We start from the raw sequence: 133,176 nt of genomic DNA, 5'->3' as shown, positions 1-133,176 counted from the left end.
TTTTTTTTTGTCAGCTCTGGAGCTTGAAATCTGGGCTTGGGCACTGTCCCTCAGCTCTTCAGCTAAAGGTAGCACTCTACCATTTGAGCCACAGCACCACTTCTGGTTTTCTGGTGGTTAATTGGAGATATGAGTCTCACAGACTTTGCTGCCCAGGCTGGCTTTGAACCCAAGATCCTCAGATCTCAGCCTCCTGAATAGAATTACAGGTGCAAGCCACCTGTAATCTTATCTCCAATTAACCACCAGAAAACTGTAAGTGGTACTCTGGTTCAAAGTGATAGAGTGCTGCCTTGCGTGCCCAGGCCCTGAGTTCAAGCCCCATAACTGACCAAAAAAAAAAAAAAGCCAAAAAGTTGGGGAGTAGCAGAGCACTTGCCTAATAAACATGAGAAGGCCCAATGGTACAAACCTTAGTATTAAAAAAAAAGAAAATGCCAGGCGCTGGTGGCTCATGCCTGTAATCCTAGCTACTCAGGAGGCTGAGATCTGAGGATCGCGGTTCAAAGCCAGCCTGGGCAGGAGAGACTGTGAGACTCCTATCTCCAATAAACCACCAGAAAACCGGAAGTGGCGCTGTAGCTAGCCTTGAGCTGAAGAGCTGAGGGACAGCGCCCAGGTCCAGAGTTCAAGCCCCACGACCGACCAAAAAAAAAAAATTAAAAAAAAATTAAAAATTAAAAAAAAAGAAAAGCCAGGACTGGGAAGGTGGCTCAGTGATAGAGTGCTTGCCTTGCATGCATGAGGCCCTGGGTTCGATTCCTCAGCACCACATAAGCAAAAAGAAAAAAGCTGGAAATGGCGCTGTGCCTCAAGTGGTAGAGTGCTAGCCTTGAGCTGAAGAGCTGAGGGACAGCGCTCAGGCCCAGAGTTCAGGCCTCAGGACCGGACCCAAAAAAAAGAAAGAAAGAAAGAAAGAAAAGCTAGAGGCTAGTGGCTCAAGCTTATAATTCGAGCTAGCTATTCAGGAAGTTGAGATATGAGGATTGTGATTCAAAGCCAGCTCAGGCAAGGAAAATTCTCATCTCCAACAAACAACCAAAAACAAAAAAGTTCATGGGGCTGGGAAGGTGGCTCAGTGGTGGTAGAGTGCTTGCCTTGCATGCATGAGGCCCTGGGTTCGATTCCGCAGCACCACATAAGCAGAAAAAACCAGAAGTGGCACTGTGGCTCAAGTGGTAGAGTGCTAGCCTTGAGCTGAAGAACTGAGGGACAGCTCCCAGGCCCCATGACCGGCCAAAAAAGAAAAAAGAAATGCAACTATCAAGAAAATGTTGGGCCCTGCTCACTTTTCCAGTCAATTCTAGCATAAGCCCAGAGATAGAGTTCGCTGTTAACTTCTTTCAAGTCTAAATGGATGCTTGTTACAAGTACACATTGCTACAATAATTTTCAAGAGAAATGCAGCCAGGACAGATAAGTCATAGCTCACAAACCTGTAAACAGCATTTGAATTGTGCACTGTGCCTAACAGAGCATTCTGCTTATGATATCCTGTGTAGGTTTTTACCCAGCATGCCCAAGGCCTTTGGTCGCTCACCCAGTACTGCACAGACCCCATGAAATTGGCTTACTTTACAGGTGAAAAGTATTTCTAACTTTGCTAAATATGTGGAACCCTACCTCATGAAGCCCAATGCAAATGGAGAGACAAAGGGTGAACAAATGTAGCAGCGATACTCACTAGACGCTGTGTTGAAAATGAACTATACAAATTGTGAGTGGAAATGGGAGAGCAAGGAAAGGGGTGATATTGTCTAAAAAGAAATGTACTTTTGGGCTGGAAATGTGGCTTAGTGGTAGAGTGCTTGCCTAGCACACACAAAAAAACCCTGGATTCAATTCCTCAGTACCACATAACAGAAAAAGCAGAGGTGATACTGTAGCTCAAGTGGTACTGCTAGTCTTGAGCAAAAGCAGCTCAGGGACAGTACCCAGACCAAGTGCAATTCCAGGAATGGCAGAAAAAAAAAAAAACAAAAAAACAACTTGCCAATGGCTGATGACATCTGTAATCCTAGCTACTCAAGAGGCTGAGATCTGAGGATTATGGTTCAAAGCCAGCCCTGTCAGTAGTCTGTGAGACTGTACTATCCAATTAACTACCACTAGGTGGACCTGAGTGCAACTCACAAAAAGAAAGTACATTTTTTTTCCCCCTTGCTGGTCCTGGGGCTTGAACTCAGCCTAGGTCTTATCCCTGAGATCTTGCCTAAGGCTAGTGTTGAACCACTTTTTTTTTTTTTGGTGGGTTGTGGGGCTGGAACACTGGGCTTGGGCGCTGTCCCTGCGCTCTTCAGCTCAAGGCAAGCGCTCTACCGCTTGAGCCATAGCACCACTTCCGGTTTTCTAGTGGTTTGTTGGAGATGAGACTCACGGACTTTCCTGCCCCGGCTGGCTTTGAACTGTGGTCCGCAGATCTCAGCCTCCTGAGTGGTTAGGATTACAGGCGTGAGCCACCAGCGCCCGGCTTGTTGTACCACTTTTGAGGCCACAGTGCCACCTCCAGTTCTGTGGTGGTGAAGTAACAGTCCGTAGACCCCCCAGACCACCAGGGAGCTGTCGCTGATGTAAATGTACAAGAATCATTTATTACAGCTCAAGCTGGACTCACAGTCCTTACCTGACACAGCAGGTCAGAAATTGTGAGCCCCGATCTCTTGTTCAGCAGGGATCTTATTGTATGTGAAGCAGGGGGAAGGATCATTACATTGGTTATGTGATTGGTAGGTGGTTTGAGGGTGAATCTTGTCTTAAGCTCATTGGTTGGGGTATGATCACTTCCAGTAAGGGCAGGGACTTTCTAGCTTAGCGGCTACAGGGTAGACTAAATCATACATAGCAAGCATATCATAGGATCATAGGTTGGGGTAAGTTGGGGTAGGGTGGTAATCACAGGAAGGTGCTATTACTGAATTATTTCCTGCCTAAATTGCTTCCTGACAGGCTTTGGAGGTAACTGGTCAGGGTGATCTGTGATTTCTGTACAGATCAGGATCTTAGTTATTTTTTGGCGGGGGGGAGGGGTCCAGTCGTGGGGCCTGAACTCTGGGCCTGGGCGCTGTCCCTCAGCTCTTCAGCTCAAGGCTAGCACTCTACCACTTGAGCCACAGCACCACTTCTGGCTTTTTTTCTTTTTGCTTATGTGGTGCTAAGGAATCGAACCCAGGGCCTGATGCATGCAAGGTAAGCACTCTACCACTGGGCCACCTTCCCAGCTCTAATCTTAGTTATTTTTACTGTTACATTTTCTTGGAACATGAACTGACACTCATTTTCCAGTAACAGATAACAGATATTTGCCTTAAGAGTTTCTGAACTCACTGCCAACTTATTTTAGCCTCTCATCTCCCTCTTTCTCTGGTAACTAAGGGGCCAATCATGGTTCCTCTGTATGGTCCTCTGAATTTACAGTTTGATATTGGGATCTTAGGACCAATAGTTGGACAGTGTTGATTCTCTTTTACGAAGGACACCAGTCTGTTGAGTATACGAGGTCCAATGGTTGCCATCACGAGTCACACAAGTACGGGGCCTAATAGGGTGGAGACCAGTGTTGTGAAGCAAGGGGAAGAGTTAAACCATGATTCAAATCACCCTTGAGATGCTTCTCATTCCCGCTTTCTTTTAGCTAGCCCTTCCCTGACCTTAGCCATTGATTCTTTGACTACTCTGGAGTGATTAACATAAAAGTACTCTGGAGTGATTAACATAAAAGTAACATTCTTCACCCAAAGCAAAACAGAGTCCTTCTTGCTGTAGGAACAAAAGACCTAGTCCCCTTCTGTTCTGTAAAACTACTTCCAGAGGGAGGATAGAGAGTCCTGGAGGTGGGTAATGGAGTTTTCAATTCTTTCTAGGTCTGTCTATGGCACTCCATAAATTTTCATAATGCTTGTTCTGTTACACCAGGGATGACATTCCTGTTCCTGCTCCTGACAAACCCAGACCCAGAAAAATGGTCAGAGTTATAGCTGTGTCTATTTCCCTCTTTTGTCTCCTATCACTAGATTCCAGACATTGGGAGACTTCCCCATCGGTGTGATAAACCAGTCTGGTTACCAATTGGAAGAGAATACAGAAGTCCTGGGTCTGACTTAACACTTTTCCATGGATACAGGGAGTTAGGCCAGTGATGCAGGCCCACCATCCGTCTATAGGGGGTAAAATATATTTGTCAGTGTTGACCTGCATAGTTTGGTTACATAGCTTCCCACATTGGAGTGGTACTTTTCCCATGTATAATCCTTTGCCTGTCACAAATTGTAGGGTAAGCCTGCCGGTTCCTTTCTGCTGCCAACAGCATTGCTCTGGGGATGTTGCTTCATAGTATTCCTGTTACAGCTATGCCCTCATAGAAAGGTGGATTAACGTCATAGCAGAGCCAACATGATTCAGTGACTTCTGGCCTGGAGTTGTTAAGGACTAAGTACGAGCTACTCAAGAGGTTCCACAAGGGGTCTACACTTGGTGGTAAAATAGGGGATGCTCTAAGGGGGACTGTCCTGGTTTGATTGGCGGTAAGGGGGGCTTGAGTTGGTCTACCCTTTGGCCTGATTCCAGGATGGGTCAACACCAAGTTAGGTCCTACCACAGTGGGTGGGAGTTGTTGGACTGACAGATGGTAAACAAAGCCCCCAGATCCCCCCCCCCATACTTTGTCATAGACTCACTCCCCAATTAAGGCCTCCTAGCCACCTCGTATCCTTCCGTCTCTGTTCAGTGAACCGTAAGACTACTGGGTTACACTTTCCTTTACCTCTGGCATATTTATCCCCCGCTGGTGGTGGGAAGGGAGAGTTTCTGCTGGTGGGAGGGGCCCAGCATTGCTTTCGAGTCAGTGATCAAGTCTGGCGCACTCTCTAGTGCCCACTATAATTGTACAGTGGACACGCATGACCAGGAGACAAAAGAGTAGCTGTCTGCCCCCCCCCCACGTCTGCCCTCCCCCCCACCCCGCATTGTTCACATCTCTCTCTGCCAGACTTGTGTCCGGGACAGACATAGAAATAATGCTTGTAAAAATATGCATCGTGCCAAATTTGCATGAGCATGGCCAGATCAAAGGTGAGGTCGGGGAACCAGGTGTTCAGAGGGGCTATCCTAGATACGGAGGTGAGAACCTAGAGACGGAGGTGAAGTGGATCCAGGTGGCAACTCCATCGACCTTGAGCACAGTGGGCATTGTCAGCACTACAACGTAAAGTCCCTTCCAACGGAGGCTTCAGGTTTCCCTGTCTGTCGATGACACTTCACGTAGACCCAGTCTCCCAGTTGGAAGGGGTGAAGCTCTAGCGGAGGTCCAGTCTCATAGAGGGCCTTTAGTTTTGGCCAGATCTCCTGGTGGACCTGCTGCAGGGCTTTGAGGGAGGATAAAAGTTCATCATCATCATACTCAGTCAACAAGTGCAATTGCAGGTTAGGGATAATAGGAGGGGGAATTCCAAACATAATTTCCAAGGGGGTCAACCCTATTTTATAGGGGGAGTTTCGTACCCTATAAAGGGCGTAAGGAAGGAGACACCCAGTCCCCGCCAGTCTCGATAGTCAATTTAGTTAGGGTCTCTTTTAGTGTTCTATTCATCCTTTCTACCTGTCCTGAGCTTTGGGGTCTATATGTGCAATATAATTTCCAATTAGCCCCAAATATAGACACTAAACCTCGTATTACCTTAGACACAAATGTGGGTCCATTATCTAAGCCTATCATTGTGGGGAGATCATACCTGGGTAAGATGTCTTCCAACAGCTTCTTTGTTACAACTTGTACTGTTTCGTGTTTGGTGGGGAAGGCTTCCACCCATCCTGAAAAAAGTATCTATGAAGACTAGTAGGTATTTATTTATACCCATATTTGCCAGGTTTTACCTCAGTGAAGTCTAGTTCTGTTGGAGCCTGCCGGCATCGAAAGGGAATCCTGAATTAGGGGGCGAGGATGGAAAAATAAAGACATAAGACAAAGGATGGGGTCGGGAGGTTTGTAGTTCAAGACTGTAGCACCATTTATTTTCAACTTTTTCTAATATATATTATTAGAAGAGGTAACATAAGGTTATAATAGTGCAGAAAAACAAGGAAAATTTTAGTAAAAACAGAGTGTAGTAAAACAAGACAAGGTCAACTGGTAGAAAGTAAAACAAACTCTGTAGACATAGCAAAGCAATCCCGGGCACCTGGTGTTTTTTAAGAAAACCAGCTCCTTGTACGTGCCTTCAAGTGAGCACAGGGGTCAAGATGACCTTAGAGCTTTACTGTCGGCTCCCAACATACTTCCCAATATGCTCCAGGTTTGTCTCCTCTTATTCTTGTCCCAGGATTGGCCGCACTCCAGACCGTGTTGTTCAGCTGGCAGGCCTTGCATTCAGTGACAATTTGTTGAATCTTTTCATTGGCACGCCTGATTCGAATTTCAGCATGTCTCAGTAAATTTTGCATTTTCCTGATGCCCATGTGTGTGGATCGGTGCATCCTATGCAAGACTCGGTCTCCCATCTTTTCGGGGAGGATTGCTCTATTCTTTGAATCTTGCCACCATCCTCCTAGGCACTGAGTCATGGGCAGTCCCTTAATCCATTCTAGTTCCTCCTGAGTGTAGCCAGGGTTTTCAGGGAGGCTTTATGGTTCAAGGTCAGGTAGTGTAGTTACTAATACCTGGTCTGTTTGGAGGGCTACCTCACAGGCTGTCTTGTCTGCGAAGTTGTTTCCTCGAGACACTGAGTCCTTTGGCTTTTGGTGCCCTGGACAATGCACTATGGCCAGTTCCTTTGGCAACCATAAGGCTGTTATTAGGGCAAGGATTTCCTTGTTGTTTTCAATAGTCTTTCCTTTAGCTGTCAATAGTCCCCCTTTCTCTGTAGATGGCCCCATGCACGTGAGCCATGGCAAAAGCATAGCAGCTCTCAGTATAAACAGTTTCTTGCCTTTCCCCACAGTCAATGCCTTAGTTAGGGCCACCAGCTCAGCCCGTTGTGCTGAGGTTCCGGCTGGGAGTGGCTCGGCTCAAACGACTTCAGTCTCCCCTGTATACCTCTGTCCCTTTTTGATGAAGCTGCTTCTATCGGTGTAACACATAAGTTCTGCAGTCAGCAGAGGTTAGGCTTTCAGATCAGCTCGAATTCCATGCACTTGAGACAAGATCTCACTACAGTCGTGAAGAAGAGTGTCTAAGTCAGGATCCGGTAGCAAGGTGGTGGGGTTCAGAGCAGCTGATGTCTGAAATGTAACTCTGGGAGTGTTTAGTAACAGGCTCTGATAGTGGGTGAGCCGTGCATTACTAAGCCAGTGGTCAGGTGGCTGTTTGAGTATACCCTCAATGGTGTGAGAGGTAGTGATGTATAGCTCTTGTCCCAAGGTTAGTTTATCAGCATCCTTGACCAACAGGACAGTGGCAGCTATTACCCGCAGGCAATGTGGCTACCCAGCAGCAACAGGGTCCAGTTTCTTGGAAAGATAGGCTACTGGTCTCTGCTAGGGGCCTACGTACTGAGTGAGCACTTCCTTGGCTATACCCTTGTGGTCGATCACGTATAAGTGGAAAAGTTTGGTCACATCAGACAACCCCAGGGCTGGAGCTAACAAAAGGGCCTGCTTAATTTGTTTGAAGGACTTTTCCATGTCATCAGTCCAGAGCCACTGTTGTTCTTTCGTGGCTGCATAGAGAGGCCTTGCTAGCTCAGCGAACCCAGGAATCCATAGCCTGCAACAGCCCACCGACCCCAGAAACTCTCGTACTTAACTAAGGGTCTGGAGCCTGGGGATTTTGAGTATGGTGTCCTTTCTAGCTTGAGTTAGTCACCTCTGTCCTTCTCTCAACAGGTACCCCAGGTAGTTTACCTCCGATTTGCAGATCTGAGTTTTGCTCGGTACCTGTGGTCTCCCAGTACCTGGAGCAAGGCCTTAGTCCCTTTCAAACATTCCTCCTGGCTCTCTTCTGCTACTAGTAGATCACTGACATACTGTAAAAGTGTTAGACTGGGGTGACTGGAGCGGAACTCACCTAAGTCTTCATGGAGGGCTTCATAAAAGATGGTAGGCGAGTTCTTAAATCCTTGTGGCAACCGTGTCCATGTGAACTGGACGTTAATTCCACCCACTCAAAGGCAACAGATTCCGGCTTTTTGGGGCCAAGGGCAAGCTGAAGAAAGCATCTTTTAAATTCAGGACTGTATACCATTGGCGCTCAGGAGGTAAAGAGCTGAGGAGGGTGTACGGGTTTGGGACCATTGGATATATGTCCATAGTCCGCTTATTTACCTCTCTCAGGTCCTGAACTGGCCTGTAGTCATTTGATTGTGGCTTGCGGACCGGTAACAATGGGGTGTTTCAGGCTGATTGGCAAGGCTGTAACACACCCAATTCCCGTAGACACCAGATATGGGGGGTAATTTCCATTCTGGCCTCTAAAGGCAAGGGGTATTGTCTAACCCTAGCTGGATGGGCTCCTGGTTTTTTTTGTTTTTTTGGGGGGGTCTGGTCGTGGGGCCTGAACTCTGGGCCTGGGCGCTGTCCCTCAGCTCTTCAGCTCAAGGCTAGCGCTCAACCACTTGAGCCCCAGTGCCACTTCCGGCTTTTTTCTTTTTGCTTATGTGGTGCTGAGGAATCGAACCCAGGGCCTCATGCATGCAAGGCAAGCACTCTACCACATGCATGCAAGGCAAGCACTCTACCACTGAGCCACCTTCCCAGCCCCTGGGCTCCACTTTTTAACTCTACATACACGGCTGGTCTGTGCCTGGCTAGTCCCATTCCTCCAGTTTCCGCTCAGGCCTCAGGGAAAGCCTGTAGCCAATAGTCTATGTCGCCATCTGGTGGTGGCGGGTGCTGGTGCAGACGATACTCATCTTCCAGACTAAGGGTGAGGACCTGGAGGGGGCAGCCCGGTTGATCCAGAACTGAAGTCCAGTCCAGCTGGAAGTGAATTTGAGCTCCAATTTTGGAGCGCAAGTCTGGCCCCAATAGGGGGTCGGGGCCCTCTGGGCTGACCATGGACGAGTGGGATCCGCGGCCCATGCCTAGGTTCACTGTGCTTCGGGTAGTCCATGAGTATTGGTTCGTCCCGGTAGCGCCCTGTACCCAGGAAGTTTTTTCCGGATAGCTGGCCCCAGGGCTCGAGTAGAACGGATTGTTGAGCCTCGGTATCCACTAAGAAATCTATTGGGATCCCCTCCCCTCTGAGAGTTACCCTGAGCTCGGGGAGGGGGACCGAACCCTGTCCCCCATAGTCGCTGAGTTCCGCCCCAGTGACTAACACTCGGCGGGGACTGTGATCAGACCCATGAGTCTTGCGCCTTGATTTCCTAGGGCAGTTCCAGTGTCCTATTTCTCCGCAGTAAACACACTGGTCTCTTCCGTTCTCCATAGTGCTCTCCGCGATGGCCAGCATCTTCATCCCTTCATCCCTTGCCAGATCTCACAATGGGCGTCGCCGGCCGCCTGTAGTTCGGGCTGTGGCTGGCGTTTGTTGCGCTCTCTCTGCTGCCCTGGCCCTTCTTTCTGGTGAACTTTTCTCCTTCCATCTGGGTCCTTTGTGTAGCTTTCTCTATGTTCTTAGGCGTCTCAGGATCCATGGAGGTGTACGGCCGAGCAGCCTCCATGAATCTTTCTAAAAAGGCTGCGGGACTTTCCTCACTGCCCTGTAGTACATCTCCTATTTCGGCCAAATTCGTGTGGGCTTGTGAGCTGCTGCCCTGAGACTTCGCCATTAGTCTGGCGATAGACCCGGAGCCTCACCTTACCTTCGGGTGTGTTGTGGTCCCGGTCAGGGCTGGGATGCGTGATCAATAAGAACAGGGTGGGTGGTAGGCTGCCCGTCAACCCCCGGAGCGAATCTCCGAGCCTCGGTCTATAGTGAAGAGAGCCTGGAGCAGCTGCTGGCAATCGCCCCAGGTGGGCTGGTGAGGGAACAGAACAGTCTAGGAGATGAATCACATCTTTCAGGTTGTCAGAAAACTGGGCATATTGGGCCCTCCCATTGTATAAATCACTCGTGGCAAAAGGCCAATAATAAAGGACTCGGTTCCCCGTTGCGTCAGGGGGTCCCACGGGGCGCAGGGCGGGCACCGTGGAAGTGGGATCTGCGGGCCCCTGGGCACTGGCGGGAACCGCCCCGGGCATCCTCCCACTTGTCCCAGCCACGGCTCCCTCAGCGGCTGCTCCCTCAGCCACCTGCTGTCCAGGTGCCCCCCCCTCTCCCGCGGGCGGGGGGCCGCTGAGCGGCAGCTTGGCTTGGAGGTGTCGGAACTGATTTGGGGGCGGGGAGGACAACTCAGGGAAGACGAACTCTTCCTCGGTGCCGCCCTGCAAGATGGGATAGAGAGGCGCCGGAAGTTTGGTTTCCGTTTGCGTTTGGCGGGCTGGCTCTGGACCGGGAGACTCTTTGCCGGCCCCTGGCGTGGTAGAGGCTGCAGTAAAAAGGCTTTTATCCAAGGGGGAGGGTTTTCTACAAGGTCCTGCCAAACCAGAACGGATGGGATCTGGCCAGGGCGGCCGTCGCATTCTGGGGAGAAAACCACATTGGCAACTCTCTGGACGGTGTGAAGATCCAAGGTTCCTTCCGCGACGCACGTTGCTCTCTTTTTCACTTCCTTGATGTTTCCCGCGATCATGGAGAGGGGCGTTGGTGGGAGTGGTACAAGGCTGCCCCATTCTGTTCCTTACACTAAGATACAATATCACCGAAAAACACAGAAACAAGACAGACACACAAAAAGAGGAAACGAGAAATCCCTCCTGTCCACCGGAGGCAGATCTGAAACGGGACGCGGGCTCCGGCCAGCCGCGGGCGGGACTCCGAGCGGGGAGCCCGCGCTCCTGCCCCTCCACAGCCAGGGGCTCGCGCCTCTCCACAATCAGGAGCTTTATGCTCCTCCAGAAGGGCCTGGAAGACCCCAGGACCCACAGTCGGCTGGCAACCTAGGTGCGTCAGCCTATTCAGAGTGACAGATTTCCGGCTCCAGAAACGGAACAGTAACACAACACACAGACAAACACGACACACCGATCAGTGTCCAACACTCGGGTGAGGGGGATCCCGGACGAGCTCCCAGCTGAAACACCAGGCCAGGCCGTACACTCTCCCCAAAGACCACCAGGGAGCCAGGAGCCGTCGCTGATGTACATGCGAGAGTCGAGTCGCTTATTACAGCTCGAGCTGGACTCACAAGCCTTCCCTAACACAGCAGGTCGGAGATGGAAGAGCTCTCGTTCAGCAGGGTTTTCACTGTGTACGAAGCAAGGGGAAGATCACTTACAACATTGGTTGTGATTGGTCGGCGGTTCGCGGGTGAATCTTGTCTTAAGCTCATCGGTTGGGCGGTTGGGGTATGGACATCTCCAGTAAAGGCAGGGACTTTCTAGCTTAGCGGCTATAGGATAGGTTAAATCATACATAGCAAGCTTATCAATAGGTTGGGGTAAGGGGGGATGCTGAGGGTTCTATTCCCGAATTATTTCCTGTCCTAAAATGCTTCCTGACAGGGCTGGGAGGTAACCCATCATGGCGGTCTGATATTATTTTTACTGTTACATTTTTTCTTCTTGTCAGTCGTGATATGCTTGGACTCGCGACCCCCGAAATCCACCAGAGACCAAGAGCAATGTAAGCGACAAAGGAGTCTTCAGCACACTTGGTCACTGGTGAAGCTAAGGGGCCCCAGCATAGAATCAGCAGTTTTTATAGTATTGAAGGAGCAACTTTAAGGTATTTTTACATGAGAAATTGCATGATTGGTTGACATTTAAAGCAAGCTAAGCTGGGCAAACAGGATTGGTTAACACTGTTATTGATGAGAAATGTCTGACTACTGGGTCACAGTGTCCTGCATGGCTACCCAGTGTCTGATAAATGTGGAGGAAATCCCTGTTTTTTTCAAGGATTGTTTATGTCCCTATTTGCCTGAGAATTGTTTCTCTTTGTCATTCCTGGGTCTGGCTCATGGTCAATTCCATGATTCATACCTCACAAGATGGTTACTGGCTTAAAGATGGAATCACTCAGGCATCAGGCTCTTCAGTGGGGCTTGAACTCAGGGCTTGGGCCTTATCCCTCAGCGATTCAGCTCAAAGTGAGTGCTCTACCACTTGAGCCACAGCACCACTTCCGATTTTCTAGTGCTTTATTGTAGATGTCTCACAGACTTTCCTGCCTGGGCTGGCTTTGAACCATGATCCTCCTGAGTAGCTCGGATTATAGGCGTGAGCCACCGGTGCCTGGTTTTAATAATTTTGACTTTTTTCCCCCCTGCTTATGTGGTGCTAAGGAATCAAACCCAGGGCCTCATGCATGCAAGGCAAGCATTCTACCACTGAGCCACCTTCCCTATTACTGTTAGGTAACATTTTCTTGGAACATGAACAGACATTCATTTCCCAACAACAGAGAATAGATGTTTTCCTTAAGTTTCTGAAATCACTGCCAACTTATTTTGGCCTCTCAGTGGTTAATGGAGATGACACTGGCTTTGAACCACAATCCTTAGATCTATGATTACAGGTGACAGTGCGCTGGAGCCTGCCCCCCCCCCAAATGTACTCTGGGATCAGCCTTCATCATCTGCCTCCTACCCTATGAATTACTTAATGCCAGGAACTGGTGGCTCAAGCCTATAATCCTGTCAACTCGGGAAGCTGAGATTTAAGGACCATGGTTCAAAGGTAGATCAGGCTAGAAAGCTCAGGCTAAGAGATAGGGTGCATGAAGCCCTGGGTTTGATTCTTCAGTACCACACAAACAGAAAAAGCCAGAAGTGGTGCTGTGGCTCAAGTAGTAGAGTGCTAGCCTTGAGCAAAAGCTCAAGGACAGTGCTCAGACCCTGATTTCAAGTCCTGGTCCTGACACACATGGAGAAGATCCCCAGGGTGGCTCCATACTAACAAGACCATCACAAGAGATTCCTGGTATATAACCTGAAAAGGCCAGATGCTGAACAATTCTGCACAGGGTAGAACTACTATATCTAGAAAGGTTTGGAGTAGCCCTTTTATGCAATAGTTCAGTTTCTCACAAGGGCAGCCCTATCATTAAAGTTGTGTCAGGAAAAGGACAGAAGTATTCTAAGGCTCACAAAAGCAGGTTTTCCAAAGCTTCTCACTTCCCACAGTGTCCTCTTTTCCTTTCCCATTGGATCATACAAAGAATAGACAGACAAGAAAATTTTTCCCCCTATTTTTAATGATGGAAACAAAAAACATCTAAAACCGAAGCTTCTGGAAGAACCACTTGTTCTTGCCGGTCTTATATCTAGAAGGCAAAAAAAAAAAGATACCAATTAAAAACGGAACAGTAGGGGCTGGGAAGGTGGCTCAGTGGTAGAGCGCTTGCCTTGCATGCCTGAGGCCCTGGGTTTGATTCCTCAGCACCATATAAGCAAAAAGAAAAAAACCAGAAGTGGCGCTGTGGTTCAAGTGGTAAGCGCTAGCCTTGAGCTGAAGAGCTGAAGGACAGTGCCCAGGCCCAGAGTTCAGGCCCCACGACCTGACCCCCCCCAAAAGAACAGTAACACAAATTGAAATCTTTTCATGAGAGAATGGTAAAAATGAACCCCAACTTATACAACAAAGCCTACTTACCTCTCCTCAAACTTGACCTTGGCCTCCCGTCGGGCCTTGCGTTTAAGAGCTGGGTCTCTGAAGACATCCTTGTTAACCACAGTTTTGTCCAAGGGGATATCCACAGAGTACCTGGGAAGAGGTAGGATTAGACAGGACTTTACACAGCCAAGTCTTCCTGCCACACTTGGGCAGACAGTCTTAATTCTATAGGAGCTCACACCAAAAGCAGAGCTGATTCTTTGGAAATCCTAATGACTTAAAATACTGGCCCTAAGCTGGGGACTGGTGGCTCATGCCTGTAATCCTAGCTACTCAGGAGACTGAGATCTGAGGATGGCAGGTCAAAGCCAGCCCAGGCAAGAAAAGATGTGAAACTTGCTCTTCAGCTCAAGGCTAGCGCTTTACCACTTGAGCCACAGCGCCACTTCCGGCTTTTTTCTTTTTGCTTATGTGGTGCTGAGGAATCGAACCCAGGGCCTCATGCATGCAAGGCAAGGGCTCTACCACTGAGCCACCTTCCCAGCCCCAGGATGTGAAACTCCAAAAAACCACCATCAAAAAAACCGCAAGTGGTGCTGTGGCTCTATGGTAGGGTACTATCCTTGAGCTGAAGTGTTCAGGGACAGCATTCAGGCCCAGAGTTCAAACCCCATGACCGACCAAAACAACAACAACAAAAAACCCTGTACAGTTAAAGTACTGAATACTGTGAAAAGACCAGAGAGTTCAAGTGCGCCACAGTTTAAGTTGGAAGGGATATGTACCTCTCACTTTTTGTGTGTGCATGCTGTCCTGGGGCTTGCTTGGTCTTTGGGCCTGGGAGTTATCCCTGAGCTGCTTCTACTCAAGGATAGTGCTCTACTACTTGTGGCTTTTTTGGCACTTAACTGAATTTAAGAGTTGTAGGGACTTTCTGGCTCAGGAAGTCTTGTATTTGCTAATCAGCTGCTTAGCCTGAGCCCTTTTACCCCACTGATTGTTTGGGTATGCACGTGGGCTACAACTTTTGTATTTTTCCATTGTAGCTGGGATGATAAGCATACATCACACCTAGCTACTTCCATTGAGACTAAGTTCTCAAACTTGTCTGCCCAGGCTAGCCTCAAACTGCAATCCTCCAGATCACAGACTCCTATACAGTCTTCTATAAAGAGGACAAGCACAAGTCACCGTGGTCCAGCTAAGTATGGGGTTTGAACAAAGGGGCTGACACTTCTTAGGCAAGTGCTCTACCATTTGAACCACACCCTGAGCTCTTCTGCTTTATGTTTTTCCAGGTTCCTTAGTCTTTGTTCAGTGTTTGCCCTAGCTCTTGGTTGGCTTGCCTCAATTCAAGATCCTCTCCATTATTTGCCTCTAGAGTAGGTGGGATTACAGATATATAAATCACAACACCTGACTCATTCATCATTTTTGAAAGTTAAACGGCAGACCAGTCTTCATGCCTTTTTACTATGAAAGAGAAATGTAACAAGTTTTACCCAAAACTCAATTTCTGTTTCTGATAGTAGAACAATTAGAAGGTTTTCTCCTAATGAGGAAGAAACAAAAAGAATCAGCCAGGTGCTGGAGGCTCATGTCTGTAATCCTAGCTACTCAGGAGGCTGAGATCTGAAGACCATGGTTCACAGCCAGCTCAGTCTATAAAACTCATCTCCAATTAACCACGAGAAAAGCAAAAGTAGCACTGTGGCTCAAAGGGTAGAGTGCTAGCCTTAAGCAAAAGAGCTCAGGGAGAATGCCCAGGTCCTGCCTTCAAGCTCCACTTAGTGGGGGGAAAATTATTGAAATGCTCACCTTGTGGGCATAAGGTGATTGTAGTTATAAACCTTCACAAAGGACTTGATCTTTGACCTCTTGGCAATCTTCTTCTTGCCCATGTTAGCTGTCACTTTTCGGGGATAGCGATCAATTCCTGCCACCAAAGCATGGCTGTAGGGACGATCTGAAGTGCCATCATCAATGTTCTAAGAGAACAAGAATTAGTTGTTTTTAACTGGACTTATCTGGACTCTGTGCAAGCCATGTACATAAATGACAATTCCACTCCCAGGTCTCCAAGATATTGTAAAGAGGAAAAGCAACATGAGGATATGCTAGATCCCCAAAAGTTAACAGGCCAGGGTTTATTTCCACCAGAAGGAACCCAGGCCTTCTAGATGTTACAGATTTATACTAAGTATAGGTGCAATTCTGTGTACCTGCTGAGCTTTTGGTATACATCAACCACGAGTTGCCTTCCAAAACCGTAGACAGGAAGTAAATAGCAAAGGGCTAAAATATGCTCACTGATCATTCTGAATAAAAGCAATTTCTGCTGGTTTAACAGACTGTCAGCGGCAGCACCAGTTTTAAGTAAACCACTAAACTCCTCTAAATAAATAGGAAGTAAATCTATAGTTACTGCAGGAAGCACGAACGAACTGTAAGGCGTTCAACAAATGCTGGCCACTATTACAGTTCCATGTCTGCCAGTCCTGCCCGCCCGGCCGCTGCAGTGGAGGCCTACAAGGCTGGTATACCTTCACGATGACGGCTTTACGTCCGGAGTAGCGTCCGGCCAGGACCAGCACCACTTTCCCGGGTTTCATGAACTTGCCCATTTCTGCAAAATACAAGGGAAAAAGGCGGCTCAGGAATCCCTACCGCCAAAGGCTCCGGCCCGCCAAGTGTAGGTTTAGAGCCGGAACTGCAGCCTGCTCTCTGCCGTCCTGGCCCAAGCCGCTCGCAGGCTACGCTCACAGAACGGGATGCCAAGAAGCCACCAGTGACCTGGAGACTAAACACACCGGGCACCTTAAACCCAGGCCGCGGATGGCGACGGATTGGAAATCCCTCGACTCCCCTTCACTCACCGACAGCACCCAGCAGCCCTACAGCAAAAAGGAAGACAGGGTACTTCCGCTAACCTTTCACCTTGCGGAGGAGTGACCTCACTTCCTGTCCCGCCCCTCGGGCTCACAGCCCTGCTTACGTTGTAGTTCGGGGCTGTGTGGCGTGGCGGAGGGTAAAAGCTCGCGATAGGAAGGTAAATGAGCCTGGCAGTTCATTTATTTGAATCAAACTTTATTAGCAGCTTTGGTAGTGGAGAGTGTTTGCCAAGCTTGAAGGGATAGCGCATGCGTACTTGCGCTTTCGGCTCGTGGGCCTTTTTATTGTTGTTCCCTCCTCTGACGCTGTGAAGGGGAAACCAGTCTAAAATATTACTTATTTTTGTCCTGGAAGACGCAGGGAACCGAAGTAAGACCTTTAGCGGTGCCTACTGTGTGTATGTGTACTGCGTACGTGTGTGTGCACACGCATTGTTAGACAAAAATGGGGTTGAGACGAAGATCAAGAAAGGGTACTTAGGGGCTGGGAAGGTGGCTCAGTGGTAGGGTGCTTGCCTTGCATGCATAAGGCCCTGGGTTCGATTCCTCTGCACCACATAAATAGAAAAACCCTGGAGTGGCGTTGTGGCTCAAGTGGTAGAGTGCTAGCCTTGAGCTGAAGAGCTGAGGGGCAGTACCCAGGCCTAGAGCTCGAACCCCATGACTGACCAAAACAAAAACAAAAACATCATATCCATTAAAAAAAAAAAAAAAAAAAAGGGGGGGAGCCGGGCGCTGGTGGCTCACGCCTGTAATCCTAGCTACTCAGGAGGCTGAGATCTGAGGATCGCGGTTCAAAGCCAGCCCGGGCAGGAGAGACCGTGAGACTCCTATCTCCAATAAACCACCAGAAAACCGGAAGTGGCGCTGTAGCTCAAGTGGTAGAACGCTCGCCTTGAGCTGAAGAGCTGAGGGACAGGGCCCAGGCCCAGAGTTCAAGCCCCACGGCCGACAAAAAAAAAAAAAAAAAAAAAAGGGGGGGGTACTTCCAACAACATTCAGTCTGGTGTCGAAGTCACTGGAATAAGTATGTAGGCAGAGGAGAGTGATAGCAGCTGCTTTAACTGGAGTAAGTATGTAGGCAGAGGAGAGTAAGAGCAGCTGCTTTAACTCGTGTGGAACCAGGTTCGTTTAGTCTATTTACATATACAGGACTGATTTGACCCTCACACCACCACCTGAAGAAACTTGTTTATAGAGTTTAATACCTCCAAAGCAAGTAGTAGAACTGGGTCTTGGATTCAAGCAGTCCAACTCCTGAGCATCTTCATATTGAGTACTTATTTTGTTAGGCAAGATGCTAGGCACTTTAGGTAATTCAACAGCCTGTTAAATTTGAACAACACCGCACTTTGGGTACTTTCCTTCCATTTAAACACGAGTAAATTGAGCTGGGAAGGTGATTCAGTGGTAGAGCGCTTGCCTTGCATGCATGAGGCCCTGGGTTCTATTCCTCAGCACCACATAAGCAGAAAAAAAAAAAAGCCGGAAGTGGTGCTATGGCTCAAGTGGTAGATTGCTAACCTAGAGCTGAAGAGCTAAGGGACAGAGCCCAGGCCCAGAGTTCAGGCCCCACAACTGGACCCCCCAAAAAATTTAAACAGGAGTAAACTGTAATTCAGAGAGAATCACTTACCTGAGTGAGGGTGATCCTAAACAATTAGTGTCACCTCAGATATCTTCCAAGTTCAAGAGAAACGATTTCATTGTTTTTAACTTATCTGGTAGTACTGGGCTTTGCTTATCTTGACACTGGAGAACAGTAAGATTCATTTTGGACAGGGCTTCATTAGTTCCTTTAGGTTTCCCAGGTATGGTATCCCCTGAATCCCATACCCCAATGGTTTATCACTCTATACAATATATTTATTCTATATCCAAATATAATAAACGTCCCTTTTTGGTCAGGGCCTGGTGCTTGCTCAGCTCGCTTGTTGAGCTGTTGCTTTATTACTTGAAACATGCCTCTAGCTTGGCTTTTTTTTTTTTTTTGTCAGTTGTGGGGCTTGAACTGAACATCTAAAGTAACTCCATTTTAAGATTCACCCCACCAGCCTGTAGCTGTGCTGTCCTCAGATTAACCCCTAAAGAGAAAAACAGTTCTTGGAAAACTGCAAGTTGCTACCAACCCTTGCCCACCCTTAAGAAACAGAGTAACCACCCAAGTGTTCCATCAAAAAAAGGGAAGTGCAGTCAGGGTGAACTCAAACCTCAGCACTATGCAATTTTTAACCAATCACGTAACTGCTTGTGTGGAAACTCCCTGAACTTGTGAACTTGTTTGTTCAATACTATAAAAGCTATGCTGATTTTGTGCTCAGGGCCTCTTAGTGTCACCAGTTACTGAGTGTGCAGAGGACCAAGCTTGAGCTTGCAATAAACGACTCTGCTGTTTGCATTGATCATGGTCTCTGGTGGTCTATGAGGGGGCATCTGAAACTGGGTACTTCAGATCTCTGGACCTGGGCACTGTCCTTCAGCTCTTCAGCTCAAGTCTAGCACTCTACCACTTGAGCCACAGTCCCACTAATGGCTTTTTCTGTTTATGTGGTGCTGAGGAATCAAACCCAGGGACTCATGCATGCGAAGCAAGCACTTTACCACTAAGCCACCTTCCCAGCTCCTAGCTTGGCTTTTTAATGGTTATTTTGTAGATAAGAGTCTTGCTGATTATTTTTCTCAGACTGGCTTGAACCTTGATCCTCTAGGTTTTAGCAACTTCCTGAATAGCTAGGATTCCAAGTATGAGCCATTGGTACCAGATTCCCTTTGGATTTTTTTTTTGGGGGGGGGGTCTGTTCGTGGGGCCTGAACTCTGGGCCTGAGCGCTGTCCCTCAGCTCTTCAGCTCAAGGCTAGCACTCTACCACTTGAGCCACAGTGTCACTTCCGGCTTTTTTCTTTTTGCTTATGTGGTGCTGAGGAATCGAACCCAGGGTCTCAGGCATGCAAGGCAAGTGCTCTACCACTGAGCCACTTCCCAGCCCCCCCTTTGGATTTTTAAAACTATGTTTTTAAATGGCCTTGAACTGAAAACCCTCATCTTGACTTCCAGAGTGTTAGAATTACAGCCCTGCATGGCTGAAGTTAAAAGATTTGCCTGGGCACCAGTGGCTCATGCCTGTAATCCTAGCTACTCAGGAGGCTGAGATCTGAGGATTGTGGTTCAAACCAAGCATGGACAGGAAAGTGAGACTTTTTTTTGTTGTTGTTGGTCATGGGGCCTGGGCACTGTCCTTCAGCTCTTCAGTTCAAGGTGAGCGTTCTACCACTTGAGCTACAGTACCACTTCTGGTTTTTTGGTGGTTTATTGGAGATAGGAGTCTCATGGTCTTTCTTTCCCCGGGCTGGCTTTGAACTGTGATCCTCAGATCTCAGCCTCCTGAGTAGCTAGGATTACAGGCATAAGCCACTGGTACCAGGCATCAGTGAGACTACTCTTATCTCCAATAAACCATCAGAAAACCGGAAGTGGTCCTGTGGCTCAAGTGGTAGAGCACTCACAGGGACAGTGCCCAAGCCCAGAGTTCAAGCCCCAAAAAAGATTTTTGGAGTTGGGCATCAATGGCTCATGCCTGTAATCCTAGCTACTCAGGAGGCTGAGATCTGATCATCATGGTTCTTGGCCAGCCCAGGGAGAAAGTCCATGAGGCTCTTACCTCCAATAAACTAGTCAGAAAAAAAAAAATGCTGGAAGTGCCTCTGGGGCTCAAGTTGTAGAGAACTAGCCTTGAGCACAGGCTCAGGGACAATGCCCTGGCCCAGAGTTCAAGCCCCAGGATTGTGAAAAAAAAAAATTGGGGGGAGAGAGGAGAAGCTTGAGGTGACACTTGGTAATGCCTAAGTCAAAGTTCACTGATTTCACTGCAGCATCATTGGGTCCCAAAATGCACTCAGCACATGACCTCACTATTGGGCTCATAGACTTGGTCACGACCCACTAACTGTGGGGTCCTTATACCGGCCTGGCACTCAGGCTGCTTGTCTTTTCCAACTTGGCCTGGTGGCTGCAACTTCCCCTACATCTATTATCATTACTTTCATGATATATATGTGTAGCCTTAAGAACACAGAAGGCAGCTTGGGTATTGGTGGCTCACGCCTATAATCCTAGCTACTCAGGAGGCTGAGATCTGAGGATCACCTTTCAAAGCCAGCCTAGGCAGGAAAAGTCCAGGAGACTCTTATCTCCAATAAGCCACTCAGAAAACCATAAGTGGTACTGTGGGTCAAGTGGTAGAGCCCTTCCCTTGAGCTGAAGAGCTGAGGGACAGTGCCCAGGCCCAGGTTCAAGCCCCATGACCACAAAAAACAAGTCTAGGTTGAGAATGACCATGACTTTTACCCTGTGCATGCTTTTATTGAAGTATAAGCAGCTGGGAGAGTTAAATGCCTCTGAGACCAGTCTATGAGGCAGTCACTCACTCTCCTACAGGTGAAGGAGGTTTACTAAAAGTCCATTTGACCTCTAGGCCTGGATTTACTAGCATGGATAGGTAAGTTAAATATCTGTTGTTTTAAGAACTATTCTTTCATTTTAAGCTGGAATTAATCCTTATGGATCTTCAGATCTCAACCTCCTGAGGACCTAGGAGATAGACACTCACAACATGGCCAAGGCTGGCCTTAAACTCATTCTGCTAAGCTTTTTTTTTTTTTGGGGGGGGGTGGGGTCCGGTCGTGGGGCCTGAAGTCTGGGCCTGGGCACTGTCCCTCAGCTCTTCAGCTCAAGGCTAGTGCTCTACCACTTGAGACACAGCTCCACTTCCGGCTTTTTTTTTCTGCTTATGTGGTGCTGAGGAATCAAACCCAGGGCCTTGAGCATGCAAGGCAAGCGCTCTACCACTGAGCCACCTTCCCAGCCCTCTGCTAAGCTTTCTATGTGTGCACTAGCACCTGGCTTCTATGTGTTTTTGTTTTGTTTTTTGATCGTGGGGCTTGAACTCTGGGTCTGGGTGCTATCCCTCAGCTCTTCAGCTCTAGGCGAGGGCTCTACCACTTCAGCCACAGTACCACTTACAACCGTAAGTGGTGAGTTTTTTTGGGGTGGTTTTTTGGAGATAAGAGTCTCCTGGACTTTTCCGGCCTGGTCTGGCTTTGAAAGGCGATCCTCAGATCTCAGCCTCCTGAGTAGCTAAGATTACAAACGTGAGCCACCAATGCCCGGCTTTTTTTTTCTGCCAGGCCTAGGGCTTGAACTCAGAGCCTGGGCACTATTCCTCAGCTGCTTTTGCTCAAGGCTAGTACTCTGCCATTTGAGCCACAGTTCCACTTTCAGCTTTTTCTGTTATATGGTATTGAGGAATCAAACTCAGGGCGTCATACATGCAAGGCAAGCACTACCACTAAGCCACATTTCCAGCCCATCCTAGTCTATTTATTTATTTTTATTTTTTGTCGTGGGGCCTGAACTCTGGGCCTTGGTGCTGTCCCTCAGCTCTTCAGCTCAAGGCTAGCACTCCAATACAGCCACTGCTTATGTGGCGCTGAGGAATCGAACCCAGGGCCTCATGCATATGAGGCAAGCACTCTACCACTGAGCCAGCTTCCCAGCCATCCTAGTCTATTTAAAGTGTATTCCTTTCCTAAAAATTTTCCTAGTTTCCTATAAATAAATGCCTTAGTAGGCTTTATTTCAGAAAAATCCTTTTGTTGTTGCTGTTGCCAGTCCTGGGGCTTGACCTCAGGGCCTGGATGCTGCCTCTTATTTTGCTCAAGGCTAGCACTCTATCACTGGAGCTACAACTCCACTTCCACCTTTTGGTAAAGATAAGCTTCAGTCTTTGCTGCTTGGGTAAACATTGAGCCCTTATCCCTCAGATCTCAGTTTCTGGAATAGCTAGGATTATAGGCAAGAGTCACCCGCCTCAGAAAAACCTTTGTGTACAAGACTTCCAACTCCTAGGAATTGAAGAATTTTCATAAGACATGTACTTGATTTGCCTTTGTCTAAACTATAGTCATCTCAACCTTTTAGAATAGGGTTCCTAGTTTGAGGAGATTAAAGTAAATATGGTAGTTCTCACTGTAGAGCTTCCATTTATATTGGCAATTTAAATAAAGGCCACAAAAGTGTAAGTTATGAGCCAGGTGCTAGTGGCTTACACCAATAATCCTAGCTACTCAGGAGGCTGAGATCTGAGGGCCACAGTTTGAAGCTAACCTTGGCAGGAAAGTCCATGAGACTCTTCAATTAACTACCCAAAAGATGCAAGTGGAGCTGTGGCTCAAGTGGTAGCCTTGAGGGAAAAAAAAAAAGGTAGGGAAATCACCCAGGCCCTGACTTCAAACACCAGAACCAGCACACACACACATACACATACAAAAATGTGTAACTTACAAGTATAGGTTCCCAAAGTGAGACTTATACCAACTATTCTCGGGATGTCTATGCAACTGTCTCTGAAATCACATCTTTAATATATGGCCATAACACCCTGACCATGCCCAGTGCAGTCAGAATACTCATCTTTAGGTTTCAGGAAGCACTTAGTATAGCAATGCCTGTCTGCTTGACTCCCTGCAGCCTAGTTTAGTGTGTGTGTGTGTTTGGGGGGGGGGGGGGGGAAGATTCATTTCAATAAATATTAGATCAGAGAAGCCTTTTTTTTTTTTTTTGGTCAGTTATGGGGCTTGAACTCTGGGCCTGGGCACTGTCCCTCAGCTCTTTAGCTAGTACTTTACCACTTGAGCCACAGTGCCACTTCCAGTTTTTCTTGTGGTTTATTGGAGATAAGAGTTTCATGGACTTTCCTGCCTGGACTGGTTTGAACTGCAGTCCTCAGATCTCAGCCTCCAGAGTAGTGAGAATTACAGGTGCACCAGCACCCAGCTAAAATTTTTATTATTTTTTTTTTGGGTCTGGTTGTGGACCTGAACTCTGGGCCTGGGCACTGTCCCTCAGCTCTTCAGCTCAAGGCTAGCACTCTACCACTTGAGCCACAGCATCACTTCCGGCTTTTTTCTTTTTTCTTTATGTGGTGCTAAGGAATCGAACCCAGGGCCTCAGGCATGCAAGGAAAGCGCTGTACCACTGAGCCACCTTCCCAGCCCCTTTATTTATTTTTGTCAGTTGTGAGGCTTGAAGTCAGGGCCTAGGCACTGTCCCTGAGCCTCTTTGTGCTCGAGGCTAGCGCTCTACCTCTGAGCCTCAGCCTGTTTCCTTGACAGCTACAATTTCTGGAAATAACTTTTTTTTTCTCCCCAAAGTGAAGAGACCAAGAAAAGACCTAGAATCTACAGCATGATACAATGCTTTCCATTTCATCCCCATATTGTTGGGTAAGATTACAGGTCTGGGAAAGAGGGATGAAGATATCTAGAGCACTTTTATGATCAGGCAGAAAAAAACTACACACCTAAAACCCTATCACACCAAATCTGAGTTGATCCAAGACAGGAAAGAAGCAGACAGGTTGTAGGTTTTTTTGCTTTTTTTTTTTTTGTTGCCAGTCTTGGCCACTGTCCCTGAGCTTTGCTTGACTTAAGTTCCAGGACTAAAGCCACAGCTCTGCTTCCTGATTTTGGATCAGATAGGTTCATAAGACCAGACTGATATAAACCACAGCTGAGGAGCTCTATGGTCTTTACAAAGAAGTTACACAAAATACTAAGATTTTATTAAGAATCACAAGAATATCAATTTTCACAACATTTTACATTTTTCCCCCCCTTGTACTGGGGATTGAACTCAGGGCTTCAAGCATGCTAGCCAAGTATTCTGTGAGTTATAGTCCCAACCTCTTGATTCACAGGGAAATTGGACTAATTAAATCTCAATAATGTGGCTTAAATATGCAACGCACTGCTGAAAAAAAATTAAGTTAACATAAACAATATAACAGTGGAGAAACGAAGTGCAAGTTACAGCTTAACACATGAAAATAATGCTAAATTCAGTGTTGGGAGTGAACAAACTTTTGTCAGTCTTGAGCAGTACCCACCATGACCTAGAATGACAATTGTCAATTTAAAAGGCTAGCTGGGCACCAGTGCCTCACCCCTATAATCCTAACTACTCAAGAGACTGAGATTTGAGGATCATGGTTCAAAGCCAACCTCGGCACAAAAAATCCCTGAGACTCTTATCTCCAATTAACCACCAGAAAACTAGAAGTGGCATGGTGGCTCAAGTGGTAGTGCTGGCCTTGAGCTGAAGAGCTCAGGGACAGCACCCAGGCCCAGAGTTCAAGCCCTATGACAGACTAAATAAATAAATAAATAAAATGAAAAAGGTTAAAATACTGCAGACAATAAAGACAGCTCTGTAGACAGTTTTACACAGTGAAACATTTGAGACCAGGTCTGAATTAGTGATCTACTCTTGTTCCTATTCCTGCTGCAGGACCCAACTCCAAGATCACACTTTCTCCACCACCCAGCCTCCAGGACAACTGGCCCCATAAACCTGGGGAACATTGCTGATGGTTATAAGAATGTCCTAGAATGGGAAGGATTCTCTTGGGAAGTAAATCTTGAATATTTTTTTTTTTGTACCAGTCCTGGGCTTGAGCTCAGCCTGAGCACTGTCCTTGAGCTTTCTGCTCAGAGCTAGCGCTCTACCATTTGATTCAGCTTTTTTTTTGGTAGCTTATTAGAAATAAAAGTCTCATGGACTTTATTTCCAGGGCTGGCTTTGAACTTGATCCTCAGATCTCAGTCTCCTGAGTAGCTAGGATTACAGGTGTGAGTCATGGGCGGCTGAATATGAGTAGCAGTTTTGTTGAGGCAGAGTACAAAATTTACTTGCTAGAAGAAACAGTACTACATTTCATCCCTGACAGAAAGTCCATTGTCTGCACTGTGAGGGTTACCTTATCAGGAATATTCAGTTCTTACCTCTCCAGGAGGCTTATATCCAATTCAACTTGTGGCTCATCCCCTTAGAAATACTGTTCTTAGAAAGAAAGTGAAATCAGTATTCCTAACAGATATTTATTTTTTTTATCTTCAGTGCTGGGGTTTGAACACAGGGTCTTGTGCTATAAAGTGCTCTACCACTTGATCAATATCCCCCAGCCCATGATATTTTTTTTTCTTTTTTTTTTAGTTATGGGGCTTGAACTCTGGGCCTGGGTGCTGTCCCTGAGTTCTTCAGCTCACAGTGAGTGCTTTACCACTTGAGCCACAGCGCCACTTCCAGTTTTCTGGTGATTAACTGAAGGTAAGAGTCTCCTGCCTAGGTTGGCTTTGAACTGTGATCCTCAGATCTCAGCCTTCTGAGTAGCCAGGATTAAAGGCACTGGCTACTAGCGCCAGGCGATATTTCTTTCTTTTCTTTTCTTATGGTAGTAGGATTAAACATAGGATATCATGCTTGCTTTGTAAGAACTCTACCACACCCCAATCCTATAAAAGGAATTTAAAGTCCTGCTCCATGAACCTTTTTTTTTTTTTTGGGTCTGGTCATGGGGCCTGAACTCTGGGCCTGGGCGCTGTCCCTCAGCTCTTCAGCTAGCGCTCTACCACTTGAGTCACAGCGCCACTTTTGGCTTTTTTCTTTTTGCTTATGTGGTGCTGAGGAATCGAACCCAGGGCCTCATGCATGCAAGGCAAGAACTCTACCACTGAGCGACCTTCTCAGCCCCTGCTCCATGACTCTTAAAACTGCTCTAAGCCAGGTGCCAGTGGCTCATGCCTGCAATCCTAGCTACTTAGGAGGCTAAGATCTTAGGAGCATGGTTCAAAGCCTGCTTGGGCAGGAAAAGTCTGTGAGACTTACTTTCAATTAATCGGTAAAAAGCCAGAAGTCGTAGAGTGCCAGCATTAGGTAAAAAAGCTAATGGACAGCACCCAGGCCCTGAGTTCAAGTTCCAGCATGCGCGCGCGCGCGCGCGCATACACACACACACACACACACACACACACACACACACACACACACACACACACACACACACACACACACACACACACACACACACACACACACACACACACACACACACACACACACACACACACACACACACACAAAATAAAACCTGCTTCAAAGCAACTCGATCTAGCCATAAAAAGAGCAACCCAAATCTTTAAAAAAATTGATGGGAGGGCTGGGAAGGTGGCTCAGTGGTAGAGCACTTGCCTTTGCATGCATGAAGCCCTGGGTTCGATTCCTTAGTACCACATAAGCAGAAAAAAGCTGGAAATGGTGCTTGTGGCTCAAGTTGGTAGAGTGCTAGCCTTGAACTGAAGAGATGAGGCACAGCCCCTAGGCCCAGAGTTCAGGCCCACAACCAGCAAAAAAAAATAAATAAAAAAAATTGATGTAGCATAAGCTAGAGCATTAGCTATGTGCTATGCCACTTCCTTTAATAGAGATCCATGCACATATGCATGCTGGGGCTAAAAGCTAGAACAGAACTTTAGGAAGTGGCACTGTGGCTAAAGTGGTAGAGTGCTAGCTTTGAGCTGAAGAGCTGAGAGGAACAGCACTCAGCCCCAGAGTTCAAGCCCCACGACCGACCAAAAAGGAAAAAAAGAGAAAAAACGGGCTGGGAAGGTGGCACAGTGGTACAGCGCTTGCCTTGCATGCATGAGGCCCTGGGTTCGATTCCTCAGCACCACATAAAGCAAAAAAGAAAAAAAGCCGGAAGTGGCGCTGTGGCTCAAGTGGTAGAGTGCTAGCCTTGAGCTGAAGAGCTGAGGGACAGCACCCAGACCCAGAGTTCAGGCCCATGACCAGACCCCCCCCCCAAAAAAAAAAAAAAAAAAGGAAAAAACAGAACTTTATTTGTTGAATCCAGGGCTTAATTAACCGTGGACTGAGCTATACTTCTAATACAAGGGATTTTAACTTTATTTATTTATTTGTATTTTTGAGACAGAATTTCACTGTATAGCTCAGGCTGGCCTTGAACTCACTATGTAACTCAAGTCAGTCTTGAACTAAGATCCTCCTTCCTCTGACTTCTAAGTTCTGGAAATATAAGAGTATGCAACTATACCTAGATATCTCCAGAAAGAGTTCTTTTAAAAAAATTTTTTTTTGCTGGTCCTGGGGCTTGAACTCTGGGCCTTGGCATTATCACTGACAATGCTCAAGGCAAGCATTCTACCACTGAGCCATAGCTCCACTTCCGGGTTTTTGTAGTTAATTAGAGATAGAGTCTCATGGACTCTCCCTGCCCAGGTTGGCTTAGAACTTCAATCCTCTGATCTCAGCCTCCTGGCTATCTAGGATTACAGGTGTGAACCACCAGTGCCCAGTTCAGAAATAGTTTTTTAATAAAAGGATCTCTAACACACCTTTCCAAAATGCTAAGTTGAGAGGAGGAAAAGTATGTACCCATTTGTTTGACCATCTAAGCAAGATCGACAAAAAATGTTCTCAACCCTTTCCCTGACCCTCTGGCTTACTGTAGAACACTAGCACACCTCTTCCTACAGAGCAAGGTGTTGAAGGCCAGAACATTCTCATCAAAAGGCATCTTTGATGTTCTTAAGCTGGCGCACAGCCAAGTCTACAGGGAGGCTGAACTTGAGACTGCTGAGGCGACTGAGCAGGTTGAGAGCACTCTCAAAGCCTGTGTGGGCCATGTAGCTCCACGGCTGGTAATGGGGCTCGATGAGTGACCCAGACTTGCAGATAAGGTTTACCCAGGACACAAGACGTTGCTCATTCAGTGCCATGCACACCAAGGCCTTCAGCTCAGAGTCTGCACTGCGCTTGAAAGGGTCATGCTCTGTCAGAACCATGTGGATGGCTGTCAGTAGGCTCTGTTTGGGGGTTACAACAGTGCCACCCGTAACAGGCAAGGCGAAGGACTGGGACAGCTTCTGCGATGGGGATTCCACATAAGCTCGACCATTCTTAGCATGGTAGTACTTTACAAAGAGCTCCCAGGGGTGCATGGTCTCAGGGGCAGAGGAGAAGGATGGCAATAAGCAGGCAATGGGAGCCATGACAAGGCTCATCCCAGGGGAGGAGGCATACAGTCCATGGGCCAGCAGGTCTCTCACAGCCATGGTCAGCTCTTTCCGCACCACCATGGTCAGCTCGTCCTTGCCTCCCAGAGAGAGGTCTTGAAGGTTGGCAGAAGTGATGACACAGTGGTGTGGCTGGTGTCTCAGGGCTAGCTGCTTCACTCTGTCTACGGATACCTCTAGCCTCTTCAGTAAGGGAGCATAGTCTCTGTCTGCTTGGCCCCTTTGCCACAGGGTTTGAGGGATCTGGCCTGTGGTACAACCAAACTGGCTAACAGCAAAGATCTGGAGCACAGCCAGTGCTCGCCGCATCAGGTGGAGCCCTCTCTCCCGGACTCTCTTCACATCTTCTGCCTTCACTGTTCAGAAGACAATGATTTATCAGCAAGAGGCCATAATAACAAAGAGGTACACTGAAAAAGTCACAGGCTGGCTTTGAACCATGATCCTCTGGATCTCACCTTCCTAAGTAGCTAGGATTACAGGAATAAGCCACTGATGCCCCACTTTTTTTTTCCTTTTGATATAAGGTCTAACTATATAGTCCAGAACAACCTCAGAACTCTCAAGTGCCTTAGCTTCCCAAGTGCTGAGATTATAGTTATGTGCCACCACACCTGGCTACACTAATCTACTTTCTGTATAGACTAGCCAATTCTGGAAGCTTTACTTACTTTTGCTGTTTCCTGGAGGCATCCGACTATTGCCTGTGCTGGTAGAACCATTTCCTGTTTTTCCATCAGTCTTGCACTCACATTGTCCACCTCCTGTCTGCAAGGGACTTCCTACTTCATCTACAATCACAAGTACAAAGGAACACTTAAAAAAAACTTATAGGGGTGCTGGGAAGGTGGCTCAGTGGTAGAGTGCTTGCCTTCATGCATGAGGCCCTGGGTTTGATTCCTTAGCACCACATAAGCAAAAAGAAAAAAGCCGGAAGTGGCGCTGTGGCTCAAGTGGTAGAGCGCTAGCCTTGAGCTGAAGAGCTGAGGGACAGCGCCCAGGCCCAGAGTTCAGGCCCCACGACCGGACCCAAAAAAAAAACAACAAAAAAACAAAACAAAACAAAAAAACTTATAGGGCTGGGAAGGTATCTCAGTGGTAAAGTGCTTGCCTTGCATGCATGAGGCCCTGAGTTTGATTGCTCAGCACCACATAAGCAAAAAAAAAAGCCAGAAGTGGAGCTGTGGCTCAAGTGGTAGAGTGCTAGTCTTGAACTGAAGAGCTGAGGGACAGCGCCCAGGCCCACAGTTCAGGCCCCACGACTGACCAAAAAAAAAAAAGAGAGAGAGAGAGAACTGGCATCTTTAGGTATCAGTATTCAGAAGAGAATTATTTATCCATCCACTTGTGTTCCCATCCCCTCCTCTGACCTTGGATGAAACTGATGAACATCTCAAGATCTCGAATCTGAGTTTTCAGTTGCTCAACCAATTGTTCTTTCACTCGGGCTGGGTTGACAATTTGAGCCACTGCTGCATCCACACGCTGACAAAGCTCTTCAGTGGACAGGGAACTGATATCTTCATTCAGATTCATGTCCAATTTCTTTATTAATTCATCTATGATCACCTATCAAGACCATAGCAGTAAATGTATTCTTTGGAATTCTCAAGAAGAGGATTAGGATTTAAACAAGATTTTTGTCCTTAAATGGGGAAGGAAAAAAAAAAAATCATACAGACCTCTAAATTTGTGAGAAAATGATATACAACTGCACATCAAAGCAAGGAAACAAAACCCCTTCTTCTCTTAAAGTTACAAGAGGGCTGGGAAGGTGGCTTAGTGGTAGAGCGCTTGCCTTGCATGCCTGAGGCCCTGGGTTCGATTCCTCAGCACCACATAAGCAAAAAGAAAAAAGCCAGAAGTGGTGCTGTGGCTCAAGTGGTAGAGTGCTAGCCTTGAGCTGAAGAGCTGAGGGACAGCGCCCAGGCCCAGAGTTCAGGCCCCATGACTGGTCTCCCCCCCCCCCAAAAAAAGGAACAAGAATCTTCGGTTCCTGTGGTAAAAGTGGTCCTCTCACTCACTGTAAAAATTCTTTTATAAACTGAGAGGGGTGGCTCACGCCTATAATCCTAGCTACTCAGGAGGCTGAGATCTGAGGATCGCAGTTCAAAGCTAGCCTGGGCAGGAAAGTCTGTGAGACTCTTATATCCAATAAACCACTGAAAACTGGAAGTGGCACTAAGCTCAAGCAGTAGAGCACTCGCCTTGAGCTGAAGAGTGCAGGGACAGGGCCCAGGCCCAGAGTTCAAGCCCCACGACCGACACAAAAAAAAAAAAAAAAAAAATTCTTTTATGAGGTCAGTCAGCTTTTACTCATCAGAACTGTGCAAATAATCCAAAGATGCTGATGATCCAAAAGCCTCATATTTAGTTTCTCTAGAAGCTTCCAAGTGAATACACATGGCTTTTTTGGAATTTCTTATCTTTTCTTGCTGTATTCTAAAGCTCTATCAAGTCAATTGTAGTCAAAACTTTCAAGAGACATTATTCGGAACAATTTGGATTCTGGATAATCTGTGTTTTCTATGTTTGAATAAAGATTTTTTCTCCCAGATAATAGTGAAAGCTCCCTATGATATGGACCAGAAGGAATTCCCAACAAAGGTCATGGGAGAACTGATCTGGGACAGACTGTCCCAGAACACAGGGACAAGTTAACCTTGCCAAGTGATGAAGCTGCAGCTGAGGTCTACTTACCCGCTGTCTTTCCAAGACCATGGATTGTGGCAAGGAATCATAACTGCCCTCCTGATAGGCAAATGTTTCCAGATCATCTAGCTGGGTCTTGAGCTGCAAGATCAGTTCCTTCTGCTTCTCTCTTTGGGTTTCCAGACGCTCCTGTTTTTCCTGCTCACTCTAACATGAGAAAATATGTGGGTCAGGCTGTGCACGTAGTTCAGTAGTAGAAAATACTTACCTAAGCCGGGCGCTGGTGGCTCACGCCTGTAATCCTAGCTACTCAGGAGGCTGAGATCTGAGGATCGCGGTTCAAAGCCAGCCCGGGCAAGAAAGACCATGAGACTCCTATCTCCAATAAACCACCAGAAAACCGGAAGTGGCTCTGTGGCTCAAGTGGTAGAGCGCTCGCCTTGAGCTGAAGAGCTGAGGGACAGCGCCCAGGCCCAGAGTTCAAGCCCCACGACCGACAAAAAAAAAAAAAAAAAAAAAAGAAAATACTTACCTAGCATGAAAAAGGCTAGGTTCAACCCCCAGTACTATCAAAAGAAAAAAGAAGCCGTTTACTGATGACTTGTGCCTATTATCTTAGCTACTTCAAAGGCTAAATAAAATATGAGAACCAAAGTTCAGAACCTGCCAGGAAAGAAGAATCCTTGAGACTTTTCTCCAATTAATCAGTAACAAGCTTTAACTGGGAGCATGTCTCACATGGTAGAACACCAGCCCTAAGTTAAGAAGCCAAGTGAGAGCATGAGGCCCTCTTTATTTAATTACTATGAAAGAGTCCCACTGTGTAACATAGGCAGGTCTTGAACTCATAATCCTTTTGCCTCAGCTTCGTAAATGTTGGGATTAGAGGTGTAAGCCAAAACAACTGCTCAACCAGAGCAATTTATATGTTTTGTTTTTTTTTTATTGTGCTACTACTGGGATTTGAACTCAGGGCCTTACACTCTTGCTTAGCTTTTTCACTCATGGTTGGTGTTCCTAAGTAGCTAGGATTACAGGTCTGAACCACCACCAAGTGCCTGGCACATGTGTAAAGTTTTCTTTAAGAAATTTATGTCTGAGCCGAGCACCAGTGGCTCACACCTGTAATCCTAGCTACTCAGGAGGCTGCGATCTGAGGATTGCAGTTCAAAGGCAGCCTGGGCAGGAAAGTCTGTGAGACTCTTATCTCAAATTAACCACCAGAAAACTGGAAGTGGCACTGTGGCTCAAGTGGTAGAGTGCCTGCATTGAGCTGAAGAGCTCAGGGACAGCGCCCAGGCTCAGAGTTCAAGCCCTACTACCAACCCCCACCCCCGCCTCCCCCAAAAGAAAAAAAACAAAAGGTACAAAGGAAGCTTTAAATTCACAATCAAAGATCAAAGCCTCTTAGAGAAATTTTGGCTAAAAGTCAAAACAATGAAATGAAAGTATCAGGATAATGAAAAATATCTAAAAGCCAAGTAAAAGGGGCAGGAAGTTAATGTGTAAGTGTATGTATATGTGTATGTGTGTGTTAAATGTCTGATAAATTTCTCTGAGAAATAACTCTTTTAACTGTAAGCCACCAGGTAGTTTTGGCACTTACATTATTAAATATCCTTTTTTTTTTTTTGGGGGGGGGGGTCCAGTCGTGGGGCCTGAACTCTGGGCCTGGGCACTGTCCCTCAGCTCTTCAGCTCAAGGTTAGCACTCTACCACTTGAGCCACAGAGCCACTTCCAACTTTTCTCTTTTTGCTTATGTGGTGCTGAGGAATCGAACCCAGGACCTCATGCATGCAAGGCAAGCGCTCTACCACTGAGCCACCTTCCCAGCCCCTATTAAATATCCTTAAGACATTGTTTCTTCCTTGCTCTATGTGTGTGTGTGGGGGGGGGGTTGGGTGTGGGTGTGTATGCGCGTGTGCACGCACACACGCCAGTCCTGGGGCTTAAACTCAGGGCCTGGGCAAAATCTCTAAACTCTTTTTTTTGGGTTCGGTCATGGGGCCTGAACTCTGGGCCTGGGCACTATCCCTCAGCTCTTCAGCTTAAGGCTAGAGCTCTACCACCTGAGCCACAGCGCCACTTCCGGCCTTTTTTCTTTTTGTTTATGTGGTGCTGAGGAATCGAACCCAGGGCCTCAGGTATGCAAGGCAAGCACTCTACCACTGGGCCACCTTCCCAGCCCTTTTTTTTTTTTTTTTGATCCGGTCGTGGGCCTGAACTCTGGGCCTGGGCGCTGTCCCTCAGCTCTTCAGCTCAAGGCTAAGGGTCTACCACTTGAGCCACAGTGCCACTTCCAGCTTTTTTTCCTTTTTGCTTATGTGGTGCTGGGGAATTGAACCCAGGGCCTCATGCATGAAAGGCAAGCGCTCTACCACTGAGCCACCTTCCCAGCCCCCTCTGAACTCTTTTGCTCAAGGTTAGTACTCAATGTTAGTGCTCAAGTGGTAACTTAAGTCACAGCTCCACTTCTGACTTTTTGTGATTGAGAGATAAAAGTCTCGTGGACTTTTCCTGCCCAGGCTGGCTCTGAACTGCAATTCTCAGATCTCAACCTCCTGAATAGCTAAGGATTATAGGTTTGAGCCACTGGAGCCCAGCTTTTTTTTTTTTTTTTCCTGGTCCTGGAGAGACTGGGTGCTGTCCCTGAACTATTTTGCTCAAAGTTAGCTTTCTACCACGAGCCACAGCTTTACTCCTGGTCTTTTGGTGCTTAGTTGGAGATAAGAGTATCAATGACACACTCTGCTCAGTGGCAGAGTGCTTGCCTTGCATGCAGAGGCCAGATTCCTCAGCACCACATAAGCAGAAAAAGCTGGAAGTGGTGCTGTGGCTGAAGTGGTAGACAGCTCACCTTGAGCTGAAGAGCTGAGGGACAGTGCCCAAGCCCAGAGTTCAGGCCTCATAACCGACAAAAAAAAAAAGAGTATCAATGATGTTGAATGATGTTGGGCATCAGTGACTCATGCCTAATAATCCCAGCTATTGGCAAAGCTGAGATTTGAGGATTGCGGTTCAAAGCCAACCCATGTAGAAAAGCCCATGAGACTCTTATCTTCAATAAACTACCAAAAAGCACGAAATAGTGTTGTGCCTCAAAATGGTGGAACAATAGTTTTGAGCAAAAAAATCTCAGGGACAGTGCCCAGGCCCTGAGTTCAAGCTCTCAGACCAGCACAGACACACAGACACACAGGTCTCACAGGCATTCCTACCTAGGCTAGTTTTGAACCACAATCCTCTGATCTTAGCCTCCTCAGTAGCTAGGATTACAGGCATGAGCCACTGGTATCTGGCTCTTTTTTGCTCTTCCTCACTATCAAAAACCAATAAGCAAGCCAGGTGTGGTGGTACATACTATAATCCCACCACATGGGAGGCTGAGGCATGAAGACCCAGAGTTTCAAGGCTGGCCTGAGGTACACAGTGAGACCCTGAATCAAAACAACAATAGTAACATGTAGTAAAATAGTAAAAACATGCAACACATATCCACCCACACAAAGATACATAATCAGTAACTCATTTTAAGTGTAAGTCTGCATTTTCCACTAGAAACCCATAAAGTATTAAATTTAACCTTAAAATGATACTTACCAAGACCTCCAAGAGAAAGATAGGAGAGAGAACAAATGAAAGACAACAAATTAAATTTTTGTTCCAGTATTTAAAATGCAATCCTCTTGCTTTAGCTTTGTTCAACATGCAATCAACTTAGGACTTTTGTTTCCAATCCTTTGAGATTGTTTTTTCTTAAAAAACTAGGTACCTTTCCCCATTTAATATATAGTCTAGCTCTCCTTTAAGATGGTCTCTGATTTTTCCAGGCAAAATAAATTATTTCTTCTTCTGTACTTCTGCTGGCACTGGGGTCTGAATTCAGGCCCTCATGTTCTAGGATGGCTTTTTGTAGGCTAAATGGAGGTAAGAATCTCCAGAATTTATCTATGCCAGGGGGCTTCAAATGGAAATCCTTAGGTTTCTGTCTCCTGAATAGTTAGGATTATTCTTTTGTATTTTGTAGATGCTTCTATTCTAGTTCATGTTACATCAGAATGTCTGTTTAGGATTTGGTCTCTGCTAATCTATGAGCTTGTAAGGGCAAGAGCCTTGTCTATGAATTCCCAATGTCTAGCATTGTACCTGGCACTGGGTGAGATTTCAGTATGTTTGCCATAAGTTACTGAGTTATATTAGGTACAGTGACAAAGTCCAAATAATGAACTCTAGTGGAGGAAGTTTAACTAGCCCAAGGAGAAAGAACCAGGGAAAAACTTTGTTCCGCTCATATCCCCACTTTATGAAGCCAAGGAAGAAAGAACCTAGCCATAAACCTAGACTTGGTTTAATGACTGTCTGCAAACTCTGCCACCTGCTGTGGTACCTACAATATAGTATTTGCTGGAGTGTGGACAAATTAGTAGCAGAGAACAGTAAGTTATGTTACAAGGCAGAAAATAACAGAAATAATTCCTGGTATGAGCTGAGATAAAAACAAAACAAACAAACAAAAAACAACCAGAACTGGTAAGAAGGAAATAATTTGATTCAAAAAATATTTCCCATCCTGTTCACCTATCAATGTATGCACCCCACAGTCTAGCTGCTTATTAGACAGATCAAACAATACTTTTTAATCTTTTTTATTCTTTGAGACAGGGTCTCCTTATACAGTATAGCCCAGGCTGGCCTGGAAGAAATCCTCAGCCTCCTGAGTGCTGGGATTACAGTTCTGTGCCATCACACCTGACTTGTTATACTGTGAAAGTGACAACCCACAATTAAAAGACAGTGCCACATCCACAGAGAACCTTTGGTGCTATTCACCTCTGAAAACCTGGCGAAGAGTTATTTGTATCTTTTCTTTCTTTCTCTCTCTCTTTTTTTTGCCAGTCCTGGGGCTTGAACCCAGGGTCTGGGCACTGTCCCTGAGCTTCTTTTTGCTTAAAGCTAGCACTCTACCACTTGAGCTACACAGCACTCCTTCTGGTTTTTCTGTTTATGTGGTAATGAGGAACAGAACCCAGGGCTTCATGCATGCTAGGCAAGCACTCTACCACTAAGCCACATTGCAGCCCTATTTGTATCTTTTCTCAGGAGTTAATTATATCTTTTCATGTCTTTTAAGTCTGGGAATTTGAGGAAGCTGTTCTTTGTGTCAAGGAGCTTGGGGGTATGTGGAGAGAAGAGTGGAACAACACACCTGGGATTGTGGAAAGATCTCAGGTTTAAATATACAAATCACTATCTGCTACTGATAAAAGTTCTTGGCCATAACCAATTTGAGTGGGAAGGAAGTCATATGTGGACTGTAACTTGTAAGATAGAAAGGTAAAAGAGAACAGGGCACTGGAGGCTCACACCTATAATTCTAACTACTCAGGAGGCTGAGATCTGAGTATCATGATTCAAAGCCAGCCAAGACAGGAAAGTCCATGAGACAACACCAGAAAAACTGGAAGTGGCACTGGAGCTCAAAGTGGTAGATTGGGGGGCTGGGAAGGTGGCTCAGTGGTAGAGTTCTTGCCTTGCATGCATGAGGCCTGGGGTTCGATTCCTCAGCACCATATAAGCAGAAAAAGCTGAAGTGGTGCTGTGGCTGTAGTGGTAGAGTGCTAGCCTTGAGCTGAGCTAAGGAATAGTGCCCAGGCTCAGAATTCAGGCCACATGACCGACCTCCCCCGCCCCCAAAAAAAGGTAGATTGCTAGCCCTGAGTGGCCCAGGCCCTGACAGACAAGGAAAAAAAAAATGGTGGAAAAGGCAGTGTCCCAACATCTCCAACATGCTACCTACATCTGTGTACTTCCAGAGATTCAACACTTTGTAAAGAAACCATTCCCTTGGTGTGGGTGTACATAACTTCATTGCTTCTCAAGGCAGGCAGCCGAATCCATCTTGGCAATTACCAGAGGACCTCAATCAGAGTACCTAGATATTAAGCAGGATGAAGTACTCTGAACACACCAATGTCAGTTAGCTCATACAATCAAGAGCTATATTTCTTGTGACTGACTAGAAAAGGGTGCATCTACTGACACGTGGAATTGAAACCCCTATTTAAAGATAACAAAATGAAAAATAATTTACTAGATTGTCCCACTCCAAAGTTCTCACCAAGACAAGACAGTGTACGGTTTAAAAAACTGCCTACAGGCCAGAAGACCGCGGGAATTACAACTTCTGTGACCGCGGGAATTACAACTTCTGTGAATTCGAACTCACTTTCTTTTCACTCCTCGAGGTCAGAGTACTCTATCAACGAAAAGTAACCAGGTCATTGGGCTCAAGCTCCCATACAACAATAATCACAACTGTTTAGGATGGATGGGTACGTTAATCAGGTGTGGGCCAGACAGACAGACAGTGGCAGCACTGCTCTTGGTACCCGGTTCCCTCTCTCCAGCGCACTCAGGGCCCAGGTATCCACACCCATGGACGGTTAGGTCCGAGTCTCACCATTTCCTCCTCTTTCTTCACCGCGCCACGAAGTCTCATCTCTTAGGCCCTATTCCTAACGGGGGGGAGCGGGGAGGGCAGCTTCAGCCACTCACCTGGTTCTCGCCCCGCAGCCGCGGCCGGTACCCCCGCAGCCCGTCGTCCTCCTCGCCCGCGGGGTCGTCAGGCCCCTCGTAACCCAGGACGTGAGGGCAGCCGCGGAAGGCGAAGTCTTCCAGCTCGCGCAGGAGGCGCTGCTGCTCTGCCGGCGCCCCGCGCACCACCTGGCGCAGGCGGAACTGCACCTGCGCGAAGTGAGAGGACAGCGCGAGCAGAGCCGAGTCCAGCCGCCGCCGCTCGGCCCTCAGCCGCCGCAGCGTCTGGCTGGGCGAATCCGGAGGGGATCCCGCGGTCGCCACGGGATCTTCCGCAACGGTTTCTTCCGAAAACGCAGCCGCCCCAGGCCCAGCCTCCGCCACCGCCCCCACCGGGGCCCAGCGCACCGCCTCGCAAGGTGGCAACGACTCATCTTCCTCCTCCTCCTCTTCGTCCTTCGCCTTCGGCCCTGTTTTCGCCACCACTGTTACCGGTTCCACAGCTGCTTCCACAGCCGCCATCTTTCCGGAAACGCCGGCGCACGTCAGCCGCGCCCCTTTGCTGCCATGGCAACGGCGCCAAGGCCGAGAAGCCGGGGCGGAGCAGTGGGTGGGGCAGTGGGCGGGGCTTACAGTTTCATGAGCTGGGAACAACCGGGGGGAATTTCATTTGCACCAGTCGTTTTTAATATATATATATATATATACATATATTTAATGCATCTATTGTAAATTGACATAAAGTGCCAAGCATGGGAGAAGGAGGTGAATGAGGGCGAAGACAAATGATTCCCTGTGTATAGGGTCAATGAGAGCTGTACTAGCTGGTGGCTAGTCTCTTCCTAATCTCTGTATTTATGGAGACCCCGAGAAGTGAAAGGCTGAGGAATTCAGCTTTCTCGGGGTCCCTTTGGCGCTTAGGACGCCAGCCGCGTTTCCTTTCCCCTCAACCATTACCCTGACCATACAAGGAGAGACAGCTGTTGGGGGCGTCTCCAGGATCTAAAGATAGAGTCCCTCGCCTGAGACTAGAAAATCCACTGGGCAGCTGGAGTCGCTATGGCACAGTAAGTTTCCGGGGGGCCTTAGTACCCGATCTCTTCCCTGCCCTTTTTCCTGGAGATTCCCTGTACCAAGATTTGTCCCAGGGCTCATAGGAACCCTGAATTCTGTGGGATCCAAGATCCCAGGTCTCTGTAGGGTGGTGGGGTGGTGTGACGAGAACGTTCCTCTTAAGTTCCCAACTTGCCTAGTCTATCACTTTCTTGATTCTTCCCAGGTTTCAACCTCACCAAGTCCACCCAATTCTCTCCTATTCTTTTTTTCTTTTATTTAGCTCCACTTTGACAAGACTTAGTACCACCCAGGGCTGGGAAGGTGGCTCAGTGGTAGAGTGTTTGCCTTGAATGCATGCAGCCCTGGGTTCGATTCCTCTGCACCACATAAGCAGAAAAAGCCGGAAAGTGGTGCTATGGCTCAAGTGGTAGAGCGCTAGCCTCGAGCTGAAGAGCTGAGGAACAATGTCCAGGCCCACAGTTCAGGCCCCACACCTGACCCCCTCAAAAAAAAATTCTATAGTACCACTCCAAACCCCTTTGTTGTCCCCTTTCCCTATCCCCCCCAACTGCCCTGTTTCGCCTTGCTTACTCCTCTGAAGCTCTATCTCTACTCCCCTTCAGGCAGCATGCCAAGACCCTGTGGTATGACAGGCCCAAGTATGTGTTCATGGAGTTTTGTGTTGAGGACAGCACTGATGTCCGCGTGCTCCTGGAGGACCACCGCATTGTGTTCAGGTAACATCTTTCCCTCCAAAGGATCTGACTTTTCCTATCCTCAGTTTTCTGCATCTTCTCAACTTCATTGTCTCCTCAGCTGCAAGAATGGTGATGGAGTGGAGTTGTACAATGAGATTGAGTTCTATGCCAAGGTGAACTCCAAGGTGAGGGTGGACACCAACAGTAATTAGTGCCTGGATGAAAAGGCTGCTTAGGGAAACTGGAGATTTCATTCTAAAACTCAGACTCTAAGAATGAAATTCTGTATCTGGCAGGACTCCCAGGATAAGCGCTCTGGCCGCTCTATCACTTGCTTTGTGAGGAAATGGAAGGAGAAGGTGGCCTGGCCACGGCTCACTAAGGAGGATATCAAGGTGAATATGTGGGGAGTGGCTTGCTTCTTCTTGTCTCTATGTATGTACTCAGGCATTGGGTTAGACTTTCCCTCCCATCCCAGCCAGTTTATTTTCAACAGTGTCCAGTGAGTACCAGTGCTGCATTTGTTCACTCTTTGTCCCTCCATTTCTGTGTCCACCCTTAACACTCAAAAACAGATAAATGAATAAACCAGATAAAAAGAAAAGGAAAAAAGCCACCTCTTTCCATTTCCTGGAATTCATTTTGATAAACAAGGTTCTATATAGTCAGAGGCACTGTGCCTTTATTGGTCCCTTGTGTTCCTCTTCTAAGAGTGATTGTCCTTTGGTCTCACTGTGTATGAATGGCTCAAGTCCTGTATATTTTATCATGTCCCAGTGTATTTTAGATCTAGCTTTCTGATAGGAGAGAAAACATGTGCTTCTGTCTCTCTGAGTTTGGCTTACCTCACTTAACCTGATTTGTTGTGTATCCATCCATTTCCCTGAAAATGACATAATATTATTCTTTGTAATGGCTGTGTAAAATTCCATTGTGTATAAATGCCACACTGTTTTGATTCATTTGTTTTGTTTTTGAGACAGTTGGTTATGTAACCTATCCTGGCCTCATACTCACATCTTTATGCCTCAGCTTCCTGAGTGCTGGCATGACTACTCAACTTTGTTGAGAGGTTTGTTGTATATTTTCTGCCCCATTTTCAGTTACTCTGCATTAACACCAGCATGGTCTGTCTAAAACACACATTTACTTTGTTTTTCTTCTACTGAAGGCCTTCTAAGCTGGGCACAGGTGTCTGACGCCTGTAATCATAGCTACTCAGGAGGCTGAGATCTGAGGATTGAGGTTCAAAGCCGGCCTGGGCAGGAAAGTCTGTGAGCTTCTTATTGCCAATGAACAAGCAAAAAGTCAGAAGTAGATCTGTGGCTCAAATGGTAAAGCACCAGGCTTGAGCATAAAAGCTCAGGGACAGAGGCAAGACCCAGAGTTCAAGCCCCAGGACCATCACACACACACATACACACACACACACACACAAAAGGCCTTCTAGTGACTTCCTCTCCCTAAAGAAAGTTAAACACCTGCTGGTCGACTTTTGTTGACAAGTCTTTCCACAGTCACAATGACATTTGCAAATTTTAATTAGTTGCTGAACAGTGCTGGTGGCTCATACCTATAATCCTATCTACTCAGGGGGCGAGATCTAAAGATTACTGGTTCAAAACTAGCCCAGAGGGCTGGGAATGTGGCTTAGTGGTAGAGTGCTTGCCTTGCATGCATGAAGCCCTGGATTCAATTCCTCAGTACCACATAAACAGAAAAAGCTGAAAGTGGCACTGTGGCTCAAGTGGTAGGATGCTAGCCTTGAGCAAAAGAAGCTCGGGGTCAGTGCCAGTGCCCAGGCCCTGAGTTCAAGCCCCAGGACTGGGAAAAAAAAAAAACTAGCACAGACAGAAAATCAGTGAGCTGGGCTGGGAAGGTGGCTCAGTGGTAGAGTGCTTTGCCTTGCATGCATGAGGCCCTGAGTTTGATTCCTCAGCACCACATAAGCAAAAAGAAAAAAGCCGGAAGTGGCGCTGTGGCTCAAGTGGTAGAGCGCTAGCCTTGAGCTGAAGAGCTGAGGGACAGCGCCCAGGCCCAGAGTTCAGGCCCCACGACCGGACCCCAAAAAAAAAAAAAAGAAAATCAGTGAGCTTCTTATCTCCAAATAACCACCAAAATATAAGAAATAAAGGTTTAGTATAGTGCCACCCTTGAGCAGAAGGTTCTAGTTAGAGCACAAGGCCTTGAGTTCAAGCCCAGTACTGACAAAACCCCCTCCCTCTCAAAAAAAATAATCTGTTAAATAAATGCATGAATAATGTCTTCCCTGAATGAATATGGGAACTTTGGGACAAGGGTCTCAAAGGCTTGCATTCCCTGGAGTAGGAAATGCAGTTTGAATTTGTTTGGTTGACTGTAACAATGCTTTGTGATAGTTGTTTTTGCAGATACAGTTGTCCTATAGTCAATCTTCACTTAGAGGGAAGACTTCTGTGCTTCAAGACCCTCTTATTACTAGCATTATGTTTGGTGCCTAATAGATTCCTAGTAAATATTTGTGGATGTGATGATGAAGTGGCAAAGGGGAAAGGGGCTGGTCAAGAGGGTGCTGTAGATCTTTACCCTATTGATTCTCTTTCTCTCAAGCGTGCACTTCTATATACTCTTGTTTCTATTTTTTTACCTATGATGCTCTGCTTCCCCTAACAGCCAGTGTGGTTGTCTGTGGACTATGATAATTGGAGAGACTGGGAAGGGGATGAAGAGGTGGAGCTGGCTCAGGTGGAACATTACGCAGAGGTAAGAGATATATCACCATCTGTTGCCCATCTTGGTAATTCTTTTTTTTTTTTTTTTTGGTTGTGGGTCTTGAACTCTGGGCCTGGGTGCTGTCCCTGAGCTCTTCAGCTCAAGGCTAGCATTCTACCACTTGAGCCACAGCACTTCAGCTTTTTTGAGTAGTTTATTGGAGATGAGCCTCACAGAACTTCTTGCTCAGGCTGGATTCAAATCTTGATCCTCAGCCTCCTGAATAGCTAGGATTACAGGCATGAGCTACTGGCTACCAGTTTTTCATGGAACTCTTAACAGTGAATACTTAGGACAGTAAAAAAATTCATATAGGGCTGGGAAGGTGGCTTAGTGGTAGAATGCTTGCCTTGCATGCATGAGGTCCTGGGTTTGATTCCTCAGCACCACATAAGCAGAAAAAGCTGGAAGTGGCACTTGTGGCTCAAGTGGTAGAATGCAGGCCTTAAGCTGAAGAGCTGAGGGACAGTGCCCAGGCCCAGAGTTCAAGCCATGACCAGAAATAAAAATTCATATAAAATATGTCATTAGTTATAAATAAATTGTACCCTGTCATGTGTCATTTGGTTTCAGAATAATAGCTTTTTTGGGGTGGGGGGGCTCATGGGATTTGCTGACTCTGAGTAATTTTATTCAGGATACTGACCCTGAGTAAATTTTTTTTTTTTTTTTGCCCAAGGCTAGCTAGCACTCTACCACTTTGAACCACAGCTCTACTTCTGGTCTTTAGGTGGTTAATTAGAGATAAGAGGCTCATGGAGGAGCTGGGAAGGTGGCTCAGTGGTAAAGCGCTTGCCTTGCATGCATGAGGCCCTGGGTTTGATTCCTCAGCACCACATAAGCAAAAAGAAAAAAACTGGAAGTGGTGCTGTGGCTCCAGTGGTAGAGCGCTATCCTTGAGATGAAGAGCTGAGGGACAGCGCTCAGGCCCAGAGTTCAGGCCCCATAACCGAACCCCCCCCCCCCCACACACACAAAGAATTCTTTTGGGGCTGGGAAGGTGGCTCAGCGGTAGAGTGCATGCCTTGCAAGCATGAGGCCCTGGGTTTGATTCCTTAGCACCACATAAACAGAAAAAGACAGAAGTGGCCCTGTGGCTCCAGTGGTAGAGCACTAGCCTTGAGCTGAATAGCTGAGGGACATCACCCAGGCCCAGAGTTCAGGCCCCATGACTGGCAAAAAAAAAAAAAAAGAGGCTCATGGACTTTCCTGCTTTGGCTGGCTTTGAACCATGATCCCCAGATTTCAGCCTCCTGAGTAGGATTACAGGCATGAGCCACCAGTGCCTAGCTTATTAGCTACTTTTTATTCAAATTACAAAAACAGAGCTGGAGACATGATGTAAGTGGTAGAGTATTGACCTAGCAGATGAGAGGCTCTGAGTTCAAACCCTAGTAAAACACTCTAAGAAACCCTAAATTTGAGTTAGTAAGGAGGGTGTATTTATTTATTTTCGTTGGTCGTGGGGCTTGAACACAGAGCTCTTCAGCTCAAGGCTAGAGCTCTACCACTTGAGCCACAGTGCCACTTCTAGTTTTCTAGTGGTTTATTGGAGATAAGAGTCTCACGGATTTTCCTGCCCAGGCTGGGTTTGAACCACAATCCTCAGATCTCAGCCTCCTGAGTAACTAGGATTACAGGTATGAGCCACCAGCAACAGGCTTTCCTTTTTGAGATCAGGGTCTTGCTATGTAACTGAGCTGGTCTTGAAATTGAGGACTTATTGCCTCAATCTTTTTTTTTTTTTTTTTTTTGGTTGGTTCTGGGGCTTGAACTCTGGACCTGGGCACTGTTCCTGAGCTCTTCAGCTCAAGGCTAGCACTCTACCACTTGAGCCACAGTGCCACTTCCAGTTTTTAGTGCTTTATTGGAGATAAGAGTCTCACAGACTTTCCTGCCCTGGCTGGCTTTGAACTGAGATCCTCAGATCTCAGCCTCCTGAGTAGCTAGGATTACAGGCGTGAGCCACCGGCACCTGGCTTGCATCAACTTTTTGAGTTCTCAGATTATAGGCATGCACCTTCATGTGTGGTTTAAATTAATTTATTTTCTTTTTTGGGATGCCAGAACTCAAGATTTTCTTCTTGAACCTCTTTTTTTTTCCCGCCTAGTCATGGGGCTTGAACTCAGGGCCTGGGAACTGTCCCTGAGCATCTTTTTACTCAAGGCTAGTGCTCTACTACTGGAACCAGAGTACGATTTCCAGCTTTTTCTGTTTATGTGGTACCGAGGAATCGAATCCAGGGCTTCATGCATGAGAGACAAGCACTCTACCACTGAGCCACATTCCCAGCCCTGAACCTCTTTTGTGTGTGTGTGTGTGTGTGTATGTGTGTGTGTGTGTGTGTGTGTGTGTGTGTGTGCGTGGCTTTTTTACTCATGGTTAGCACTCTACTTTGAGCTTTGCCTCCACTTCTAGTTTTTTGCTAGATAATTGGAGGTGGATTCTTTGGATTATTCTGCCCAGGCTGGATCTGAACCATGATTCTCAGGTCTTTACCTCCTGAGTAGCATGAGCCACCAGTACCCAGCTTTAAATTACCTTCTAAAAAGTGGTTCAAAGCTGGGCGCCAGTGGCTCATGTCTGTAATCCTAGCTACTGAGAGGCTGAAATCTGAGGATTACAGTTCAAAGCCAGCCCGGGCAGGAAAGTACATGAGATTCTTTTTTTTTTTTTTTTTTGCCAGTCATGGGGCTTGAACTCAGGGCCTGGGCACTGTCCCTGAGCTTCTTTTGCTCAAGGCTAGCACTCTACCACTTGAGCCACAACACCACTTCCAGCGTTTTCTGTGTATGTGGTACTGAGGAATCGAACCCAGGGCTTCATGCATGCTAGGCAAGCACTCTACCACTAGGCTACCTTCCCAGCCCAAGTCCATGAGATTCTTTTTTTTTTTTTTTTTTGGGTCCGGTCGTGGGCCTGAACTCTGGGCCTGGGCACTTGAGCCACAGCGCCACTTCCGGCTTTTTTCTTTTTGCTTATGTGGTGCTGAGGAATCGAACCCAGGGCCTCAGGCATGCAAGGCAAGCGCTTTACCACTGAGCCACCTTCCCAGCCCCGTCCATGAGATTCTTTTTTTTTTTTTTTTTTTTTTTTTGGTCCGGTCATGGGGCCTGAACTCTGGGCCTGGGTGCTGTCCTTCAGCTCTTCAGCTCAAGGCTAGCACTCTACCACTTGAGCCATAGCTCCACTTCCGGCTGTTTTCTTTTTGCTTATGTGGTGCTGGGGAATCGAACCCAGCGCCTCAAGCATGCAAGGCAAGTGCTCTACCACTGAGCCACCTTCCCAGCCCTCCATGAGATTCTTATCTCCATTAAACCACCAGAAAACTGGAAGTGGCCCTGTAGCTCAAGTGGTAGAGCAATTGCCTTGAGCTCAAGAGTTGAGGGACAGCACCCAGGCCCAGAGTTCAAGTCCCATGACTAAAAAAAAGAAGAAGAAGAAGAAGTGGTGTGGTTCAGTTTATTTTTTTCCAATTAATTCCAGTGGTATATTAGGGACTTTGAAGATGGCAATGTTGCCTGACTGTGTCTGGCAGGACCTTTCTCAGGTGGCCCATCAGTTTGCAGCTCTCTGCTCTCCTTTTTTCCCTTTTCCTTTTTTTGTTCTCTCTTTTTCTAGTGTGTGTAATGGTACTGGGGCTGGAATTCAGGGCTTTGGTGCTGTCCCTTAGCTCTTTTGTTCAAGGCTGGGGCTCTACCATTTGGGTTATACCTCTACTTCTGGCTTTTTTTTCCCTGGTTAATTGGGGATAAGAGTCTCACGGACTTTACTGCCTAGGCTGGCTTGGAAACCTCAGTCCTCAAATGTCAAGCTCCTGAGTAGCTAGGATTACAGGTCTGAGCCATCTGTGTTGGGAGGGAGTATTATTATTATTATTATTACTCCTCTCTCTTGACTATTTTCTCTTTCCATTAGCTTTTGCAGAAGGTCAGTACCAAGAGACCTCCTCCTGCCATGGATGACCTAGATGTAAGTAATGCTTTTGCCTCAATCCTTAAGTTTCTTTTCTTTTCTTTTATTTTTTATTTTTTTATTTTTTATTTTTTGTCGGTCGTGGGGCTTGAACTCTGGGCCTGGGCGCTGTCCCTCAGCTCTTCAGCTCAAGGCGAGCGCTCTACCACTTGAGCTACAGCGCCACTTCCGTTTTTCTGGTGGTTTATTGGAGATAGGAGTCTCACGGTCTCTCCTGCCTGGGCTGGCTTTGAACCTCGATCCTCAGATCTCAGCCTCCTGAGTAGCTAGGATTACAGGCGTGAGCCACCAGCGCCAGGCTAAGTTTCTTTTATTTTTGTTGTGCAAGTATTGGGGACTTGACCTCAGGACCTTACACTCTTGGTTGGCTTTTTCACTCACATCTCCACTAATCCTTTTTCTAGCTAATTGGAGAAAAGAGTATCTAGGATTTATCTGCCTAGACTGGCTTTGAACTGTAGTTCTCAGATCTCAGCCTTTTGAGTAACTACAACTATAAGTGTGAGCCACTTGCTCACACTTGTACCTCAGTCTCTTTTTTTTTTTTTGTCAGTCATGGGGCTTGAACTCAGGGCCTGTCACTGTCCCTGAGCTCTTTCTCTCAAGGCTAACACTCTACCTAGTTAATTAAAGAGCCTCATGGACTTTCCTGCCTGGGCTGGCATTGAACTTCGATTCTTAGATCTCAGCCTCCTAAGTAGGTAGGATTATAGGCATGAGCTACATGCACCCAAATTCAGTTTCTTTTTAGTCTTTAAAAATAACACATTAGCCGGGCGCTGGTGGCTCACGCCTGTAATCCTAGCTACTCAGGAGGCTGAGATCTGAGGATCGCGGTTCAAAGCCAGCTCGGGCAGGAAAGACCGTGAGACTCCTATCTCCAATAAACCACCAGAAAACCGGAAGTGGCGCTGTAGCTCAAGTGGTAGAGCGCTCGCCTTGAGCTGAAGAGCTGAGGGACAGCGCCCAGGCCCAGAGTTCAAGCCCCACGACCAACAAAAAAAAAAAAAAAAAAAAAACAAAAACAAAAAATAACACATTATGGGGCTGAGAAGTTGGCTCAGTGGTAGAGCGCTAGCCTTGAGCTGAAGAGCTGAGGGACAGCACCTAGGCCCAGAGTTCAGGCCCCACAACCGGACCCAAAAAATAAAAATAAAAATAACACATTAGCTGGGTGCCAGTGGCTCACATCTGTAATCCTAGCTACTCAGGAGGCTAAGATCTGAGGATAGTGGTTCAAAGCCAGCCCAGGCAGGAAAGGCCATGAGACTCTTATTTCAAGTTAACCACCAGAAAACCAGAAGTGGTACTGTGGCTCAAGTGGTAGAGTGCTAGCCTGGAGCTGAAGAACTCAGGGTCTGTGCCCAGGCCCATAGTTCAAGTCCTATGACCGACACACACACACACACACACACACACACACACAAACACTCATGCCTATAATCTTAGCAACTCAGGAGGTTGTAAGGATCATTGTTGAAGCCAGTCCAGGCAGTAAAGTCCATGAGACTCTTTTTTTTTGGGGGGGGGGTCTGGTTGTGGGGCCTGAACTCTGGGACTGGGCGCTGTCCCTTAGCTCTTCAGCTCAAGGCTAGTGCTCTACCACTTGAGCCACAGCGCCACTTCTGGCTTTTTTTCTTTTTGCTTATGTGGTACTGAGGAATCGAACCCAGGGCCTCATGCATGCAAGGCAAGCACTCTACCACTGAGCCACCTTCCCAGCCCTTTATTTTTAAAATTATTTTCTTTTTTTTCTTTTTAAAATTTTTATTTTTTTTATTGTGAAAATACTGTACAGAGGGGTTACAATTACATGGGCAAGATAATGAGTACATTTCTTATCAAGCATTGTAGCCTCCTCCTTTGTTTCCCCTTCCCATCCTCCCCCCGCCACCCCTTTAAAATTATTTTCTGCCTTTAATAAAGTACTATTTATTGAGTGCCAGTGATTTGTTTTTATTATCCTGCTGGTGGCTCATATCTATAATCCTAGCTACTCAGAAGGCTAATATCTGAGGATCATGGTTCTAAGCCAGGCTGGGCATGAAAAAATCCATGAGACTTTTTTTGTGTGTGTGTGTTAGTCATGGGGCCCAAACTCTGGGCCTGGGCGCTGTCCCTCAGCTCTTCAGCTCAAGGCTAGTGCTCTATCACTTGAGCCATGGTGCCACTTCTGGCATTTTCTGCTTATGTGGTATTGAGGAATTGAACCTAGGGCCTCATGCATGCAAAGCAAGCACTCTACCTTTGAGCCATCTTCCCAGGCCCTCTATGAGACTCTTATCTCCAGTTAACCACCAAAAAGCCAGAAGTAGAGCTTATACTCAAGTGGCAGAGTGCTAGCTTTGAGAGAGAAAAAAGGAAAAAAAAAAAAAAAAAAAAAAGCTCAGGGTTAGCACCAGGTCTTGAATTCAAGTCCCAGAATCTCTAGGTTTTTTTTTGTTTGTTTGTTTTTGTTTTTTTGTCAGCCATGGGGCTTGAACTCTGGGCCTTGAGCACTGTCCCCTAGCTCTTCAGCTCAAGGCAAGCTGTCTACTACTTGAGCCACAGTGCCACTTCTGGTTTTCTGATGGTTTATTGGAGATAAGAGTCTTATTGACTTTCCTGCCCAGGCTAGCTTTGAACTGCAATTCTCAGATCTCAGCCTCCTGAGTAGCTAGGATTACAGGCATGATACACCAGCACCCTAGGCTGGTTCTAGGTTTTTTAAAGCACCCTAAGAATTGTGGTTTAGGGCTGGGAAGGTGGCTTGCTTGCCTTGTATGCATGAGGCCCTGGGTTCGATTCCTCAGCACCACATAAGCAAACAGAAAAAAGCTGGAAGTGGCGCTGTGGCTCAAGTGGTAGAGTGCTAGCCTTGAGCTGAAGAGCTGAGGGACAGCGCCCAGGCCCAGAGTTCAGGCCCCACGACCAGACCCCCGCCCCCCAAAAAAAGAATAAGAATTGTGGTTTATACTTATAACAAGGAAACCAAGAGAGCAGAAAGAGTAAGCAACATTTATGAACACAAATACTTACTCTCTATAGACTACAGATGCTTTTTTTTTTTTTCCCCACAGGATGATTCTGACAGTGTGGATGCAGCAAGTAATTAACTTTTGTGAGAGCAGATCTGGGGGAGGAGGTGGCTACCTTCTGTTTCTCTAAAAAGCCATGGCCTGTACTTTAGTCAGCTATCTTGTGTACCAAAGGCTTCAGAGATCTCTGAACTTTGGTAAAATTTCTCTGTTGAGGGTCCTTTGTGTGCTTTATGTGTTCTTGCTAGGCACTTGAGTTTGATGTTGCATCAGAATAGTTGAGGAGAGAAGAGTAGCTTCCTATTTATTGACTTAGAATTTCTGTGTTTGGTCTGATTATTTAAATATGGTGTACATTTGGCAGAGCAAAAGCCAAGGAAGAAATAGACTATAATAAATTTCTAGAAACTGTTCTGTTTCTGTTAAGCTCGAACCCGAGACCCCAGAGAGCCTCCCAGAGACCAAGACCAATGTAACAGGCAAAAAGAGTCGTTTATTGCAAGCCTCGAGCTTGGTCCTCTGCGCACTTGGCAACCGGTGATGCTAAGAGGCCCCGAGCACAAAATCAGCACAGCTTTTATAGTATTGAACAAACATGTTTAGGGGATTTCCACACAAGCCACATGATTGGCTGATATTTACAGAAGTGGTTTTGTCAGTGTCCTATTTGGCCCATGTACTGAGGTTTGAATGCGGCCTGACCATACTACCTTTTTTGGAAACTTTCATGTTTTTCGGCTATTTCTCAATAATTGTCTAATTGGTGGTTACTAGGGGTATAATTGCAGTTTTGATTGCAATTAGTTTAGTCCTTCATTTCTTTTTTTTTTAATAAATGAATATAGCAAGACTAAAAGTCAATGCTACTAAAGCTTAACTACAATGGCAAAATATTAGCTCACACCTACACCAAAGTGTATGTTTCCTGCATGGTTTATCTCCCCAGTCATTGTCCACAGACTCTGGGAAGCTATAGGAATATGCAGGCTCAGACACAAAAGCCCGGCTTCATATCTGACATTGTGGAAAGGGACTATATATCATTGGGCAGAGCCCTATGCTCCCCTAGGCCACGAGGACAGAGCTCGGGGAGAGTGACCTTCCGGGGTGTCCATGTTGGTATAGTCCCTCATTTCTTTGCTTGTTTTTTTTTTTTTTGGGGGGGGGGTCTGGTCATGGGGCCTGAACTCTGGGCCTGGGTGCTGTCCCTCAGCTCTTCAGCTCAAGGCTAGCGCTCTACCACTTGAGCCACAGCTCCACTTCCGGCTTTTTCTGCTTATGTGGTGTTGAGGAATTGAACCCAGGGCCCCATGCATGCAAGGCAAGCACTCTACCACTGAGCCACCTTCCCAGCCCACTTGTACCAATTCTTAAAAGACAGAATGAGACAAGACCAAAACAGAAACACAAAAAAACAAGAATTTGCTGGGAGATCAACACTGGATCTACTTCATTCCTCAGCACCTCAAAACCCTGTCAGTAGCTGGGAAAACTGGACAGCCACATACAGAAAACTAAAAGTGGACCTCAGCCTATCACCATGCACCAACATCAACTCAAAATGGATTAAAGACCTTAACATTAAACCTGAATCTCTGAAACTACTGCAGGACAGAGTAGGAGAGACACTTGAACTAATAGGCACAGGAAGGAACTTCCTGAACAAAGTCCCAGGGTCACAACAAGTTGGAGAGAAACTCGACAAATGGGACTACCTTAAAATAAAAAACTTCTGCACAGCTAAATCTATCGCAACTAAGCTAGAAAGACAACCAACTAATTGGGAAAAAATATTTACCAGCAATATATCAGACAAGGGGTTAACATCCTGTATATACAGGGAACTCAAGAAACTAATCCCTCCCAAACCTAACAAACCAATTACTAAATGGGCAAGGGAACTAAAGAGGGACTTCTCAAATGAAGAAATAAAAATGGCAAAGAAACACATGAGGAAATGTTCATCATCCCTGGTGGTGAAGGAAATGCAAATAAAGACAACCCTGAGATACCACCTTACCCCAGTCAGAATGGCCCACATCCACAAATCAGCCAACGACAAATGCTGGAGGGGATGTGGAGAAAGAGGAACCCTATTACACTGCTGGTGGGAATGTACACTTATACAACCACTTTGGAAAGCAGTCTGGAGGGTCCTTAGAAAGCTAAAGATTTGACCTCCCTTATGACCCAGTCATACCACTTCTAGGCATTTACCGTGAACAACAGGAACCAATATACAAGGACACGTGCACCTCCATGTTTATTGCAGCACTGTTCGCAATAGCTAGGATATGGAAACAACCTAGATGCCCCACCACAGATGAATGGATCCAAAAATTGTGGTATCTATACACAATGGAATATTATGCAGCCATTAGAAATGACAAAATAATGTCATTTGCAGGGAAATGGATGGAGCTAGAAGGAATCATGTTGAGCGAGGTAAGCCCAGAAAGAAGAGACAAACGGTACATGGTCTCCCTGATAAGCAGATGCTAAATCCAAAATGTTAGGCGATATGACAAAACTAACAGGGCTTAAGAAACAAAGAACTCCCACTCATCTGGTTGAACCACTACTAAATATCCCCATGCTGCTGATCACATATATGGTATATAATATGTGAACACCGTTATATGTTACAGACTGTGATAGACAATTTGCTCCAGGAAAGTTAGAATGAACTTGTGACTTTAAATGAACATCATTATTCCACAATACTGTGAAATTCCAGAAATTATGTAATCACTTAATCACAATTAAAAAAAAAAAAAAACCTTGGGGAAGGGAGGGAGGGGGGGATGGTAGTGGGAAAAAAAAACAAAAACCCTGTCAGTAACCTTGAGTGCCTGATTGAGGGGGTCTCACCCCCATCTGCTCCCCTCCCCTAACAGTTCCAACTGGATAGATCCCCAGAAAGCAAAGATAAACAGAAACTTACTCTGGAGGTGTCCTAAGTGACTAAAAAAAAAAAAAAAAAAATTGCTGGCCTGTCGGGCATCCACAAGCTGGCGCTTGGGGCCACAGAAAGACCACGGGGCCCTGGACCCTTGCAGGAGGCATCTCCTCTGTGGGGGTTTCTGTCCTTTGGCAGTTATCTCATCAAGGCTGCTGGCCAGTGGCTTCAAGGAGCCCAAGTGCTCTCTTGGTACTGGGCTCTAGTTGATGCCTTCAAAATGTCATTTGGAATTTGATCAGCAAGATACAGAGATGCCACAATTTAAGAGGTCAAATCTGGTGGGTTTTTTTTTTTTTTTCAATCATGGGCCTGAACTCTGGGCCTCGACACTGTCCCTTAGCTCTTAGCTCAAGGCTAGCACTCTACCATTTGAGCCACAGAGCCACTTCCGGCTTTTTTTGCTTATGTGGTGCTGAGGAATCGAACCCAGGGCCTCATGAATGTAAGTCAAGCACTCTACCACTGAGCCACCTTCCCAGCCCCAAGAGGTCAAATCTGGAGTCTAATGGAAAGTCAGTGACCACAGGTGGACTGGTCACAAAGACCTGCAGCTCAGAATGTCTCTTACACAAAGCTTTTAAAGGCAAAAATGTCTTGGGGTGGAGGTCAAGTCTTCACCAAAGTGTAATATATAAAACAAAGCAAGCTAAATAAGGATAGTAATTCCAAAAAATGTTAGACATAGGAAGAGTAAACTAGATGGGGATACTCAATCCTAACAGAGTAAATTATCCAGGGGAACAATGAGGGGCACTCAGGACCCCAATTATCTAGAGGAAGCAATTGCAACCCAAAGAATGTCCTCTATTACCTCTAGAGTTCTCAGAAAGTCCCCATCTTCCATTAACTTCTATCAAGATGCCAAGATGCTGTTACTTAGATCTAGCATCCATATTTCACTACTAGTTGAGCCACAACTTCTGGCCTTTTGGTGGTTAATTGAAGAGTCTCACAGACTTTCCTGGGTGGATTTTGAACCAGCATCCTCAAATCTCAGCCTTCTGAATCATTAGGATTACAGATGTGAGCTACCAGCACCCCCCCCACCCCACCCCCCCCCCCCCGCACTTTTTTTTTTTTGGGGTCCGGTCACGGGGCTGAACTCTGGGCCTGGGCGCTGTCCCTCAGCTAGCGCTCTACCACTTGAGCCACAGCGCCACTTCCGGCTTTTTTCTTTTAGCTTATGTGGTGCTGAGGAATCGAACCCAGGGCCTCATGCATGCAAGGCAAGCGCTCTACCACTGAGCCACCTTCCCAGCCCACTTTTTTTTTTTTTTTTTGTCGGTGGTGGGGCTTGAACTCTGGGCCAGGGCGCAGTCCGTAAGCTTTTTTTTTTTTTGCTCAAGGCTAGTGCTCTGCCACTTTGAGCTACAGTTCCTCTGCCGGTTTTTGAGTGGTTAATTAGAGATGAGTCTCAGGCGACTTCTCCGCGGGCTGCCTTTGAACCGCGATCCTCAACCCCTGAGTAACTGGGATTACAGGCACGAACCACGGGCACCCGGCCTCACTAATTTTTAAATATCCATTACATAACAAGGTAAAACTGGGCATGTTGACTCAGATAAAACATTATTGATGTGCCTCACATCTGTTCTGTTTCCACCGGGCAAGCCTGCTCTGTATCCAAGCCTACCTTTCCCAGTTCGCGGGGACTCTGCAGGCTGGAAGAACTAGGCGCCCAAAGACTAGCTGACACACATGCCTTGACCAATTCAGGCTACGAGTTTTGTTGTCTGGTCTTTTTCACCCATCTCCTATACAATTCGTTGTTTCAGTGATTGTGGAAAAGACAACAGCTTCTTCACTCGCGCTTCCGCGCAGAGACGCGCCCTCACACAAGGTTGTCCAGCGTCGCGGTCCGTCCGCGCCCAGGGCGCTCTGGCGTGCGCGGACTTCCGGTTCCGGGAGACAGCCATGGCGTTCCTGTGTCAGCGTGACAGCTATGCCCGGGAGGTGCGGCCGGTGGCGGGCGGGAGGGGGGGTTCGGAGAAGAAGAGGCCCGGGGCGGGGAGGTGGCCACGGTGTGGATGCAGGGCCCGGGCCGTGGCTCATTTTCTTGCCCCTCTGTGGCTAGGTCACCACCGCCGTGGTCTCCTGCCGCCCCGCGGAGCTGCAGCGCGAGGGCCGCGATGGCGAGAAAGAAGTTCTCAGCGGTTTCCAGGTGGTGCTGGAAGACACGCTGCTTTTCCCCGAAGGCGGGGGACAGGTACCGGCCTGCTGCCCTCCCAAGAACCCCACCTTCCTTTGTGCTCAAAGAAAACGCTCTGCTGTGCCTGCCTGCCTTAGCCCTAGGGAATCCAGACTGCTGGGACTGGCTTCACGTCCGTGTTCGTTCAGTGCTTACAAATCTTTATTCTCGATTCGACTCGTGCTCTGTGTGCTGAGCCCAGGCTCTAAAGAGAGGAAGGGTGAACAAGATTTTGTGTGTGTGCGCGCGTGTGTGTGTGCGTGTGTATTGAACCCAGGGCCTTGTACATACTAAGTAAGCACTCTACCACTGTCACATCCCTAAGCACTTTTCTCGTGTTTTGTTTTTGTTTTTTTCCTCCAGTCCTGGGCCTTGAACTCGGGGCCTGGGCACTGTACTTGATCCTCTCTGTGCTCAAGGGTAGCACTCTACCACTTGAGCCACAGTGCTACTTTTCTGTGTATGTGGTACTGAGGAATCGAACCTAGAGCTTCATGCATGCTAGGCAAGCCCTCTACCCCTAAACCACATTCCCAGCCTTGTTTGTAGTTTTCTAAAAATTTTTTATTGCTATACTTAAATGCCTGTTTTAATCACGGAAGAACAAAATAGATAGATGTTCAAAGTAAAAATGAATCCTGTCACAAAGCAAAGTAGATATTTCGCTTGGTATTGCCTGTTCTTTTTCTCTTAGGGAGCTCAAATTCTGGATGTGTCTCACATAGTCTTTCCCTAGAGGAGCTTTGTATCTAAGAGGTTGGGTGAGTCCTGCCTCCTGCTGATAACTTACTTCTCCTAGCCTGATGACCGCGGTACAATCAATGGCATCTCTGTGCTGAGAGTGACCCGCCGGGGGGCACAGGCTGATCATTTCACACAGACATCTCTGGCCCCTGGGAGCCAGGTTCAGGTCCAGGTGGACTGGGAGCGGAGATTTGACCACATGCAGCAGCATTCAGGTATGTGGGGCACGACAAACAAGAGGCACAGTTGCTGTGTATCGGTACTAGTGCTCACATCTGTAAGCCTAGCTACTCAGGAGGCTGAGATCTGAAGATCACAGTTCAAAGCCAGCCTGTGTAGGAAAGTATGAGGCTCTCACACTGATTTTTGTTCCCCTGTAGTTTGTTTTGCACACAGCAATCAATCAGAATAACCTTATTTGGCCTGGTGCTGGTGGCTCACACCTGTAATCCTAGCTACTCAGGAGGCTGAGATCTGAGGATCAAGGTTCCAAGCCAGCCCGGGCAGGAAAGTCCCTGAGACTCTTATCTCCAATAAAACCACTAGAAAACTGGAAGTGGTGCTGTGGCTCAAGTGGTAGAGCTCTAGCCGTGAGCTGAAGAGCTGAGGGACAGCGCCCAAGCCCAGAGTTTAAGCCCCACGACTGACAAAAAACAAAACAAAACCTTACTTGTTTGTCATCATGGGAGTTTGTGGCTGGACTTTTCATTTTCCTCTTTTCTCTTTGCTTAGGGCAACATCTCATCACAGCAGTTGCTGACCATCTCTTTGGGATGAAGACAACATCATGGTAAGCAGGAGGTACAAGGTATGATCTAGCATTCTGCATTACCAGCTCTGTTCCTAGTAATGGGTCTAGAGTATAAGGATCATATCTGTATTCTTAAGTGGTTGTGTTCAAAATTGGCTGTCTTCTTTTTTTTTTTGTCGGCCGTGGGGCTTGAACTCTGGGCCTGGGCGCTGTCCCTCAGCTCTTCAGCTCAAGGCGAGCACCCTACCACTTGAGCTACAGCGCCACTTCCGGTTTTCTGGTGGTTTATTGGAGATAGGAGTCTCACGGTCTCTCCTGCCCGGGCTGGCTTTGAACCTCGATCCTCAGATCTCAGCCTCCTGAGTAGCTAGGATTACAGGCGTGAGCCACTGGCGCCCGGCTCTTGGCTGTCTTCTTGACCTCGTGTTTCTTTGGGGGAACACAGGATGAGAGAAGAGACATTGGCCTTTGCTTGGAAAGAACATGGAGGGCTGGAGGTATGGCTCAACTGGTAGAGTGCCAGTGGAACAATCAAGTCTAGTGAAGCTGAGGCTCTGAGTTCAAATCGTAGTACTATTCTTCAAAAAAAGTGAAAGAGTAGGTACCTTTTGGAGTCTTTAACTCCCGTTTCCTTCATGGGGAGCAGGAGATATTTCTCTCTCTCTCCCTCCCCCATTTTCCCCTACTTTAACCCTCTTATACTAAAATTAATCCTTACAAAAACTGGGAAGAATAATAATGATGCTTTAAAAAACAACAACAAAAACACTAAGATGAAATTTGGAACCAAGGAGGTCAGTGCTGGCCTCACCACTCACCACAAGGCAATCCCCAACAAGTGGGATTTTTGTAAGGATTAAATAAAATAATTTATATAAGCTTTTGTTTTTTAGTGTTGTTTTTTGGAGACTCCATTTGTAGACTAGCCTAGGCCGGCCTCCCTCAATATCCTCTTACATCAGTCTCCTGAGTGGTAGGATTATGAGTGTGAACCACCACACCTGGTTATATGAATAATCTTTTTGTGGTATTAGGAATTAAACCCTAGGCCTTGTGCATGTTATGCAAGCACTCTATCACTGAGCTACATCCCAGCCCCTATGTGAACATTCTTTATAAACTCTCTTATCTGGGCTGGAAAGGTGGCTCAGTGGTAGAGCACTTGCCTTGCATGCATGAGGCCCTGGGTTCGATTCCTCAGCACCACATAAGCAAAAAGAAAAAAGCCGGAAGTGGCGCTGTGGCTCAAGTGGTAGAGCGCTAGCCTTGAGCTGAAGAGCTGAGGGACAGTGCCCAGGCCCAGAGTTCAGGCCCCACAACCGGACCCAAAAACAAAAACAAAAAAAACTCTCTTACCTTTATAACATTCAGCATGCTGTGGCCACTCACCTCTTTATGGCAGGGAGCTAGGGAGGCTCCGGAGTGTGATTGAGCTGGACAGCCCCTCTGTGACTGCAGAGCAAGTAGCTGCCATTGAGCAGAGTGTCAATGAGAAGATCAGAGATCGGCTGCCTGTGAGTGTAAGAGAACTGAGCCTGGATGATCCTGAGGTGGAGCAGGTGAGGGGAAAGCTGGGGTTGGCTTTTGCAGAATGACTGTCTTAAGGGCTCCTCATCAAAATTCAGAGAGCCCTTCTTCCTTCCTGCTATTCCAGGTGAGGGGCCGGGGTTTGCCAGATGATCATGCTGGGCCCATTCGAGTTGTTACCATTGAGGGTGTTGATTCCAACATGTGCTGTGGGACCCATGTCCGCAATCTCAGTGACCTTCAGGTAAGTGGAGAGTTATTGAGTAGTTGAAGGGAATGGAGCAGGGGGCACAACAGGGCTGGGTGTAGTAAACCAGTCCTACGTGGAATCTCTTCTTCATTGTTGCTATGAGGGTATAGGATTCATTCTAGTTTATTCATGTGTGTTAACCTCCTTTGTGTAGGTCATTAAAATTCTGGGCACTGAAAAGGGAAAGAAGAATAAAACCAACTTGGTATTTCTGGCTGGGAATCGGGTGCTAAAATGGATGGAAAGAAGTCATGGAACTGAAAAGGCACTGACCGCTCTACTTAAGTAAGCCCCCTTCAGTTCTCCCCTTTTCCTGGATACTGAGGCTGAGCTTGTTTACTTGTGATGTAGATAGAATAATCTCTTACCTCAGGGAGGAGGAATAATAGCAATCATAAATAATCAAAATGCTTTGGACTGTAAACCAGGCCCACACAAAGTGGTAAATACCTTTGTATCCTCTCTGCCAGTTGCTGAAGGGCCTCCTTAGAACTGCCCAGGTCCACATTCCAAGAAAGGCACTTAGCAAGGAGGGCATCACTGAGTTATGCCCCAACACTGGAAGCATTGGGCAATGGGTCTCCATTGATCTTTGTCTTACAGGTGTGGAGCAGAGGATCATGTGGATGCAGTGAAAAAGCTCCAGAACTCCACCAAGCTCCTGCAAAAGGTGATTCATTCTGAAGATAGGGGAGAGAGCCTGGGACCTACAGTAGGTTCTCTAGACTCTACCCTCACTTTAGGTCAGAAGTATGGCTTTGTTTGTAGAGGTTAGGGGAAAATGAAGTGGTGAGAAGTGGGGCTCTCTCTTATCCTTTCCACCTTTTTACTCAGATTTCACTTCCATTTTAGAATAATTTGAATCTGCTCAGAGACCTGGCTGTGCACATTGCCCACAGCCTCCAGAGTAGCCTGGATTGTGGACGTGTGGTCACACTTCACAGGTGAGAAGCCAGCTACTGTAGAGCTGGGCAGGGAAGCTGTGTGGGGCTTGGATTTTAGCCTCTCCACTCTCTGCCGAGCCTTGTAGGAGGTGGGTTGCTATAACATATGGTGTTCCAGGCTGAAGAGACCCTAAGAAATGTGTTACCCACCAGATTCCCTGGCTTTGATAGTACCATCTTCACAAGATATAACAAGTAACGTTGTGACTTTCATTAGCATCTTCCCTTACCTCCTTTTTTTTTTTTTTTTGGTCGGTTGTAGGACTTGAACTGTGGGCCTGGGCGCTGTCCAGTGCTCTACCACTTGAGTTACAGTGCCACTTCCAGTTTTTTCTGTTTATGTGGTGCTGAGGAATTGAACCCAGGGCCTCATGCATGCTAGGCAAGCACTCTACCACTGAGCCACCTTCCCAGCCCCTCCCTTACCTCTTTCACCATCCAATACACATTCTCTTCTCCTGATGAGTCCCACTGAAGGGAGATGGAAATCCCTTGTTTATAAACTGCTGAGGTAGAGAAGGGTGTCTTGCTGCTCTTCCATCATCAGCATCTCTTTGCTAAGGGGTGTGGGACTTAGCCCAAGTAGAAAGTAGTGAGGCCTGCCACTCATCTTCCTGTCTCCCAATGAGGAGCCAGGCCTCCTGCCCTGTCACAGCTACCACTCCACTCTGGATCTCAGATCTGTGTCCTTGGTTGTAGGAAGGAGGGCGATTCTGAGTTCATGAATATCATTGCCAACGAGATTGGGTCAAAGGTAAGAGGAACATGAGATTCTCCATGCTCCAGGGAGAGACCTGGGGAGCAGAGCTTTCAGAGGGGCACTGGCTTAGCTGAAGCCACTGCACATTACACATGCAGAACAGGGAGCACAAACTCATTCAGTACTGTTTTCCTAGCACCAGCAAGGAGCTGAGCGCTGAGGTATTGAATTTGATCTTTCAGAGGCTATGTCATTTGTCAGCTTCCCAGGTTGTTTTATTAGAGCTGAAGCTCCTCAAAGCCACTTAGATTTGTATGTGATTAGCACCTAGTATTAGAAATTCAGGGTGGAGCCAGGCATGGTGGCACATGCTTGTAAGCCCAGAAGTATCAGCGAAGTAAGAGGATCAAGAATTCAAGACCAAGCTGGTTTTGAGCAGCTCACTACCTGTAATCCTAGCTACTTAGAAGGCTGGATCTGAAGATCAAGGTTCAAAGCCAACCTGGGCAGACAAATCTAAGAGACTCCAGCAAAAAGCCAGAAGAGGAGGTATAGTTAAGGTGGTAGAGCATCAGCCTTGAATGGAAAAAACAATAGGACAAGAGAAGAAGCTACAAAACCAGCACATACAGCAAGATCTTATCCTAGCTAGTCAAGAGATGGAGGGTTGTGGTTCAAGGACAGCATAGGCAAAAAGTTTTCAAGCCCCCATTTCAGCTACTAAAAAGTTGATTGAGCTAATTGCCAGGTTTGCAGATGGTTAAGACTGAGATCACAGTTCCAGGCTAAAAAAAATATTCGCAAGACCCCATCACAATAGCAAAAGTTAGATGTGGTGTTGCTCACCTGTCATCCCAGCTATGGAAGGAAACCTAAATAGGAAGATCACAGCATAGACCAGCACCCCAGGAGGCGAGGAAGAAGAATCAAGACCCTGCCTCAAAAATAAAGCAAAAAGGGCTGGAGATGTGGTCAAGAAGTCTAGTGGTAGACTTCAAGTTTTGAAGTCTCTGACTTCAAAAGCCAGTAACATAAAACAACAACATCAGGAAAAGAAAAAGGAAGCAAGAAAGGCAGGGATTGGAAAGGCCCATTGAAGGCATCCTGTCTATTTGCTGCTGCCTCTGGCTTCACTTGTCTTCAGTCTTGATGATCAGTAAGCTTAAAGGTTTCTGTGGCTCTCTTGCATTATTCCAAACCCACTTAGGTTTGGCACTGTATATTTTTCTTTTCATAATTCTGTGTAGACAGTGATTGTAGCTCATGTTGTAGTATGGGAGTCATGTGTATGTCAATGTGGGTAATTTGGAGCACACATTACCTGAATAGCTGAGCTTAGGGAAGTCTGATAGATGGGAGCCAGGCAGCAGGCAGGGGGAAGCATGGTGGTGTAGGTAATGGCGGTATGGGGTGCATGATCAGGTTTGAAAGGATGGCAGGAGTCAGGCCATGACAGTTATTTTATACTTGGCCATGGTCAGATCAAAGTGGAGGGGCGGGGCCATAGCCATCAGCAATACCACTCATGGTTTAGGAGAGAGAACTGTTCATGATACTGAAATAAAAGTACAGCTTTAGGGGAGTTGACCCCATGAGGTACTCACATTGTCCTATCTCCTAGGAGACCCTCCTGTTCTTAACTGTGGGAGATGAGAAAGCTGCTGGACTCTTTTTACTGGCAGGGCCGGCTGAGGCTGTGGAAACCCTGGGGCCAAGGTAAAGCTCATAGACTTCTCTACAGGTGGGAAAGCCAGGTAGCTACTAATTAACGTAGCCTGGTTAAAGGCTCAAAGGAGGGCTGGGATGTAGCTCAGTGGCAAAGCATTTGCCTAGCAAGTGTAATGCTCTGGGTTTAATCCCCAGTACCAAAAAAAGAAAAGACACAAAAAAAATACAGTTAAAAGTTGAAAGGAGGGGCTGGGAAGGTGGCTCAGTGGTAGAGCACTTGCCTTGCATGTCTGAGGCCCTGGGTTCAATTCCTCAGCACCACATAAGCAAAAAAGAAAAAAGCCAGAAGTGGCTCTGTGGCTCAAGTGGTAGAGCACTAGCCTTGAGCTGAAGAGCTGAGGGACAGCGCCCAGGCCCAGAGTTCAGGCCCCACGACCGGACCCAAAAAAAAAGAAAAAAAAAAAAATTGAAAGGATCTGGCCTCTGGTCGTTAATGCCTATAATCCTAGCTATTCAGGAGGCTGAGATCTGAGGATCATAGTTCAAAGCCAGCCCTGGCAGGAAAGGCCCTGAGACCCTGATCTCCATTTAACCACCAGAAGTCTGACTAGCCTTTAGCAAAAGAGCTCAGGAACAGCACCCAGGCCTTAGTTCAAGCCCAATGACCAACAACAAAAATTAGTTGGTACATTTTAACATTAGATCTTTTTACAAAGTTCTGGCTTTTCTAAAAGGGGACAGAGGGGATGCGAAGAAGGAGAGGGAGATGGGGAGGCGCCTGAGTACTGGTAAGCCTGAGTCTACATTCCTCTGTGGTGGTGGCTGCGAGAGCTGAGTGGCTACCGTCCTCAGGTAGGACACAACTCCAGCTTGTACTGTCCCTACTTTTCAGCAGCTCCTTAGCCCAAGTATACATGCAAGATGCTAAGGATCTACTATGATTTTTTTTTTCTGGTCCTGGGGCTTGAATTCCGGACCAGGTCGCTGTCCCTGAGCCTCTCTGTGCTCAAGGCGAGCACTCTACCCCTTGAGCCACTTCCAGTTTTTTTCTGGTGGTTTATTGGAGATAAGTCTCACAGACTTTAGATCTTGGCCTCCTGAGTAGCTAGGATTACAGGCGTGAGCCACCGGAGCCCTGCAGCATTTAAAGTTTTTTTGAAAAACTTTTGGTCAGTTGTGGGGCTTTGAACTCTGGGCCTGGGCACTGTCCCTGAGCTCTTCAGTTCAAGGCTAGTGCTCTACTACTTGAGCCTCAGTGCCACTTCTGGTTTTCTGGTGGTTAATTGGAGATAAGTGTCTCACAGACTTTCCTTCTCAGGCTGGCTTTGAACTGCAATCCTCAGATCTCAGCCTTCTGAGTAGCTAGGATTACAGGTATGAGCCACTGGTGCCCGGCTGGTTGTGTAAATACTTTTAAGGACTCCAGAAGTCACCTGCCTGTCTCCTCCTTCCTCCAGACTCCAGGAAAGGCTCAGGGCTGCTGCTGCTTTTCATAGATTTTCCCTCACAAACATCTCCCTGACTGTCTCTGATCCCCAGGGTGGCCGAGGTCTTGGAAGGCAAAGGAGCCGGGAAGAAAGGCCGCTTCCAGGGAAAGGCCACCAAGATGAGCCGGCGGGCAGAGGCACAGGCGCTTCTGCAGGACTATGTCAGCACTCAGAGTGCAGAAGAGTGAGGATCAGCATGGCTGACCTGTCCACAGGAATTTACCGCCTACATTAATGGTGTAACTCTCTCACACAGTGTGTGATTAGTATCTCTTTGTGAATAAAGTTTTCCAATTTGACCCCTATTAGACATAATTTACAGAGTAGGCATTATGTTGATTAAATGTGCCGATATAGACTGGGAATGTAGCTTAGTGGTAGAATGCTTGCCTAGCATGCAAGAAAGCCCTCAATACCACATAAATAGAAAAAGCTAGAAGTGGCGCTGTGGCTCAAGTGGTAGAATGCAGAGGCTCAAGGACAGTGCCCAGGCCCTGAGTTCAAGGACCGGCAAAAACAAAAAAAGTGCTGATATATTTAAGCCCAGACGAAACCTTTCCTTTTTTTTTTTTTGGTATTGGTACTAGGGCTTGAACTCAGGGCCTCAGACTCACTTGATTTTTTTGGTCATGGCTGGTACTCTAACCTACCACTTGAGCTATGCTCTAGAACCTTTCTTCTTGTGCCAGTCCTAGGGTTTGAATTCAGTGTCTCTGTCCCTAAGCTTTTTTTCTCAGGACTGGCATTCTATCACTTGAGCCACAGCTCCACTTCTGAGTTTTTGGTGGTAATTGGAGATAAGTTTCTCAGACTTTGCTGCCCAGGCAGGCTTCAAATAGATTCTCAGATCTCAGCCTCCTGTGTAGCTAGGCATTATAGGTGTGAGTCATTGGCATCTGGCTTTTTTTTTTTTTTTTGCTGTCCTGTGGCTTGAACTCAAGGCCTGGGCACTGTCCCTGAGCCTCTGTATACTCAAGACTAGCACTCTACCACTTGAGCCACAGTGCCACTTCTGGCCTTTTCTGTTTATGTGGCACTTAGGAATTGAACTTAAGACTTCATGCATGCTAGGCAAGCATTCTACCACTAAGCCACACTCCCAGCCCTGCATCCAGTTTTTTGAATTCTTTTTTTCTCTTTCTCTCTTTACTTTTTCCTTCTTTCCTTCCTTCTCTCTTTTTTTTTTTTTGTGTGTGTGTACTTGTACTGGGGCTTGAACTCAGGGCCAGGGGACTATCTCTTAGTGTTTTTACTCAAGGCCTTGCTACTTGAGTTGGATAAGAGTCTCATAGGTTTATATCCAGGATGGCTTAGAACTGTGATCCTTGCAACTCCGCCTCCTGAATAGCTAGGATTACAGTGTGAGGAGCACTAGTACCCAGTCTGAAATATTGCCTTTTTTTTTTTTTTGGGTCCAGTCCTGGGGCCTGAACTCTGGGCACTGTCCCTCAGCTCTTCAGCTCAAGGCTAGTGCTCTACCACTTGAGCCACAGTGCCACTTCTGGCTTTTTTCTTTTTGCTTATGTGGTGCTGAGGAATCGAACCCAGGGCCTCAGGCATGCAAGGCAAGCGCTCTACCACTGAGCCACCTTCCCAGCCCCAATATTGGTTTAAAAAATTTTTTTTATTTTATTTTACAAAAAGTTTTATTAACTTTAAAAAATCACAGCATTTTACTACATAATGTGCAAGTTTTACATGAGGTTTTTAAAAAGAAATCTAATTAGGCTATTAAAAAATACAGTTAGTTTCCCATGGAGTGTGGAAGTCATTCTAGAGACCTTGCCTACAGCTCTACCACTTAGCCAGCACCACTTCCAGCTTTTTTCTGGTTCTGTGGTGCTGAGGAATCGAACCTAGTGCCTCATGCATGCAAGGCAAGCACTCTACCACTGAGCCACCTTCCCAGCCCCTGCTTTAGTTATTTTTTAGGTGGGTTCTCAAATCTTTGTCAGGGCCAGCCTTGGCCCCAGATACTACCTATAGTCTTTTTTTTTTTTGGGGGGGGGGTCCGGTTGTGGGGCCTGAACTCTGGGCCTGGGCGCTGTTCCTCAGCTCTTCAGCTCAAGGCTAGCACTCTACCGCTTGAGCCACAGCTCCACTTCCAGCTTTTAGATAGTTAATTGGATATGAAAGTCCCATGGACTTTCCTGTTTGTGCTGCTTTGAAATGCAATCCTCAGATCTCAGCCTCCTAAGTAGCTATGATTACAGATGTGAGCCACTGGCACCCTGCTTATCAGGCACTTTTATAGCATAGAAGTCTGGACAGGATGCCCTTTCTTTTTTTTTTTTCTTTTGGGGTCTGGTCGTGGGGCCTGAACTCTGGCTCTGGGCGCTGTCCCTCAGCTCTTCAGCTCAAGGCTAGCACTCTACCACTTGAGCCACAGCGCCACTTCCGGCTTTTTTCTTTTTGTTTATGTGGTGCTGAGGAATCGAACCCAGGGCCTCATGCATGCAAGGCAAGTGCTCTACCACTGAGCTACCTTCCCAGCCCCAGGATGCCCTTTCTTGACTTCTAAGAAAATTATGTTATTATTTTTTTTCTAGTTCTAGGGATTGAACCCAGAGCATTGCTTGTACTAGGCAAATGTCATTCAGCTGGAGCCATGTACTTGAGTGCTCATCAGTTGCTGAAACAGAGCTGCTCTGATCCCTACTAAGGTGACATGGATCTCCTGGGTATCTGTATATGCACTTGGAAGTACTAGAGCAGACATTTACCTGAAAGCCGCAAGCTGTCAGATTGAAGAGTCCCAGAGCAGGAGACAGGTAGTTCAGGAAAGCATTTGCCAATACATCCCACAGCCCCACCTTACCCTTGGTCTTGAGTGGAAACCAAGGAGTTGATCAAGCAAGGCCAGAATGCCTAGTCTTTTCCTAAATAAGAACTTAAGTAGGGGCTGGGAAGGTAGCTCAGCGGTAGAGTGCATGCCTTGCAAGCATGACGCACTGGGTTCAATTCCTCAGCACCACATAAACAGAAAAAAAAAAAAGAACTTAAGTAGCCTCAGTCTGCTACTGATGGGAAAGCAGATGGCTTAATTCCCACCCCCTCCCCCACCCCTGTGAAAAACTGGCAGAAAGTGTTTCCCATTCCCAGCTAGAATTAGATCCAAACTGTTGACTGAAGAACCTCCACAGAGGGGCAACCAAGGCCACTTGGGAAAGAGTGATGAAGAACTTCCCTTCTTTCTTTTCTTTTTTTTCTTTTTGGGGGTCCGGTCGGGGGCCTGAACTCTGGGCCTGGGCTCTGTCCCTCAGCTCTTCAGCTCAAGGCTAGCACTCTACCACTTGAGCCACAGCACCACTTCCGGCTTTTTTCTTTTTGCTTATGTAGTGCTGAGGAATCGAACCCAGGGCCTCATGCATGCAAGGCAAGAGCTCTACCACTGAGCCACCTTCGCAGCCCCAACTTCCCTTCTTTCTTGTGTACCTCCTGTGCAGACAACTACTGTTCTAAATTTTAAGAAGCAGAGAGGACTTTAGCTGACCTGGGCTGTGTCCAGATCAGAGGAGGCTCTCATGGGGACAGCCTTCTCTCCCTTGCTGAACTCTCAAAAAGTTCTTGTTAGCTAGACTCTGGTGGCTTATGCCTGTAATCCTAGTACGTAGGAGGCTGAGATCTGAGGATCATGGCTTAAAGCCAGTTAGGGCAGAAAACTCCGTGGTGAGACTCTTATGTCCAATTAACCACTCAAAAATCGGAAGTGGTATTATGGCTCAAGTGGTAAGAGTGCTAGCCTTGAGCACAAAGAGAAAGCATCCAGGCCTGGGTTTTAAGCCCTACAACTGACTAAAAAAGTCCTTGTTAGCCAGGTACCTGTGGCTCATACCTGTAATCTTTGCTACTCAGGAGGCTGAGATTTAAGGACTGCATTGAAGCCAGCTCCAGCAGGAGACTTTTTTTTTTTTGTCGGTCGGCCTGAACTCTGGGCCTGGGTGCTGTCCCTCAGCTCTTCAGCTCAAGGCGAGTGCTCTACCACTTGAGCCACAGTGCCACTTCCGGTTTTCTGGTGATTTATTGGAGATAGGAGTCTCATGATCTTTCCTGCCCGGGCTGGCTTTGAACCACGATCCTGAGATCTCAGCCTCCGAGTAGCTAGGATTACAGGCATGAGCCACCAGCGCCCTTCGGAGACTCTTATATCCAAGTAACCACCAACAAACTGGAAGAAGAGTTGACTCAAGTGGTAGAGTGCTAGCCTTGAGCAAATGAAGCTCAGGGACAGTGGCCAGGCCCTGAGTTCAAGCCCCGGGACTGGCAAAACAACAACAACACCCCCCCCCCCATAAAAATAAAAATCTAAAGGACAGCACCCAATCCCTGAGTTCAAACCTCAGGACCAGCATACACAGAAAAAGGCCTTGCAGAACAACCAGTGGCTGGAGCCTCTCGGTAAATGTCACTGTTCACCTTAAAATGCCAACTTCATGTCGGGTGTGGCTCAGAGGTAGAGTGCTTGCTTATCAGGTGTGAGGCTCTGGGTTTATTCCTCATCTCTGCAAACAAACAGCAACAAACCCTAAAAGCCTCTAAGCTTTATTTAGGGTGGATGAGGGAGCAGGCATTGGACAGAAGTTGATAGAAAGGCAGAAAACTTCAATTAGAAGGAATGAGTCTGAGATTTGTTGTCCAGCCTGGTGACAAGTGTGTGCGTGTTTGCGTGTGTACACGCGCATCAATACTAGGACTTGAACATGGGACCTCATGTTTTTGCCTGGCTTTTTTCTCTCAAGGCTGGCACTTTATCACTTGTCACATTTTTATTTTTGGCTTTTTTTTTTTTTTTGGTGGGTCGTGGGGCCTGAACTCTGGGCCTGGGCGCTGTCCCTCAGCTCTTCAGCTCAAGGCAAGCGCTCTACCACTTGAGCTACAGCGCCACTTCTGGTTTTCTGGTGGTTTATTGGAGATAGGAGTCTCGCAGTCTTTCCTGCCCGGGCTGGCTTTGAACCTCGATCCTCAGATCTCAGCCTCCTGAGTAGCTAGGATTTCAGGCGTGAGCCACTAGCACCCAGCTAATTCGAAACATTTTGTACATGGTGAATATATACATACAGTTTTTAATTGTTAATTCCAGTAAAGAAGTGATTCAGAAAGAAGGGAAGAAATCCTCTCTTCTGTGTAAAATTCCTCTCTAGTAAAATTCAACTTGTATTTTTGTTGTTATTGACTGATGCATAAAACAAGTAATTGCTGAATTCATTTGCTTATTTGTTCAAGAGATATTTACTGTGAGCACAGTGTGTGCCACACAGCTGTGCAGAGCCAGGGCCTTTTTCTTACAGCAATTGTGACTGGGGAAGAAATACAAGAAAAAAAGCAAGCAAATAAGTGTAAACCACTAAGTTTGAGGAGTAGCAGCAGAACAGGAAGAAGTGATAGGGAATACTGGGGCATGGGAAGACAGCAGGGGAGGACTGAGGCTCGGGAAGAGTTTAGTTTCCTTGTTTTTTCCAGTGTCCAGGCCATTGCAAATAAAGCAGTGTGTTTAATAAATGTTGTTTAAGATAAGTCTGCTGCTTTTCCTTCCTGCCAGATGCCATTGTCTGGGCTCTTGCTTTATTAAAATTCTATAGCTGAAATTTGTCTGCCAGCTCCAACAGGTGCCCAGCAACTTTAAGATACTATGGAGAGCTGGGAAGGTGGCTCAGCAGTAGAGCGCTTGTCTTGCATACATGAGGCCCTGGGTTTGATTCCTCAGTACCACATAAGCAAAAAGAAAAAAGCCAGGGGGCTGGGAAGGTGGCTCATTGGTAGAGCGCTTGCCTTGTATGCATGAGGCCCTGGGTTCAATTCCTCAGCACCACATAAGCAAAAAGAAGCCGGAAGTGGCACTGTGACTCAAGTGGTAGAGTGCTAGCCTTAAGCTGAAGAGCTGAGGGACAGCGCCCAGGCCCAGAGTTCAGGCCTCATGACTGGACCCAAAAAAAAAGAAAAAAAGAAAAAGCCGGAAGTGGTGCTGTGGCTCAAGTGGTAGCGCGCTCGCTTTGAGCTGAAGAACTGAGGGACCGCGCCCAAGCCCAGAGTTCAAGCCCCATGACGGACAAAAAAAAGAAAAGAAACAGATGAGTTCTAGGGACCCTCCAGTTCTCAGATCTTCACTGGAAGATGTACAGACTCCCATTTACCTTGAGGACTCTTTACTTCCTTCTGCTGATGCTCTGTGGGAATAAATCTATTTGGGAAGATAACACAATCAATGATTATCCACCAGTATTACTACTTCAACTGTTCCTTCACTTATGTCTTCTCTGCCCAGGAGGTATCTTTTTTTGACTCCAAGGATTCTATCCTACTAATAGATCCTGTTCTCTTCCATAGTACCTAGCTGAGGGTCTTGTCTGAAGCTAGAACATAACACATGGTATTCAGTATTTTAGATAATATCCAACAGAAAATTCCCCATGGTATCTCCTAACACAGTAAAGGAAATGCCCTTACGAGATCACAATCTTTACTAGAGACCAAAACAACACTATTATTATCAAAGACAAGATTACTATCTTTATTACAATTATCACTATCATGAATGAGGCACACCTATTGAAGAGGTCCCAACCAATGTAATAAAGACATAAATGGAGCATAAATGTTGGAAAGGAAGGAACTATTTTTATTTGTACATGAAATGATGGATAGCCAAAAAGCCTAAGAGAGCCAGGCACCATGTCTCACACCTATAATCCTAGCTACTCAGGAGGCTGGGATCTGAGGATCAAAGTTTGAAGCCCCATGACCGACAAAAAAGAAAAGAAAAAAAACCTATTTGTGAATCTGGTTGCTAGTGGGACAAAGCCTAATCCTAGCTACTCAGGAGGCTGAGAGATGAGCACTACGGTTCAAAGCTAGCCTGGGTAGAAAATTAGCTGTAGATTCAAAGCAGTAGAATGCTAACCTTGAGCAAGAAAACTCAGGTATGAAACCAAGTCATGAGTTCAAGCCCCACGGCTGACAAAAAGAAAAAACCCAAAAACTTATTTGTGAGGCAGAAATCAGAGGACTGTGGCCCTAGGACAGATTCTAGCTGAAAAGCATAATCAAAAAGACTGAGGGCATGGATCAAGTAGTAAGGGGATGCCTAGCAAATCTAAAGCTCTAAATTCAAACTCCATTAACATAACAAATATTTAGCAGAGTGCCAGATGCCAGTGGCTCTCGCCTATAATCCTAGCTTCTCAGGAGGCTGAGATCTGAGGATGCCATTTCAAAGCCTCCCATTTCAAAGCAGGAAAGTGCATGAGACTTTATCTCCAATTAACCACCAGAAAACTGGAAGTAGCACAGTGGCTCAAGTGGTAGAGCTCGAGCCTTGAGCTGAAGAGCTGACTCCTCCCCCTTCCCTCCCTCCCTCCCTCCCCCCTCCTTTCCCCCCCCTTCCCGCGCCCGGCGGCCTCGGCGAAGGCGGCTCCGACGCCGGCTCCTCCTCCTTCCGGAGGGTTGGGAGGTGGGCTCCCTCCCCTGGAGCGCGCCGCTCCTACCTCGGCCAAGTTTCTTAGGTCTCTCCGTGCCAGTTTCTTTCGAGTTTCCCCTCAGCGGGGCGGCGGCGGCGCTTCCCCTCAGACGCCAAGGGGACCGGGCAGTGCCGCCTGGCCTGGGACGCTGCCGCAAGGCGGCCGCGCCGCGCGCTCGGCCCTCCTCCCGGGCGTGGGAAGCCGCGGGGAGTCTGGCGCCCCCACCTGCGGCGCCGCGGGCCCAGCCCCGCGTGGCGCGGGCGCACGTCCACCACCTACCCGGTGCTTTGGCGCGGAGTCCTCTCAGAGGCCGACTGGTCCCCGAGGTCGCGCCTTCGTCTACGATCGCGTGAGGGGCTGCTGCGCTTTATCAAACGGTGGCCGCCTTCCTGTCACCATCCGCATTCCAAAACAAAAGAAAAACGTGGTGGGCTGGAAAACTTTGGTCTGGATCAAGGGCTGTCTAACCATCTATAACTACAAAAGATAAAAAACGAGAGGTCAAGTTGCTAGAAATGAGGAGAGCGGAGGGAACTCTTCCCCGGAGATCAGGGGTTCACCTTTAAAAAATGTCCCCTAGGAGAGAGATTAGCAGCTCTGAAAGTGAAGCGGGCACGAAGACTTGCTGGACGCTGTGGAAGACGGAGCTAACACGGTGTTGGAAGGCTTCCATTTCAACCACAAGCCTTTCGGTCGCACCACTCGCACTTTAGGGCGGAACGGAAGTTCAGCGGGTAAAGTTTTACTGCCGGAACCAGGGGCCGAGCAGCCTTCCTTACTGCGCAGGCGCCCTGCTACGGCGCTACTTCGCGGCATGGAAGTGGTGTGGGTTTTGTGTGTGGCGATCGCTGTCCTGACATGGGGTTTGCTCTGGGTGTGGGACTCCGCAGAACGAAGGAAGACTCGGGAGCAGGCAGGCCTCTTAGCAGCCGAAAGCCGAGCCCTCGTGGTGATCGCACACCCGGACGATGAAGCTATGTTCTTTGCTCCCACAGTGATAGGCTTGGCCCGCCAGAAGCACCGGGTGTCCCTACTCTGCTTCTCCGCAGGTAGGAGGCCATAGACTGGGCGCTGGTAGCTGGGGCTGTAGAGGGTTTGAGATACTAAGTAAGCTCAGTCTACTTCTTCCCGAAGGGATTTCTGTTGTAGGAAGGAACAAAAGTGAGCGATCTGCTTCCCAGGTACTTTGGGGGGGCGTCCTCAGCATGAGTACCCCACTTCCCTCCCCCCTTAGTAGGATTAAGGAGCCGGAAAGTAAGCTGCTGGCCCTTTGGTTCCATTCAGTACCTGTGTTTCCCCCCAACGAGCTTATTTGTTAATACTAGGGAACCTTTATTTGCAAAGGGTCAAGAGCAGTCATCTTCCTTATGTTGTACTGTACACCAAACTATCTGCTGTACTGGGCCTGCTTGACCTTTGAGGTTTCACTTGTTAGAACAGCACAGAGGGACTGGGAATGCGGCCCAGTGGTAGAATGCTTGCCTAGCACGCAAGAAGCCCTGGTTCGATTCCTCAGTACCACATAAACAGAAAAGGCCGGAAGTGGCGCTGTGGCTCTAATGGTAGAGTGCAAGCCTTGAGCAAAAGACGCTCAGGGACAGTGGCTAGGCCCTGAGTTTAAACTCCAGAACCGGCCCCAAACAAAAAAACAGCACAGAATCTTCCTTTTACTTTTAAAATGCTTGTGTCTTATTGGAGACTCAGATGCCTACTAGAAAGTAATTCTACAGATGATTTTAGAGTTCATCCCATCCAACTTTCAGGAAAGGAGCCTTTCAAATAATGTCTTGTAATAGGATGTAGGGGGAAAAATCAGACAAGAAAAATGTTAACCATGATGATGATAATTACACAACTTTGTAACTAAAGTAACTGAACTGTATACATATAATGGGTGAATTTTATGATGTCAAATCATACTGTAATAAACTTTAAAAATTACTCATGAGCTCTTCCCCTTTGGTTTTGTGTGGTTTACTTTATACAATTTTCACAGAAATCTTTTTTTTTTCCTGGTGCCAATCAGGGACTTGCTGTCCCTGAGCTTTCTTATAGCACAAGGCTAGCACTCTACCACTTGAGTCACAGCTCCACTTCCAGCTTTTTAGTGTTTAATTGGAAACAAGCATCTCACCGACTTTCCTGTTCAGGCTGGCGTTAAGTCATGATCTGAGTCTCCTGAATAGCTAGGATTACAGATGAAATGTGCGCCACCTAGTGGAAACTCCATTTTAACAGAAGAACCTAGGCATGGGCATACTCACCTGTCATCCAAGATAGGATGGGAAGCATAAAATAGGCAAGTCACCGTCCAGGTGTGGGCTGGGCAAAAAGTGGGACACTGTTGCAAAAATAACCAGGGCACAAAAGGGCTGTGGCTCAATAGTAGAGCACACACCTAGCAAACATGAGGTCCTGAGTTCAAAAACCCCAGTACTGCCTCCCACCAAAAAAAAAAAAAAAAAAAAGATGTCAGCAAAGTACAAATAAATGATGCAAGGCTGTAGTTGGGAGATTGAATCAGGAAGATGATGTGGGCCCAGGAGTTCAAGGCCAGTTTGAACAATGAAGACCAAAGAGAAATTCCACAGTGACAAGGATTGCCTGTGAAACAGTAAAAGAGAAGCAAATGTAAAAAAAGAAAATGCTGTAGTAGTAATCCAGTAGTAGTAATCTGACTAATAGTAATCTGACAGAAGTATAGGAAGGGAGTGATCAACAAAATGATGTGTTCTGAAGAGCTTGGTATTGAAAATACTTGTTATAATTTCACCCCTGGACACTGTTGTCACTCATGCTCACTTCTCATTCCATTTTATATAAATATGCCTGTCATATAGAGAAGTAGACATTTCTCAATGTGTTTGGCCTTGTTGTGACCATCTGGAAGTCACAGATTGGTGCAACTAACTAACAAAAAAGCATTCCATAAGTAAAATTGGTAGGGATGCAGACCTTTGGGGGAATCATGAAGAAGCATACCACTCACAAGTATGGCCAGATGGGTTGAGAATAGTATATGGCAATGTTTCTTGATCTCGGCTACAAAAATTTGTGCTCAGTTGTTATTTTGGTGCCAGTCCTGCAGTGTGAACTAAGGGCCTGGACACTGTCCCTGAGTTTTTTGTTTTGTTTTTTTAGGGTCCGGTCGTGGGGCCTGAACTCTGGGCCTGGGCGCTGTCCCTCAGCTCTTCAGCTCAAGGCTAGCACTCTACCACTTGAGCCACAGCCCCACTTCCAGCTTTTTTCTTTTTGCTTATGTGGTGCTAAGGAATCGAACCCAGGGTGTCAGGCATGCAAGGCAAGCGCTCTACCACTGAGCCACCTTCCCAGCCCTGTCCCTGAGTTTTTGTGTTCAAAGCTAATACCTTATACTTGAGCCACAGCTCTATTTCTGGGTGGGGTGGGTGTGTATTGGGGGAGAGTTCTTGTTTGTTTGTTTTTTGATGGTTGAATATAATTGAATATAAGAGTCACAGATATTGTAGCCTGAGCTGGCTTTGAACTGTGATCCTCAGATATCAGCCTCCTGAGTGGCTAGGGTTACAGGCATGAGCCACTGGAGCCCAGCTTAATTTTTTTTTTAACTTAAATGTCTTTAAAAAAATTATTTCATCTGCTTTAAAGATAGTTATGTTTTATATTGATCACTTGTAATTGAAAGTTTTTTGTTTTTTTTTTTTTGGTTTGGTCATGGGGCCTGAACTCTGGGCCTGGGCGCTGTCCCTCAGCTCTTCAGCTCAAGGCTAGCACTCAACCACTTGAGCCACAGTGCCACTTCCGGCTTTTTTCTTTTTGCTTATGTGGTGCTGAGGAATCGAACCCAGGGCCTCAGGCATGCAAGGCAAGTGCTCTACCACTGAGCCACCTTCCCAGCCCCTAATTGAAAGGTTTTAATTCAATGAAAAAATCTAGTTTCCTTTTTGGATGATTTCTTAAATTGTGGTAAAATATACAGAATTCAAAATTAATCATTTGAAACATTTGAAGAATTCAGCTGGGTAGCAGTAAATGCATTCATAAGATTGTGTAATCATCACCTCCATTTCTCATTCCAAACAGTAACTTTATAACTCATTAGGTAATAGTTCCAGTTCCTTCCTCTCAGTCTCTGACAATTATCATTCTTTTTTTTGGGGGGGGGTCTGGTCGTGGGTTTGAGTTCTGGGTCTGGGCACTGCCCCTCAGCTCTTCAGCTCAAGGCTAGCACTACACCACTTGAGCCACAGTGCCACTTCTGGCTTTTCTCTTTTTGCTTATGTAGTGCTGAGGAATCGAACCCAGGGCCTCATGCATGCAAGGCAAGCACTCTACCACTGAGCCACCTTCCCAGCCCCTGACAATTATCATTCTGCTTCACACCTCTGACTTTGACTACTATAGGTACCTCATATAACTAAAATATTACAGTGACTTATTCTAAAGTACATCGATACTGTAGCCTATATTGGAAATTTTCATGACTGGTTTTTATTTTGTTTTGGTTTTTGTTTGTTTTTGTGTGCCAGTCCTAGGCACTGTCACTGCATTTATGTGTGTGCATGTGTGTGTGTGTGTGTGTGTGCGCACGCGAGCATGCGCTGAAATCTAGCACTCTACTACTTGAACACAGGTTCACTTCCAACTTATTGGTGCTTAATTGTTGCTTAAATGGACTTTCCTACCCAGGCTGGCTTTGAACCACAATCCTGAGCTCTCAGCCTCCTGAGTAGCTAGGATTACAGATGAGATGTGAGCTACCAGTGGCCAGTTTGCATTAAAAAAAAAAAATTTTTTTTTTTTTTTTTTGGTCATGGGGCTTGAACTCTGGGCTTGGGCGCTATGTCTGAGCTCTTCAGCTCAAGGCGAGCGCTCTACTGCTTGAGCCACAGCGCTACTTCTGGTTTTCTACTGGTTTATTAGAGATAAGAGTCTCACGGACTTTTCTGCCTGGGCTGGTTTGAACTGTGATCCTCAGATCTCAGCCTCCTGAGTAGCTAAGATTACAGGCTTGAGCCACCGGTGCCCGGCTTTCAAAAAAATTTTTTTTGCCTGTCCTGGGGCTTGAACTTTGGACCTGGACACTGTTCCTAAGCTTCTTTTGCTCAAAGTGAGTGCTCTACCACTTGAGCCACAATGGCACTTCAGCCTTTCTTTTTTTTTTTTTTTTTTTGTCGGTCGTGGGGCTTGAACTCTGGGCCTGGGCGCTGTCCCTCAGCTCTTCAGCTCAAGGCGAGCGCTCTACCACTTGAGCTACAGCGCCACTTCCGGTTTTCTGGTGGTTTATTGGAGATAGGAGTCTCACGGTCTCTCCTGCCCGGGCTGGCTTTGAACCGCGATCCTCAGATCTCAGCCTCCTGAGTAGCTAGGATTACAGGCGTGAGCCACCAGCGCCCGGCTTCAGCCTTTCTGAGTAGTTTATTGGAGATAAAGAGTTTCACGGAGCTGGTTGGTGGCTCACACCTGTAATCCTAGCTACTCAGGAAACTGAGATCTAAGGATCATGGTTCAAAGCCAGCCCGGGTAGGAAAGTCTGTGAGTGTGAGACTCTTATCTCCAATTAACCACTAGAAAACCAGGAGTAGTGCTGTGGCTCAAATGATAGAGCACTCATCTTGAGATGAAGAGCTCAGGGACAGTGCTCTAGAGTTCAAGCCCACAACTGACAAAAAATAAGAAGAGGAGGAAGAGGAGGAGAAGGAGGAGGAGGAAGGGGGGAAGGAGAGGGGAAGGAAGAAGAAGAGGAACCTGAGGCCTGATAATTTCTTCTTTTAGAAGTATAGTCATCCTAGTGACTATGGAGTAATATTGTGATGTGGCTTTGATTTACATTTTCTTAATGACCAGTACTTATGAGCATTTTTTTATGTTCTTATAGGGCATCTGTTATAATCTTTTTTTTTTTTTGTCGGTCCTGGGGCTTGAACTCTGGGCCTGGGCGCTGTCCCTCAGCTCTTCAGCTCAAGGTGAGCGCTCTACCATTTGAGCTACAGCGCCACTTCCGGTTTTCTGGTGGTTTATTGGAGATAGGAGTCTCACGGTCTTTCCTGCCCAGGCTGGCTTTGAACCTCGATCCTCAGATCTCAGCCTCCTGAGTAGCTAGGATTACAGGCGTGAGCCACCAGCGCCCGGACTGTTACAATCTTTTTGAGATTGTCTAGTTAAGTCCTTTTCCTGTTCTTAATTCTAGTTTTATTTTTAAATAATGCTTTTTTTTTTTATTTTGCTTTATTTTTTTGTGAGTCCTGGGGCTTGAACTCAGGGCCACAACACTGTGCTGAGCTTTTTTGCTCAAGGCTAGTGCTCTACTACTTGAACCACAGTGTCACTCTTGGTTCTTTTTAGTGGTTAATTGGAGATGAGTCTCACAGACTTTCCTGCTCAGGCTAGCTATGAACCATGATCCTCAGATCTCAGCCTCCTGAGTAGCTAGGATTATAGACATGAGCCACCTACACTAGCCTAATTCCTATTTTTTTAAAATTTCCTAAATCATAATTTCTTAATCTGAATTCTATAGATATATTCTAAAATAAGTGTGTCCAGTTCTTCTGACTGCAGCTTGGAAATACAGGTGTCTGGGTTTCATTAACACTGTTTCTGGCCTTTCTCTTTCCAGCTAAAGATTGGTGGTAACATTTTGCTGTCTCAAATCTATGGTTCACTTCACTGTTTCCTGTTAGTCCCTGGCATTCTCCACTAGTTGTGTTTTTGCTTTTCTAACTATTTTACATAGCTTCTAATATCCTGGATAGACTTTAACACATAACTTAAACTCTCTCTTTTTGTTTTTTGCCAATTCTGGGACTTGAACTCAGGGCCTGGGCACTGTCTCTGATCCTCTCTGTGCTCAAAGCTAGCATTCTACACTTGAGCTAAGCCATATTCCCAGCCTAAGCTCTGATTTTATTTATTTATTTATTTATTTACTTTAATTTTTTGGAGGTCCAGTCGTGGGGCCTGAACTCGGCCTGGGTACTGTCCCTCAGCTCTTCAGCTCAAGGCTAGCACTCTACCACTTGAGCCACAGCGCCACTTCTGTCTTTTTTCATTTTGCTTATGTGGTGCTGCGGAATTGAACCCAGGGCCTCATGCATGCAAGGCAAGCACTCTACCACTGAGCCACCTTCCCAGCCCTAAACTCTGATTTTATACTGAAAGAAATCTACACTTTTTTTTCTTCCAAATACATTTAAAAATTACTTAGCTAGGAGCTGGGAAGGTGGCTCAGTGGTAGAGTGCTTGCCTAGCATGCATGAAGCCCTGTGGTTGATTCCTCAGTACCACATAAACAGAAAAAGCCAGAAGTGGCACTGTGGCTCAAGTGGTAGAATGCTAGCCTAGAGCAAAAAAAGCTCAGGGATAGTGCCCAGACCCTGAGTTCAAGCCCCAGGACTGGCAAGAAAAAAAAAGTTACTGGCCAGTATTTGGAGATTTTAGAAAATGCTGATATCCCTGAAGCTCAAAAAATTAAGTAATTTCTCTGAACAAATTTTGTTACTAGGCAGTCAGGTGATGTTGATGCTACTTGATGATGCTAGTTCTTTTTTTTTATTTTTTATTGTAAAAATACTGTACAGAGGGGTTACAGTTATATAAGCAAGGTAATGAGTACATTTCCTATCAAGCATTGTTGCCTCCTTTATTTTTCTTCTTCCATCCCTTCCCTCCCACCTCCACAACTACACTCCCCACCCCCCCCAGATGTGGTGTCACACACCATAATCCTAGTACTTTGGAGGTTAAGAGAGGTAGATCACAATTTCAAGCACAACCTGGACTGCATAAGTAAACTCTGTCTCAAAACAAAAAATTAAGGTACCCAAACTAATAGTGTAAACAGACCCCAGTTATCCTGAGTGATTGTAAAAGACAATCCTTAATCTGTTTAACATCAAGATATTCTATGCAGGGCTGGGAAGGTGGCTTAGTGGTAGAGCGCTTGCCTTGCATGCCTGAGGCCCTGGGTTCGATTCCTCAGCACCACATAAGCAAAACGAAAAAAGCCGTAAGTGGTGCTGTGGCTCAAGTGGTAGAGCGCTAGCCTTGAGCTGAAGAGCTGAGGGACAGTGCCCAGGCCCACAGTTCAGGCCCCATGACCAGACCCCCCCCCCAAAAAAAAAAAAAAAAAAGATCTTCTATGCAGATAGATAAAGCATTGTAAATGGTGATACTAAAAATGTGATGCTGGTAGTCCTCTCTCATAGGAATATTTTATAGTAACCTTGAGGGTTATATTTTCTTCATCATAATCATATTTTCTCAGGTAGCTTAAATCCTGTAGGGAACAAGGCAGGATAAGAATAAATAATAAGATAGGTTTCCATGGTTAAAGAAATCTAAGACTATATTTATTGTCCTCAGGAAATTACTACAATCAAGGAGAGATTCGAAAGAAAGAACTTTTGCAGAGCTGTGATGTTTTGGGGATTCCATCTTCTCATGTAATGATTATTGACAACAGGTAATTTATCTGTTAACAATGTACAAATTCATGGGCAATAAATATGTAGTGACACATTCAAAAGAAACAAACAAACAAAAAATCTAGTATGGCCGGGTGCCGGGGGCTCATGCTTATAATTCTGGTTACTCAGGAGACTGAGATCTGAGAATCACAGTTCAAAGCCAGCCCAGGCACGAAAGTCCATGAAACTCTTAGCTCCAATTAACTACCAGAAAATCGGAAATGGCGCTGTGGATCAAGTGGTAGAGTGCGTGCCTTGAGCTGAAGAGCTCAGGGACAGCACCCAGGCCCAAGTTCAAGCACTGCGACCAAAAAAAAAAAAAAAAAAATCTAGTATGGTTGCATAGAATGTTGAAAAGTCTAAAAATAATGACAGCATAATGGAAATTACTTTCTTTAAGTTCTATTCAGATTGTTTTGCTTAAGATTGCTATTTCTCTTTATAGCTACACTTTCTTTTGAATTACTGGAGTTTGGGCACAATTTCTCTGCTTGTTCATCTGGTGTTCTGTCATGCCTCCAATACAGGTTTTTGCTTGTTGTGTTGAGCTAGCTTCAAACCACAATCCTCCATATTTCAGCCTCTCGAGTAGCTAGGATTTCAAGCATGAACCACTAACACCCAGATTACATCTACAGCTTCAAAATTTTTATTACAAATTTCAAAACTACACAGACATGAGCTGGGAATATGGCTTGGTGGTAAAGTGCTTGTCTAGCATGTATAAAGCCCTGGGTTCAATTCCTTAGTACCACATAAACAAAAAAAGCCAGAATTGGCGCTGTGGCTCAAGTGGTAGAGTGCTAGCCTTGGGCAAAAGAAGCTCAAGGAGAGAGCCCAGGCCCTGAGTTTAAGCCCCAGGACTGGCAAAAAAAAAAGTATAATAAATGGTCAATAATCTATCAATAATTATTAAGACTGATATATTTGCTTCACCTATTCATACTTAACATTTTTTTCTGTTAATGAGTATTTTGAAGAAAACTCCAAGGCTATTTCACCTTTCTAGATATGCATTTCTTTTTTTTTTTTTTTGGGTCTGGTCGTGGGGCCTGAACTCTGGGCTTGGGCACTGTCGCTCAGCTCTTCAGCTCAAGGCTAGCGCTCTACCACTTGAGCCACAGCACCACTTCTGGCTTTTTTTTTCTGCTTATGTGTTGCTGAGGAATCGAATCCAGGGCCTCAGGCATGCAAGGTAAGCACTCTACCACTGAGCCACCTTCTCAGCCCAAGATATGCATTTCTTAAGAACACAGACATTTATTGTATAGCCACAATGCCATTATCACATCTAATAAAATCAGTGATTCTTTGGCATTCTCTAACACCCAGTCCATATGGAAATTTCCCTAGATAAATAAAAAATGCCCTTTTTCCATTGGTACATTCAAATCAGAATCTACACAAAGCCCACACCTGTAATTGGTTGATATTCTACATATAATTCTTTCTGTGTGTCATTACTTTGCTGAAGAAATTGTGTCCCTTTTCATCTAGAAGCTTCTGGGTTGGAGATGAGGGAATAAAACAAGTCTTATTTAAGAGGTTATAATGGCAGGATCTCAAGGAACAGATTTAGGACAATAGAAAACTCTTAAGTGGATAGAGATTAATTTAACTAAGGTAGTTTGAAAAGGGGAAGAATTAGATTATAAACAATCAGGAAGCTTGACAGTAATCCCAGTGTTTGGGAGGCTGAGGTGAGGAAATCACTTACTATAGATACAATGTGGGTTATTTACTAATGTAGAGGACACCCTGTCTCAGAAAATTAACCACGTTACAAAGTGATTAGGCATTTTTATGGGTGAATTATATAGCATTTGGAATGAATTAAACTGTCCATAAGATGAACTGGAGTAATAAGAGAGTGGGAGTGATTAAAAGGAAGAAAAGAGCTTCAGAGGACAATGATGAGAAAAATTTGAAGTTTGGTATCAGGTAAACTGAGATGTTCGGGGCAGGGATATTTCTGAAAATTGTGAGGAAAAGAATTGTCTGCCCCATATTAAATGAAATTAGCATCAGATGGCATTGGAAATTATGTAACTTGTTTTTGTTGTTCTTTTTTTAGCAAGAACATCTTGGTATTTTCCCATGTCATTAAATAATCCCCAAGTCTTTAATTGTTCTAAAAATGGTACACCTTTTGATAATTAACTGGGTATGGTAGCACACAGGCGAAGACTGGAGGATCTGAGTTTGAAGCCAGCCTAAGCAAGACGTAGTCAAGGAATAGGATTTAATGTAGTTCGTTTGTTTACTTGACTTGGGAGCTTCTTTTTTTCTTAGTGCTGAGGATAGAAAGGGCCTTATACATGGTAGGCAACTAGTCTACACTGAGCTACAATCCCAGCCCTAGGTATTCAACAATTGCTATGGTTATTTCTGGTTGATTTTGTGTTATTGTTGTAAATGAGATTTTTTTTGTTTTTGTTTTTTTTTTGGTCCAATCGTGGGCCTGAACTCTGGGCCTGGGCGCTGTCCCTCAGCTCTTCAGCTCATGGCTAGTACTCTACCACTTGGGCCACAGCGCCACTTCCGGCTTTTTTTCTGCTTATGTGGTGCTGAGGAATAGAACCCAGGGCCTCATGCATGCAAGTCAAGTGCTCTACCACTGAACAACCTTCCCAGCCCATAAATGAAATTTTTTCTGATATATTTTATGAAACTTTACAGCTAGTAAAATTACTGCTAATGATTTTACATTCATTACTTTTATATTCATCATTTGCAATTCTAAGTTTTATAGGTAAGTCATCTGCACATAAAATTTTTGTTTTATCGACATCTACCCATTATTTCTTATTTTGGGGTGAAATGCCTTAAACTGTGTTTAATAATATAGTATGAATAGACAATTCAATCTATACTTATAATTTTATAACATGTCTGGTGTTTGACCATTAACAGTATATCTACTAGATAAGAAAGATATTCTGTGTGTGTGTGTGTGTGTGTGTGTGTGTGTGAGTGTGTGTGTGTGCGTGCGCGTGTGTGCATGTGTGCTTAAACTCAGGAGCTAGGTACTGTCCCTTAGCTTTTTCGCTCAAGGTTGGTACTCTACCTCATGAGCCACAATTCTACTGACTTTTTAGTGGTTGATAGGAGATAAGACTCTCAATGTTCAGGCTAGATTTGAACTACAGTCCTCATCCTCCTGAATAGCTAGGATTAAAGTGTGAGCTACCAGCATCCAGCTTTATGAAAGATATTCTCTATCATATTAAGCATTATTGGGAATCAATGTTCAGTGTTTTAGATTGAAAGGGAGCATTCCGTTCATGCAATACCCTAACAGATAAAGAAAACATTTATATTTCTTCTCTATACCTGGTTCAGGGTAAACTACAGGGGTCATCATGAATGATTGCTTTTCTTTCTTTGCCAGTGGATTTTGTAATACTTTAAAGAGCACAGATCTGAAACTGCCCAGTCTGAAACCCCAACTTTATCAGGAACCTAGGCAAGGAGCTTGTTTTGATTTTTAAACTTCCTCCTCTATAACCTTGAAAGATCTGAGGATAGCAGTTCGAAGCTCTCTTGGGCAGGAAAGTTTGTAAGACTTTTTTTTTTTGGTAGGACGTGAGACTGAGCTCTGGGCCTAAGTGCTGTCCCTCAGCTCAAGGCTAGCACTCTACCACTTGAGCCACAGTGCAACTTCCAGTTTTCTGTGGTTTATTGGAGATAAGAGTCTCACAGACTTTCCTGCCCAGGCTGGCTTTGAACTGTGATCCTCAGATCTCAGTCTTCTGAGTAGCTAAGATTTCAGGCATGAACACCAGCCCCAGGCTTGTGAGACTCTTTATCTCCAATAAATGACTAAAAGGTCAGAAGTGGAGCTGTGGATCAAATGGTAGAGTGCTAGCCTTGAGCAAAAAAAAAAAAAAAAAAGCTCAGGGATAGCGCCCAGACCTTGAGTTCAAGCCCCAGAACCAACACACAGAAAGAAGCCAGTTTGCAGCTTAAAGGAAAATGTTTTCTGATCTTCTTGGGCTACCTTAACAAAACACTGCTGACCAGATGGTTTAAACAACAAAAAATACATTCTCAGTTTTACAGCCTAGAAGTCTCAGATCAAAATCTGCCAGCGTCAGTTCCTGATAAGGGTTGTCTTCCTGGCTTGTAGATACATGGTGGAAAGAGAGAGTTCTTTCTATGTTCCTTTCTGTAAACCTGCCAATTGAGTTGGATTAGGGCCTTACTCTTCTGATGTCATTTATACCTAATTGCCTTATTAAAACTATGTCTCCAAATACAATCATATGGGAGACGGGGGATTCACCCCATGAATCTTAGAACAGAAACAATTCATCGCTTTCCCATCCTGGCCTCCAAAATTGATGTCCTTATTGCATAAAAAATTTAATCATCCTATTCCAATACCCCAGAAGTCATAACTTATTTCAGTGTTAATGCTGGTCTAAATTCCAATGTCTAAGTATTATCAGAGCAAGCATGAGACAAAATTCCTCTCCAGCTGTGAAACAAGATGAATTATATGCTTACAAAATATAGTAATGGACAGAGCTAGGCTAGATAACTCAATTCCAGAAAGGTGACAGATCCCTAGCATATGCAAAGCCTATGAAGATAGAATCCATTAGATCTTCTGGCTGTAAAACAATCTTCTTTGGGTGTAATGCTCCCTGGGCCTCTCCTGGGGCCTATGGTAAGAATAGCAGCACTACAGATTATTGGATCACCTTTCAAGGTCATTTTTCCCCATCCTTAAAGGTTGATGCATATTTACAGCCAGATAAATGTACTGGCTGGTCCTGTGGAATCTAAGAAGTCCAACAGTGTTCTTCTATTCTTAGTCATTTTTTTTCTATCTCTAGTTGCTACTGAGGTGGTTGGTTATGGTTTGCTCTCTCTATTTTTGCTGGTTGTGGGGTGTGAACTCTGGGCCTGGGTGTAGTCCCTGCGCTCTTCAGCTCAAGGCTAGCACGTTACCACTTGAGCCACAGCGCTACTTCCGGCTTTTTCTGCTTATGTAGTACTGAGGAATTGAACCCATGCATGCAAGGTAAGCACTCTACCACTGAGCTACTTTCCCAGCCCTTACGATTTGCTTTCTTATCAATCTCCTTATCAAATGATTGTTCAGCCATACCCTCTCTTTAGAACAAGCTTTCTTATTTTTTACAATACAGGTAGGCTGAAATTCTAAAATCTTTTAAGTTCTGGTTTCTGTTTGCTTAACAATGTCTACTTCTGTCCATCCCTAAATTCTTGTATATTACTATAAGCAATAAGGAAGACCTTCAATATTGTGCTTAAAAAACTCAACTAAATATCTAATTTCATCCTTTACAGGTCCTGTCTTCCACACAAAACACTAAAAAATAATTCAGCCAACTTCTTTACCACTTTGAGGATCAACTTGTCTCCATTTTCTAATAACATAACCTCAGTTCTATGGTGACTTCATCCACGTGGCCTTTTGTGTAGGTGTGCCCATCCTGGAGCTTGGATTTAGGGTCTTGGTTGCAGTCCCTGAGCGTGTGTGTGTGTGTGTGTGTGTGTGTGTGTGTGTGTGTGTGTGTGTGTGTGTGTGTGTCATAGGGCTTGAATGTGTGTGTGTGTGTGTGTGTGTGTGTGTGTGTGTGTGTGTGTGTGTGTGTGTCTGTCGGTCGTAGGGCTTGAACTCTGGGCCTGGACCCTGTTCCTCAGCTTTTCAGCTCAAAGCTAGCACTCTACCACTTAAACCACAATGCTACTTCCCATTTTCTGGTGGTTTATTGGAGATTAGAGTCTCACGGTCTTTCTTGCTCAGGCTGGCTTTTAAGTGTGATCCTTAGATCTCAGCCTCCTGAGTAGCTAGGATTACAGGTGTGAGCCACCAGCTTCTGGCTTCCCTGAGCTTTTTGCTCAAAGCTACCACTCTACCGCTTTGAGCCACAGCTCCACTTCTGCCCTTTTCAGTGCTTAATTGGAGATAAAAGTCTCACACGCCAAGTACCGGTGGCTCACTCAGGAGGCTGAGATCTGAGGATCGCGGTTCAAAGCCAGCCCAGGCTGGAAAAGTCCATGAGACTCTTATCTCCAATAAACCACAGAAAACCAGAAGTGGCTCTGTGGCTCAAGTGGTAGAGCACTAGGCTTGAGCTGAAGAGCTGAGGGACAGCTCCCAGGCAGAGTTCAACTGACCAAAAAAAAAAATCTCCAGGGCTGGGAAGGTGGCTCAGTGGTACCTCCCATGCATGAGGCCCTTGGTTCAATTCTTCAGCACCACATAAGCAGAAAATGCTGGAAGTGATGCTGTTGCTCACGTGGTAGAGCACTAGCCTTGAACTGAAGAGCTGAGGGACAGGCTCAAGCCCAGAGTTCAAGCCCCATAGCCGACCAAAAACAAAACAAAACAAAACAAAAAAACCCCAAAACTTTATCTCCCAAATAGTAACATTGTGAGTAGGGTTTTAACATAACATGAATTTTTAGGGAAACACAGTTTAGTCCATAACAATCCCAACCCCTAGTCTCAGCCTACATGCATATCCCAGAAAAGACCAAGCTTTGGTGTCTTGCTTTAGACTATTTTGATGTGTCACAGAGAAAAATGAAGAAAAAAGGAGAGGGATGATTTAGAAAAGACCTATAACCCACACTTGTTAATGGTAAGTATATATAAAACCATTATTTTCAGTGCTTAAAAACTGTACTAATACATGATCTTACTTAATACTCAAAATCATCCAAGTGTTTTTCACATCTTACAGATTACAACTTGACACAGAAGGAGAGGTTGAGTAATTTGCCCAAGGTCATCCAGCGAATAAGTGGTAGAGCCAGCATTTGAACTGAGGCATCTGGCTACAGCCAGGGTACTATCTACTCCATTCCCACATTCAGTTCACACACAGCTCTACAAAATAGGTTTTATTATCTGCTTTAGTTTCACACAAAGAAATTGAAATTCAAAGCGATTAAGATAACCTTAGAAGTCACACATTTAAGAAATGTCAAGTGCTACGGTTCTAACCAAAATGAAAGATGGAATTGATTCTGCAGGCATTTTCTGTGGGAAAGTAGGTCACCATTTTGTTACTGTACTTGAAAGACCATGGTTAGTTTAAGAACGAATTTAGTTAAACTGCATATAGCTAACTCTTTGTTTTCATTGTTGTGAACATCAGTGCTTGATGTTAGGGCAACATTTACCAAGGAGGACTCACTTTTATGCAAAAAAGTCAATTCTCAAAGAAGGTATAATCTCAGTCATTAGACAATTAAATGGTTTCTGTTGCTAAACTTTCCTTAAAGGATAAAGTCTGGCTGGGCTGCTGGTGGCTCACATAATCCTGAGAATTCTGGCTCAAAGCCAGCCTGGGCAGGAAAGTTCTTGAGACTTTTATCTCCAATTAACCACCAAAAAGCCAGAATTGGAGCTATGGCTCAAGTGAGAGAGCTAGGGACAGTGCCCAGGCCCTGAGTTCAGGCTCCAGGACACACACACATGCACACACATACACACACAAATATAAGATCTAATTTAATAAGTTATAAAGTAAAATGTATGTTCCACACCAGATGTAGGAGTACACATTTGTAATCCCAAGAGCTAAAGGCAGTATGATCTTGTATAGAGGCCAATCTAGATTACTTGTAGCCAGATTGAAAATGCGCTAAAATAAAGGTCAGGCCTAAATTGAAAATTAGAAAGAAACCTTTTCCAAGCTACTGGGAAATTTCAAATGAACCTAAAGAATTATTTAATTTATGGGGCTGGGAAGGTGGCTCAATGGTAGAGTGCTTGCCTTCCATGCATGAGGCCCTGAGTTTGATTCCTAAGTACCACATAAGGACAAAAAGCCGGAAGTGGCGCTGTAGCTCAAGTGGTAGAGTGCTAGCCTTGAGCTGAAGAGCTGAGGGACAGTGTCCAGGCTGAGTACAAGCCCCACAATTGGCAAAAAAAAAACCCCAAAAAACCAAAAAAAGAGAATTATTTCATTTATATTTCAAAACAAATTTAAAATGTGTTTTATATGCATATACAGTTCCCAAAAAGATACAGGCATTTTAATAGGTCAGTCAGTTGGAGTCAGGGAAGAGACCTACTTTAATTCCAAAGAATTTTGTACACTTTTTTTCTTTTCTTCTCTTTTTTTTTTTGTATTCTTTAGCAGTACTGAGGTTTGGATTCAGGACCTGCTAGGCAGCTATTCTGTTATTTGACCCAAGTCCCCAGCCCTTTTTACTTTGTTTTTTAATTTTTCTATTTTTATTGTCAAGGTGATGTACAGAGGGGTTACAGTTATATAAGTAAGGTAATAAGAACATTTCTTGTCGAACTTGTTACCTCCTTCATCATTTTTCTCCTACTTTCCCTCCCCTCAGCCTCCCCTCCCCCGAGTTGTACAGATCATTTCCAACATATTGTCTTATGAATATCGCTGTTGCATTGGTTCCCCCCTTATCCTTTGTCTCACCCTTCCGTTGTTCCCTTTCCTTCCCTAATTCAGATAAACGTATATACAATATCAGGGTACCAAAATCAAATACAGAGATTAAACCATAGGGAGAAGAACATACAAAAGAAATAAGAAATCACATAATACATTAAAAAACATTTAAATTCTTTCTTTTACTGGTCCTGGGAGTTGAACTTAGGGCTTGGGCGCTGTCCTTGGGTGTTTTTTTTGTTTTGTTTTTGTTTTCTCAAGACTAGCATTCTGTCTCTTGAGCTACAGCTCCAGGTCCAGTTTTTGGCTGGTTAATTGAAGCTAATGGTCACCGAATTCTGCACAGCCTATCTTCAAACAGTGATCCTCAATTCCTGGTTAGCCACCAGAATAGCTAGGATTATAGACATAAGCCACCAGTGCCCAGGCTTTTAGCTTTTTATTTTATTTTATTTTGTAATTATTTTTCAAATTCTTTATTGTGATTAAGTGGTTATATAATTTCCCAAATTTCACAGTATTGTAGGATAGTGATGCTTAGTTAAAGTCACAAACACATTCTCACTTTCCTGGGGCAAATTGTCTATCATGGTCTATAACATTTATGAGTTCTATGAGCTTTGCAATACAGTTATTTCTTCCACATTGAGTGATATGTACATTTCTTTTGTTTTGCATAGCATCAGCTGTTCCCTCTTTCCCACTCATTCCCTCCCTCCCATCGCTGCCATTGTGTTGCTTAGTTCATTTTGGTCAATGTCCAGTGCAGCTGATGGGTCCTGCTGTTGTATGTTTTTCCCTGATTCCCTCTAGTTCTGTGTCATCCTCTTTGTTTCCCCTCCAGTGTGCACATATATACCATATACGTGATCAGCAGCATGGGGTTATTTAGTAGTGATTCGACCAGATGAGTGGAAGTCCTTTGTTTCTTAAGTCTTGTTAATTTTGATATATCACCTTACGTTTTGGATTTAACATCCACTTATCAGGGAGACCATGTGCTGTTTGTCTCTTTGCTCTTGGCTTACCTCGCTCAACATGATTCCTTCTAGCTCCATCCATTTCCCTGTCCTTTCTAATGGCTGCATAATATTCCATTGTATATAGGTACCACCATTTTTGGATCCACTCATCTGTAGTGGGGCATCTGGGTTGTTTCCATATCCTAGCTATTGTTAACAGTGCTGCAATAAACATAGAGGTGCATGTGTCCTTGTATACTGGTTTCTGTTGCTCAGGATAGATGTCTAGAAGTGGTATTAGCTTTTAATTAATTAATTAATTAATTAATTAATTAATTAATTTTTGTCAGTCTTGGGGCCTGGGCAATGTCTCTGAGCTCTTTTGCTCAAAGGTTACCAGTTTGAGCCACAGCACTACTTCCAGTGTTCTGGTGGTTAATTGGAGATAAGAGTTTCACAGAGGGGCTGGGAAGGTGGCTCAGTGGTAGAGCACTTGCCTTGCATGCCTGAGGCCCTGGGTTTGATTTCTCAGCACCACATAATCAAAAAGAAAAAAGCCAGAAGTGGCGCTGTGGCTCAAGTGGTAGAGCGCTAGCCTTGAGCTGAAGAGTTGAGGGACAGCACCCAGGCCCAGAGTTCAGGCCCCATGACTGGATCATCCCCCACTCCCCAAAAAAATAGTTTCACAGAGAGCTGGGTGCTGGGCTCAAGTCTATAATCCTAGCTACTCAGGAGGCTGAGATCTGACAATCATGGCAATCTTGGTTCAAAGAAAGCCAGCCCAGGCAGGAAAGTCCGTGAGACTCTTTTTTTTCTTTTTTTTTTTGATTGGTCACATTGGCCAGATGTAGTAGTAGATACCTGTAATTCCTACAGTCAGGAGATGGAGATGAAGGCAAGAGAAGTATGAATTTGAGACCAGGCTGGAATACACAATGAGAGCTCATGTCAATAATGAATTAAAACAGTCACATAGTGCCCCATAAAAATACAATTATTATATGCTGATAATAAAAGAAAACTTTGGGCTGGGACTGTGACTTAGTGGTAGAGAGTCTGTTCTGCATGCATGAAGTCCTGGGTTCGATTCCTCATGGAAGTAGCACTGTGACTCAAGTCGGAGTGCTAGCCTTGAGCAAAAGTCAGGGACAGTGCCTGGCCCTGAGTCCAAGATGCAGGACTGGCAAAGAAATATAAAAAAGAAAGAAAGAAAATAAAACTTTTTGTCTGGCATAGTGGCTCACACCAATAATCCTAGCTACTCTAGAGACTGAGATCTGAAGATTATGGTTTGAAGCCCACACAGAAAAGTTTATGAAGCTGGGCACCAGTGGCCTACACCTATAATCCTAGCTACTCAGGAGGCTGAGATCTGACAATCGCAGTTCAAAGCCAAGTTGGCCAGGAAAGTCCATGAGACTTTTTTTTTTTTTTTTTTGGGGTCTGGTCATGGGGCCTGAACTCTGGGCCTGGGCGCTGTCCCTCAGCTCTTCAGCTCAAGGCTAGCGCTCTACAACTTGAGCCACAGCGCCACTTCCGGATTTTTTCTTTTTGTTTATGTGGTGCTGAAGAATCGAACCCAGGGCCTCTGGCATGCAAGGCATGCGCTCTACCACTGAGCCATCTTCCCAGCCCCAGATTTTTTTGTTCTGTTTTTTTTTTTTTTTGTCGGCCGTGGGGCTTGAACTCTGGGCCTGGCCACTGTCCCTCAGCTCTTCAGCTCAAGGAGAGCGCTCTACCACTTGAGCTACAGTGCCACTTCCTCCATGAGACTTTTATCTCCAATTAACCACCAGAAAACCAGAAGTGGCACTGTGGCTCAAGTAGTAAAGCGCTCATTTTGAGCCGAAGAGCTGAGGGACAGCGCCCACACCTAGAGTTCAAGCCCCATGACTGACAAAAAAAGAAAGAAGGAAAGAAAAAAAAGGAAAAGAAAAAAAAATCTATGAGACTCTTTATCTCCAATTAACCACCAAACCGAAGTAGAGCTGTGGCTCAAGTGGTAGAGTGCCAATCTGAGTTTCAAAAAAACACTTGGAAACAGTGCATAGGCACTGAGTTCAAACCCCAGGATCAGCACAAGAATGAATCATTTTTTCCATTGGTTGTGGGGCTTGAACTCTGGGCCTGGGCATTGTTCCTCAGCTCTTCAGCTCAAGACTAATGCTCTACCACTTGAGCCACAGTGCCACTTCTGGCTTTTTCTGCTTATGTGGTGCTGAAGAATTGAACCCAGGGTCTCATGCATGCAAGGCAAGCGCTCTACCACTGAGCCACCTTCCCAGTCCCATAAATAAATATTTTTAAAAAGTCATTCATGATCTCATGCCTGCTTCTCTGCTCAGCTTTATCTTCCAGCCTCTGTTCAGACCCAAATCACCTTTTATTTTCACAACAGTAGTTTGGGATAATCTATGGATTTAGCTCAAATTCTAGAGGGCCTTCCTAGGTAGCACAAGACCCTGAGTTCAAATTCAGTGCTGTTCTCCCCCCTAACAGACACACGTGCACACATGCACGGATGTGTGTGCGCTCGCTGCTTGTACCCCAGTCTGTGTCTGTCCTACGCATCTGCCTGTCTTATATGTAACCTGTGCCTCAAACACAAATGCTGTTTTATTGGTGGTGGTTGCCGTTGGGCTTGAACTCAGGGCCTGGGTGCTGTCCTTGAGCTCTTCAGCTCAAGGCTAGCACTCCTCCACTTTGGGCCACAGCGCCCTTTCTGGTTTTCTGGTGGTTAATTGGAGATAAGAGTCTCACAGATTTTCCTGCCCAGTCTGGCTTTGAACTGCAATCCTCAGATCTCAGCCTCCAGAGAAACTAGGATTATAGGTAGAGCCACTGGCACCTGGCTATAATGCTTTCTTACACAACCATACTTTTGCATGTTAGTCCTTCCTTCTCACATAGTTCCCTCATTTCCCAACATATCTTACCTTGTCCTTCTAGGAAATTCCTCTTCATCTGTTAAACCTCACCTCAAGAATTACCTGAAACAGTGAAACACCATACCTGATTTGCCCTAAGACACTTTTGTTACATCCTCATTGTCCCATGATACCCTACATGCACACTAACATCCTAACTGGATCATGAATGCTTTTTGTGTCTGTCTCCAACCTCTGTTGTAACCTTTAGTACAAGGTGTACATATGTGGGCTCTAAGAAATTGCATCCCAGGGCTGAGAAGGTGACTCAGTGGTAGAATGCTTGCCTTGCATGCATGAAGCCCTGGGTTCGATTCCTCAGCACCACATAAGCAAAAAGAAAAAAAGCCGGAAGTGGTGCTGTGGCTCAAGTGGTAGAGCACTAGCCTTGAGCTGAAGAGCTGAGGGACAGCGCCCAGGCCCAGAGTTCAGGCTCCACGACCGGACCCCCCCCCAAAAAAAAAAAAGAAAAGAAATTGCATCCCCTGTGTGCTGTCCAGTCCCTTTCCTTCACTTTTTCTGTTTACCCTGAAATGGAAATTCTCAATCTGATCACTTCCCAATCTCATCACTTGCTTTAAATAAAATCTGAATCCTTGACTTGCATAGCTATTTTTAACCTTCTAAATGAGTTCTAAATGAGTATTTTTGTTTGGAAGCTTTTTTTTGGTGGTGGTGGGGGAGCAGGGCTGGGATAGAATCCAGGCCCCATGTATGCCAAGAAAATGCCCTACCTCTGGGCTGCAGCCCCAACTCTGGAACCAGTTTTCTACATCTATTTGTTTTGTCATTCTATAGGTTAGGCTACACTGTTGTAAGGTTTTAGCACATTAAAAAAATCTTCATTTTTCTGTGGTCATTTTAACATCAGTATGGCATTACAAATCCCCTGCATGTCTTTTTTTTTTTTTGGTCAGTTGTGGATTTTTGTTTTGTTTTGTTTTTTGGTCAGTTGTGGGGCTTGAACTCTGGGCTTGGGCGCTGTCCCTCAGCTCTTCAGCTCAAGGCGAGTGCTCTACCACTTGAGCTACAGTGCCACTTACAATTTTCTGGTGGTTTATTAGAGATAGGAGTCTGACAGGCCCAGGCTGGTTTGAACCTCGATCCACAGATCTCAGCCTCCTGAGTAGCTAGGATTACAGGCTCGAGCCACCGGCACCTGGCTAAGCCCCTGCACGTCTATAAATTGATTTTTAGCTAAACAGGGAAATAGAATCCATTACCTCTTAAGCAACATAGTAAGCCTGGCTTGCTAGCATTTCCTGGAAGTGTGTGTTTTCCAAGAAATCTGTTCAGATCATATATAGAGAACCATAAAACAGAGTCTGGGACTACTAGGATTGTGTTGGTAATTAAACCCTCCCTCCTCTTGAGACCCTGTCAGAGCCTTCCCTCTACAGTAGAAAACAAAAAAAGACCATATGCTTACTGCCAAAGTGATTCTGACCAAGCATCCTCCACTGTGAGAGATTAAAATAAAGTCTCCTAAAGTCCCTTTCTCCAAATACACAAACAAGTGCCTGGCTCAAAGGCACAGTTCCAGTCCCTGTTCGAAAGAACGGGCAAGGGCTCCAGTCCTCCCAAAGGAGGCAGAGAGCAAGAATGTTCCTAGATAAGAAACTAGGGTAGGAGGACCAAAGAGGACTTGCTGATACAGAGCTGTCAAGTGAAAACCGAAAGCTGCTTTCAAAGTCACTTTAAAGCCAGATTATTCTGGGAGCCAAAGAAGGTGGGGCCTTCATGATACCAGAGTATGGGAGTTAAGGAGTAGGGGCTGCCTTAACAAAGCATAAATTTGTGTCTAATTCAGTTCATTGGAGGAGGTTATTTGGAAAACTCTGAAATATCACAAAAATAGGATTCAAGGTAATTTTGTACATTTGGACATTCATTGTAGCACTATATAATAAAAAATGCTAGCAATTGAAGTGTCTAGCACTATGCTACTAATTGGATAGCCATGATCTAAAATATCAAAGCACAATCCAGAGTTTTCTTGACATATTCATAATACTGAGGTTTTTTTTTTTAAAGAATATACTTTCTTTATTTTCCAGAGTATTGGTAATGAGCATATACTAGCTGTAAAATAAGAGGCTGTTAAACAAAAGTCTTGTTAGATTGGTTTTATATCATTGCCAAAACAAATATATCTTTCAGCCTTTTCATGTGATTTGTATGTGTGATGGTACCGGAGTTTGAACTCAGGACTTTCCCCTTGCTAGGCAGACACTACCACTTGAGCCATGTCCCCAGCCATGGGAGGGAAAGAAAGGGAAGGAGGAAGGGAATTAAAATGGAAGTTTTTTTTCCACCCCTTGAGCTCAAGGTCTCCCACAAGCTAGGGATGGGGGTGTGGCTCAAGTGGCAGAGTACTTGCCTAGCAAGCACAAATCCCTGAGTTCAGTTCCCAAAACAACAACCTTCTAAGACTGTCTAGGGTCAGGTGTAGTGGTACACAATTGTAATTCCAACTAGTTGAGAGGTAGAGATAAAAAGAATCATGTTTTGTAGGGGGAAAACAAAGGAGGGGGTAACAATGCTCAAGGAAATGTACTCATTACTTTACTCTTGTAACCATAACTAACCCCTCTGTACAGTATCTTTACAATACAATAATATATATATATATATATATATTTTTTTTTTTTTTTGGTCGGTTGTAGGGCTTGAACTCTGGGCTTGGGCACTGTCCTTGTGCTGTTCAGCTCAAGGTGCGCGCTCTACTGCTTGAGCCACAGCGCCACTTTCAGTTTTCTAGTGGTTTATTGGAGGTAAGAGTCTCACGGAATTTTCTGCCTGGGCTGGCTTTGAACCGTGATCCTCAGATCTCAGCCTCCTGAGTAGCTAGGATTACAAGCGTGAGCCACCAGCACCCAGCTCCAATAAAATATATTTTAAAAAAGCCAGGCGCCATTGGCTCATGCCTGTACTCCTAGCTGAGATCTGAGAATCATGGTTCAAAGTCAGCCCAGGCAGGAAAGTCCTTGAGATTCTTTTTTTTTTTTTGGGTCTGGTTGTGGGGCCTGAACTCTGGGCCTGGGCACTGTCCCTCAGCTCTTCAGCTCAAGGCTAGCGCTCTACCACTTGAGCCACAGCGCCACTTCCGGTTTTTTTCTTTTTGCTTATGTGGTGCTGAGGAATGGAACCCAGGGCCTCAGGCATGCAAGGCAAGCGCTTTACCACTGAGCCACCTTCCCAGCCTCCAAGTCCGTAAGACTCCTATCTCCAATTAACTACTCAGAAAACTGGAAGTGGCATTGTGGCTCAAGTGGTAGAGTGCTAGCCTTGAGCTAAAGAGCTGAGGGACAGTGCCCAGGCCCAGAGTTCAAGCCCTACAACCAACAAAATAAATAAATAAATAAAAGAATCCTGATTTGAATCCAGTCCAGACAAAAAGTTAGTGACATCTCATCTCAACAAAGAAGCCAAGAGCCAGGCGCTGGTGGCTCATGGTGGCTCATGTCTGTAATCCTAGCTACTCAGGAGGCTGAGATCTGAGGATCCTGGTTCAAAGCCAACCCAGGCAGGAAAGTCCATGAGATTCTTATCTCCAGTTAGCCACCAAAAAACCAGAAGTGGCGCTATGGCTCAAGTGGTAGAGCACTTACCTTGAACAGAAGCACTGAGGGACAGTGTCCAGGCCAAGAGTTCAAGCCCCACAACCAACAAAAAGAAACAAATAAAGAAGCCAAGAATGATAAGGAGCTCAATAATCCCAGTGAACCTGCAGGCAGAAAAATTGTAGTCTAGGACTGGCCCTGAACAAAAACATGAGACCTGATTTTTGAAATAACTAAAGCAAAAAAGGATCAGATATGGCTCAAGTGATGGAACACTTGCCTAACAAGTGTGAGGCCCCGAATTCAAACCCCAGTACTGCCAAAAAGAAGTGTATATACATGTGCACCCACACATACACACACATCATCTTTCTACTTAAAGGACATCTTCAGTGATTACAAAATTGTATTACATAGGGCTGGGAAGGTGGCTCAGTGGTAGAGCGCTTGCCTTGCATGCCTGAGGCCCTGGGTTCGATTCCTCAGCACCACATAAGCAAAAAGAAAAAAAAAAGCCGGAAGTGGCGCTGTGGCTCAGGTGGTAGAGCGCTAGCCTTGAGCTAAAGAGCTGAGGGATAGCGCCCAGGCCCAGAGTTCAGGACCCATGACCGGACCCAAAATTGTATTACATAATCAACCCTCCAAAGCCATGAGGTCTACACCTGCAGATTCAACCAAATATAGATTGAATTTTTTTTTTTTTTTTTGCCAGACCTGGGGCTTGAACTCAGGGCCTGAGCACTGTCTTTGATCTTCTTTTGCTCAAAGTTAGCACTCTACTACTTGAGCCACAGCGCTACTTCCAGCTTTTTCTGTTTATGTGGGGGACTTACTGCATGTTAGGCAAGCACTCTACCATTGAACCACATTCCCGCCCTAGATCGAAATAGTTTTAACTACATCTTTTGAACATGGACAGATTTTTCTGTCTGTTTTGGGAGATAAGCCTCACTGTCTATGTCAGCTGGCCTCAAATTTCCTACATAGCCAAATCTAGCCTCAAACTTGTGATCCTCCTGCTTCAACCTTCCCTATGTTAAGATCACAGACATATACCACCATACCTACCCAGATGTTTTATTCTCATTCCTTAAACAATACAGTATAGCAACTATTTAAATAGCGTTTATAGTTTATTAGGTAGTATAAGTAATCTAGAGATTTTTTTTTTTTTTTTTTTTGTCGGCCGTGGGGCTTGAACTCTGGGCCTGGGCGCTGTCCCTCAGCTCTTCAGCTCAAGGCGAGCACTCTACCACTTGAGCTACAGCGCCACTTCCGGTTTTCTGGTGGTTTATTGGAGATAGGAGTCTCACGGTCTCTCCTGCCCGAGCTGGCTTTGAACCTCAATCCTCAGATCTCAGCCTCCTGAGTAGCTAGGATTACAGGCGTGAGCCACCAGCGCCCGGCAAGAGATAATTTTTAAAGATGTGTCTAGATTCTATACAAATATCATTTTCTATAAAGAGCTTGAGCCTATGTGGAGCCTATGTATTCAAGAGAGTTCTAGGACCTGTCTTCTGCAGAAACTGACTCACATCTATACTTTTCTTCTTTCTGTTGTTTTGTCGGTCTTGGGACTTGAACTCAGGACCTGGGCACTGTCCCTGAACTCTTTTGTTCAAGGCTAGCCCTCTACCCTTTTGAGGCACAGTGCCACTTCTGGTTTTCTGGTGGTTAACTGGAGATAAGAGTCTCACAGACTTTCCTGCCTGGGCTGGCTTTGAAACGCAATTCTCAGGTCTCAGCCTCCTGGTTATCTGGGATCACAGGTGTGAGCCACCAGGGCCCAGCCTATACTTTTCTCTGCAGACATTGTTCTGCTGTCTTCTTCTGTGACACCGTGTGATACTCAGTTGACTTTTCTCTCTTGGGGAATATTTTCTCTACTCAGATACCAAGTTATTTTTATTCTTTTTTTTTTTTTTTTTTGTCGGTCGTGGGACTTGAACTCTGGGCCTGGGCGCTGTCCCTCAGCTCTTCAGCTCAAGGCGAGCGCTCTACCACTTGAGCTACAGCGCCACTTCCGGTTTTCTGGTGGTTTATTGGAGATAGGAGTCTCATGGTCTTTCTTGCCCGGGCTGGCTTTGAACCGCGATCCTCAGATCTCAGCCTCCTGAGTAGCTAGGATTACAGGCGTGAGCCACCAGCGCCCGGCATTATTTTTATTCTTGAAGTACAACAATTTTTATATATTGCATCTTCTGTTGTTTGTTTTCTTTGTAGTGTTGGGGATGGAACTCAGGGCTTCCTCTGTGTAGTGGGCAAACACTACCAACTGAATGATAGCTCCTTAGTCCATTAGGTTCTTTGTTTTTTGTTGGTTGTGGGGCTTGAACTCTGGGCCTGGGCACTGTCTCTCAGCTCTTCAGCTCAAGGCGAGTGCTTTACCACTTGAACCACAGAGCCACTTCGTTTTCTGCTCAAGCCAGCTTTGAACCTTGATCCTCAGATCTCAGCCTTCTGAGTAGCTATGTTTACAGGTGTGAGTCATTGGCACCTGGCTAGTCCATTAGGTCCTGTTGTTGATTGTTCCAAGTCAGTTTTTCCTAGGCTATGGTAAACCTTTCAAAAAGATTCTGGGGTTTTCCTTCTGCACCACCCGCTTTGCTCTTTTCTTCAGGAACTCCAACATGAATATGTTGGCACATCTTTGTCTTTCATAACTTACTGTGTCTTCAATAACCTAAATAGCAATGATTCTCCAATTATAAGATTTCCTCAAGGGCCTGGGAAGGTGGCTCAGTGGTAGAATGCTTGCCTAGCATGCATGAAGCCCTGGGTTCAATTCCACAGTACCACATAAACAGAAAAAGCCAAAAGTAGCACTGTGGCTCAAGTGGTAGAGCACTACCCTTGAACTGAACAGCTGAGGAACAGCACCCAGACCCAGAGTTCAAGCCCCATGACCAAAAAAAAAAAAGATTTCCTCAAACATTTTCATCGTGTCTCACCTTATTTTTATGAGTTGTATATTTATTTTTTCCTTGCCTACTTGCCAAGTTCTACTCTGTACCAATCCATGTCTGTTACACAAAGACCTTTCTTTGAACCCTTGAGTCTCTTCTTGAAGATACCCAACTTCATCCTACCTTTTTTTTCATCCCAACTTTTTTTTTTTTTTTTTTTTTGTGCCAGCCCTGGGTCTTGAAATCAGGGCCTGGGTACCATCCATGAGCTTCTTTGCTCAAAGCCAGTGCTCATCACTGGTTTAGTGCAGATAAGAGTCTCAGACTTTCCTGCCTGGGCTGGCTTCAAATTGCAATTTTCAGATCACAGCCTCGTGAATAGGATTATAGGTGTGAGCCACCAGTGCCTGTTTTGTTTTTGTTTTTTGTTTTTAAGATACCAGCTTATCAAGAGTGAAGGAAGGGGTGACCTCAGGATTTGTCCAGAAGTCTTTAAGAGCATCACAGATCCTGTACTTTAGGAAGATCTTAAATATACTTCAGGAAGTCTTAAATATCCTATTAGAGTAATCCCAAAGCCTTGGTACTTCTCATTAGAGAAAGGGAACTGGGAAGTGGAGGTGTCTTTTTACCATAGAGGATTTTTCTCATCCTGAAGAGACTGATGGGCATATTTGGAAAAATGCACCAAGATAATGAGACTCTGGATAGTTTGGTTTATCTAGCTGTTATGTCCCTAGAGTACTCAGTGCCATTCTGCATGACCTCCTTCATATGTCTAATATTTACTGTGCCAGGTATTTTTAATCCCTCAGCTCCAGAAGAGGCTGCAATGTCATCTTTCAGGAGCAGGTCAGGGCAACAAACAATCAGATGCCAACCTTACTATCATTCTCTTATCTTTTCACTACAATTTATATCCCTACTTGAGTTTTCAGCATTTGGCCCATGTTCTTACATGCAGGTGGTTTTCTGGGCTCTGTGATCCTATAGTTACTTTCAAAGTACTAAAGAGAACATGAGAAGAGTTTATTCAGTCTTTTTCATTAGGTGATTATGAGCCTCTTACCTACAAAAATGTACATAAACTTAAGTAGACATAACCTCTCCTTTGAATTTAATTCTAGTGCAAACTATTATTTCTCAACTGTTTTGTAATTGGGACAGGTTATGAACAACTGCTCAAGGTAGCAACACACCTTCCTTAATAGTTCCTCAAACTAATGTTAGAACTCAGGGACACTGTAATCCTAGCTACTCAGGAGGCTGAGATCTGAGGATCGCGGTTCAAAGCCAGCCCGGGCAGGAGAAACCGTGAGACTCCTATCTCCAATAAACCACCAGAAAACCGGAAGTGGCGCTGTAGCTCAAGTGGTAGAGCGCTCGCCTTGAGCTGAAGAGCTGAGGGACAGCGCCCAGGCCCAGAGTTCAAGCCCCACGACCAACAAAAAAAAAAAAAAAAAAAAAAAAAAAAAAAAAAAAAGAACTCAGGGACAGAACATGTGTAGCATATGTGACACCTGGCTTCTGTCTCCAGCAATACACACATACACACTCTTACACACACACACACACACACACACACACACACACACACACACACAGAGGAAAAAATTTCTCCTAAAGAAGTCATGAAACATGTTATATTCCTTATTGATTTATATAAATATATATAATTGAACCCAGGGCCTTGTGCCTGCTAAGCATATACACTATCTGTGAGCTATAGACCTCCAGCCTCTTTATTCATTTTAAATAAATTACAATATTAGTTTGAGGATCATAGGGCTTGCCTGGCATGCATAAGGCTGTAGGTTCAATCCCTAGCAGCAAGAAACAAAATAAATTTGCCATAGGCATCTCAGAGAAATGTATTATGTCTCTAGGAGCTTGACTCAAAAATAGACTTGTGAAGCCCTCTTTCATAGCAGCAGGCCTGTAGGATCTGGCCCCACTCACCTTATGTGGCATCATGAGGGATATCCATGCTCTGATCATTAGTCCTGTGTTCATAAAAGGATCGTGTTGTGTTGTGTAGCAGGCATGGTGGCTCAAACTTGTAATCATAGCTACTTGGAAGGCAGAGATTGGGGGTCATAGTTTGAGGCTAGCCCAGGCATGAGGTTTATAAGACTTCGTCTCAACCAGTGGCTGGGCACAATGGTGCCTGCCTGTTATCCCAGTTAGGGGAGAAAAAAAAATGGCTGAATGTACTGATATGCACCTGTCATCCCCAGGGACAGGGGAAAACAAACTAGGAGGACTGCAGCCCAGCTTAGCCCCAGCCATAAAGCAAGACCTTTTCTTGAAAATAATGTAGAGGGTGGTGGGGTGAGGGGGGTGGGAGATGGGAAGGGATGGGAAGGGGAAACAAAGGAGGAGGCAACAATGCTTGATAAGAAATGTACTCATTATCTTGCCCATGTAATTGTAACCCCTCCATATGGTATTTTCACAATAAAAATAAATTAAAAAAAAAAAAGAAAAGAATGTAGAAAGGGCCTGGAAGCATGGTTCAAGTGAGGTCCTGGTTAGCAAGTATGAGGCCCCGAGTTCAGACTCTAGTAACACCAAAAAAAAAAGTGTTGTGTGGGCTGGGAATGTGGCTTAGTGGTAGAGTGCTTGCCTAGCATGCATGAAGCCCTGGGTTCAATTCCTCAGTACTACAACATAAACAGAAAAAGCCAGAAGTGATGCTTGGCTCAAGTGGTAGAGTGCTAGTCTTGGGCAAAAAGAAGCTTAGGGGCAGTGCTCAGGTCCTGAGTTCAAGCCTCAGGATTGCCAAAAAAATTAAAAAGTACTGTGTTAGAGATTATCTCTAAGGTCTTCTAAGGTTTTTTCACAACAAATATTTTATGACTCAACACAGAATAATTGCCCTGCACAAAAGTGTCTTAAACAGGATTAAAGATAAAATAGGTGGCTCACTCCTGTAATCCTAGCTACTCAGGAGACTGAGATCTGAGGATTGCGGTTCAAAGCCAGTCCAGCCAGGAAAGTCTGTGAAACTCTTATCTCCAGTAAACCACCAGAAAACTGGAAGAGGCACTGTAGCTCAAGTGGTAGCATGCTAGCCTTGAGCTGAAGAGCTGAGGGACAGCGCTTAGGCCCAGAGTTCAAGGCCCACGACCGACAAAAATAAATAAAGAAATAAAATAGAAGGTACCCAATTAAATTTGAATTTCAGATAAACTTTTTTTTAATGGAAAAGTACATCTTGACTTACCTAAAACTCAAACTTTAACTTGGATCCAGTATTGTACCCAAACACTAAAACCATTGCTTTGTATTTTGTTGTCTTTTTTTTTTGTACCAGTCCTGCAGCTTGAACTCAGGACCTGAACACTGCCTCTAAGCTTCTTTTTGCCCAAGACTAGCACTCTACCACTTGAGCTACAGCTCCTCTTCTGGCTTTTTTGGTGCTTAATTGGAAATAAGAGTCTCACAGATTTTCCTGCCTGGACTGGCTTCCAACCATGATCCTCAGCTCTCAGCCTCCTAAGTAGCTAGTAGCACCTGGCTTGTTGTTTGTTTTTGTTTGGGGGGTGGTAATTTTTGGCAGTGCTGGGGATCTTAGGGTCTCATACTTACTAGCTCCACCTCTTGAATCACACTCTCAGCCATATCTCATTGTTTGAAAATCAGTTCTACTTTCTGATTTGAGCTTGCTTGTCTCATCTGTCTTTTCTCTTTAATCCAAAGCAGGTTGTGAATATCAAATTATTGATTATTCCATTGCGTTAGCTCTAAAATAAATAAATCCCCAGATTTAAAACAGTATAGAAATGAGGGAGGGAGTAATACTGTTCAAAAAGAAATATACTCATTACCTAACTTATGTAACTGTAACCCTCTGTACATCACCTTTACAACAACAAAAAAAAGTATACTTACTAATGACCTGTCAAGACAATTTCTAAAGATCTGTTTCCCAGGACTAGTTGCCAAGATCTTGATATCTGTTGATTATAGCTTCAATATCGACATTGCATCAGTACCCCTGATCTCTGCCACATATATGGTATATAATTTTTATACATATAAGATGCATTAATGGAATTTTTCACTTACTGCTACTAATTCTTATTTCTTTCTTTCTTTTTTTTTGGGGGGGGGGGCAGTCTTGGGGCTTGAACTCTGGGCCTGGGCACTGTCCCTGAGCTTCTTTTTGCTCAAGGCTAGCACTCTACCAAAGCACTACTTCTGGCTTTTTCTATTTATGTGGTACAGAGAAATCTAACCCAGGCTTCAAGCATGCTAGACAAGCATCTACCACTAAGCCACATTCCCATCCCTAATTCTTAGTTCATTGTTTGGGCTTTTCCTATATTTGTTTGTTTGATTCTCTTATTATCAAACAGAAACATGATCCTCATCTCTACCCAAAAACAAGATGAGTGTGTGGGGGGGGGGGGGGAAGGTGCTTGTAATCCCAGCATCTAGGAGGCTCAGGCCAGAGTGTTATCAGAAAGGGCTACATAAAGAATTCAAGGCTAGGCTGAGCTACTAAGAAAGAGCCTGTCTCAGAAGCAAACACAAAACAAACATAAAGTGGAGGAAGGTAGAAAGACTCCGAGATATATGAATTGAGCTCCCCTTCTGGCTTTTTTGGATGGTTAATTGGAGAAAAGAGTTTCATGGACTTTGCTTCCCTGGCTGGTTTCAAACTCCAAATCTCAAATCTCAGCCTCCTGAGTAGCTAGGAATACGGGCCTGAGTCAGCAATCACAATTTCTGAGTCATTCATGATGATTACTTCAGGGATCCTCCACAGTTGAGGCACACCTGCACAAGTTGCTCTTGGCTAGCCATTAAACTCACTGCTGTCTCTGTCCTTAGTCCCTTGGCCCTCCTGGAATTCCTCAGAGGGAATGCATCCTGCATCCTACATCTGCTTCATTGGGAACTTGGATGGCCACCAGGACGTTGCTCACAAGAGCCATTTTATAAACGGGCAGTCCTTGGGTTCCTCATGCTCAGGCATATCCGTAGCATATCGTTGGCATGCTGGTAATGTTTGGTAAATGTTTATGTACTATCCCAAGCCACCAGATGGGAACTCTCCACCTCCAGCATCCCAGTCCTCTCTGTGGCCCTCCTCTTGCTTTCTTTATAAATTTTCAACGTTTTTTAAAATTTTTATAGTTTTCTTTTTTTTTATTGTGAAAATAACATATAGAGGGGTTACAATTATATGGGCAAGATAATGAGTACATTATCTTATTCTTATTCTTTTTTTTTTATATTCTTAGCTTTTTTTTTCTTTTTTGTCAGTCATGGGGCCTGAACTCTGGGCCTGAGCACTGTCCCTCAGCTCTTCAGCTCAAGGCTAGCGCTCTACCACTTGAGCCACAGTGCCACTTCCAGCTTTTTCTGCTTTTGTGGTGCTGAGGAATTGAACCCACGGCCTCATGCATGCAAGGCACGCACTCTACCACTGAGCCACCTTCCCAGCCCCAATGAGTACATTTCTTATCAAGCATTGTTGCCTCCTCCTTTGTTTCTTTCTTCTTTCCATCCCTTCCCATCCCCCCCACCTTCAACATTTTATTTTCAGCCCTCTTCCAGGCACTTTCTACTCACATCTGTGCTGTTGGTACCACCACCCTCTCTGCAGTCCCTCTGAAAGATGCCTCAGACCTCTTGGTCGGTCTTCTTCCGCTACTTCTAGAAATGAAAGATGTATGATATAAATTTAATTTTCAGTACAATCATACTGGGAAGTGTCTCAGCCCATCCTTGGTGTACTGATAGGAGCTTTAAATAAGATTTAGAGAAGGAAAGGATTGGAGAAGCGGACAAGAAATGTGCATAATTAAGCAGTCTTGGCCACACTATGCCCTGCTTGGTCATTATCTCAGTCCTGCCCTGCAAGGACTCTGAAGAAGTCCATGTCACCTGAGGAGACAATCCAGCTCCCATGAGATGACCGCCAAGCATGGGCCGCAGCCCCAGTTTCCATCATGGGGCAATGGATCCATTAGGGGGTGAGTCCATCATGGAATAATCTGTCTGCAAGGTGACTATGGATTTAGGACAATGATTGGAGACTTTCATTTATCTTTGGCAGAATCTGGAACAGATGTCATAAAAGCTTAGATATTCTGTGGGCCTTTAACCTTAAAGGAGGGTAAGAAGAGATGGATACATTTAGGAGTACCAGTCTTGTATTCTAGAGGGATACTCCTAAAGTGATTGGCAGGCCTATGGGGCAGAAATGGGACCCAAGGGAAAGGAGACTCAAAATGAAGGCTTTCTCAAGTTAGGGTGGAGTGCTTATAAAGGGTTATTTTAAAAGTAAAGCAACTTTGAAATGACTTAAAAAAAAAAAAATGAAGGCTTTCGTGCAGTTACCTTGGAAGCTCAAGTTAGGAGTCCAGGCTTAGCCAAAGCAGCCACTGAGTCCTTGTCCTAGGTTTACCACCACACTCTTTGTGGGAAGTAGGGGAGTAGGGAAAAGAGGTTAAGATTTAGACAGCTGGCTCTTAAAGCTCTCCACTGGGGGGCGGGGGTAGGGTGAGGTGGGGTGGGAGCTGGTCTGAGTAAGCAGAACTCTGACCTCTTTGAATAGAGTCAGTGAATAGATTCTTTTGTTTTTCAGTAGTCACATTAAACAGCAGATGGGTAAGTTTTAAAGAAAGATTTCTCACCAGCACTTTGCAAGCTTTGTTGTAATGATATGAAATTCATCTGTCTGAGAAAGATAAGCACAGGTAACTGATTCCCATATGTGATTTAGAAATCCTTTTTATAAGCTACAAGAAAGAAACTATTTCACAGTTCCTTTTGAGGACTTAAAGCCTTATATGACAAGGATCTCATGGGACATTTAGTCTATAACTGGGTTCCTGAATTGCTGGACAAGATAAGCCCCTAATCAGAGCAGTTACTTCATAAAATGGGTTGCTTTTTATAAACTTCAGCCCTCTTCCTTCTTTTAGATGGACTTTTCCCTTCTGCTTGTTTTCCCTTTGCCTTTCCTCGCTGAACTTGCCTTTGTCTCTAGTCTGCAAAGATCCAAACACATCCCTGAAAGTCGTGGGCCCTAACTGCTTTAGAATGTTCTTTCTGGGGCTGGGAAGGTGGCTCTGTGGTAGAGCGCTTGCCTTGCATGCTTAAGGCCCTGGGTTCGATTCCTCAGCACCACATAAGAAAAAAGCCGGAAGTGGCGCTGTGGCTCAAGTGGTAGAGTGCTAGCCTTGAGCTGAAGAGCTGAGGGACAGCGCCCAGGCCCAGAGTTCAGGCTCCATGACCGGACCCAAAAAAAAAAAAAAAAAAAAAAAAAAAAAAGAATGTTCTTTCTAACTTTCTTCAGCTTAGATCTAAGTCCTTTGTACACCCCTGGTTTTAACGAGCTCAAGCAGCTGGGCCCCAGCTTGATCTCAATCCTTGGACACAACCCTTGCCTCCCAGAAGACCCTGGATGGGGAGAGGTCCGAGTGTTACATTGAATCTTACAGACCCTTGCCCACTTTGGATGACAAAGGAAGTATCTAGTTTAGGAATATGCCAGAGGTGAGTGGAGGAAGGATGTCTGACTCTCCCAGCTCTAGCTGTGCAAGTCACAAGACCAAATAAGGGTGTGCAAGCTGCGTGAGTCCGTATTAAAGTTCAGAGTGCAGTGTGTGAAAGTGGGACTGGGTTTTCAGAAATAAAAGGTATTACCTAACTCTGGTTGAGCTTCAGCACAGCGCATAGACAGAACTGTCTGTCTTTGTACTGGGCTGGGTCTCAGGGAAGAAGGTCCCCTGGGGTCCTAGAAAGGGAGAGGAGAGAAGGGGGCTTCCCTTGTGTGCATCTGGTGACCAAAGGAAGGGACTGATCCCCCCTCTGAAGCTTTTCCCAGAGCATTTCCATGGCTCTGCTGACCCAGCTTTAAAGAGTGCCAGCCAGGGTGAGTCATTAGACTGTGCAGGAAAGGTCAGAGTTTGAAGATACTCCCCATTAGAAAAGAAACGTTATTTTTATGAACGTTCACAGGCTGTGAGGCAGGCTTGTTTACTGAACACTGAGGTCAAGGGCGGGGCTGGAAGTCTGGGGCATTTTTCAACAATTTTAACACTGTGTTTGCTAAATCTCCCCTTTACCCCCAAGGGCTTGTCAAGCTTGTATACATCCAACCAACTAGCTTGTTGGCAAGTGACCTTCCCTCTACAGTGTTTGAAGGCTACCAAAATACCAACCTTTTTCTCTTTGGAGGTTTCAAAGCCAAACCTCCTCCCATACTCCTCTCTCCTTTCCATGCCAGATTCTCTCTCATTTAGCAGGTACCCAACTCTCACCCCACTCAGTCATAAGCTTCCTAAGGAAGGGAACCATGGCTTATATCCATATTTACCTCTGAAACTTAGCTCCATGGTTAGTACAGTGAGTACTTACTTAGTCCAGGTCAGAAATACACATAAGCTCTGGGAAGGTGGATCAGTGGTAGAGTGCTCGCCTCGTATGTACGAAGCCTTGGGTTCAATTCCTCAGCACCACATACACAGAAAAATCCAGAAGTGGCACTGTGGCTCAAGTGGTAGAGTGCTAGTCTTGAGAAAAAGAAGCTCAGGGACAGTACCCAGGTCCTGAGTTCAAGCCCCAGGGCTGGCAAAAAAAAAAAAAAAAAAGAAAGAAAAAGAAAAGAAAAGAAAGAAAAAAGTTTCAGGGCTAGGAAGGTGGCTCAGTGGTAGAGTGCTTGCCTTGCATGCATGAGGCCCTGGGTTTGATTCCTCAGCACCACATAAGCAGAAAAAGCTGGAAGTGATGCTGTGGCTCAAGTGGTAGAATGCTAGCCTTGAGCTAAAGAGTCAGGGACAGTGCCCAGGCCCAGAGTTCAGGCCCTACGACTGACAAAAAAATAAAAAATAAAAGGAATACGCATTAGCCAGGCTCCTGACTTTAATCCTAACTACCTAGGTATCTGAGATCTGGGGATCCAAACTAACCCAGGCAGAAATGTCTATGAGACTCTTATTTCCAATTAACCACCAAAAAGCCAGAAGTGGTACTGTGGCTGAAGTGGAAAGAGCACTAATCTTGGGCAAAAAAGCTAAGTGATAGCACCTAGGCCTTGAGTTCCAGCAAAAAAGCTAAGTGATAGCACCTAGGCCTTGAGTTCCAGCACGTGTGTGTGTGTGTGTGTGTGTGTGTGTGTGTGTGTGTGTGTGTTCCAGCAAAAAAGCTAAGTGATAGCACCTAGGCCTTGAGTTCCAGCACGTGTGTGTGTGTGTGTGTGTGCGTGTGTGTGTGTGTGTGTGTGTGTGTTGTTTCAGAGTCTCCCCCAACTTCCAATTTTGCTCCCTTTCACCCTCACCCCCACAACTTGGGTTCCTGACACCCCTACTTCCAGATGCTCTAAGGCATCTGAATGACCCCAAACAGTGTCCACAGACAAACCTTTGCTTCAGCTTTGCTCTGTTCTACTTGCTTTCTGCCCCAGGGTTCCTCAGAGTCTTGACTACTCAAGTGTGCTCAGCCCTGAATTTCATAGAAAGACTCCTGTGGAGAAAAATGCTTCCTTTTTTCTCCTGGCAAGGAGGACAGTTCTAAGATATTTTTCATGCACCTTTTAGAGCGTCCCATGGGATCACCCAGCCAGCATCTGCAATTAGAACCAAGTCAGTAAAGGCTTTCCCTTTCCCTGCTTCCCTCCCTTCAGCTCCTCATGGCCCACATTCCCCAGAACTGCTCACTGAGGTTAGGCCTTTGTCCTAGGCTCTGCTTTCCAGGAAGCTGAGGCTAGAATCTTGGGAGACTTGAATACATTCAGAGCCCTTTATGTAGAAGTTCTCACAGACATTTTGTTTTCAAAGTTCAATTTCTTTTTTTTTTTTTTTTTTGGGTCCAGTCGTGGGACCTAAACTCTGGGCCTGGGCGCTGTCCCTCAGCTCTTCAGCTCAAGGCTAGCGCTCTACCACTTGAGCCACAGCGCCACTTCCGGCTTTCTTTTTGCTTATGTGGTGCTGAGGAATCGAACCCAGGGCCTCGAGCATGCAAGGCAAGCGCTCTACCACTGAACCACCTTCCCAGCCCCCAAAGTTCAATTTCTTTGTATGTATTTCCTCTTTCCTGTGAGTCTTACTCTTTAAGAAAACAAGCAAAATTCAAGTTTAGAGACTTGAGAGGATTAATTCATTGTACTTTTAACCTTCCAAATCTCATGTGTATCTATGCTTTCTTTGCTTTTACTCTGAACATGCTGCAACAATTTTGTATTAGCTTTAACATTTTTTCATAAGCCACAATTCAGAAGTTAGAGAAATTGCTCCCTGGTGGTAAAGCAAGAGAACTGCTGACCTCTTTCTGCTCTAATTACAGTGAATACAGTATCTCTGCTGCTCTGACTTCAGTTTTTAAGCTTCTCTATTTCCTTAGGATAAAATTCCAGCAGTACAGGATCATAGGGCACACATAATTGCATATAACCAAGTTGACTTATTGTAGCAATTTATTTTTTTTTTTTTGGGGTCCGGTTGTGGGGCCTGAACTCTGGGCCTGGGCACTGTCTCTCAGCTCTTCAGCTCAAGGCTAGCGCTCTACCACTTGAGCCACAGCACCACTTCCGGCTTTTTTTCTTTTTGCTTATATGGTGCTGAGGAATCGAACCCAGGGCCTCAGGCTTGCAAGGCAAGCGCTCTACCACTGAGCCACCTTCCCAGCCCCTGTAGCAATTTAAACACCTGCCAATGGTATGTTAGTTCTCCTTACCTGTGCCCTTCTCCAAACAGACATCTTGCTTCAATATTGTGTTTCTTTACTTTTTTTTTTTTTGGTCGGTTGTGGGGCCTGAACTCTAGGCCTGGGCGCTGTCCCTCAGCTCTTCAGCTAGCGCTCTACCACTTGAGCCACAGCACCACTTCCGTTTTTCTGTTGGTTTATTGGAGATAAGAGTCCTAGGGACTTTCCTGCCCAGGCTGGCTTTGAATCGTGATCCTCAGATCTCAGCCTCATGAGTAGCTAAGATTACAGGTGTGAGCCACCAGCACCCAGTTCTTTTTATTTTTTGCTGGGCCTGAACTCAGGGCCTGAACTCAAGTGTTCCTGTACTTCTTTTTGCTCAAGGCTATTGCTCTACCACTTGAGCCACATATTTCTGGCTTTTTTTTTTGGTGATTATTTGGAGCTAAGAGTCTCATGGGATGGCTTTGAACCTTAGTGGTTAGAGATAAGAGTCTGATGGGGGCTGAGAAATGTGGCTTAATGGTAAAGTGCTTGCCTAGCATGCATGAAGCCCTGGGTTTGATTCCTTGGTACCACATGCACAGAAAAAGCCAGAAGTGGCACTGTGACTCCAGTGGTAGAGTGCTAACTTTGAGCAAAAGAAGCTCAGAGATAGTGCCCAGGCCCTGAGTTCAAGCTCCAGAACTGGCAAAAAATAAAAAATAAAAATAAATTGCAAAATCTATAAATTAGGAATTGGTTCAACTATAAATATCAGAAAACTAAAACTGTAGTAAGAGCCAGCATACGGTCTAGGATGGTATGATGGCTTAGTCACCATAACCCTCAGGGCCTGAGTCTGTTTTGTTGTTGTTTTTTTGTTTTGTTTTGTTTTTCTTTTTCACTCAGTTGCTCTGCCTTTCAAGCCTAAGATTACTTTATGAATAAAAATGGCTACTCTTTTTCTAATTAGTGTGTACAAATTCCAGCCATCAAAGAGAAGAAAAAGAAAAACACGGAAAGGTCATTCATCAACTGTCTCTTAAGTAAAAGGCTGAAAGTTGACTCCAACACTCCTGTTTACATTCAAGCCAACAAGGCAAATCAGAGCAGGATTGTTTCTCTGTCAGAGAAAAGAAACTGGGCAGAAAGTTATTATTTGGGCCAGACCTTGGAATTTTGAGCAAAGAACAACTTATATAGTTGATGTGAAAGGAGTTGATGTGAAAGGAGTTGATGTGAAATGTTGCCTGGCACTGGTGGCTCACGCCTATAATCCTAGCTACTCAGGAGGCTGAGAGCTGAGGATCACCATTCAAAGCCAGCCTGGGCAGGAAAAGTCCACAACACTTTTTTTTTTTGATTGGTTGTGGGGCTTGAGCTCTGGGCCTGGAAGCTGTGCCTCAGTTCTTTAGCTCAAGGCGAGCGCTCTACCATTTCAGCTACAGCGCCACTTCTGGTTTTCTGGTGGTTTATTGGAGATAAGAATTTCATGGACTTTTCTGCCCAGGCTGGCTTTGAACCATGATTCTCAGATCTCAGCCTCCTGAGTAGCTAGGATTACATGCATGAGCCACCAGCGCCTGGTCTGTGACACTCATCTCTAATGAACCACCAGAAAACCGTTAGTGATGCTATGGCTCAAGTGGTAGAGCGTTTGCCTTGAGCTGAAGAGTTCAGGGACAGCGCCCAGGCCCAGAGTTCAAACCCCACAACTGACCAAAAAAAAAAAAAGAACTATGATGTTTTCTTTTTGTTGGGCATGGGGCTTGAACTCTGGCCCTAGGCACTGTACCTCAGCTCTTCAGCTCAAGGTTAGTACTCTGCCACTTGAACCACAGCACCACTTCTGGTTTTCTGAGTGGTTTATTAGAGATCAGAGTCTCTTGGACTTTCCTGCCCTGGCTGGCTTTGAACTGCGATCTTCAGACTCACTCTCCTGAGTAGCTAGGATTACAGGTGTGAGAAGAGGTGTTCTAATTATGCTTCTCACTTACAGGGACTTCCCTGATGACCCAGGAGTACAGTGGGACACGGAACGTGTGGCCAGAATTCTCCTCCAGTACATAGCAGTCAATGGTATCAACTTGGTAAGGGGACACCTCCCTGAATGGAAAGCCCAGGGTCTCCTACCTATCCTACCAGTTGGTTTCTACAAATCGGTCAGTACTAGAGTGTCTCAACTCCTGGCCTGACCCATCAGATACAACTGGTAGTACACAGGTGAGATTAATATCGGAAAGGATGCCATCTATAAAGTGTCCAAAACTTGTTCAGGGCTCTCTACTCAATCTGTTGAGCACACCTAGAAACAAATACACCTTTCGGTTCTCTTTTAGATTTTTTTTTTTCCCTTCCCTTTGTGCCAGTACTAGGGCTTGAATTCAGGGCCTAGGTGCTATCCCTTAGCTTTTTCACTAAGGATTAGGGATCTACTACATGAGCCTCAGAGGACTAGGGATCTACTACATGAGCCACAGCTCCACTAGCTGTTTGCTAATTAATTGGAGATAACCATAGACTTCTCATCCTGTTTGGCTTTGAACTACCATCCTGAGTAGCTAGTATTACAGGGGTGAGCCATCTGCACCTGGCAGAGGAAATCATTTCTTTTTTATTTATTTTTGGTTGGTCATGGGGCTTGAACTCTGGGCCTGGGCACTGTCTCTCAGCTCTTCAGCTCTAGGCTAGTGCTCTACCACTTGAGCCACAGTGCCACTTCCGGTTCTCTGAGTGGTTTATTGGACATAAATAGACTTTCCTACCCAGGTTGGCTTTGAACCATGATCCTCAGCCTCCTAAGTAGCTAGGATTACAGACATGAGCCAGTGGCACCAAGCTGAGGAAATTTTTATTTTATTTATTTATTTATTTATTTTGCCAGTCCTGGGGCTTGATCTCAGGGCCTGGGCACTATCCCTGAGCCTCTTTTGTTCAAGACTAGCACTCTACCACTTGAGCCACAGTTCCACTTCTGGCTTTTTCTGTTTATATGGTACTGAGGAATTGAACCCAGGGCTTCATGCATGCTAAACAAGCACTCTGCTACCAAGCCACATTCCCAGCCTAAAGCAATTCTTTTTTTATTTTTTATTTTTATTTTTTTTGGGTCCAGTCGTGGTGCCTGAACTCTGGGCCTGGGCGCTGTCCCTCAGCTCTTCAGCTCAAGGCTAGCGCTCTACCACTTGAGCCACAACGCCACTTCCGGCTTTTTTCTTTTTGCTTATGTGGTGCTGAGGAATCGAACCCAGGGCCTCAGGCATGCAAGGCAAGCGCTCTACCACTGAGCCACCTTCCCAGCCCCGCAATTCTTTATTAATATGTTACTTGCAACTAGACTACTGTTAAATAAGATGATTGTGGTTATTAACAATGCAGTTGAGAATTCTTTCCCTGATCTGCACTTAAACCACAATAAAAGTATCAGTCATGCTAGCACTATGACCAGTACAGTCATAATTGCCTATCACCAAACGAAGTACAGGTTCTGTTCAGTTCCTTATATCACAGTAAAATATGTTTTTCCTCCCATAGTCCCTCTATGACAAAGGATGAGGGTTAGTACTAGGCGGGTGAGAACGCTCTCAGGCAGTATCCTGTACCAAGCTGAGTGCAGTTATCTTGGGGAATCCCAATTCAGTCCAGACATATCCACTGCACAACAAAGACAGTGAAGAACCTACAGAAAGCAGAAACCACGTGGAGAACCCAGGGCCAACCAGAGGAAGACTGTCACCTGGCACTGTGCCAGGATGAGATCAGAAGTACTCCCTCCTCCAAAGTGAAACTAGCCTCACACTCATAGCATAGTGTGATGGCAGAAAACGGGGTTCTATCTGGTTCCATGTCTACAGTATGCTTTCCAGCTTGTCTGCTTAAGCATGATACAGGAGCATCATGAGAACCACACAGAGTAACTGACAGGACAGGACTTTAGAAAGTACAAAGCCACCTTCCACAGAAAGCAAGGGTCAGTAGTGTCTTCACTGGGGTCAGCTAAGCTATGTTCTGGATCCCAATCCCTGCCTCAGTCTTTCATTCAATACATATCTGTTGAGCTGTACTATGTGTTGAAACTAGAAATAAAGCAGCAAGCCAAAAACACATGTTCTCCCTTAGATCAGATGTTTCAATGTGGCATTATTGACATTTGGGGCTAGGTAATTCTCTGTTAGGGGTGCTGTCCTATGCTTTATGGGATATGTATTTGTATCCCTGGCCTCCATATACTAGATTCCAGGAGCAACCCCTCTCCTCAGTTATCACAATGAAGATCTCCATATATTGCCAAATGCACATGGACAAAATCATCTTCATGTAAGAAACAGTGCTTTAGGGCCAGAGATCTCTACTATTGGGACTTGTTTAAAAATTGGAATCTGGACAAGATCTCATTTGGACCAAGACTTCTGAAAACTAGAAGGAAAAAAAGGGGTGGGGGAGATGGAATTCTATAAATAACCACATGGATTATGATTGTCATGTACAAATATACATATCCAGGGAGCTGAGTACCATTTGGTTCAGCTAGCTCACCAAAGAATGAGATAGTATTAAAAGATGCAAGATAAGAAATAAAGACCTGGTCTGAAAAGGTGGCTCAGTGGTAGAGTGCTTGCCTTGCATGTATGAGGCCCTGGGTTCGATTCCTCAGCACCACATAAGCAGAAAAAGCCGGAAGTGGGACTGAGGCTCAAGTGGTAGAGTGCTAGCCTTGAGCTGAAGAGCTGAGGGACAGTGCCCAGGCCCAGAGTTCGGGCACCATGACCAGACCCCAAAAAAATCAAAAACAAGAAATAAAGACCTAAGGGATGGGAAGGGGAAACAAAGGAGGAGGCTACAATGCTTGGTAAGAAATGTACTCATTGTCTTGCCCATGTAATTGTAACCCCTCTGTACAGTATTTTCACAATAAAAAAAAAAAAAAGAAAAGAAAAGAAATAAAGACCTTGGAGAATTTTAAGATAACTGAGGGCGGAGGATGTAATTCAAAGGCAGAATGCAAACTTAACATATATAAGTCCCTGGACTCTGTCCCCAGCACTAAAAAAAGGAATTGAGTGGAATACCACTTGGCCCCAGTCCTTTGGCCAACAGAATGCCCTGCAGTGTCCCTCCTGATACTGATCTCACCTGTGTGCTACTAGCTCTGTCTAATGGTGACAGGCCAGGAGTTGAGACACTAGCACTGATTGATTTGTAGTTTGGTTTTTTGTTTGTTTGTCAATCCTGGAACTTAAACTCAGGGCCTGGGCACTGTCCCTGAGCTTCTTTTTTTTGGGGGGTGGGGTGGGGGGTGGTCCAGTTGTGGGGCCTGAACTCTATGCCTGGGTGCTTTCCCTCAGCTCTTCAGCTCAAGGCTAGTGCTTTACCACTTGAGCCACAGCACCACTTCCAGCTTTTTTTTTTTTCCTGCTTATGTGGTGCTGAGGAATCGAACCCAGGGCCTCACGCATGCAAGGCAAGCGCTCTACCACTGAGCCACCTTTCCAGCCCTCCCTGAGCTTCTTTTGCTCAAGGTTAGCACTCTACCATTTGAACCACAGCATCACTTCTGGCTGTTTCTGTTTATGTGGTACTGAAGAATGGAACCCAGAGCTTCATGCATGCTAGGAAAGCACTCTACTACTAAGCCACATTCCCATCCCAGATTTGTAGTTTTTAAAACCTTTCATGTGGTATTTTAGCTTCATTTCAACCTATCAAGGAAAGTAGGGAAGGTATTATTTTCCCGATTTCACACATGAGGAAGCCTAGACATTCCAAGGTGAAATAGCTTTTGGCAATACAGCTCTGTGACATGCCCAAAGTACTATGAATAACTACTCCTAAAGAAGCCTAGACTTGGGTTGCCCTTGGTGGCCTGCAAGGAAGGACTACGATCAGAGCTGGGTATTTGAGTTTAAATACACACACACAACTATTTTTAGATCAGTTTTCCTATCTCATGGGAACAAATGGTACAGTGAATGGGAATAAGTTCTGCCAAAGACAATACCACAATATACTAGGTATTACTGTTCCTATTGACAGAGGGGTCAAAAGGACAGGAACTCATTGTAAAGGCAATTGACCTGTAATCCAAGAGGAAAAAAGGTGATAGGATTAAGCCCAGATGAGCCTATCGAATTTCAAAAAGGCATATATTTAAACAAATAGGCCTTTGTACTCAAGTGGAGAAATATTTGGAACTGTAGATTTGTTAAGGTGAACAGATTTGGGTGCTAGGCTGGAGCACTTGCCTAGCACTGAGTTTAATGCTCTGTGTGTATAAGAGCTTCTCATGATTTCCAGTCAGCCTGGGTGGTATTGGTTTGTATGCCACTCCTGGGCTTGAACTCAGGGCTTGAGCACTGGCCCTGAGCTTTTGTGCTCGAGGCGAGCATTCTACCACTTGAGCTACAGCTCTACTTTTGGGGTTTTTGGTGTTTCATTGGGAGTCTCATGGACTCTGCTTCCTAGGCTAGCTTTATACCACAATCCTCAGATCTTAGCCTCCTAAGTAGCTAGGATTACAAGTCTGAGTCACCAGTGCTTGGCTTAGTCAACCTGTTTTAAGTTTAAAACAGAAAGAAAAATGAACTCCAGGAAATGGAAATCAAGAGCTCTTTTCTTTGTTGTTGTTTTCATTTTTTCTTTTTTTATTCGGTCGTGGGGCTCGAACGCTAGGCCTGGGCGCTGTCCCTGTGCTCTTCAGCTCAAGGTAAGTGCTCTACCAGCTTGAGCCCAGCTCATCTTTTCTCTTTGTCTTGTTTGCTCGTTTATATGTCTTTGGGAGTATAACGGGAGGCACAAAAAATGGAGGCACAAAGGGTAAACAAATGCAACAGTACACTATGTTAAGAATGAACTATGTGGGCTGGGAAGGTGGCTCAGTGGTAGAGTGCTTGCCTTGCATGCATGAGGCCCTGGGTTCGATTCCTCAGCACCACATAAGCAAAAAGAAAAAAGCCGGAAGTGGCGTTGTGGCTCAAGTAGTAGAGCGCTAGCCTTGAGCTGAAGAGCTGAGGGACAGCGCCCAGGCCCAGAGTTCAGGCCCCACGACTGGACCCAAAAGACAAAAAAACAAAAACAACAACAAAAAAAAATGAACTATGTAACTTGTGGGAGGGGAAAACTGGAGAGAGCGTGGGAAAGGGTGACACTGGCCAAAAAGAAATGTACTCAGATGCCGGGCGCTGGTGCTCACACCTGTAATCCTAGCTACTCATGAGGCTGAGATCTGAGGATCACAGTTCAAAGCCAGCCCAGGCAGGAAAGTCTATGAGACTCTTATCTCCAATAAACCACTAGAAAACCAGAAGTGGCGCTGTGGCTCAAGAGGTAGAGCGCTCGCCTTGAGCTGAAGAGCTGAAGGACAGCGCCCAAGCCCAGAGTTCAAGCCCCACGACCGACAAAAAAAAAAAAAAAAAAAAAAGAAATGTACTCTGCCGGGCGCCGGTGGCTCATGCCACCAGCTTCTCAGGAGGCTGAGATCTGAGGAAGATTCAAAGCCAGCCCGGGCAGGAAAAGTCCATGAGACTCTTATCTCCATTAAACCACTAGGAAAAAAAAAAAAAAAAGGAAGTGGCACTGTGGCTCAAGTGGTAGAGCCTTGAGCTGAAGAGCTGAGGGACAGCGCCCAGGCCCAGAGTTCAGGTCCCACGACCGGATCTCCCCCCCCCCCAAAAAAAAAGAAAGAAATGTACTCATTACCTGTCATATAACTGTAACCCTTCAGTATATCACCTTTATAATAACAATTTAAAAAAATAGAACTGCTGGGCTCCGGTGGCTCACACCTGTAATCCTGAAGTAGGATAATTTATGGAAACTGAGATCTGGTGTAGGCAACTAAGAAATATGGTATCTAAAAACTTAGAAATGCTACTATCTTTGCTTCAAAGAGAGGCAACTGAATGCATTCTTTCCTAAGGGATGCATTTCTCACCCAAGAATTCACAACTGCCTGATAGGATGCTGCAAAATGCAGAAAGCAGATATCTCCTCCTTTCAGGGATAAGGATCTGTTTTATGGAAGGATACATTCTTACCTGGAAACTCTGATAATAATAGCAGATGTAGTTAAAGCAAAGACAAAGCACCTAGCTTTGCATAACTTAAAGCCAGACCCCCTGCCTTTACCCTATAAATAGCCAACAGCCCAAGGAGCTGTGTGTCTCTCTGGGTATCTCCTTGTCTGTGTCTATGTCTGTGTCTTTGGGACCTTATGAGAGCACCCACACTCTACTAGAATGTGCCCCTGCCTTTCTGCTTTTTTGTCTCTGTTTTCTTGCTTGTTTACTTAATAAAGCTCTGCCAAGTTTTCTTACCATTGTGACTTGTCCAGAAATTCTTATTCTGCGATTGAAGTCAAGAACCCTAAGTGAAGAATTCCTATATTTAAAGAAGAGTTTCACTAAACCTCACCTCTGTTGATGACAATCCTAGCTACTCAGGAGGCTGAGATCTGAGGATCACTGTTCAAAGCCAGCCCGGGCAGGAAGTCCATGAGACTCTTATCTCCAGTAAACCTCTCAGAAAGCCAAAAGTGGTGTTATGACTCAAGTGGTAGAGTGCTACCCTTGAGCTCAAGAGCTGAAGGACAGTGCCCAGGCCCAGAGTTCAAGCCCCATGATTGACAAAAAAAATAGAACTTCCCTGCCTATTCCAGTCCCAGTTCCCAACATCTTTGTTTAGGGATATGCCCCATTTATCATTTCCTAACCAACCATCCTTTCAAAACGGAATCCTTGTTTGTTTTTATATTTTATTATTCAGGATACCCTTTTCTTTTTGATGCCAGTCATTGAACTTAGGACCTGAGCACTGTCCTTGAACTTTTGTACTCAAGGCTAGCACTCTACCACTTGAGCCACAGATCCATTTCTGACTCTTTGCCTGAGCTGGCTTTGAACCATGATCCTCAGATCTCAGCTTCCTGAGTAGCTAGGGTTATAGGTATGAGCCATCAATGCCCTTTTTGTTATTCTTTTTTTTTTTTTTTTGTCGGCTGTGGGGCTTGAACTCTGGGCCTGGGCATTGTCCCTTAGCTCTTCAGCTCAAGGCGAGCACTCTACCACTTGAGCTACAGCGCCACTTCCGGTTTTCTGGTGGTTTATTGGAGATAGGAGTCTCACCGTCTCTCCTGCCCGGGCTGGCTTTGAACCGCAATCCTCAGATCTCAGCCTCCTGAGTAGCTAGGATTACAGGCGTGAGCCACCAGCGCCCGGCTCCTTTTTGTTATTCTTATTTCCTATTTGGTGTGTTTTGTTTTGTTGGTCGGTTGTGGGGGTTGAACTCTGGGCGCTGTCCCTCAGCTCTTCAGCTCAAGGCTAGCTCTACCACTTGAGTCACAGCACCACTTCCAGTTTTCTGATGGTTAATTGAAGATAAGAGTCTCATGGACTTTCCTGCCTGGCTGGCTTTGAACCCTGATCCTCAGATCTCAGCCTCCTGGGTAGCTAGGATTACAGGCGCAGGCCACTGGTGCACAGCCCCATTTGGTTTTTTTAAAATCCATTTGTGCAGGGGCTGGGAAGGTGGCTCAGTGGTAGAGCGCTTGCCTTGAATGCATGAGGCCCTCAGTTCAATTCCTCAGCACCACATAAGCAAAAAGAAAAAAGCTGGAAGTGGCGCTGTGGCTCAAGTGGTAGAGCGCTAACCTTGAGCTGAAGAGCTGAGGGACAGCGTCCAGGCCCAGAGTTTAGGCCCCACAACCAGACCCCCCCCCCAAAAAAAAAACAAAAAAAAATCCATCTGTGCAAAAGTGTAATGTTAGAATCTTGACTAAGTTTGTAATTAATAAACAGATGTGGTCATATCTGGGAAAATGGAATTAGAGGCAGCCTATCATATATATACTTCTTCCATGAACTCAAGCCTAGGCTGTGGTGGACATTTGTCCTTAGAGTTTTTGTGCCTATGACATCATGTGATCATGTGAGGAAAAGAGCCTGAATAGCTGGGTGCCAGTGGCTGAAGCCTGTGATCCTAGCTATTCAAGAGGCTGAGATCTGAGGATCGCCATTCAAAGCCAGCCAGTCAGGAAAGTCTGTGAGACTCTTTTTTAGGCCCAGAGTTCAAGCCCCATGACTGACCAAAAAAAAAAAAAAAGAGCCCTAACAAATAGGCTGCACCCACTTGAACAAAGTTCATGTTAATTGCCAGCCAGCCAGGAAAAGTAAATGCTAGTAAGTGACCACACAGATAAGCACTATTCTAAAATGGTTTCAGTCATGACTGAATAACACTCTTCTGTGCTGGCCAGAAATAAGAGTAAACAGTAAACCCCAAGGAAACAGCCTCCATGTTACTGTCATCCAAACTGCTTACATACCATAATCTGTTCAGAAGTCGGTTCACACTTCTCAGAATGTTAAGTTTCTGGGTTCTGTTTCCTCCTTTCTTTTCCAAGGCAATGACGACATCTTCTTTGAAGCTGAAGAATGGAGAAAGCACCTGTAAAGCACAGCACCCCCTTGTCCTCATCTGTCTCTGCAGGTGGTGACTTTCGATGCTGGAGGAGTCAGCGGTCACAGCAATCACATTGCTTTGTACACCACTGTGAGGTAGGTTTCTCTGGTGATGGAGATGGGAGAAGTTTTGCCCATTCGTTCAGGGATCATGGTTACTAAAGCACCTTTCCTCTGGGCCCAGGGAATCTGACTGCATTCATACACAGCTGCTGTTGGTGATGTTGCTCCCTCATCACCTCCCTCACTACATCTCATCCTCTTCATGAGAAATCGTTCAGTAGGAATGTTCCTCTCCTAAGCAGCTGTGTGTGTGTGTGTGTGTGTGTGTGTGTGTGTGTGTGTGTGTGTGTGTGTGTGTGTGTGTGTGTGTGTGTGTGTGTGTGTGTGTGTGTGTGTTATCTCTCTGCTTTGGCCACAGAATTTTATAACCCTTGTAATGCAGGAACAAGACTTCAGATAATGGGTTCTATGGATCAGTGTACTTGCTTCATCTTTTCTCTCCCTTACTCTGGTTTTTCATCTCCCATTATGGATTTTTGTATAGTTTCCAATCTTTTTTTTTTGCAAGGGAATATACACATATGAAATTCTAGTTGTTGTGCTATACATGGTGGCACACACCTGTAAGGCCAACCTGGCCTACTAGCAAGGTCCTGTCTAAAAATAATAATTCTGTTTGTTCTCCACTGACACCTTATTTTACTGATCTCTTCATTTGGCTAATAAAACCAAATGGAACCTCAAAGATGTTGAGTAATTTAGGATCATCCAACCATGAACATATTTCCTGTTCTCTAGCAGAATGAACTTTCTTCTGAACATGCTAGAGCAGTAAAGAAATTGAAGTTGGAGATGACATCATCAATCTGGTTATGGGAAATGAGGCAGTCCAGGAATGGGCTTTGGTTACCCTGAGGCCTTGGGCTTCTAAGATTAGACAGTAGGCCCCTTTGAGACTAGGAACAGTGGCTCAACTTCATTGCAGATGTATGTAAGACTTGTGACCAACCCAAGTACCCACACTGCTCCACAGAAAGGAGCAGACCAGGTCTACTGCAAACCAAGCAGGAGTACCTGAACAGGCAGTGTTACCTAGATACCTGAGGGGACTTGGCTGGTTCCAATCCCTGGTTCCATCATCTTTGGAGTGGAAAAGGCAAGGAAAGCTTGCTTCGGGGCAGAGAACCCAGGGAACCATATTTCTGCAGATATAACTTCCTCAAAGAGGTTCTCATCACTTCTGAAACCATGGACAACCACTGAGCTGTAGATTTTCAAAATGATGGACATGGCCACTGTCTGCCAGAACTTTTCTCCATGGTCATCTTCTGCCTGCTAAGTCCATGAGACTCATCATCTTGGCCCTTCTGTGGCACATGATTCTGCCTGTCAGCTGTCAAACTGTTGCCTTGACTTGTCTAGCACTGTCTGTTTCTTCCCCTTGTGGCCTCTTGGGTCACCTTTCAGACTTTTTCCTGGCTTCCTTCCCATCCAAGATCCCTGGGTGTCCCTGTCCCTAGGGCTTCCTTCCCAGTAACACACTTGCATGGCTATAATCTCTGAGCTAGTTCAGGGAGCGACTAGCACTTACTTCTTTCCCAAGATATCCACTTTGAAGTCACAATATCCCCAAGAATCTGCCTAGAACCCAGGACAATTCACTTCCTCCTCAGTATCCCAGAAATATTTTTCAGTCTTCCATTTCTAAGTACTATGAGAGAGAGTCAGTTCCATAAGTTTGTCAACTCCCACCTTCTTTACCTCTTGCTCCCTAGAGTCCCTGATCTTAAGTATGTAAGTCTGATGTGATGGGCAGGAGCTTTCACAACAAATCAGGAAAGCAACCGAGATAGCACTACTGTTGGACTTGCCTCATCCTTCCTCTCAAGGCAGTGATCACAGAATGGCTTCTTGGTGAGAAAGTGGGAGTGGAGGAGGTCAGAAAGGAAAGAGGAAACATCAGGGAAGAAACATAAACAACTTCCTCTCATCAAACACATAGTAGTTTCAAGAGAAAAACATCCTATACCCCTTGATAGTTAAAACTTGGGCTAGGGCTGGGAAGGTGGCTCAATGGTAGAGCTCTTGTCTTGCATGCCTGAGGCCCTGGGTTCAATTCCTCAGCACCACATAAGCAAAAAGAAAAAAGCTGGAAGTGGCGCTGTGGCTCAAGTGGTAGAGCGCTAGCCTTGAGCTGAAGAGCTGAGGGACAGCGCCCAGGCCCAGAGTTCAGGCCCCACGACCGGACCCCCCCCAAAAAAAAATAAAAAATAAAAAACTTGGGCCAGCAGTTCATAATCCATAGACCAACCGCTTGAGTTAACTTCCCTTAGATGAAAGGCCCACCCTGGTCCCTTAGTTGTAGCCACAGGTGTGGGATTCCAGAAAACTAAATGGTGAAGTATGTGAAGAAAAAAACAACCCACCTAAGAACCTATGGGATGGGAGAATCATGGCCCTGCAGGCCTTCCTCTATGTATAAGCCCCTCTCCGTTGGCACAAAGGAAAGGTGACTTACCCATTCTCACTCTTGCATTTTCCCTCCTCCAGGACCCTGCATTCAGAAGAAAAGTTCCCTAAAGGTAAGGCCAGTCCCTTTTACAAAAAGCCACTAGTTGTCCCTCTAAGGAACTAATACAAGGTAAAATTTACAAATATAATCAGCTTCAGCTTCTCCCCTCCCCACCCACTCCCACCCCACTATATCTGTGAATTTGGCATCTGGATTTAACCACCATAGACCAAAATTACTTTAGGGGAAAAATGATGTCTGTACTTACATAAACAAACTTCTCTTCTCATTAGTCCCTAAGTAATATGATGGACAATCTTCACTATAGGACGTATTAGTAACCTAAAGATGATCTATAGCATACAGAAGGGTGTATGTGGGTTCTGTACCAATACTGTGTCATTGTAGAAAAGAAATGTGAGCAAGCATCTGCAGATCTTTGGAATCTTCAGGGGTCCTGGAACCCTTGAATATTGTGGGATACCTGTATGTAGAGAGTTGCCCTAGCCAGGAAGAGGAAGGTCACACTTTGACTCAGCTCTGCATGCCTGTCAGGTGGCATCTGGTGCCAAGTACCTTGCCAACAGGCCTGTCTTAATATGCAAAGAGGCCAGGCTTGCCTCCATGCCTGTCTAGTTTCCACAAGGGTAGGTAGGTCAGTCCTGCCTTTGGTATTCTGTCATTCTGTCCTTTCAAATTCATCTTCTTTCTTTTTTGCCAGTCTGGGGCTCGAACTCTGGGCCTGGGCACTGTCCCAGAGCTTCTTTTGCTAATGCTCTACCACTTGAACCACTTTCAGCTTTATCTGGATAGTTTATTAGAGATAAGAGTCTCAAGGACTGGGCTGGGAAGGTGGCTCAGTGGTAGAGCGCTTGCCTTGCATGCCTGAGGCCCTGGGTTCGATTCCTCAGCACCATGTAAGCAAAAGGAAAAAAGCCGGAAGTGGCGCTGTGGTTCAAGTGGTAGAGCGCTAGCCTTGAGCTGGAGAGCTGAAGGACAGTGCCCAGGCCCAGAGTTCAGGCCCCACGACCGGACCCCCCCAAAAAAAAAAAAAAGAGTCTCAAGGACTTTCCTGCCTGGACTGGCTTTGAATTGCTATCCTCAGGACTCAGTCTCCTGGGGAGCTAGGATTACAGGTGTGAGTCACTAGTGTCCAGCTTCAAATTCATATTTTACACTCATACTCTCAATTAATTAGCCAGGTTGTACGTGCCTAATGTGCTTGACATAGGAACTCTTTGTTACCTACAATAAGGTATCTGACTATTGGTCATTTACCAAGTTACTTCCTTGCTTAGCCCCTCAGAGCCATTCTGTTCCTGATCACAGAACAGTATGATAATTCAACAAACAGAAATAATAAGTGGCATGTGCCCTTTGTACATAGACTTAACAAGCTGTGCAGTCTTCAGAACCTCGCTATAGCCAATATGATTTTTTTTTTGGGGGGGGGGTTGGTTGTGGGGGCCTGAACTCTGGGCCTGGGCACTATCCCTCAGCTCGTCAGCTCAAGGCTAACACTCTACCACTTGAGCCACAATAGCACTTCCGACCTTTTCTGCTTATGTGGTGCTGAGGAATTGAACTCAGGGCCTCATGCATGCAAAGCAAGTACTCTACCACTGAGCCACCTTCCCAGCCCGCCAAAATGATTTTTTTGCGGGGGGGAATCTGGTCATGGGGTCTGAACTCTGGGCCTGGGTGCTGACCCTCAGCTCTTCAGCTCAAGGCTAGTGCTCTACCACTTGAGCCATAGCACCTTTCCGGCTTTTTTCTTTTTTCTTTTTTTTTTTTTTTTGGTCGGCCGTGGGGCTTGAACTCTGGGCTTGGGCTCTGTCCCTCAGCTCTTCAGCTCAAGGCCAGCGCTCTACCACTTGAGCTACAGCGCCCCTTCCGGTTTTCTGGTGGTTTATTGGAGATAGGAATCTCACGGTCTCTCTTGCCCGGGCTGGCTTTGAACCTCGATCCTCAGATCTCAGCCTCCTGAGTAGCTAGGATTACAGGCGTGAGCCACCAGCGCCCGGCTCCAGCTTTTTTCTTTTTGCTTATGTGGTACTGAGGAATTGAACCCAGGGCCTCAGGCATGCAAAGCAAGCGCTCTACCACTGAGCCACCTTCCCAGCCCTGATTTTTATATCTACCCTGTAAAACGAGTACATCCCACACTATGAACACTATTTTATGAACTAGAAAACTGAGATCCAAGAATTGGGGGCATGGCTCAAACCTTACCATATCCTGCCTTTGCACTGTATACCAAGCTGGGCACATGAAGTACTAGCTACTACTACTCAGGAGACTGAGATCACAGATTCTTTGAAGCCAGCCTAGGCAAAAAAATTCAAAAGATTTTGTCTCCAATTAACCAGCAAAAACCTAGACTATAGGCATGACTCATATGGTAGAGTACCATAAAAAAAGTTGAGGACCTGAGTTCAAACTCCAGCACTACCCACCAAAAGAAAGATTCATAGCAATTAAGGAATTTTCCTATAACAGTTTTTGAATGACAGGCCTAGAAACAGGCCTCTCACCAGCCAATACCAATATTTCTGTCTTCATCACCTTCCCTCTGTACTTGAACTTGCCATATCCCAACCTCTAAGCAGCCCACCTCTTCTTCTTAGGTCCCATAGTGGGTTGGAGGGTGGCCAGCCTCATCTATGACCCTTTCACTCTTTCTATCTGGGAGAATGCTGGGGAAAGAGCAGCCTTAGTGTTGCAAGATGCTTGGCAATCAGCAGCAACTGACCCTTATGTCCTGACTAATGTGCAGGAGGAAGGTGCTCAGAATGGCTAGCTGGGAACAAAAAGCTATTCATGTCTCCCATTCGCTCCCCACTAGGATGTTCTGTGCTGACACTTCAGTCTGTGAATGTGCTACGAAAGTATCTCTCCTTCCTTGACCTGCCCTGGTCCCTGCTGAGCACTCATGATGTCCTGTTCGTGCTTACCAGTGAAGAAGTGGCACAGGCCAAGGTGAGGATTGTGAATTCCTAACTACGTGCACTCTGAACTAGACCCCATTGTTCCTCAAAGCCTTGTCTGTAGAGGCCCTCACTGAAGACCTTCCAAAGAGAGAGCTCAGTATCTGCCCCCACATGTAAAGATTAGGCAAGAGAAACCTTAGTCTTGAGATAGATTTTCAAACACTTAGACTTTCTCTAATTACTAAATTTTAAAGTAAATGACACCATGCTCATTTGTAGAAAATCTAGAATTCATAAAAACATCAGTAAAATAAAAATAAGAGCCAGTCATAGTAATGCTTGCCTGTAATCTCACCTTCATGGGAGTGTGAGGTAGGAAGCTAACAAGTTTAAGGCCAGCCTAAGCCACTTAGTGAGACTCTCAAAAAGTAAAAAATTTCGGGGCACTGATGGATCATGCCTGTAATCCTAGCTATTCAGGCTCAGCCTCCTGAGATCTGAGGATCAAGGTTCAAAGCCAGCCTAGGCAAGAAAGTCTATGAGACTCTTATTTCCAATAAACCACTCAGAAAACCAGAAGTGGCACTGTGGCTCAAGTGACAGAGTACTAACCTTGAGCTGAAGAGCTCAGGGATAGCTCTCAGGCCCAGAGTTCAAGCCCTATAACCAACAAAAACAAAAACAAAATTAGTTGTGTTCTCCTGTGAAAAAAAATACTATGTAATAGTTTGCTGATAGACTTTATGAAGACAGTCCTGCCCAGTGCCCCTTACTATCCACAAGTTGAGTATCACAGGTATGCTTACATCTCAAAAGCTATGCAGTATCTGATTATAAATAGTTATCTAAATTTATAACATTTAAACTTTTGCCAAAAATATTACCTAGAAAGGCAGTTAACTTATGGAACCTGGAATAAAACAGCACATATATAATATATAGTGTTTTTTATATATATGTGTATATATATATATATGTATATGTTTATACTTAAATCAATTACTGGGATGTGTTTAAAAACAAAACTATAGCTGGGTGCTGGTGGCTCACACCTGTAATCCTAGCTATTCAGGAGATTGAGATCTGAGGATCACTGTTCAAAGCCAGCCCAGGCAGGAAAGTCCATGAGACCCTTATCTCCAATTAACCACCAGAAAACCAGAAGTGGCACTGTAGCTTAAGTGGTAGAACAATCACCTTGAGCTAAAGAGCTGAGGAACAGCGCCCAGGCCCAGAGTTCAAGCCCTACAACCGACAAAAACAAAAAACACAGAACTATACTAGTTTTGAACTATACTAGTTGTGAATAACAACACAATACACATTTTTCCCATTAAGGTGGGAAGACAATCTACAACTATGTAGCATTCTAGCTTACCTAATTCCAAGGGTGTGTTGTAGCCTACTTCTCATAAAACTCAGTTTGTATTGTGTAAGGTGGTGGAACAGAATGATTAGGATGAAGGTTTTAGAATCAAAATTAGATGCTTGTGGGATTGAATCTCATCTGTTATCTGCTACCTTTTTGGGATTGATGAGATTTCTAATTTATTTATTTATGTACTTTTTTTTTGTCAGTTGTGGGGCTTGAACTCAAGCCCCCCACTATCCCTGAGCTCTTTTGCTTAAGGCTAGTGCTCTACCACTTTTTTTTTTTTTTCGTCATTCAGGGGGCCTTAACTCTGGGCCCTTCCCAGCCCCTCTACCACTTTGTTTTTGTTTTTGTTTTTTGCCAGTCCTAGGGCTTGAACTCAAGGCCTAGGCTCTGTCCTTGAGACTCTCTGTGCTCAAGGCTAGTGCCCTAGCATTTGAACCACATTGCCACTTCCAGGTTTCTGGTAGTTAATTGATAAGAATTTCAGACTTTCCTACTCAGGCTGGCTTTGAATCATGATCCTCAGATCTCAGCCTCCTGAGTAGCTAGGATTACAGGCGTGAGCCACCGGTGCCCAGCTCTGAGAGACTCTTAACAGTATGTGTATGTAGGTTCTGGGGCTTGAACTCAGGGCCTGGACACTGTCCCTGAGTTCAAGCCTCAGGACCAGCACAAGAGAAAAAAAAACTTCAATATAATAACCCTATGGTTTAAGTACTATTGTTACTACTATAACAACAATAGCCGGGAGCTGGTGGCTCATGCCTGTAATCCTAGCTACTCAGGAGGCTAAGATCTGAGGATCGTGGTTCAAAGCCAGCCTGGGCAGGAGAGACCGTGAGACTCCTATCTCCAATAAACCACCAGAAAACCGGAAGTGGCGCTGTAGCTCAAGTGGTAGAGCCCTCGCCTTGAGCTGAAGAGCTGAGGGACAGCGCCCAGGCCAGAGTTCAAGCCCCACGACCGACAAAAAACAACAACAATGATAATAATAGCTGGGCACCAGTGGTTCACGCCTATAATCCTAGCTACTCAGGAGGCAGAGATCTGAGGATCACAGTTCAAAGCCAGCCTGGGCAGGAAAATCTGTGAGACTCTGATCTCCAGTTAGCCACTAAAAAACTGGAGATGGCGCTGTGGCTCAAGCGGTAGAGCATTTGCTTTGAGCTGAAGAGTGCAGGGACAGTGCCCAAGCCCAGAGTTCAAGCCTCAGGACTGACCAAAAAAAAAAAGTCTCTCGGATTTTCCTGCTCAGGTTGGCTTCAAACCACAGTCATCAGATCTGTCTTTTTAGTAGCTAGGATGATAGGTGTGATCCACCAGTGCCCAGCTGAGATCATATTGATTGCTTGCCAATAATAAATGCTATAGAAGAGATGGAAAGTCGAGAACCACCCAGAATATCATGGGCTACAAGAAGCCAAGTAAGAATACAGCAGAAAGGGGAGTAGTGAGAGGAAAGACTTCAGGTCAGGGAGCAGATCTGAAAGCAACAAAAACTGGTCCAGAGCAAGTTTCCATAATTGGTTCTCTCTGATTCTTCTAGAGAGCCATGTGCTGCCACCACAGCCAGCTCCTCTGGTTCCGCCGCCTCTACATCCTCTTCTCCAGGTACATGAGAATCAACTCACTGCACTTCCTCTGAAGCCTTGAAGAGTTTTCAGATGTAAGGAACAAAGAGGAGAAATAGAAGCCCACGACCCTGGCCTAGATCTGGCCCATGCAGCTTATGCAGAAGAGGACCATGACAGCCCACTAGTGGACCACCCAAACTCACCTCTCCCTGGGGTGTAATATGAATGGGGAGCAGGAACCCTACAGACCAGAAACAAATCAAGCCATGGATAAAAATAGATATCCTGATAACTTCTCAAGTTCTTGTGAAAAAGAATTTGCATAAGGAGAGTGTCAAACACCTAGCACAGAGCTTAGACAGGCTGCTATGATGATAAATGAATGTAAAGGTGCCCTAAAAACACTTCACAGACTACTGAGACTAGCCTTGAGCACAAAAGCTCAGAGACAGCACCCAGGTCCTCAGTGCAAGCCTGACAATTTACCAAAAATTAAAGTAAACTTACCAAAAATTAAAAATAAAATAAAAACTGATACTCTATGACCTAAGGAAGTGTTTAGATTATCATGTTGTTACATATACTAGAAAAATCCAGTGATACAATCTCATTCTATAACGAGGAAAAAGGTTCACATATAGTAAAAATTTTAAAGCAGATTAGAAATGGCACAGTGCTGTTTTGTGTTGTGAGTTGCTGTTAACACACACAAGTAGATGATTAAAGTGGTATATCCAAAAAAAAGATAGTTACCAACGAGACCATCCTTCAGCAATGCAAGCTTAAAATTATAAAAGATTGGTTTGATGTAGTTTACAAATAGTTTGGATGGGAAAAATACTTCTTAAATAAAGCTTTTTTTGTTGTTGTTGGTGGTGGTGGTAGTGGTGGTTGTGGGGCCTTTAACTCTGGGCCTGGGCACTGTCCCTCAGCTCTTCAGCTGTAGACTAGCGCTCTACCTCTTTTTTTTGTTTTTTTTTTGTTTTTTTTTTTTTTGTCGGTCGTGGGGCTTGAACTCTGGGCCTGGGCGCTGTCCCTCAGCTCTTCAGCTCAAGGCGGGCGCTCTACCATTTGAGCTACAGCGCCACTTCCGGTTTTCTGGTGGTTTATTGGAGATAGGAGTCTCACGGTCTCTCCTGCCTGGGCTGGCTTTGAACCGCGATCCTCAGATCTCAGCCTCCTGAGTAGCTAGGATTACAGGCGTGAGCCACCAGCACCCGGCTGCACTCTACCTCTTGAGCCTCAGCCCCACTTCCAGCTTTTTCTGCTTATGGGGTCTGAGGAATCAAACCAAGGGCCTCATGCATGTAAGGCAAGCACTCTACCATTGAGCCACCTTCCCAGCCCAAATAATGTAAAGCTTTAACAAATATATATAGAGGGCTGGGAAGGTGGCTCAGTGGTATAGTGTTTGCCTTGCATGCATGAGGCCCTGGGTTCGATTCCTTAGAACCACATAAGCAGAAAAAGCTGGAAGTGGCGCTGTGGCTCAAATGGTAGAGTGCTAGCCTTGAGCTGAAGAGCTGAGGGACAGCGCCCAGGCCCAGAGTTCAGGCCCCACGTCCAGCAAAAAAAAAAAAAAAAAAAAAAAAACATATAGAAAGTATGATCTCACATACATAAAAACCTGATTTATTAACCAGGTACTGGTGGCTCATACTGTAATCCTAGCTACTCAGGAGGCTGAGATCTGAAGATTAAAGTTCAAAGCCAGCCCAGGGAGGAAAGTCCCCATGAGACTCTTTTTTTTTTTTATATTTTTTTAAACTAGGGCTGAGAACCGAACCCAGGGCCTTGGGCGCGCCAGGCGGGCGCCCTTCCGCTGGGCTAAACCCCCAGCCCCCCCATGAGACTCTTATCTCCAATGAACTACCCAAAACAGACAGATGAAGAGCTGTAACGCAAATGGTAAAGGATTATCCTTGAGCAAAAAGCTCAAAGATCATGCCCAGGCTCTGAGTTCAAGCCCCAGGACCTGCACAAACAAATTTTTTAAAAGTCTAGAAAGCAGGGGAACTGAAGATAAACTTTTTTTTTTTTGTCGGTTGTGAGCCTTGAATTCTGGGCTTGGGCACAAGGCAAGCGATCTACCACTTGAGCCACTTCAGGTTTTCTAGTGGTTTATTGGAGATCAGAGTCTCACAGACTTTTCTGCTCTGGCTGGCTTTGAACCAAGATCCTCAGATCTCAGACACCTGAATAGCTAGGATTACAGGCATGAGCCACCAGCACCTGGCTAAACTATTGTTTTTATCTAGTGAATGACATTGTTGTTTGAGGCCAGCTTCTGCTCTTTGTCTCCATCTCAGCACCTTCTCCAGATATGACTGCAGCCAAGGGTGTGGAGCTTCAGGTTCCACTCTGGGTTCCAGGAAAAGGAGAGGCCAGAACAAGGCTCTCCTTGCTTCAGAACTGAAGAGGGGTAGCCAAAAAAATGGAGATCCTGCTGGAAAAGAGAAATAAAGACAAGATCACTGATAGAAGTTCCAGAGGGGGAAAAGGCCACAGATGAACTCAGGCACAATAAGGAGAATGTCTAGAAGCTGAATGAGACTGAGTCAGTACATCAGAAAATCCCAATAAACCCAAGCAGGCCAGGTGCCAGTGGCTCATGCCTGTACTCTTTGCTACTCATGAGGCTGGGATCTGAAGCCAGCAAAGACAGAAAGTTCATGAGATGTTTATCTCTAATTATTCAGAAAAAGCCAGAAGTGGCGCTGTGGCTCAAGTGGTAGAGTGCTAGCCTTGAGCACAAAGAAGTTCAGGAGCAGTGTTCAGCCCCTAAGTTTAAGCCCCAGGACAGGCAAAAAACAACTCAAAAACCCAAGCAGCTTGATTTATTAAAAAAAAAGAAAAAAAGAAAAAAAGGGGCTGGGAAGGTGGCTCAGTGGTAGAGCGCTTGCCTTGCATGCATTAGGCCCTGGGTTCAATTCCTCAGCACCACATAAGCAGAAAAAAAAAGCCGGAAGTGGTGCTATGGCTCAAGTGGTAGAGCGCTAGCCTTGAGCTGAAGAACTGAGAGACAGCACCCAGGCCCAGAGTTCAGGCCCTACGACCGCCCCCCCCCAAAAAAAAAAAAAAGAAAAGAAAAGAAAGCCAGTGCTGGTGGCTCATGCCTATAATTGTAGCTACTCAGGAAGCTGAGATCTGAGGATCACAGTTCAGAGCCAGCCCAGGCAGGAAGAAAAGTCTGTGAGACTTATCTCCAATTAACCACCAGAAAACCAAAAGTGGAGCTATGACTCAAAGAGGTAGAGCACTAGCCTTGAGCAAAAAAGTTCAGGGACAGCGCACAGGCCCTGAGTTCAAGCCCCCCAACCGACTAGCACCACTAGTTCATGTCTGTAATGGTACTTGAGAGGATTGTGGCTGAGTGCCAGCTGGGCAGAAAGTTTGAGAGACCTCCTTCTCCATACAAAGCTGGACACAGTAACTTATTATCCTACCTATGATAGGAAGCCTAACCGAGGCATATTGTGCTTAGGGTGCACCCATGCAGGAAGTGAGACCCTATCTTCTCATATACATAGACACACATATATTCACACACATATATATTTAACCTCAGTACCACCAATAGCAAAAAGTGCTATAGGACTCCTAAATTCCAAATAGAAGAGGGATATATATTCTAAAGATCTCTTCCCAGGCCTACAACACCACAGTGCAGAGTAACACATGATAGACATTTAATAGGTTCAGGGGAGATTGTTAGAAATTAAAGATAGCTACCTGCTGAATGGAAAAGTATAGTATTCAAAATCACAAAATAGAGGCAGAAAATGAAGAGAAACATAAAAGCCTGCATAACAAAGGGAAGTTTAAAATGTAATAAATTCAATGGAAGTAGTGCAAAAATAAAATTAGGAGTTATTTCCAGACCAGGTTCCTGGGGCTCACACCTGTAATCCTAGCTATTCAGGAGGATGAGCTCCGAGGATCTTGGTTTGAAGCCAGCCCAGGCAGGAAGGTCCATAAGCCTCTTATCTCCAATTAACCACCAAAAAGCAGGAAATGAGCCAGGCATTGCTGGCTCACACCTCTAATCACAGCTTCTCAGGGGGCTTGGATCTGAGGATCACAGTTCAAAGTCAGGCCAGGCAGGAATGTCAATGAGATGTCAAACTGGAAGTAGAGTGGCAAAAGTAGTAAAGCAGTCGAAAAAGAGCACAGGGACAATACCCAGGCCCTGAGTTCCAGTGCCAGGACTAGCACATACACAAAAAGTTACAATCAAAGCCAGGTGCTCGTGGCTCACGCCTGTAATCCTAGCTACTCAGGAGGATGAGATCTGAGGATCACCGTTCAAAGCCAGCCCCAGCAAGAAAGTCTGTGAAACTTTTTTTTTTTAAATACAACTTTTATGAACATGTTTCATTTGTTTTATTACCATGAGAATTGAAGTTATTGACTGTCATTTCCCTAAAACAGGGAAATCAATCTAAAACACATACTGGTGCTTTTCAAAAGATAGCAATTTAAATGGGTGGTAGCAGCAGGCATTTTTATCTCTGTGAAACACTTATCTCCAATAAACCACCAGAAAACCGGAAGTGGCGCAGCTTAAGGGGTAGAGTGCTAGCCTTGAGCTGAAGAGCTGAGGGACAGCGCCCAGGCCCAGAGTTCAAGCCCCACAACCGACCCCCCCCCCCCAAAAAAAAGTTACAATCAAGTGCCAGTGGCTCACACCTGTAATTCTAGCCACAATCAAGCAAAAGTTAGTTACAGTACTTCCAAAATCTATTTGTGAGCTGAATTTTTCCACCAAAACTATCAAACTATAAAATTTCTCCACCAAAACTATTGAACTAGGGGCTGGGAAGGTGGCTCAGTAGTAGAGTGCTTGCCTTGCATGCATGAGCTCCTCAGTTCAATTCCTCAGCACCACATAAGCAGAAAAAGTCGGAAGTGGTGCTGTGGCTCACATGGTAGAGCGCTAGTCTACAGCTGAAGAGCTGAGGGACAGCACCCAGGCCCAGAGTTCAGGCCCCATGACTGACCAAAACAAAACAAAAAAAATACTATCAAACTAGAAATCTGGGTACATCTATGAGAAAAACAAAACAAAACATATGAACTATAAACCGTATTCCAGACTGACAAATAAAAAAGAAACACTATGAATCCAGACCAAGATGAAGATGACATCAAATAGCAGTACACTGGACAGTGTTTGATACTTTATAACAAGTTCACTTTATGAGATAACGTGCTCTATATAAAACTTTCTAGAAATGTAAACCTTTACAAAAAAAAAAAAAGCTCAATAGGAAGCTTTAATATTCTTCCAGAATTCTGGCAAATCAAGCCAACAAAAGGTAAAAACAGCATTTAAAAGGTAAACTTTGTGTGCCAGTATTAGAGTTTGAATTCAGGACCTCTTACTCTCCCTTGGCTTTTTCCACATTAGTCTGGAGCTCTACCACTTAGGCCACACCTCCACATCCAGCTTTGTGCTGTTTAATTGGAGATAAGAGTGTCTCACAGAGTTTTCTGCCTGGGCTGGAATTGAACTGAGATTCTCAGATACCAACTTATTCAGTAGCTAGGATTACAGGCATGAACCACCACTGCCTGGCTAAAAGTCAACTTCCTGTTCTTTTCTTTGTGCTGGTCCTGAGGCTTGATTTTTTTTTTTTTTGGGGGGGGGGTCCGGTCGTGGGGCCTGAACTCTGGGCCTGGGTGCTGTCCCTCAGCTCTTCAGCTCAAGGCTAGCACTCTAAAACTTGAACCACAGTGCCACTTCCGGCTTTTTTCTTTTTGTTTATGTGGTGCTGAGGAATCAAACCCAGGGCCTCAGGCATGCAAGGCAAGCGCTCTACCACTGAGCCACATTCCTAGCCCCTGGTCCTGAGGCTTGAAACTCAGGGCCTGAGTGCTGATCTTGAACTGTTTTGCTTAAAGTTAGCGCTCTACCACTTGAACCACAGCTCTACTTCTTGCCTTTTTGGTGCTTAATTGGAGATAAGATTCTCATGGAAACCAAGACCTTCAGACCTCAGCCTTCTGAGGATTACAGGCATGAGCCACTAGCCCCAGCTAAAAGTCAACTTCTTAAATGGATAGAATGTTTACAAAAGTCATTTATTTATTGGTCATTCAGAAATTTTTTTGTTTTTTGATACCGGTACTGGGGCTTGAACTCAGGGCCTGGGCACTATCCCTGAGCTTCTTTTGTTCAAGGCTAGCACTCTATGACTTTGAGACACAGTGCCATTTTTGTTTTCTGATGGCTAACTGGAGTCTCAGGGAAAGCTGGGCGCCAGTGGTTCACACCTGTAATCCTAGCTACTCAGGAGGCTGAGATCTGCGGATTGCCATTCAAAGCCAGCCTGGGCAAGAAAGTATGTAAACTTTTTTTTTTGGGGGGGTCTGTTCGTGGGGCCTGGGCGCTGTCCCTCAGCTCTTCAGCTCAAGGCTAGCCCTCTACCACTTGAGCCACAGCACTGGCTTTTTTCTTTTTGCTTATGTGGTACTGAGGAATCGAATCCAGGGCCTCATGCATGCAAGGCAAGCACTCTACCACTGAGCCACCTTCCCAGCCCCCAGGCTGGCTTTGAACCATGATCCTCAGATCTCAGCTTCCTGAGTAGCTAGGATTACAAGCATGAGCCACTGGTACCCGGCTTGTGAGACTCTTATCTCCAATTAACCACCAGAAAACTGGAAGTGGCGCTGTGGCTCAAGTGGTAGAGAGCTTGCTTGAGCTGAAGAGCTCAGGGACAGTGCCCAGGCCGAGTTCAAGCCCCATGACCAAGGAGGGGAAAAA

General features: G+C 45.5%; 5 protein-coding genes and 1 non-coding gene across 9 annotated transcripts; 3 read left to right on the top strand and 3 right to left on the bottom strand.

The window, feature by feature from the left end:
* Window positions 1-13,147: 13,147 nt before the first annotated feature.
* Window positions 13,148-16,497, bottom strand: Rpl27 (ribosomal protein L27). Of its 4 annotated transcripts, none has more exons than XM_070027776.1 (5): window positions 16,404-16,497; window positions 16,071-16,153; window positions 15,346-15,515; window positions 13,567-13,677; window positions 13,148-13,237 (listed from the first exon to the last, which is right to left on the bottom strand). In XM_070027776.1, the coding sequence occupies exons 2-5, from the start codon at window positions 16,149-16,151 to the stop codon at window positions 13,189-13,191; spliced, it is 411 nt and encodes a 136-aa protein (XP_069883877.1). In that variant the 5' UTR covers window positions 16,152-16,153; window positions 16,404-16,497; the 3' UTR covers window positions 13,148-13,188. The 4 variants fall into 4 exon arrangements, with proteins under 4 accessions (XP_069883877.1, XP_069883878.1, XP_069883879.1 ...); XM_070027777.1 differs by lacking the exon at window positions 16,404-16,497 and adding an exon at window positions 16,345-16,366; XM_070027778.1 differs by lacking the exon at window positions 16,404-16,497 and adding an exon at window positions 16,338-16,358.
* Window positions 16,498-27,088: 10,591 nt separating this feature from the next.
* On the bottom strand, window positions 27,089-38,061 carry Rundc1 (RUN domain containing 1). The gene is made up of 5 exons (XM_070027775.1): window positions 37,554-38,061; window positions 31,046-31,204; window positions 29,716-29,914; window positions 29,017-29,136; window positions 27,089-28,701 (listed from the first exon to the last, which is right to left on the bottom strand). Exons 1-5 carry the CDS (start codon window positions 38,052-38,054, stop codon window positions 27,836-27,838), a joined length of 1,845 nt encoding a protein of 614 aa, XP_069883876.1. The 5' UTR covers window positions 38,055-38,061; the 3' UTR covers window positions 27,089-27,835.
* A 183-nt stretch (window positions 38,062-38,244) lies between these two features.
* Ptges3l (prostaglandin E synthase 3 like) lies at window positions 38,245-49,250 on the top strand. The gene is made up of 7 exons (XM_070027774.1): window positions 38,245-38,599; window positions 39,212-39,325; window positions 39,405-39,471; window positions 39,583-39,681; window positions 41,939-42,028; window positions 45,957-46,010; window positions 49,073-49,250. Exons 1-7 carry the CDS (start codon window positions 38,592-38,594, stop codon window positions 49,106-49,108), a joined length of 468 nt encoding a protein of 155 aa, XP_069883875.1. The 5' UTR covers window positions 38,245-38,591; the 3' UTR covers window positions 49,109-49,250.
* Window positions 49,251-49,946: 696 nt separating this feature from the next.
* LOC138831245 (small nucleolar RNA SNORA73 family) lies at window positions 49,947-50,150 on the bottom strand. Its single transcript, XR_011373190.1, has one exon. It is a non-coding gene; the product is annotated as a small nucleolar RNA SNORA73 family (small nucleolar RNA).
* Window positions 50,151-53,885: 3,735 nt separating this feature from the next.
* Aarsd1 (alanyl-tRNA synthetase domain containing 1) lies at window positions 53,886-62,550 on the top strand. The gene is made up of 12 exons (XM_070027773.1): window positions 53,886-53,945; window positions 54,067-54,198; window positions 54,980-55,139; window positions 55,657-55,714; window positions 57,078-57,234; window positions 57,330-57,446; window positions 57,607-57,737; window positions 58,056-58,122; window positions 58,305-58,396; window positions 59,096-59,150; window positions 60,718-60,812; window positions 62,304-62,550. The coding sequence occupies exons 1-12, from the start codon at window positions 53,907-53,909 to the stop codon at window positions 62,437-62,439; spliced, it is 1,239 nt and encodes a 412-aa protein (XP_069883874.1). The 5' UTR covers window positions 53,886-53,906; the 3' UTR covers window positions 62,440-62,550.
* A 7,847-nt stretch (window positions 62,551-70,397) lies between these two features.
* On the top strand, window positions 70,398-127,275 carry Pigl (phosphatidylinositol glycan anchor biosynthesis class L). Its single transcript, XM_070027771.1, has 7 exons — window positions 70,398-70,754; window positions 78,049-78,148; window positions 109,559-109,649; window positions 118,042-118,109; window positions 120,567-120,598; window positions 123,374-123,507; window positions 126,380-127,275. The coding sequence occupies exons 1-7, from the start codon at window positions 70,520-70,522 to the stop codon at window positions 126,476-126,478; spliced, it is 759 nt and encodes a 252-aa protein (XP_069883872.1). The 5' UTR covers window positions 70,398-70,519; the 3' UTR covers window positions 126,479-127,275.
* The last annotated feature ends 5,901 nt before the right edge of the window (window positions 127,276-133,176 follow it).

The sequence above is a fragment of the Dipodomys merriami genome, unplaced genomic scaffold (assembly GCF_024711535.1).
Source record: "Dipodomys merriami isolate MVZ:Mamm:240054 unplaced genomic scaffold, mDipMer1.0.p SCAF_19, whole genome shotgun sequence".
Classification (NCBI taxonomy): domain Eukaryota; kingdom Metazoa; phylum Chordata; class Mammalia; order Rodentia; family Heteromyidae; genus Dipodomys; species Dipodomys merriami.
Note: the sequence above shows the minus strand (reverse complement) of the source record. Positions and strands in the feature narration are given on the sequence as shown.

Bases quoted from the DNA above. Each gene is read 5' to 3' on its own strand.
- Rpl27 (XM_070027776.1), bottom strand. From the start codon at position 16,151: ATGGGCAAGTTCATGAAACCCGGGAAAGTGGTGCTGGTCCTGGCCGGA. The intron at 15,516-16,070 runs GTATACCAGCCT...TTGTTCTCTTAG, and splicing joins GTAAAGCCGTCATCGTGAAG to AACATTGATGATGGCACTTC. The intron at 13,678-15,345 runs GTGAGCATTTCA...ACCTCTTCCCAG, and splicing joins AATCACCTTATGCCCACAAG to GTACTCTGTGGATATCCCCT.
- Rundc1 (XM_070027775.1), bottom strand. From the start codon at position 38,054: ATGGCGGCTGTGGAAGCAGCTGTGGAACCGGTAACAGTGGTGGCGAAA. The intron at 31,205-37,553 runs GTGAGTGGCTGA...TTCTCATGTTAG, and splicing joins GGCTGCGGGGCGAGAACCAG to AGTGAGCAGGAAAAACAGGA. The intron at 29,915-31,045 runs GTAAGTAGACCT...TGGTCTTGATAG, and splicing joins TGGTCTTGGAAAGACAGCGG to GTGATCATAGATGAATTAAT.
- Ptges3l (XM_070027774.1), top strand. The intron at 39,326-39,404 runs GTAACATCTTTC...TTGTCTCCTCAG, and splicing joins GACCACCGCATTGTGTTCAG to CTGCAAGAATGGTGATGGAG. The intron at 46,011-49,072 runs GTAAGTAATGCT...TTTTCCCCACAG, and splicing joins CTGCCATGGATGACCTAGAT to GATGATTCTGACAGTGTGGA.
- Aarsd1 (XM_070027773.1), top strand. From the start codon at position 53,907: ATGGCGTTCCTGTGTCAGCGTGACAGCTATGCCCGGGAG. The intron at 57,447-57,606 runs GTAAGTGGAGAG...TCCTTTGTGTAG, and splicing joins GCAATCTCAGTGACCTTCAG to GTCATTAAAATTCTGGGCAC. The intron at 60,813-62,303 runs GTAAAGCTCATA...TCTGATCCCCAG, and splicing joins GTGGAAACCCTGGGGCCAAG to GGTGGCCGAGGTCTTGGAAG.
- Pigl (XM_070027771.1), top strand. From the start codon at position 70,520: ATGGAAGTGGTGTGGGTTTTGTGTGTGGCGATCGCTGTCCTGACATGG. The intron at 70,755-78,048 runs GTAGGAGGCCAT...TATTGTCCTCAG, and splicing joins CCTACTCTGCTTCTCCGCAG to GAAATTACTACAATCAAGGA. The intron at 109,650-118,041 runs GTAAGGGGACAC...CTGTCTCTGCAG, and splicing joins CAGTCAATGGTATCAACTTG to GTGGTGACTTTCGATGCTGG.